At 36.6% G+C, this 144,179-nt stretch overlaps 5 protein-coding genes and 2 non-coding genes across 14 annotated transcripts; 3 read left to right on the top strand and 4 right to left on the bottom strand.

Annotated features, from left to right (window-relative positions):
• Positions 1–30,171: 30,171 nt before the first annotated feature.
• On the top strand, positions 30,172–31,590 carry LOC107813955 (ATP synthase gamma chain, chloroplastic-like). Its single transcript, NM_001325914.1, is given in 1 exon segment — positions 30,172–31,590. A coding segment is annotated over 1 exon segment (1,134 nt). The 5' UTR covers positions 30,172–30,226; the 3' UTR covers positions 31,361–31,590.
• A 23,232-nt stretch (positions 31,591–54,822) lies between these two features.
• TRNAG-UCC (transfer RNA glycine (anticodon UCC)) lies at positions 54,823–54,894 on the bottom strand. Its single transcript has one exon. It is a non-coding gene; the product is annotated as a tRNA-Gly (tRNA).
• A 5,507-nt stretch (positions 54,895–60,401) lies between these two features.
• Positions 60,402–63,349, top strand: LOC107789265 (uncharacterized). Its single transcript, XM_016611042.2, has 2 exons — positions 60,402–62,029; positions 62,893–63,349. The coding sequence occupies exons 1-2, from the start codon at positions 60,632–60,634 to the stop codon at positions 63,253–63,255; spliced, it is 1,761 nt and encodes a 586-aa protein (XP_016466528.2). The 5' UTR covers positions 60,402–60,631; the 3' UTR covers positions 63,256–63,349.
• A 3,126-nt stretch (positions 63,350–66,475) lies between these two features.
• On the bottom strand, positions 66,476–69,946 carry LOC107789277 (autophagy-related protein 8C). Its single transcript, XM_016611052.2, has 6 exons — positions 69,497–69,946; positions 69,277–69,339; positions 67,937–67,992; positions 67,810–67,862; positions 66,852–66,970; positions 66,476–66,776 (listed from the first exon to the last, which is right to left on the bottom strand). Exons 2-6 carry the CDS (start codon positions 69,311–69,313, stop codon positions 66,670–66,672), a joined length of 372 nt encoding a protein of 123 aa, XP_016466538.1. The 5' UTR covers positions 69,314–69,339; positions 69,497–69,946; the 3' UTR covers positions 66,476–66,669.
• Positions 69,947–80,129: 10,183 nt separating this feature from the next.
• On the bottom strand, positions 80,130–81,481 carry LOC107789255 (uncharacterized). Its single transcript, XM_016611031.2, has one exon. The coding sequence runs from the start codon at positions 80,917–80,919 to the stop codon at positions 80,437–80,439; it is 483 nt and encodes a 160-aa protein (XP_016466517.1). The 5' UTR covers positions 80,920–81,481; the 3' UTR covers positions 80,130–80,436.
• A 16,206-nt stretch (positions 81,482–97,687) lies between these two features.
• LOC142172215 (small nucleolar RNA R71) lies at positions 97,688–97,794 on the top strand. The gene has a single exon (XR_012701590.1). It is a non-coding gene; the product is annotated as a small nucleolar RNA R71 (small nucleolar RNA).
• A 13,093-nt stretch (positions 97,795–110,887) lies between these two features.
• LOC107807810 (soluble starch synthase 3, chloroplastic/amyloplastic) lies at positions 110,888–129,148 on the bottom strand. 8 transcript variants are annotated; one of them, XR_012701393.1, is made up of 18 exons: positions 128,701–129,148; positions 128,143–128,200; positions 126,477–128,048; positions 125,057–125,271; positions 124,646–124,916; positions 124,106–124,281; positions 123,303–123,410; positions 122,806–122,915; positions 121,054–121,159; positions 119,907–120,077; positions 119,253–119,381; positions 118,184–118,366; positions 117,732–117,863; positions 117,534–117,645; positions 116,529–116,652; positions 114,270–114,457; positions 111,450–111,485; positions 110,888–111,246 (listed from the first exon to the last, which is right to left on the bottom strand). XR_012701393.1 is itself a non-coding variant. In XM_075234785.1 (16 exons), the coding sequence occupies exons 1-16, from the start codon at positions 128,827–128,829 to the stop codon at positions 114,322–114,324; spliced, it is 3,732 nt and encodes a 1,243-aa protein (XP_075090886.1). In that variant the 5' UTR covers positions 128,830–129,148; the 3' UTR covers positions 114,071–114,321. The 8 variants fall into 8 exon arrangements, 2 of the variants coding, with proteins under 2 accessions (XP_075090886.1, XP_075090887.1); XR_012701392.1 differs by lacking the exons at positions 110,888–111,246; positions 111,450–111,485 and adding an exon at positions 114,071–114,155; XR_012701391.1 differs by lacking the exons at positions 110,888–111,246; positions 111,450–111,485 and adding an exon at positions 114,071–114,104.
• Positions 129,149–144,179: the final 15,031 nt, after the last annotated feature.

The following is a 144,179-nucleotide window of genomic DNA, read 5'->3' as shown; positions in this document are numbered from 1 at the left end:
CAAGTTGCCTGGTGAGTGGTGAAGCACAATCGAAGGAGGTAGGATTACCACCGAGAGATATGAGAGAAATATATTAGAATTTTGGGTTCAAATCCTAAAAATAAAAATATTCCTAATAAAGAGCAATAGAGCATCTTTCATTTAAATAAGTTTAATCAGTTAATTTTGAATAACAAATAGTTTTCTTTAACAAAAGGTTTGATCACATGATGACCTTTGTTTCTTCTTCTTATATGGTTGTTTACCCAATAAATGGATAGAGTTAAATTTATACGCGGTTCCGAAGATATGTGATACAACTTAATACAGAACGCTAAGATAAAATAAAAGGATGAATATAGGTTGGAGAAAACGTAATCCAGGCAAATCAATTATGAACAGTGAATTTAGGATAAAATAGAATCAATGTCCGAGACTAGAAAGATCACTATTTTCTCATAGAGGAAATAATACAATTTGTGACAGTCTAAGTCCCCCAAAAAAGGATCCATATAAGAATGATAAACAAGCCCTTTTATATTGAAGGGGTTTGGCTACAAGTATAATAAAATAAACATTCAGTGGGAGACCCATGATAAATCAGCTTTTCCATAATTTCTGCCAAGATTTTCTCTAGTGGGATTACAATGGCTTTTGTCTGCGAGCTCGATCTTGCTTAGAATCCTCGATCTTGGTCCGAGCTTGATTTCGGCTCGAACTCGTGATCTTGGTTCGAGCTCGATCCCGGTTCGAGCCCTCGGATGGATTCCAGGTCGATGTAGGTGGTTTTTGGATTATCAGCACGATAGATCTACCCGCGCCATGGTTCGATTCTTGTTCGAGTTTGATTATGATATCGATCTCAACACGGGCCGGCCTCCCCGGGCTCTAGGTTAGTTCATGCCCCCCTTCGGGATCTTACTTCGATATACCACCCTTCGAACCGTACCGGACATGCCAAGGCTGAAATCCATTTCGACCGTATACAGATAGTCCCCTCGTTTCTCAGAAAAAAAATATGACGAGAAACGATATGATTTTCAACGGCTCGATCGGATTATATCTTGTTGATTCCATCGAGTTCGACCATGACGCACATGATGGACGTCGTGTCGGTTTAGTCTTTTAAGGAATTTAATGCATTTCAGGCGGTGGTCGGCCACTGCTGATAATGAACCGCCGTCGCTTTGAACCTATAAATAATTCTCACCTTTACCTTTTACCATTTTGCATCTTCTATCTTCTAAAATTTTTCAATTTCTTCTTTATACTCTCCAGCCTACCAAAAAAGCTATGATTTCTTTCCGAAAAGACCCCTCAATTCTACCAAATCTTTATCACTTTCTTCTACTCTTTATTTTTGAATTCAAAAATGGCGAAAATATCGCAAACCGTTCCTCAGAAAGAGAAAGCTTCATCTTCACATTGTGGCGCCGATGAGACACCGACGGAGCCACTGCCAGAGGAGTGTGTCCCCGAGGCGTGCGTCCTTACTTCAGATTTTAATATTGATAAAGGTTCATCGGTCCCTGGCCGGTGTGAGCCGGTATCGAGATACATGTGTTCGATCACTGAGAAGCACCTCGATCTGGTAAAGAAGGACTGTAATTGGGGAAAAAAAGAAGTGATAATACCTACCCCTGACGAAGATATCACTTCTCACGTGAAAGGGTTTTTGAACGTATATACTCATCCTTTCACTTTAGGTCCCCTCGATTCCGTCGTTATCGACTTCTGTCGACAGTATCAGGTAACCTTAGGCCAGGTCCATCCTTCTTTGTGGCAGATCATTATTCTGATCCGATATTTCGTGAGCAAAATTGAGGGGATGTCGTTCACCCTCGATCATCTTATCCGGATGTACCATCCCCGACTTTTTTGGGGAGGGTTAATAAAACTCCAGTGTCGAGCTACCAAGGCTTTGTTCTCGAGTATTAACGAGGACAGAGACCGGGGTTGGATGAGCAGGTTCGTTCGAGTAAGGACTTCGGACCTGATCCCGACTGAAAAGATGCCCTTTCCCGAGGAGTGGAATTTGAAACGTAAGTGTGATTTTGTTGTTGCTTCTATTTTGTTCTTTCATTTGTTCTCTTATCGACACTCCTCTTTTCATGATGTAGCGATTCTCTGGATGCCCGGAGCGGTTCCCGACCTCAAGAATTGGGTACGGGATCTTGTTTTGACTTCCACATACGCAGAACGCTCATGGCGTGATTTGTCTAAAGGTCGGTGGGAGGCCAAAAATCATGGTAAGCTCATTTCTCGGACTCTGACGAGGCATTTCTCGATATTTTTTATAAAGTTTCCCATATGCAGGTTTGGGTAAGGACGCGGTCTTGATACCTCTGTCTAATGAGGAGGATGTCTTGACCTTCGTTCCAAAGCCGGTGAAGGAAAGTAAAAGGAAGAGAGCTTCGTTGCCCGACTATCCAAAACCGAAGAAGAGGACGGCTCATAAGCCGAACAAGAAAGTTATTCCTTTGACCGTAGAATCGGTTTTGCGCCTAAGGGATGAAGAAAAACAAGAGGAAGAGGATAATGAGTCCACGCTAGCGATCCGGACGAAGAGAGTTACCGATGCTTCAACGCCAGCTGGATCGATGATGCCCCATGGGGCTCCGTTTCGAACTGAAAATATACCGGAGAGAGGTTCTGGTAGAGTCCTCGAACTATCGGATGTCGAAGACGCCTCTCATCAGAACCAGCCGGCAGGGGTTACACTCGAAGAGCCCTTCGAACCCCTCCAAGCCGAGGGGAATGCTCCGAGCGAGTCACTCGGGGCAGCAACGATCGAGGACTCGCCTACCTTTCCCGCTTTTTCCGCAGGGGTGATTCGGGAAGCTCAAGCTCTGGGGGCCCTCGATCTAGGTAGGCCTCACGATGAAGAGGATCCGTTTCGTGACCTATTTACTGGTATCGAGGATGTTGCCAGTGCCGGTGATGAATCGGATCTTTTTCACGGTTTGCGGCAGGCTTTGAACCAGGTGAGTCTTTTTTTAAAAAATTTTGTTGGTATTGCCTTTATGTTCATCTTTTATTAACTTCGCTTCTTGTTCCTTCGTAGGTTGCGGCGGTCCATCGAGAACAATTTTCTCGTTCCTAGAATGAGCTACATTGATACACGGCCGACCTGAAACGTGCTACCGATGAGAGGAACTCTCTCAAACTTTCCTTAGGGCAGAGAGAGGAGGAAATAAAATATCTCCGGGCCGAGCTGGCCAAGGCTTATCGAGACCAGGATGATTTGTCTGAGCAGATAATGATGCTTTTGAAAACCTATGGGTTCGATACCAGAACGGTAGCTAACATTTCGGTCTCACAGCTGCAGCAAAAAATCGAGATGATAGGGAAGCTGCGTGAGGAGGTCGATGTGATAAGGATGGAATCCTTGCGGTGGAAAGAAGGTATGGACCACTTTGCTGCAGAAAAAGAGACTGCTCGAGCCCAGTTATCATCGTCTGAAACCAAACTTCAGAAAATGAAGGAAAAAGGCCTGGTTCAAGCAAGAAAAATTGAGGAGCTCGAGGCTCGGTTGGCCTCAGTACTCGCCAAGGCCGAATACGATGCTGAAATGGAAAAGACTTATGCGGATGCGCTCGTGGCCATCTATCGGGATGATGCTAAAGCTGCCCAAGTTCAGGCAAGAGAGGCAGCCGAATCTGCCAATGGTCGGGCGCATTGGGTCGCCGAACTTGCTAAGTACCGATCCAGGGGAGAAACTCTCGAGGAGATTCATGCTCGTGGCATCGATCTCACGGGAGAGATAAAAAGGGCAAAAGAACTCGAAGTTGATGCTGAAGCTCTAGTTTCCGATGATGATGACGACGACGATGGGAGTAAAAGCGAATCCGAGAACGGGGGGAACCTGATAAAGAAGAGACTGTTCCCGTTTAAAAAAAAAAAATTGTCGCCACCTATGTAGGTAAATTTTGTGTATAGGCATATCTCTATGTATTAAACCACCTAATCAAACTTGAAACTCGTGGTCTCTGCAACCGAGCGAGCGTTTATTCAAACTTGGGGCGATGTAGCCCTTTAGACTTATTAATTGTCAACGATTCGATTTTGAAGAGAATATAGCCCGTGAGCGTGATGGTCGAGCGAGTGTTTGCTTGTGCTCGAATTGATGTGGCCCGTAGGCTATTTGGTCGAAATGAGACCGTAGGCTTGATCGAGTGAATGATTCGAACTCGAATTAATGCAGCCCGTAGGCTATTTGGTCGAGTGAGTGTTTACTCGAAATGAAAAAATAGCCCGTAGGTCTGGTCGAGTGAATGATTCAAACTCCAATTGATGCAGCTCGTAGGCTATTTGGTCGAGTGAGTGTTTGCTCGAACTCAAAATGAGAAATAGCCCGTAGGCCTGGTCGAGTGAATGATTCGAACTCGAATTGATGCAGCCTGTAGGCTATTTGGTCGAGTGAGTGTTTGCTCGAACTCGAAATAAAAAATAGCCCGTAGGCCTGGTCGAGTGAATGATTCGAACTCGAATTGATGCAGCCCGTAGGCTATTTGGTCGAGTGAGTGTTTGCTTGAGCTCAAAATGAAAAATATCTCGTAGGCCTGGTCGAGTGAATGATTCGAACTCGAATTAATGCAGCCCGTAGGCTATTTGGTCGAGTGAGTGTTTGCTCGAACTCGAAATGAAAAAATAGCCCGTAGGCTTAATGGTCGCATTATATCTTAATTCTTCGCATGTTATTACATGCCCGGGTTCGGGCCAATTTATACGAGCATGGCTCGCTTCGACCATTTGGCTCTTTACAGTTTTCCTATCGGGACCCTGTTGCTGTGAAGTAACTCTCTTACGGGGCCTCGGATATCATTATAAATGCTGCACGACCAGTGGTTGCCTCATTAAAAACCTTGCCGAAAAACCCATTTGGGATAAAACCGGTACAAGGAAAAAAGAGTGCAACGCGTGCTTTCTGATGAGAGATGTGTCCCTTGTTCGAACTTCTGCGGGGGTCAGTTTTGAGATATAAACGAATATGGAAAGGTTGTACCTTAACAGTAGTACCGTTTTAGATGTGATACATTCCAGTTGCTCGATAACTGTTTGCCGTTTATAACGCCGATCCTGTACGACCCCTTTCCGACGTCCTCGAGTACCTGATATGGTCCTTCCCAATTCGGTCCTAGCTTCCCTTCATTCGGATTCCGGGTATTGATGATAATTTTTCTCAACACTAAGTCCCCAGGCTTGAAATGGCGGAGCTTGGTTCTTCGATTATAATACCTTTCGATTCGCTGCTTTTGGGCGGCCATTCGGACGAGGGAAGTTTATCGCCTTTCGTCCGATAGTTTGAGGCTTGTGTTCATAGCCTCGTTATTTGATTCTTCTGTCGAGAATTAAAATCCGGCACTCGACTGGTATCAATGCTTCGGATCCATATACTAAGGAGAATGGGGTCGCCCCCGTACTGGATTTTGATGTTGTCTGATATGCCCAAAGAACTTCGGGTAGGATTTCTCTCCATCTCCCTTTAGCATCGTTCAATCTCTTCTTTAAGTTTTGAATTACGGTTTTATTCATTGATTCGGCCTGCCCGTTCCCACAGGGGTGGTACGGCGTCGACAGTATTTTTCTTATCTTGTGGTCTTCGAGGAATCTTGTTACTTTGCCGCCGATAAATTGCTTTCCATTGTCACATACTATTTCGGCGGGCATCCCGAACCGGCATATGATATGATCCCAAATAAAGTCTATAACTTCTTTCTCTCTTATTTTCTCGAACGCCTGTGCTTCAACCTATTTAGAAAAATAGTCAGTCATAAACAAAATGAATTTGGCTTTACCTGGGGTCGATGGCAGAGGGACGACGATATCCATTCCCCATTTCATGAAAGGCCACGGGGATAGGACCGAGTGGAGTTTTTCTCCGGGCTGGTGGATCATTGGTGCGAACCTTTGACATTTATCACATTTACAAACGAATTCCTTCGTATCTTTGCCCATATCAATCCAATAATATCCTGCTATGATTATTTTTTGGGCTAATGTGTCGGCTCCAGAGTGATTCCCGCAAGTACCCTCATGCACTTCCCGTAGGACATAATCGACATCCCCTGGACCCAAGCATACCGCCAATGGTCCGTCGAACGTTCTTTGGTACAGTGTTCTATCTAAAGCCAGAGTGAATCGAGCAGCCTTGATCCGCAGGGTTCTGGAGTCTTTAGGGTCCAATGGGAGTTTTCCATTTTTCAAATATTCGATATACTTGTTTCTCCAATCCCTGGTTAAGCTTGTAGAATTTATTTTGGCGTGTCCTTCTTCGATTACCGATCTCGAAAGTTGAACTACATTCCCCGGGCCCGCATTATCCACCTCGACCGATGACCCCAAATTTGCCACTGCGTCGGCCTCATTATTCTGTTCCCTTGGCACATGTCGTAAAGTCCATTGTTTGAAATGGCGCAAAGTGATAAGCAGTTTATCTAAATACCTCTGCATTCTAACTTCTCGAACTTCGAAAATTTTGTTTACTTGACTTACCTCTAGCAAGGAGTCGTAGTTGGCTTCAATGATTTCTGCTCCCAAATTTCTAGCTAGCTCGAGACCTGCAATCATGGCTTCGAAGATATCACCGTAGTAGACAACGTGAAGGCCGTGCAAAGACTAACGGGTCGGATCGCCGCCCTAAGCCAATTCATATCGAGATCGTCCGATCGGAGTCATAATTTATTTTCTCTACTCAGAAAGAAGAACGATTTTTCTTGGACCCCGGAGTGCCAACAAGCATTAGAAGGACTAATACGATATCTATCAAGCGCACCACTGCTTCACACTCCAAAAATCGATGAGAAACTTTGTTTGTACTTGGCAGTATCGGAAGTCGCCGTAAGCAGTGTCCTAGTTCGAGAAGAGCAAGGTACGCAATTCCCAGTTTATTATACAAGTCGAACCTTAGGAGAGGCGGAAACTAGATATCCGCTCCTAGAAAGGTTGGCGCTTGCACTGATAAGCGCCTCAAGGAAGTTAAGGCCATACTTCCAATGTCACCCCATATGTGTATTGTCTACTTACCCGCTTCGTAATATTTTACACAAACCCGAGTTATCAGGCCGACTGGCCAAATGGGTCGTCGAACTCAGTGGGTACGATATAGAATATCGACCCCGCACGGCCATCAAGTCTCAAGTCCTAGCAGACTTCATGGCCGATTTTACACCAGCCCTCGTACCCGAAGCCGAAAAAGAACTGTTGAAATCAGGTACATCATCGGGGGTATGGATCCTTTTTACGGATGGGGCTTCAAACGTAAAGGGGTCCGGACTGGGCATAGTTTTGAAACCACCCATGGGTGGCATTATTAGACATTCTATTAAAACTATCAGGTTGACTAACAACGAGGCCGACAGCCCTGATTTTATCGAGGTTAATCTCTATTCCCCGATGTGATACCATGAAGCCGAGGAACTTGCCCGAACCGACCCCGAAGGCATATTTTTCGGGGTTGAGCTTCATTTTGTATTTCCTCAGAATCTCGAACGTTTCCTGCAAATGAATTAAATGGTCCTCTGTGCGCAGGGATTTGACTAACATGCCATCAATATAAACCTCCATTGATTTTCCTATTTGTTCTTCGAACATTTTATTCACTAGGCGTTGGTAAGTGGCCCCTGCATTTTTTAGCCCGAAGGGCATCACATTATAACAATACGTTCCATATTTGGTGACAAATGAGGTTTTTCCTGGTCCTCCGGGTTCATCTGTATTTGATTATACCAGGAATAGGCATCGAGAAAAGTGAGGATCTTGTGGCCGGCCGTGGCATCGATCATGCGATCGATGTTGGGCAACGAAAAAGAATCTTTGGGGCATGCTTTGTTCAAATCCTTATAGTCCACGCACATTCTAAGTTTGTCCCCTTTTTTAGGGACTACAACTACGTTGGCTAACCATTCGGGATATTTTACCTCCCGAATGGACCCTATTTTGAGAAGTTTGGTTACCTCGTCCTTTATGAAGGCGTTCTTTCTATCGGACTGGGGTCTTCTTTTTTGCTTCACCGGTCTGAACCTATGATCCAAACTTAGCTGATGCGTCGTTATGTCCGGCGGGATCCCTGTTATATCTAAATGGGACCAGGCAAAACAATCGATGTTATTGATAAGAAATTGAAGGAGTTTCTTCCTGAGTTCAAGGCTCAACCCCGTCCCCAAGTATACCTTTTGCTCGGGCCGGCGCTCGATTAATATGACTTGCTCTAGCTCCTCGATCGTCGATTTTGTGGCATCATAGTCATCGGGAATTACGAAAGATCGAGGGACCCTTTGGTCCCCCTCCTCTTCGACTTTCTGATTGTCTGGCTGGGTTGAAGTCGCTGTCTATGATCGTTATTTGGTGTCCTGTTCTTCTTCCGGGCTCGATCCTTTTACCAGTGAAAGTGTGGACATTGGTTTGGCTTCATCGACGGCGAACATTTATTTTGCGGTTGGTTGCTCTCCATATACTGTTTTGACATCTCCCGATGCCGAAAATTTGAGGACCTGGTGTAGGGTCGAAGGCACGGCTCTCATGTTGTGGATCCATGGCCTTCCGAATTATACCTCATATTGCCTTCGATCACGTGAAACTTTGTTTCTTGGACAGTTCCGGCCACGTTTATTGGTAAGGCTATCTCCCCTTTGGTGGTTTCGCATGCCATATTGAACCCGTTCAGGACCAGAGTTGCAGGTACGATCTGAACCTGCAGGCCGAGCTGCTCTACTACCTTCAATCGGATGATATTGGCCGAGCTACCTGGATCGATCAACACACGCTTAATTTTAGTTTTATTTACAAGTACGGATATTACCAGTAATGTCATTGTGAGGTTGGATGACCCCCTCTGCATCTTCATCACCGAAGGACAAAGTCCCCATGGGTGCGTAATCTTGAGTCCGAGATCGCTTTTCCTTCACCATCGATGTTTTTGTGCGCTTAAGCATCGGTCATCGGGGGGTATCAGTGCCGCTGATGATCATGTAGATAACGTGCTGTGGTTCTTCTTTCTCATTCTGCTTGCTGAAATCCCTACTTCTAAAATGGCTCTTTGCCCTATCACTCAGAAACTCCCGAAGATGCCCTTTGTTAAATAGGCAAGTTATTTCCTCTCTTAGTTGCTTGCAATCTTCTGTTCTGTGGCCATGGGTACCATGATATTCGCACGTTTGGTTGGGATTTCTCCGGGCAGGATTGGTTTGCATTGGTTGAGGCCATTTAGTGTCTTCGATGCGTTCGATGGCCGACACAAGAGCGGATGCGCCAACACTGAAGTTATATTCTGATAATCGAGGTGCTTCTATAGGCTCGGCATATTTGTCGAAACCGCTCTTACTCATAAGCCCCAAGAATTTTGTCCCCGATCAAATCTTTGACTGTTCTGAACTGCGTTGCGTGTTGAACCATTGTTTACTCGATCGGTGACGTACGGTCGATATCGGTATCTATTTGACCTTTGCTCTCTGTCGATCTGCTTTTAATTAATAACTGTCTTGTTCTGATGAACAGGTCCGTACGGGGTCCCCAACTGATCATCCTCGACCCTAATTTTTGATTGATATCGGTTGTGCACATCTGCCCAAGTTACCGCCGGATACTCGATCAAATTTTGCTTCAGGGTGAAAGCTTGTACGGCCCAGTCGTCGGTGACCGGGGGTAATTCCATGCGTTCCATTTGAAATCGGGATACGAATTCCCTCAGCATCTCTCCCTGCCTTTGCTTTACTTTGAAGAGGTCTGATTTTCTCGTTGCAACCTTTATGGCTCCAGCATGCGCTTTTACAAACAAATCTGCTAACATGGAAAAAGAATCGATGGAATTTGGTGGTAAATTGTGGTACCAGATCATAGCTCCTTTCGAGAGGGTCTCCCAAACTTTTTCAATAGCACGGATTCGATCTCATCATCTTCCAAATCGTTGCCTTTTATGGCAACGTGTAAGAGGTGACATGTTCGTTATGATCGGTCGTACCGTTATATTTGGGAATTTCGGGCATACGAAACTTTTTGGGGATTGGCTTCGGTGCCGCACTCGATGGAAAAGGCTTTTGTGTGATTTTTTTTTAATCAAGCACTTTTACCATTGGTGGAGCCCCCGGAATTTGATCGACCCTGGCATTATACGTTTCCACCCTCTTGTCGTTGGCTTCGACTCATTTTGTGAGTTCCTCGAGCAATTTAGTAATTTCGGGAGTAATCCCCGATTCCTGCTTGTTAGATTTTACTATAGCAGGCTCTGTTCTGGGGGTGACCTCTCGAAGTAACCCCTGTCGGACCTCTCGAAGTGGATTGGAAATCGGCCTGCTTTGTGCTTGAGTTTGGCTCTGTAGCCGAGCTATCGCTAATTGCTGGGCTTGCAACATCTCGAAGATCATGCGTAAGCTGGCCCCGATCTCCTCTGGGTTTTGGGTGTCTTGGGCTACGGATCGAGCACCGCCCTGAATGCTTCTTTTCGGTTCGGAACGCTGGTTTGCTTCCAAAGCAATTTGTGAATTGACATCTAGTGGTATTTCGGCTCGAATCTCAGGTAGTGCCAAGTTGTTAGTTTCATCTTGAAGGCCAGCTTCGTAATCGGTCGATGAAGCCATTCGGTCGGTGGTTATTCGTAGCCGAACCTGAATTGAAGGTGTTTTCGGAAATAAGTGACCACTGTTATCCACGGCCCCACGGTGGGCGCCAAACTGTTTACCCAATAAATGGATAGAGTTGAATTTATACGCGGTTCCGAAGATATGTGATACGACTTAATACAGAATGCTAAGATAAAATAAAAGGATGAATATAGGTTGGAGAAAACGTAATCCAGGCAAATCAATTATGAATAGTGAATTTAGGATAAAATAGAATCAATGTCCGAGACTAGAAAGATCACTCTTTTCTCATAGAGGAAATAATACAGTTTGTGACAGTTGAAGTCCCCCCAAAAAGGATCCATATAAGAATGATAAACAAGCCCTTTTATAGTGAAGGGGTTTGGCTACAAGTATAATAAAATAAACATTCAGTGGGAGACCCATGATAAATCAGCTTTTTCATAATTTCTGCCAAGATTCCCTCGAGTGGGATTACAACGGCTTTTGTCTGCGAGCTCGATCTTGCTTAGAATCCTCGATCTTGGTCCGAGCTTGATTTCGGCTCGAACTCGTGATCTTGGTTCGAGCCCGATCCCGGTTCGAGCCCTCGGATGGATTCCAGGTCGATGTAGGTTGGTTTTTGGATTATCAGCACGATAGATCTACCCACGCCATGGTTCGATTCTTGTTCGAGTTTGATTATAATATCGATCTCAATACGGGTCGGCCTCCCCGGGATCTAGGTTAGTTCATGCCCCCCTTCAGGATCTTATTTCGATATACCACCCTTCGAACCGTACCGAACATGCCAAGGCTGAAATCCATTTCGACCGTATACAATAGTTAAGGGGGGAAATGGAATCCAATTAAATAAAATTCAAGAAAGCTAATAAAAGTAGAACTCGTGCTACTATATAATTGAAATTATTGAATTATGATCATTTTTAAAAAAATCTCAAATACATTTAATACTTTACTCCAAAGGAGAAAACCAGAGCTTGACGTCTTTGTATGGACACTTGTACGTGAGAAGGGGATCCACATGGCAAGTGGTACTATCTACTCCTATATTGTAAGCATTCTAAGATAGGGAGCCCCCCATTGATGGTGGTTGACAAGCTTTAATCCTTGTGGGGCATTTAAAAAAGAAATAAATGGCACTAATTTAATAAGCACTGCCTCACTCTTGATTTATCCAAAAATGGAGAAATGCATTACGTATTGACTTAAATGATTACAACTATACACTATTATAGAAGCACCGCCTCACTCTTCCTATTTGATCTTCCGGTATTATAGAAGAAAATTAATTTTAAAATGGTTATAAATTATACTCCTTCCGATCCACTTTAATTGATTTTTTGACTTTTTTTGTGATCCATAATATTTGATTTTTTCAAATATCAAAAAAATAATAATTTTTTTTTTTTCAAAGTTCTCCTTTAAATAAAGAGCCTAGGAGTATTTGTTGTATTTTCAATTAACAAATTAAGTTTAATATGGTCAATTTTATTATTTATTAATGCTAAAAAATAAATTCCTTAATATATATAATAATAACCAAAAAATCAATTAAAGTTGACCGAAATAAATAACTAACAGTGAGTGAAAGTTGAATGAAGTACCCAACTTAGTACCCAACTTCATAAACTCAATTTCATACTCCTCCTTTTGAGGTGAATCTATATGAAGTACCAATAACAACAACAACAACATAAACAGTCTTATCCCATACGGTGAGGTTTGGGGAGGGTAGTGTGTACGCAGACCTTATCCCTACCTTGTGAGGATAGAGAGGTTGTTTCCAATAGATCCTCGACTCAGGAAAGCATAAGCACCACATTAATGAAGATATAGACAATGGACAATACCAAAAAGTCATATAAAAGCAGAATAAAAACAACAAGATATTAAGATAATCAACAATGAAAGAAAATAATGGTTAGTCATAAAAACCTACTGCCCACAGAAAGCGAGACTGTGTGTCAATACTACTATTATAAACACTCTACACTACCTACTCTACTACCCTAATCATCGACCTCCATACCTTCCTATCAAGGGTCATGTCCTCGGTCAGCTGAAGTCGCGCCATGTCTTGCCTAATCACCTCTCCCCACCTCTTCTTTGGCCTACCTCTACCTCTCCGTAGGCCCTCCAATGTCAACCTCTCATACCTCCTCACTGGGGCGTCTGTGCTCTTCCTCCTCACATGACCAAACCACCTAAGTCGCGATTCCTGCATCGTCTCCTCAATAGGGGGCACACCCACCTTGTCTCGAATAACCTCATTTCTGATCCTATCTAATCTGGTGTGCCCGCACATCCATTTCAATATACTCATCTCTGCTACCTTCATCTTCTGTATATGAGCGATCTTGACTAGGCAACACTCAGCCCCATACAACATCGTTGGTCTGATCATCATTCTGTATAACTTACCCTTAAGTTTCGGTGGCACCTTCTTATCACATAAAACACAGGAAACGAGTCTCCATTTTATCCATCCCGTCCCAATACGATAAGTGACATTAGTCAATCTCCCCATCCCGTGACTATGAAGTACGAAGATTAATGTAATTAATTTCTTATGAATTGGCATATTAATTTTTTATATATCTAAAAGAGATACAAAAAGAAATTTAAATCAAAATCTTTAAGTATTCTCTATTTTATATATATAACGAAAAGTTCAAATTTTAAAAGTTAATGATCACCGACACTTTGATGATGAGGAAGTGACATGAAAGTGCGTTGCCCCTCATTGCTCGGTGCTCACGCAACGTAGCTGAATGGTTGACCCCACTTATCTCTTCTCAATTCGATATTATAATAAATTTTAAACTTTTAAAATTCTTATTTAGATATTTTTGTTATTCATATTATTTGTCTTTTCAACGTATACGCTCTATCACTAAAAATATTTAATAGTTTTACTCAGAAAAGTTTTTTTTTTTGGCACAATCTTTAATCTCTTAAACATCTAAGTTCACTGATGCTTTATAACTGATAAAGAAAAATTAAATTTACAAAAAAAATAAATTAATGGCTTCTTATTTTTCACAACATTAAGTATATTAAAATTATCATTTTGTCAAAATAACTAGGAGTGATATTTTAAATCAAAGAGAATAATCAATGCGCTCTCTGTCTCTCACACATAAATACAGAGCAATGTCTTAAAATAATATACTTTATCATGGATACCTAATACGTAAAGTTGGTGTTAAACTCCTAACTATCGTTTACTCACTGTGTTTGTTACTTTGGTTTAGCTTCTAATTTACTTTGGTTTAGCTTCTAATACAATGTTAATTCCATATAAAAGTCAGAAGAAGATGCTCATTGCCCACATTTTTTGGCCTAGAGAATCTCACAAGGAATTGATTATCCTTTGAAAAATAAGCCCAATTTTCCTAGAGATTCACAAGATTTCACACTTTTTTCTCTATAAGTCAGAGTAAGCCAATATTTTATTTGGTCAAAAGAAATAAGGAAACCCATTTTTTTTTTTCTTTGAAAGAAAAAAAAAGGGTGAATTGTTATGAAAATAATTATATTATGGATGTCTATTTATTACTCCACTATAGATAATTTTCCTGAAGAGAATTATCAATTTAGTACTCTGTTAAAGTTTATCTACAAGGAGCTGATACAGGCAGGTTGCAAGCAGCTCAATGAAATGATTTATAGCAACTTCTTATTAAACAGACAGGTTGCAAGCAGCTCATGCAGATAGCTTACAAGTAACTAAAGAAAAGCCTCGCAGTTACTTCCTGAAAAGCCTCGCAGCTGCTTCCTTTCTTCTATAAATAAAGAAGTTTTCAGTTCATTATGTACAACAGTTTGAAATTGAATAAAAATATCAATCCCCCTCTATACTTGTCTTCGGTTTTTTTACTTTACAGTCTTTATTTTATAACACGTTATAACACGAGACTTTGTCATCTCGAACAATTACTCCAAGGTACGAAGCAAGAACAAGGCATGAGCAAAAGACCAGCGCCGGACCCGGTGTCAGTGCTACGAGCATCGTACATTTTCATCTGCTTGGGATTTTGGCGGAGGAGGTTTGTCCAGGACACCATTACTTACAATAAAGACAAACTCTTACCACTTCTGCAAACTATCGATTGCAAAGTCACCAAGTGAGGCATTGAAGATTGACAATCTGGAGTGGCCGAATTTGTGTAAATTAATTTGAGCCTTTTACTTATATTTTTATATCTTTATCATCATTTGCTTGGTTATATGTTACGTATACAGTACCTATTTTGGTATTTGTTTTAATCTTTATCATCTTAATAAAGGATTACAAAGTGGATAACATTGTTAGATCCACTTAAACTCTAGCAGAGTTTGCAAGAAATATACAACCACCAGAAGTGATTATGTTTCGTATATCTCATTGTAACTAAATTTTGTTAACCACCAGAAGTGGTATATGCCTATGACCACCAGAATTGATAATTTAGGCTTTCTATGGTTACAATTAAAGATAAGGTAGAGAAATATTCTCTATATTACATGCACGCCTCGATTTGCTCCTGAAGTAGTAAATATTTTAAAAGAGGTTGAAGCATCACAATTTGATGTGATTAATGCGCGTTCAGATAATTATGTTTGATTTCCTGAAGGATGAGAATTTTTGATAAATATTAATCTATTCCCTGAAGTGAATGTGATAATATTAATAAAGTCGTAAATATGAACGCGCTCTTGTTGTAAATATATTACAATTCACCTCCAGAAGAGTTAATATGATTGAGAGAATATAAACTCAATATTTCATATTTTAAATTTGCTCCTGAAGAAGTAACACAATTAAAATTTTCTCCTGAAGTAGAAAAATATTTTGAAGCAATATCTTTATGTGCTTAAACAAAATAATGAGTTATTCAAAGTTATTTTTGAAGCAAATTTCTATTCCCTCGAGTGAATGAAAAAATACCACAACTCACCCCCTTAAGAGGTAGAATAATAGAGGATATAAATATTATTTTTGTAGCATAAAGATCATTGCCACACGTACTTGTTGTACGTAAAACATCTTGGATAATTTTATTAAGTATCATTCTAAGAAAAAAGCGTTCTTGTAGAATACTTTCTACTACAACCACATTAATATATTATAGTTAGTTATTGAGTTCCCCGAAAGAAATAACAACTCGTGTATCTTTCCTTAAAAGATGCAATGACTATGTGGTTACCGTATTGATACAAAATATTCAGATGTTAATGATATTTCTCCTTGAATGAGATATTTGTCACAAAGTTAGTGGTAGAAATATTAAAATTCTTAATTTTCGTTATTTATAAATTTAGAATTAGCTTTATATTGTTCATTGGATTATGATTTTCTCTCATGACACCAGAAGTGTCTCAGCAATATTTGGTAGTACAACAAAAGCTCCTGAAGAACTAACTGTTTGTCTAGAAGACACATGACATAAGTAATGTCTGAATAATATTTGATTGTGGACAATAAATGGAAGGCTCCCGAAGAGCTTATTTGTCATTATTGTAGTCAAAACATATGTTGGGGTAAATATGTATGTGAGAAGATACCTGCATTATACTTCAAATTTGTACTACATCATATATCACAATATACCAGAAGTTTACTAATGCAAAAGCAGCCACAGTAAATCAAAAATTTATTAATGCAAAAGTTTATGCCATAGTAAACCAGAAGTTTACTTAGAGATAGCGCATGCCATGATAAACTTGAAGTTTTTATTTTTTATTTTTAAATGAGCTATTTGAGAATTCAGATAAGCATATACTGAAGAACTAGAAGATTCTTCAAGAATTCTCTTGTGTTGCTTGTTCTCATAATAACTTGATTATACCAGCTAAAGTTGGGACTAAAATCCCCGAATTCTGGAATATATAAAAGGTGAATATGGGCTCATTCACCTATCATGTGAACCACTTATAGATGCATATATAAGATGGCTATATGTATGTTTATTGTCAACCTGCAGTTTGCCATTTGAAATTGTCTTTCTCAATTAAGAGCATAATTTTCAGATTATGAAATCAAGATAGTTCATCTTGATGATCATGGTTTATATCCAGACTAGTTTAGCATTGAATACCTCCTATTAATGGCTAAACTCTTATGAGAACAAAGCCTCATGTGTTGGTCTAAGATTTTCTAAATTACATACAACAGCACTTGTATGCATCAGACCAACAAAATATGATAAGTCCTCCCCTCACAATTGGTTTAGGATAAAAAAACCAAATATTTTTACTATCTAATAACTTTTGATGTGTGGTATATGATTAATTTCTCTACCACAGTGCACAAAGATATGTTTTCCAAAGAAGATTGAGGATATGAGTTAGTTTTTCTAACATTTGGGGGATGGAATAAAATAGCTGAAAAATATGCTATATGAATCGAATTATCATTAATATGATCCTCGCTTAGAAGATAATTCAAGTCAAATGCCAGAAGCATTTGCTGATCCAAAATTAAATATCATATTTCAGCTGCAAATGCTCCTATTAAAATTAAAATCCCTGAAGGATAGAGTTTACTGTACGCGTGAAGCGTGGTAGACCAATCGGTTCCAAAGGTAACAATCCTTGAAAAGAATAGGAGCAAATGATCAAAATGATCATAATAAGGAGGAAATAAGCTCTGGAAGAGCCCATGACATAACATTTCATGAAACTCCAGAAGAAGTTCAGGTACCTGAAAATAAAGAAAGTAATGAGATCTCAACAAGTTATGTCACTTGCGAACTGATACAAAATGATCTTCGACTATATATTTGATGCAATATAGTGCACAATATTGTAAAAGATTGTGAGGATCGGACCTGTAGTCCAGACACCTGAAGATGTCATGCCATTTAAATGTAAGTCATAACCTATATGATTCATTTGATTAATTCTATATGAAGATCCCTGAAGGATTTAAAATGCCTGAAGCAAATTCAAAATTTCGGGAAATGTATTCAATCAGATTACAAAGATTTTTGTACGGTTTAAAGTAATCTGGGCGCATGTGGTATAATCGCCTCATTGAATTGATGAATGAAGGTTATATAAATGATGACATTTGTGCATGCGTTTTTTACAAAGAAAATGGCATCAGAATTTGTTATACTTGTTGTTTATGTTGATGACATAAATCTTGTTGGAACTCCAGAAGAGCTCTAAAAGGCAATTGAATATCTTAAGAAAGAATTTGAGATGAAAGATCTTGGAAAGACAAAACTTTGTCTTGGTCTGCAAATTCAATATTTAGCAGACGAGATCTTTATCCATCAATCTGCCTATACATAAAGGGTCTTAAAACGCTTTTACATGGACAAAGCGCACCTATTGAGTACACCAATGATTGTTCGATCACTTGAAGTGAATAAGGACCCGTTCCGACCTCCAGAAGAGGATGAGGAACTCCTTGGTCCTGAAACACCCTATCTCAGTGCAATTGGTGCACTTATGTATCTTGCTAATGCTACAAGGCCTGACATAGCATTTTCTGTTAATTTACTAGCAAGATATAGCTCTTCTCCTACTCGGAGACATTGGAATGGGATTAAGCATATTTTGCGATATTTAAAGGGAACTCTTGATATGCAGATCTTGTTGGTTATACAAATGCAAGTTATTTATCTGATCCCCATAAAGCTCGATCTCAAACCGGGTACGTATTTACATGTGGAGGTACTATCATATCATGGCTCTCCACAAAGCAATCTATTGTTGCTATTTCTTCAAATCATGTTGAGATAATAGCTATTCATGAAGCAAGTAGAGAATACGTATGGTTGAGATCAATGATTCATTTCATTCGAGAAAAATGTGGTTTGAAATGTGATAAAAGATCCACAATTTTATACGAAGACAATGTTGCATGCATAGCCCAATAAAAAGGAGGATTTATAAAAGGAGATAGAACGAAGCACATTTTACCAAAATTATTCTACACACACGATCTTCAAAAAAATGGTGACATTGATGTGTAACAATTCCGTTCAAGTGACAATCCAGCAGATTTATTCACTAAATCTTTGCCAACTTCAACTTTTGAGAAGATGGTATACAAGATTGGAATGCGGAGACTCAAATATTTGAAACAAGGTTTTCATCAGGGGGAGTAAAATATGCGATGTACTCTTTTTTCCTTACTAATATTTTTTCCCACAGAGTTTTCCTTATAAGGTTTTAAACGAGGCAGCTAGAAATGTGTATTACTAAATATGTGTACTCTTTTTCCTTCACTAGGATTTTTTCCACTAGGTTTTTCCTAGTAAGGTTTTAACGAGGCACAATATCTTTTAATGAACATCCAAGGGGAGTGTTATGAAAATAATTATATTGTGGATGTTAATTTATTACTCCACTATAGATAATCTTCCTGAAGAAGATTATCCATTTAGTACTCTGTTGAAGTTTATCTACAAGCAGCTGATGCAGGCAAGTTGCAAGCAGTTCAATGAAATGATTTGCAGCAGCTTCTTATTAAACAGGCAGGTTGCAAGCAGCTCATGCAGACAGCTTACAAGCAGCTAAAGAAAAGCCTTGCAGCTGCTTCCTGAAAAGCCTCGCAGATATTTCCTTTCTTCTATAAATAGAAAAGTTTTCAGTTCATTATGTACAACAGTTTGAAGTTGAATAAAAATATCAATCTCCCTCTATACTTGTCTTCGATTTCTTTACTTTACAGTCTTTATTTTATAACATGAATGACTGGCTGTGAGGTCTTCTAAAAAAAGATTATTCCCGTTAAACATTAAAAAATAAACTGTAGGAAATACTAATTAGTCCAATACTATAAGAAATTCTTTTTAAATTTTTCAAAATGATCCCTGAGCCCCCTCCCCCCCCCCCCCCCCCAAAAAAGGATTCAATGATAGTATGATACTACACCAAATTAATTAAATGATACATCTGCATTTAGAAAAGAAAGGATAATTTCCTCTCAAAGAATCAACGTTATTTTGATCATTTGATGACTATTTGTACAAAAAAACTATAGAAGAGAGGTTAAAGAGGTTTACACTCAAGCCCTCCTGCTTATTGCAGGGTGAAATGGATCACCAATAATATCTATTAAATGTATTAGGGGACACCTTTTTTTCTCAAATTTGTCGGTCTAAACTCTAAAGAGATAGAGCGTGTTTCGCCAAGATTCTCGAGGTCAAAAGGAATTTTTTTTTGTGTGTGTAAAAAAAAAATACTTTTTGGTAAATTTAAAATGTTTAGCCAAAATAAAAAGTACTTTTGAGCAACAGTAAAAACAGTTTTTCTGCTTTTGGAGAAGCTACAAATTTTAGCTTCTTCATAGAAGTAGAAGCAAAAAATTATTCAAGACAAAAATAACCTTACCATAAATTTATAATTTCAAAGTGTCCCTCATTAAATTAATATTTTTCTTTTTCTTTTTCTTTTTCTTTTTATTATTACTATACATTTCTTCTCTTTTTAATTTTAATCAAATTTTTATCCTCTTTCTCATATCCCTAAGAGTAGATTTTAAATTTATATTGAATGATGTATTTTGACATATTTAAATTCTCATGTAAACAATAAGTAATCCAAACACTCAATGTTATTGTTTTGGAATACCTATATTTTATATTAACTGAATTTTTAATTTATATTTTTACTTTATATTTTATATTTTAATTAAAAAAATTTATAATAAATATTTAAATTATTTTTATTTTTTAAATAATACTAATCACAAATTGAACCTTTACTGTCCTTTTTTGTAATTTGATACTTAAAAATACGTTTTTAAAAGATTGGCCAAACACTATGAACTTCATAAAGCACTACTCAAACGAATGGGCCAAACAGATAAATACTGGTACCGTACTTCTAGTAGGCGACGGCATTGCTCGTATTCACGGTCTTGACGAAGTAATGGCGGGTGGATTAGTCGAATTTGAAGAGGATACAATAGGCATTACTCTGAATTTGGAATCAAATAATGTTGGTGTTGTATTAATAGGCGATGGTTTGTTGATACAAGAAGGAAGTTCAATAAAAGCAACGGGAAAATTGCCCAGATACCCGTGAGTGAGGCTTATTTGGGTCGTGTTATAAATGTCCTGGCTAAACCTATTGATGGTAGAGGTGAAACTTCAGCTTCTGAATTTCGATTAATCGAATCCGCTGCTCCGGATATTATTTTACGTTGTTCCGTATATGAGCAAGTACTTTTTCAAAAAATATTTTTAAATAAAAATATTTTTCAAAATAAATAATTTTTGGCAGTTTTGCCAAACGGGCTCATACTCAAGTAATAAAGTGTCTTCTGTTTGTAGGAGTAAATACACAAACTTTACATAAGACAGGTTAATTTAATTTACTAGCACAAAATTGCACCGCATGTCTAGGATGGCAATGGGACGGGTGCGGGTCGGATCAAAGATTTTAATCTTTTTTCGGTATTCAGGGAGCTCGCTGGTTTTTCGTATCTAATGAAGCCAGCCATATATTATCTCCATTAAACTGATTTTATCTCTAGTTCCTTACACTTTGTATGATATAATATTGTCGCATAATCTCTTGATCATAATCACCCTTAATGAAATCGGTATTCCTAATCTACGCAGCGAATACGAGAGAAAATTGCTTTGGTTTATTAACATTAAAGATGTTATAAGAAATATCAAATTATGGTGGATGTCTATTCTTCCTCTATGATTTTTATCCCAAATGCTTAATGACATATTCAATGACATATTTTCTATGTTTAATGACATATTCAATGACATATTTTCTTCACTTTTCATTCCAATATAAATGCCGTGTAATAGATAGAAAAATACACATAATTGAAAAAGAAATAAGAATCTCTCCTCTCTTTCTCTCTATATCTCTTAGCTTGTTTTTCCTTGTTCCATATTGTTACTTTGAGTTATATTTTATAACACTTTATCAACACGAGACTCTACCGTCTCAAGAAATTCTTTGAGAAGACTAAGGTATAACATTTCTCCTCTTTTAATTATGACTGATATTATGAAAAGAAAGTTCGTTGCCCTTGAAATTTCAGGCAAGAACTATATGACATGGGTGTTGGATGTTGAAATCCATTTAGATACAATGGGTCTTGGAGACGCCATTAAAGATAAAAATAAAGCATCTACTCAAGATTGTGCTAAGGCCTTGATTTTCTTGCGTCATCACCTTGATGAAGGGTTGAAGATAGAATATCTCACACTCAAAGATCCACTTATTTTGTGAAATGGCTTAAAGGAAAGATATGACAACTTAAAGTTGGTCACTCTTCCACAAGCACGATACGATTGGGCTCATCTGAGGCTCCAAGACTTTAAGTCTGTTTCTGAATATAATTCTGCGATGTTCAGAATTATTTCTAAATTGAAACTCTTTGGAGATACTATCATTGATTATGATATGCTTGAAAAAACGTTCACAACGTTTCATGCCGCCAATATGGTCTTGCAACAGCAGTACCAAGAGAAAGGTTTCCAGAAGTATTCTGAGTTGATTTCTCTTCTCCTTGTGGCTAAACGAAACAATGACTTGCTCATGAGAAATCACGAAAATCGACCCACTGGGTCTACACCATTGCCTGAAGTGAATGAAGTGTATTCCCATTATTCTAAGCATGAAAAAGGTCATGGCCCTGTTCGTGGTCGTGGTCGTGGCCGTGGCCTAGGAAGAAATTTTCCTGGTGTTAATCACCCCCCAAAGAAAAATAACCACCAAAAGTGAAAAGGCCAAGGGCAAATGGTTCGAAAACTGAATGTTATCGTTGTGGTGGAAAAGGGCATTGGGCAAATATTTGTCGCATACCAAAATATTTGGTTGAGCTTTATCAAGCATCTCTAAAGGACAAAGCTCCTGAAGCTAATTTTGTTTATGACAATGAATTTGACATCACCCACTTGAATGTGGCAGATTTGTTTGAGTACCCTGATGGAAAAATAAATCACTCGATCGGTGATGGATCTATGGTTAAAGATGATTGAGCATTTTGATTTTTATGTTTTCCTATTCGTAGTATTTAATGAATAAACATCTTGTAATATTTATTGCACTTAATAATACTTCTTATGTAGTTTTTAAAAATATATGTATTTCCTAAATTTCATAAATTTCACAAACAATGAGTAATATCTAAGTAATTAGTGTCCTAGTCTCACTAATCTTTTAATTCCTTTTGATTTTTCTTTACGTTTCTTTAATTCTCTTTAAGAAGTGGTTTACAAGCACCATAGAACAACTTTTGTTTAATTTTTTTTTTCATGTACTTATAATTGTATTATTTTTGCTGCGTAATTATTTGTATAATAATTAGAATTTGCTAGAAAATGCATTAAAAGGTCACTATTGAATTATTGGTTTAACTTTATTTCTTTTTCTTTTTCTTTTTCTTTTTCTTTTTCTTTTTCTCAAAAAATATTAATATGTATTCATATACTTCTTTTGTATGTCAAATCATGGGAAGTAAATATGAATATCTTTCAAAGCAAATTTGAATCAAAGTTCAATTGTAAAAATATTTGCTTAATTGATTCATGTACAATACATACAATATTCAAAGAGAAGAAATATTTCTCTCATTTAAGTATGTATAAGGCAGATGTTACTACAATTTCTGGTAGTAGCAATCTAATTGAAGGCTCTGGAAGAGCTAATATAACTCTCCCTAAGGGAACAATACTTATCATAGAGAACGCAATGTTCTCCTCCAAGTCCAAGAGGAACTTGTTGAGTTTTAAATATATCCGTCGAAATGGATTTATATTGAGACAATAGATGAGAATAATCTTGAATATCTCATCGTTACCAAGAATGTCTCTGGCCAGAAAAGGGTTATTGAGAAGTTCTCATCTTTATCTTGTAGCATGTATTGGACAAGAATTAGTGCAATTGAGGCACATTCTATCGTAAACCAAAAGGTTTCTAGTTTCAATACTTTTGTTCTTTGGCATGATCGATTGGGACATCCTGGATCAATTATCATGAGACGAATTATAGAGAACTCAAATGGGCATCCATTAAAAAATTTAAAGATTCTTTTAAATAATGAGTTTTCTTGCACTTCTTGTTATCAAGGCAAGTTGATTATTAGACCATCACCAACAAAGGTTGGGATTGAGTCCCCTTACGTTTTTGGAACATATACAAGGGGATATTTGTGGACCTATTCACCCACCTAGTGGGTCGTTTAGATATTTTATGGTTTTAATAGATGCATCTTCTAGATGGTCTCATGTGTGCCTATTCTCATCTCGCAATCTGGCGTTTGCAAAATTAATGGCACAAATAATTCGATTACGGGCACAGTCGCCCGATAATTCAATTAAGTCTATTCGACTTGATAATGCTGTTGATTTTTTATCCCAAGCAATGATTATTTCTTATCAATTGGGATAAAAATAGAACATCATGTAGCTCATGTTGACACTCAAAATGGCCTTGCAGAGTCTTTGATTAAACGTCTGCAATTGATAGCAAGACCGTTACTCATGAAAACGAAATTACCCACTTCTGTTTGGGGTCATACCATTTTGTATGTAGCAATGCTAATTCGTCTCAGACCGACAAATTATCATAAATATTCCCCGTTGCAATTAGTTTTGGGTCATGAACCTAATATATCCCATCTAAGAATTTTTGGATGCGTTGTATATGTGCATGTAGCACCGCCATATCGCACCAAGATGGGTCCCCCAAAAAGGTTAGGAATATATGTTGGATCTGAATCGCCCTCCATTATTCTCTACCTCGAAACATTAATGGGAGATTTGTTCACTGCTCGATTTGCAGATTGTCGATTCGATGAGGCATTTTTCCCAAAATTAGGGGGAGAAATTGGTGAAATCAAATGGAAAATTTCGTGGAAAATCTATCATTATCTCATCTTGATCCACGTGCCTCTATTTGTGAAAAAGAGGTGCAAAATATTATCCATTTGCAGAAAATAGAAAATCAAATGTCAGATGCATTTACGGATCTGAAAAGGATAACGAAATCACATATCCGTGCAGAGAATGTTCCAATCCGTATTGATGTCCCTGTTAGAAAATCTTCTAGTGTCATAGCTAATGAGTCAAAAGCACGCCTAAAGCGTGGCAGACCATTGGGTTCTAAGGATCGAAATCCTAAAAAAAGGAAAATAAATGATCAAGATGACACTACGAAAGAGTCTCATAAAGAAACCCATGATTTAATCAATCCTGAAATTCATGAGGATATCGATGAGTCTGAGACTCAAGAAAATAAGGAACTATCAATAAATCCAATAGATATTGAAGCAAATTTGAATCGATTGAATATAGTGGTGGATTATGTCTTTGCATACAATGTTGCATCTAGCATTATGCAAGATGATGAGGATCTTGAACCTCAATCTGTTGGAGAATGTCGACAAAGACGTGATTGGCCAAAATGGAAAGAAGCAATCCAATCTGAGTTGGATTCACTTGCGAAACGTGAAGTTTTTGGGTTTATAGTCCAAACACCTAATGGTGTTAAACATGTTGGCTATAAATGGGTCTTTGTACGTAAAAGAAGTGAGAAAAATGAGGTACAAAGATATAAGGCACGCCTTGTTGTGCAAGGATTTTCACAAAGGCCTGGTGTCAATTATGAAGAGACGTATTCTCCTGTTATGGATGCTATAACGTTCCGTTATCTCATTAGTCTTGTTATCCATGAAAAGCTTGACATGCATTTAATGGATGTGGTTACAGCCTACCTATACGACTCACTTGATAATGAGATATACATGAAAATTCCCGAGGGATTTAAAATGCATGACGTACATAATTCAAAGTCCAGGAAAATATTTTCAATCAAATTGAAAAGATCTTTGTATGGTCTAAAGCAATCAGAAAGAATGTGGTATAATCGCCTTAGTGAATATTTATTAAAGAAAGGTTATATAAATGATTCCATTTGTCCATGTGTTTTTATAAAGAAAACAACATCGGAGTTTATTGTACTTGCCGTATATGTTGATGACATAAACCTTATTGGAACTCCTACATAACTCCAAAAGGCAATTGATTATTTAAAGAAGGAATTCGAGATGAAAGATCTCGGAAAGATAAAATTATGTCTCGGTTTGCAAATTGAACATTTGGCAAACGGAATTTTTGTTCATCAATCTACCTACAAAGAAAAGGTATTGAAACGGTTTTACATGGATGGAGCACATCCATTAAGTACTCTGATGGTTGTTCGATCACTTGATGTGAATAAGGATCCATTCCGACCACAAAAAAAAGAATGAAGAGCTTCTTGGTCCTGAAGTACCATATCTTAGTGCAATTGGTGCACTAATGTATCTTTCTAACACTACAAGGCCTGACATAACTTTTTTAGTTAATGTCTTAGCAAGATATAGCTCTACTCATACAAAGAGACATTGGAATGGAATCAAACACATATTGCGGTATCTAAAAGGGACTACCGATATGGGCTTATTTTGTGGCAATGATTGCAGTCCCGACCTTGTTGGTTATGCTGATACTGAGTATTCTCGATTTCCAACATGCTATGTGTTTACATGTGGAGGCACTGCCATATCTTGGCGATCGACTAAGCAATTAATCGTGGCTACTTCATCTAATCATGCTGAGATAATTGCTATTCATAAAGCAAGTCGAGAATGTGTATGGTTGAGGTCTATAATACACCTAATTCAAGACAAATGTGGTTTGAAGTATGACAAACTACCCACAATTTTGTATGAAGACAATGCAGCATGCATAGCTCAATTGAAGGGAGGATTCATAAAAGAAAATAGAACAAAACACATTTCACCAAAGTTATTTTTCACACATGATCTTCAAAAGAATGGTGATTTCAGTGTGCAACAGATCCGTTCAAGTGATAATATGGATGATTTGTTCAACAAATCTCTACCGACGTCAACCTTCAAGAAACTAGTGTACAAGATTGGGATGCGAAGGCTCAAGGATGTGAATTGATGCTCTCATCATGGGGAGTTAATATGCGGTGTACTCTTTTTCCCTTACAAAGTTTTGTCCCACTGGGTTTTCCTTGCAAGGTTTTTAATGAGGCAACCAAAAAGCGTATTCCTAAACATGTGTACTATTTTTCCTTCACTAGGATTTTTTTTTCTAATAAGATTTTAACGAGACACATTATCTATGGACATCCAAGGGGGAGTGTTATAAGAAATATCAAATTATGGTGGATGTCTACTCTTCCTCCATGATTTTCATCTCAAATGCTTAATGACATATTTTCTATGTTTAATGACATATTCAATGATATATTTTCTTAAAGTGTATAAAATTTGTATAATTTTTTATATAACATACAAAATGAATATATATTTTTCTAATATTATTTTGAGAGCGACTATATAATGTATTTTTGCTAGAAGATTTGAAAAATTTTCAATTGGGCTTTCTTTGTGGGCTTTATAGCGTTTGTATTAGAAGTCCAGACGATCTTTGGACTTTTGAGTACATATGTTATGTAAGATGTTGGAGGACTTGACGTTGGTCGTTCTTTCCACTCCAGCGCTGAAGCAAATATTAACTTCAGACTGTTTTACAAATGTGCCAAAAATGTTTCTTTTTTTCTTAAATTCATGTCCAGTCGACCACCGTTAAAAAAATTGAAACAATGGAAGTGTATTTTCGTATTGCGAAAAGGTCACAATTTCAAAGCGATTGTTGTGAAGCCAAGGGCATCTTGAAGAGAGACAAAAAAAACATGAACAAACAAGGAGACCCTGAGAGAAAAAGATTCCACAAAGGCATCTAATTGATTCTCTTATTAATTGCAAAAAGTGTTAGTAATGAGTTTTATAGGTTATACGAGCTCTTTTTTATTAGGGAAACTATCATGTATGTCCATTTATAAGTAGCTTATTATAAAAATTGGTCAATTCATAAAATATTACTAATATTAGACAAATATTACCAATATTAGACTATTTGTAGCAAAAAAAAAGGTCAAATCTTTACTTTCTTTTGAGCGGTGTTTTTAGAATAGATTATGTACATTTTAAAGAGCTTGAATCTCCATTTTGGATGATTTTGTGGAGTTTTGAGGTGGTTTGAATTGAAAATTCGAAGCAGAAGATGAACATGAAAGAAAATGATATGTGTATCTCACTGGGTATCATTTGTATATCGTATATGTATCATATTGGTATCATATGTGTATCTCACCGGGTATCATTTGTGTATCGCATATGTATCATATTGGTATCATATGTGTATCACATGTATACCTGAGTGTGAGATACATGCGTGATACACGTTTGATACATGTGTCGCATAAGAATATTTTGAACTCGATTTTAACTATGAATTTTGATACCAAATCAGTCCAAATCACCTTTAATCTTCCTCAAATTTTGTATATTGACTCATATATCTATGTTCTCAATGAATTTCAACTGTATTCATTGAAAAAGGTCATTTTTTGCTTAGATTTTTGGAATCTTGTATATATATATATATATATATATATATATCATCACCTTATTTGCTACCTCATCCATGAAATTCCTTTCTGTCTTGCATCTAATGTTGCTGATCACGCTTAAAAATATGGAAGGAGATCTTTGCGTGTGATTCTTGGCCAGAAAGGACCTTATTTTTTGGATTTTCAATTTTTATATGTGATTGACTATTTTTTGTAAGTTTATGATTAAAGGCTAGAGGTTGGTAAGTTGGGACTTATTTGGGACATTTGTGTAAGATTCATTTTTATTATGTTCTCATGCTCAATCTATAAGCTTTAGTAAAGACAAATGCAAGCAATTTATGCAGTTTGATTTCGAATGAGTTTCATATGACTGTTTCAAACTATAACATTTAGTTCAAAGTTCAAACTATAACATTCAGTATAACATTGAACTACTAGCCATTAACGAAAATTTAACTATTAACCCCTTAAATTTTGTTTCAATGGAAAAATAGTGGAATTAACATAACTAAGCAATATTAAAAAATATAATACATCTTGGTAGCAACAAACTTAATATATCAATAATAGCAACAAAAATATTTCTTCTATAGCATATCCTAACCAAAACGGAAACCCCAGCAATATGCATAAGATCTCGCACCTTTTGTAACATAAGGATTTGTCCCTTATTTATCTCCTAAGCTTCCTTAATCCCCAACACCACTTTTATGATAATACATATATTATTTAACATTTATTTGACTAATTTTATATTATTTGATTTTTGATTCTTTCATGTTTACTTCAGAGTAATTAAGTTTTATACTGTAAATATTCTACAAATATACTAGTATATGCATAGGTTTTTTATTAAATATTTTCATATTTATGGTATATTTCTAGTATAAAATATTTTATATCTTAAACATACCAGGAACATCCCATAAAAATATTTCAGCTAATCACATTATTAATATACAAAATGTATGCATATTTTAGTTGAAAAATATAGGTAATATACATTATGAACTATTTAAATTTATATATATAAATAAGTAAAAATATTTAAATTTATAAGTAAAAATATTTAAATTTGATTTTTATATGCAAGAATGGAGATAGAAGGTAGCAACAATAAAGGAAGAGGGGGGAGTGCCGTTACAAAAGAGTGAAAAAAGGAAAATTTTACTATAATGACGAGAGAGAAATGATATAAATATTACTATTAGAATAAACTAACTCCTTAATCTGAGGGTCAGTATATTTTTAAAATATGCTAGAATTGTAAAAACAAATTGCCATTTATGGAATAAATGAAGAATACTATCATTAAAGAAAATAATATTAAATAAAGGATTAGGCATGTAAAAATCTGCAGGGCATGAAATATCTGAGAATCACAAATCCATCGCCGAATATTCTATCAGAGAGGTCATTCAATGTGGTCATCGGGAGCCCTTACACATTGATGACCATAAATATTCTCATCAATCATCACACTACTTTTTTTATAACTATATCATTTTGTTTGCACTTCTACTATTTTTATCATTATAGGATTTTTAAGTAATTTTATCCCCCTAAGTTTAGACAGACGCAAAGAAAACAATTTTGTTTCGATTGAAATTTGAACCATAATCTCACATAATTTTTATTAGGTCACACCTTGAAATGCATTCAACATGATAATAAATATACAACAACAACAACCTAGTGAAATCCTATAAGTAAAGTTTGGGAAGGATAATGAGTACGCAGACTTTACCCCTACCCGAGGGAGTAGGGAAGTTGTTTCCGAAAGACCCTCGGCTCAAAAAGACAAAAAAATATAATATATCAGTATCATCAACAGAAATCATAGATATAATAACAGCAACATAAAATAGATGAAAAACAATAATAAAAACAATGACAATAAGTATGTAAAGAAAATTTGTGAAATTACAAGTAAGAAAATAAAAAATCTTACTTCCCAAAGTAGCAAATCAAAAGGTTTCTTTCTTTCACAACCGCAATTTCCAACGGTCTAAATCCTTATCCTAAAACCTCATCCGAATGCTGCTTCCCTCCACCTCTCATTCCCTCCTTCTCCTTTCACCCCACACCACCAAACATCAAGATTTCCACCATTGTGATAAGAATCTAAAAGACCCTCAAACAAAAGCCAGATTTATTTCCCATACTTCCCTCTTTCCCTTCCTCTTTGGCTGGCTTCTTGCTCCTCCATATCAGCCTCTCTTTTTTTTGCATTGCAGAGCTAAGAAAAAAAGTGCCCCTTAACCATGTCTTGCTCAAATTTGACAATGTTGGTATCCTCAAAACCATCTCTTTCTGACTCCTCTGCACTTTCTTTCCGCTCTTCTGTCAGCCCTTTTCAGCTTCCTAACCACAACACATCAGGCCCTTCAAACCCCTCAAGATCATCATCAGTCACCCCTGTTCACTGTGGTCTTCGTGATCTACGTGATCGGATTGAATCAGTCAAGAACACCCAGAAAATTACTGAGGCTATGAAGCTTGTTGCTGCTGCTAAAGTCAGAAGAGCTCAAGAAGCTGTTGTGGGTGCTAGGCCTTTCTCTGAGACTTTGGTTGAGGTCCTTTACAACATTAATGAGCAGCTTCAAACTGATGACATTGATGTTCCCCTCACCAAAGTAAGACCTGTGAAAAAAGTGGCTTTGGTTGTTGTCACTGGTGACCGTGGTCTTTGTGGTGGTTTTAACAACTACCTCATCAAAAAAGCTGAGGCTAGGATTAGAGATTTGAAAGCTCTTGGCATTGATTACACTATTATCAGTGTTGGCAAAAAGGGTAACTCTTATTTCATCCGCAGGCCTTACATTCCTGTAGATAAGTTCCTTGAAGGAAGCAATTTGCCCACTGCTAAAGATGCTCAGGCCATTGCTGATGATGTTTTCTCGCTTTTCGTGAGTGAAGAGGTTGACAAAGTTGAGCTTTTGTACACAAAGTTTGTGTCTTTAGTGAAATCTGAGCCAGTGATTCACACCCTGCTTCCATTGTCACCAAAGGGAGAGATTTGTGACATCAATGGGAACTGTGTTGATGCAGCAAATGATGAGTTCTTTAGGTTGACAACAAAGGAAGGAAAATTGACAGTGGAAAGAGACATTATAAGGACTAAAACAACTGATTTTTCGCCAATCTTGCAATTTGAGCAGGACCCTGTTCAGATTCTTGATGCCTTGCTTCCACTTTACTTGAACAGTCAAATCTTGAGGGCATTGCAGGAGTCATTAGCCAGTGAGCTTGCTGCTAGGATGAGTGCCATGAGCAGTGCAACAGATAATGCAACTGAATTGAAGAAGAACCTCTCTAGAGTCTACAACAGACAGCGTCAGGCAAAGATTACAGGAGAAATATTGGAGATTGTTGCTGGAGCAGATGCCTTGGTTTAAGCATACTTCTTCTTGTTCCCCTGCAATTGTGCTTCTCTGTAGGTACAATAATGAAGTCTAGACAATTCTTATTTTCTGCTTCTCAGCCTCGTACAGACTTTGTGCACAAGATGAGAACCACATTATATTTTGTACACAAGGCCGGATCAAACGTATATTTGTATTTCAATTTTTCCTGCTATATTTGTAAAACATGAATTATTGAAAGCCCGAAGATTCACTTCCTCGTATAGCTTTTCGTCTTTTCTAGTGTCAAACTGTATAGATCAGTTAAAGCACTCATGTAATTGCATATTGTATCCACTCTTTATAGCTTCACCGAGAAATACATAGGTAGATTAAACATGGAAGCACCACCCATTCTAGAAGAATAGACTAATCTAATCAACCAGTTGTAGTTTTAGAATGTGGCCTGAGTTTTCATGGATTTTCCTCCTCTACGTCTTAACGATAAAACTGTACCATCGTTAGCTGATCTGCTATGAGGTTCAAAAGGACAATGAGGATTGAGGATACATTGTGAACTTCATCTTTGACTATACTCTCTTCCGTTATTGATAGTGAACGTGTAAATTTGACAACTTGCTTTGGAAGCTTGACCATGGAAGTGAAACAAGCCATGTACTGTAGAGTGTAGAATGAACTTTGTAACCAATGCATATTGCTTAATTTGCATATTGGAGGAGCAATAGAATTGTGTAGACATAACAGCTAAATATCGATGATCTAGGAACATTGTTTTGATAGAGTTCCAAAAGATTGAATCATGCCAGAGTGATGTGATTTCTCTCCCATTTCAAATATGTTAGTATATGTTTAAGCATTTAGAACTATTCAGAGGTCAATCAATGTTTTAGGCTCGAGCTTTGATCCTTCTCCCAACCTCAATTGGTAGGCATTTGATTTCTTGTCAGGATATTTGTGTGAGAGTTAATTCTCTGATAACTGGAAGGGTGATTACTAAGGAAATAAAATTTAGGAGAGGAGGTGGCTGAGTCTAATGTATATGCTGATGCTACTACAGCACAGTAATTACAATATGGATCAATAGAATGTTGGAAAAATGCAGGACTGTTGCTCGACATAAAACACCGTGGATAATGGATTCAAAGACTTTCTAATTAGATCTGTATCTATATAGAACAAAAGGAGATGGACTCCAACTTCATTAAACTACCACATCTTAAATTTTGCATAAAAACTTTGTCAGAATACAGAATTACAGAAGCCAAATTTACGAAGTCAGGATATATAAGTTAAATGCGAAGTTATACAAGGTCATTACTCAAGAAAATGCATTTTACGCCAGGATCAGTGAAACCTGTCCTGCCACCCCTATCCCCTCACACAAGGAGGGTATTAAGGAAATCATTTAATGCATTACTTCAGTATTAAAGTTTCTTCTATAGTGAAAAGATGCTTCAAACAACTATCTCCATGAGTAGCTCACATGTTGTTTGAAAACTATCTATTAGATAACTTCTAAAGGGGTTGCCAGCATCATTTCTACAGTACCTTCTTAACTTATTCTAAGGCAGGATTAGTCTTTATCTGTTGTCGACCGAGGAGAGATCCAATGGTATGCCTACCTTCTATTCTCATTTGCTCTTTTCTGCAATATTGGTGTTCCACTTTCATCCTTATGAATAGGCCTGAAAATACAAAGTGCCCGGACTCGCATAATTATGAAATCAAAGAGAAGAATGAAGCAAAGGTAGGAGAAGGCATCCTAAGAAATTAAAGGTCCAATGATTTCCAGAAGCGTCAACCGCCATCTATTTCAACTTCTGGGAAGCATAATAAATCTCCGGAGAGGATTTAACTGAACTGGCATTTTCTATAAAATCTAGTGGAAAGTAAATTGGGGACATACAGTTGAGATTCTCCCAGAACTGGAAAAGAAGGAAAAGCATATAGCTCGTATGAAGTATGTTCAAAGCTATACTTCAAAAAAGTAAGCTAAAGGATAGACATTGCAGCTTTAGATCGGCCAGTTCTTAGGAATAAGGAAATTCCGGCACCAAACTTATCGAATTTCCAGGAAAAGCTTCATGCTTTGACTTACCAAAAGAGGTTATACATGAGTAGCATAGACTTTTAAAAGGAGAAACTGCAGAACTGGTTATTACTAGTACTGGATTAGAATAATGAGGAAACGATTACAAAGACTCTAACCATAACAAGTCTGATCATCCAACAAATGCAAAGAACAGTAAAGATTGGACAGACAATACAGTACAGCATGAATAATAACACAGCATATTTCTGGTTTCAGTTGAATTTTCTTCCATGTCAGATCTGCTCACATTAGCGAATCGAAAGACTTCTATTTCTTCTTGAAGCATGAACGTGGCAATACGTTGTAGAGAAACCATTCAATAAGTGCATCATCATATTAGCACAAATTATATCAAACACCACAATTTCAGTAATCAACATACATGAAACAGTACCATGAATTCAGAGAACTACCTGATTATAATTACATAACCATATTAAGTCATCACAGAATCAACTGCATGTTTGTTTTCACTGCTGTGTATCATCTGAAATCTGAGGCAATAAATTTATCAACTAAACAAAGAGGCATAGTGTCATTAATACACCCTATCACAACATCCATATAGCTCAAACTAGTACTCTCACTTACTATAGCTAGTATTTGGAATAGGAATGTAAGAAAAAAATTAAAAATTATAAAATAATGTTACTTTTAGTACTCCTTTTTAGATGTAGTTTCTAAACGTTAAAAATTTATTTTTGAAAATTAAAGAGAATTGAGACCTAAAGTTAGAAGATCTGATCCTAGTACCCCGAACCCCTTCATTCTTTTCAAAACAGAGAGCATTAAACACAATTAGTAATTGAAATAATCCTCAAAACAACACAGTACCTCATTAAAACTGAAATTAATTCACAGGCAAGACAATTAAGCATAAATAAAGCAAAACAGAACACTTCATTGATGTAAAAACAATCTACTAAACACATTAATTTCTTCGTCGCACCAATTTAAACGTAACCGCACTACTTACATTAATCCTAAAGCCACATAAACTAAAAACCCACCTAAAAAAGTAAAATATAACAGGGAAAAAAGTCAGATCTAATTAGATGGTAACGAGAGATGGATCATAATTATTAGGTTCAGAAAAAATGGGTACAACTGCAATGAGCTTCTTTCTCTGAAGGCAGCAAGGACGGTGGTTCGCAATCTTCAAATTGAAACAAGGAATTAAGCCCTCTGTGGTTGGTGCTAAGAGGTCTGTTTCTGAATTGGGTATTTGCTGGCACATTGCAATTGGAGATTGAGCATTGTTTGGTCTTGATTTAGCAGTGATTTTGGAGTTCCTGAGTTGTGCCAACGCTCCTGGCTTTAGGTATGTATAATACGACGGCATTGAAGATCTCAAATTCCTGCTTCTTATCTTAGATTTTATTTTTCTATTTTGGAACTTGAGTTGGAATTGGAGAAGAGCGGTTTCTGGATGAAGGACGGAAGTGTGTAAAGATGGGGTTTGAAATATAAGGAAGTTGTAAAAGCGGGAAAGTGGTTGGCGGGTCATGAGCTTAATGTTAATAAAACTTACTTTATATAAAAAGACCGATTTATGTGAAATTGTTTTGCCCTTCCCGATTTTCTTGGGAAATTTGAATATTAAGCGGCGTTTATTTTGAGTTTTAAGGAAACATTTGTTCCTAAAAACGAAGTAGAGTTGTAATTTTACCTAATACTTTCTTAATCCAAAAAGGAATAGCATTATTGCTATTTGAAAAGTTATAACAAAAATCTTTGTCTATGATTCTAAATAATTAGAAAAATATAATTTCAAATATATAAATTTTGATTTATAGTAAGTTTCTTTATGTGACTTGTTAACGTGTCTGGTTGAACTTTATACAAGAAGTTGTTATTTGACTTGACCCAAAAATTAAATGTGTTCACTTTCATATTGCCAATGCATTTGAAGAATTGCCTTATATTCATTTCGTTACATGCACCTTTATTTATGGAGCATACGAGATAAAATAATGGAACTGTAACTGGTACTTCAAATAGAAGGTGGTGTTTGTTTTAGAGTTGGCAAAAACTGAGTTTCCTAGAGAAAATTCTCATGCATTGTAGGCCTAAGAGTGGAGCGGAAACAGGGTCCTGTGAATTCCAGTGAGATATTTGGTAGTAAATTCTATTTGTGGCAATGGATGTTAATAGAACCCATACCAAAACGAAAAATAGATGGTTGATAAACAGTGAAGTTGTCAGGTTCAAACTTGATTATAGAATCATAAAGTTACTTCCCTCCAATGGTATGACTAATAAAATACAAGATCCAAACTCCAGGCACAAAATCCCACCAACCATTGCCAGCTTGGGAATGGGGTGCATACAATATGACAAACATGAAATAACTTTCTTAATCTTATTTCTGTAAGACGATCTAGAATCCTATGTCATGGCTACAATAGGTTATCAGTTGACAACCAACCAGCATCTCTTTCACATTATTAGTGTTACTTACAATTACAATGAAATGAAACAAGCAAGATATCAAACTCCAAAAGATTATCAGTTGAAACTTGGTACAAAACCTTTTAGGCAAATCTTTGTCTCTACTAAAATGTTTCATACATGAAAGCAAATATGTCACGTCTGATCTATGCAGACAGGATATGCTCATTATAGTCAAACAGGATGTGCATCAAACTAGAAACAGGGAGACTGGTCGAATACTCAATGAACTTAACAACAGCTATGGAAGTCCAAAAGAAGATAAAATACCATTGTTCATTGTGTAGATTGTGTCCCCTCAAATACCCAATTGGAGCAGGATAAACACAGTAGTCTGTCACATTTTTAAGTCTCATATAAATTCTGGCAAAGTTACTGCTTCATAATATTTTGTCCTTGTGGTCAGGAATACGAAATTTGGAGCAAATTACCTTGATACAGAAATGATCAAAATCTAACTGAAGGATAGAAGAAAAGTAATAAAGTGGCTACAAAGAACAAGTAACAATAATCTCTAGAAATTTTAATCAAATCATGAAAGCTCAAGTCTTTTGCTGCTTGGAATAATAAGGAAACCCATGAAGATACCTTAAGTAAACTGCAGTAAAGAACGATAATTTTTCAATGAAATCCAAGATGGTACATTCTCTTAACCATGTACGGATCACCCAAAAGCAGGAAATACATAATTCATGTAGGCAGTAAATATCAAACTCTGCATATTAATTCGTATAGGCAGTGAATTTTTTTCATCAAACTGACAAATGGAAGAAGCCAACATTCTGAAAGCACAAGCAAGAAAAGCAATTTAGAGGAAAAGCTTACTTCTTTAATGTGTTAAAAGCAGCACATCAGCCTGTAGTGCGTAATAAAAGAACAGAGAAACTAGATCTATGGGGAAAACTGCTTAATATTGAATGTATAGCACAGGGAGGGATTAACTAGAGACTCCCCATTTCCTCGAATGCATCAAGACGAAAATTATGGTAAGAACTCATCATTACTAAGCACAGAGCACACTATAATTGCACAACCATAAAGTGATCTTCTTTACAAAGAAAGATTATTACTTCAATAAATCAAATTTCCATTCATAGCACATAATTTAATACGGAAGTCCAGAAGAACATAAAGTACCATTGTTCATTGTGTAGATTTTGTCCCTCAAATACCTATTTTGAGCCAAGCAGGATAAACATAGATGTCTGTCGCACTTCTCTATGATGTAATTTCTAGCAAAGTCACTGCTTCATAATATTTAGTCTTCATTGTCAGGAATAAGAAATCTAGAGTATATTATCTTGATCTGGAAGAATCAAATCTAACTGAAAGATAGAAGAAAAGCAATGAAGTGGCTACAAAGAACAAGTAGCAATAATCTCCAGAAATTTCAATAGCAGCAAGAATGCTCAAGTCTTTTGGGAATGGGATACCTTAAGTAAACTGTAGTAAAGAACTAAATCCAAAGTCAACAGCCAATATTCCGAGAATATAAGCAAGAGAAGCAATTAAGGTAAAGCTAACTCTTTAATCTGTTGAAAGTAACACATCAGCCTGCAGAGAAAGAATTGAGGAACCAGATTTAAAAGGAAAAATTGCCTACCATTGAATGTAAAGCACGGGGAGGGATTAAATAGAGATTTCCTCAAGACGAATCTGTCCATTTTCATGAATGCATCAAGATCAAAATTATAGTAGTAAGAAATCAGCATTGAATAAGCACAGAACAAACTATAATTGCACAGCCATAAAGTAATCTTCTTTAAACATAAACATCACTTTAATAAATCAAATTTCCTTTCATGACACACATAATTCAATACTTGCAATAAAGTAAGCCTTAAGATTCACATGAAAAATTCATGCAAACACACAAAAGATTAAAACTGTGTAGAATAGATCACTTTATTCATATAAATTTGTGTTTTTTCTACATTTCTCGTTTGCTGCAATTACAAAAGACAAATAACAAAATCAAAAATTCAAAGGGGGAAAATCCCCCCTAAATACACAAAGTTTCAGTTTTTTCTATATGTTTTCACTATAATTATCCAATTCTCGCGAAAGATAACATTTTTACGAATTGGATTCAGTAAAAATGGGTGCAACAGCAGTGAGCTTCTTTCTCTGAATAAACCGAGGCTGGCGAAATCGGATCGATGAATTGAAGCAGGGAATGACATCCATGGTTTGTAAGGGGTCGGATGACGCGGTAATTAAGGGAATTTGTTGACTATAAATAGCAAACAGGGACTGAACAGTTTTCAACCTTGATTTAGCAGAGATTTTGGAGTACCTGATTTGGGCAAGTGCACCTGGTTTCAAGAATGTGTGAAATGATGGTGGTGATGTTGTAGATCTGGAAGTTCTGGTTCTCGTTGAGGGTTTCATTGTCGGGGGTGGAGAAATTAGGATTTTTTTCGGGATTTTGGTGGAAACCCTAGGAGGAGGAGAGTGAGGTTGTTGAGATTGGGATATGAAAGAGGGAGGATATGAGGGTTTAAAATACGGAGATGTGAAGGCGGGAAAAAAAGAATAGTAGGCGGCTATTGTGGTTGGGCTTGGGCTAGAATGGTTTTGTAGAGGGTTTTTGGGCTGATTGGTAATTAGGGCTTGTTGGCATGGCCCCATTGTTTCTTGGCCCAGCATATATATATATACTATATTTTTATGCAAATTTGACGAAAAATAAAGAATAATGGAAGAAAAATACTCATATTAGTAGTGATACTAATTGTTTGAAGCTAAGTCTTAGTCACATACTCACATTGGTATTTATGCTTATTTTTAGGTTCACTGTTGGATAGGAGTCATTAATTTTTGTAAATAAACATGGAACTTGTAGTAATAGAGAACCTAATTTATTGGATATGATATGAGACGAGTCTACATGAAGACTAAGTAGACGTTTAGCCATAGATTCCAAATATTTTTTACTTTATTTGAAACTTATGAAATTGGAGTTGTGTTTGATTATACTTTTTTGCAAAAGAAAAAAGAGAGCATTTTATTTGGAATTTATGAAGATGGATTTGAAAAACAGGTTGAACACTTTCTCAAATTTGGAATCCTTTTAAAAATTTATGACCAAACACTGATTTTAAACAAAGTAAAATTTTATTCCGGATTACTCTAGTATTCATAAGGGAGGCTGGCGATGGAATGGAGAGATGCAAGAAAAAGTGAAAACCAAGAAAGTGGTGTATCTGAATCTAGCGAAAAGTGTAGACGAGGAGGAGAAGAGGGTGAATAGGGAGCAGTATAAATTGGCTAAGAATGAGGCGAAGTTAGCAGTTACAGCGGCCAAGACTACAGCTTTCGGTCGTTTGATCCCTAATGCCTCTTTATTATACATAGGGATGTGGACATTGATGAAGATGCCACACGTCATATTGGGGCGGGGGTGGATGAAATGGAGACTCGCTTCCGGTATTTTGTGTAACAAGAAGGTTCCACCGAAACTTAAAGGTAAGTTCTACAAAGTGGTGGTCAGACCGACTATGTTGTATGGGGCTAAGTGTTGGCGAGTCAAGTTCGCTCATGTCTAAAAGATTAAGGTAGCAGAGATGAGGATGTTGAGATGGATGTGCGATCACACCAGGTAGATAGGATTAGGAATGAGGTTATCCCGCGACAATGTAGGTGTGGCCCCTATTGAAGACAAGATGCGGGAAGCAATGTGTCACGACCCAAAATCCCAATCTGTTGTGATGGCCTATCTCGATACTAGGCAAGCCGATAATCTCGATAAACCATAATTTCTCTTAAGTTTGAAAATACAATACAAAATCTCACAAATACTGACATGAACACTCCTCAAAACCTGATGTCACTGAGTACATAAACATCTAATATGAATACAAGTCTGGAAAATACGGTTTATAACAGTCTGAGACCAAATATAGTAAATAAGAAGATAGAGAATGAGAGACAAGGTCCGCGGAACACGACATCTACCTTAAAATCTCCTGAAAATCAACTGCGAAATGATCAATACCTGCTATGTCCGGAAATACCTGAATCTGCACACAAAGTGCAGGGTGTAGTATGAGTACAACCAACTCAACAAGTAACAATAATAACTAAGGAACTGAAGATAATGACGAGCTACACAGTTATAGTTCACTTTCAGTAATTCCAGCAAAGAACAGACATGCTTTCAAATCCGATAGTTTAAGTTAAATCAGTTTTTATATAGTTCAAGTTCATGTAACCCCAGATATAAAATCTTCCAGAGATTTCACAACAATGACAGATAGCAACCAAGTGCAACAACAAATGCAAAGCAAGTACAACCTCTCAGGCAACAGTCACTCAACTTATCACAACAACTCAGTCACTCGGCTCTCAACCCTCAGCACTCACACTCAATGGGTACCCGCGCTCACTGGGGGTGTACAGAATTCGAAGGAGCTCCTACAGCCCAAGAGCCATAATCTGCACGGACAACTCACGTGCTATAATATTCTGCACGAACAACTCACGTGCCATAATATCCTTACCTCACCGACAGGCCCTCGGCCTTACTCAGTCCTCAACCTCTCTAGTCTCTCTGGCTCTCAGAAATCACAAAGATCAGCCCAAACAAAGATAACATAATGCATCAATAAATATCAAGAAAGACTAAGGTATGATACACAACTAAAATCATGACTGAGCACAAGATAGCAATTAGCAAATAATTCAACAAGTACGTGACCTCTGTGAGTCCCAACAGTACTATCACATAGCCTAAGCATGATTTCTAACATGATTTACAGTCAAATTTCTTCAACACATAGAGAGCATATAGCTAACAACAAGTTATTTAACTTTACAGTTTTATGGGACGGACCAAGTCACAATCCCCTCGGCGCACGCCTACACGCCCGTCACTTAGCATGTGCGTCACCTCCAAAATAATCACATGACACAAAATTTGGGGTTTCATACCCTCATGACCAGATTTATAACTGTTACTTGCATCAGAGCGTGAAATTCTTCACTCTATTATGCCTTTGCCTCGCAAATCGGCCTCCGAATGCCTCGAATCTAGTCACAAATAATTCGTTTCAGTCAACAAAATTTATTGGAATTAATTCCATATGAAAAATACAATTTTCCATAAAAAAATAAATTTTAGCTCAAAAATTGCTCGTGGGGACCACGTACCGGAACCCAACAAAAGTTATAAAATATGAAAGTCTATTCAACCACGAGTCTACCCATACCAATTTTACAAAAATCCAACCTCAACTCGACCCTCAAATCTACAAATCTTATTTCCAAAATTCTAAGTTCCAATCTCCGATTTACACATCAAAATCACGTAATTTAGTCGAATTATTCAATGATAATTAAATATTATGGAGTAGAAATGATCACAAGGGACTTACCTCAAGTTTTTCTTGAAAATATATCAAAAATCGCCTCTCCTCAAGCTCTAATTTGTCAAAAATATCGAATGGGACGAAATCCCTGTTTTTATAAGTCTGCCCAAACATCCTCGGTTTTGCCTCGATCTTGGTCTTCGATCGAGGTCTTCGTCCTTGCCTTCGATCGTGTCCCTCGACCCTGGGCTCGATCGTGGCTTGATTCTGGGCTCGATTATGGCAGAAGAAATTTCCAGCATAAGGAAATTCCAGCAGCTGTTGTAGTTTAATTTTTTATCCGTTAACCATTCGAAACTCACCCGAGGCCCTCGGGACCTCAACCAGATATACCAACAAGTCCTAAAATATCCTACGAACTTAGTCGAATTCTCAAATCACCTCAAACAACGCTAAAACTATGAATTACACCCCAATTCAGGCCTATTGAACTTTGAATTTTCTAATTTATACAAATGACTCTGGAACCTATCAAATCACGCCCGATTTACCTCAAATTTTGCGCACAAGTCATAAATGACATAACGGCGGTATTCCAATTTTCAGAATTAGATTCCGACCCCGATATCAAAAAGTAACCCCTCTCCCCCGGTCAAACTTTCCGAAAATTCAACTTCCGGCATTTCAAGCATAATTCCACTACGGATCTCCAAAAAATTTTCGGGCACGCTCCTAAGTCCAAAATCACCATACGGAGCTATTGAAATTATTAAAATTCAAATCTGAGGTCATTTACACATAGGTCCATATCTAGTCTACTTTTCTAACTTAAATTTTTAATTATGAAACTAAGTGTCTCATTTCACTCAGAATTCCTTCCGGACCCGAACCCACTAACCCGGTAAGTCATAAAATAACTATAAAATATAAATTGAGTAGTAAATGGGGGAATAGGGTTATAATACTCAAAATGACTGGTCGGATCGTTACATTTTCCCCCCTCTTAAACAAAAGTTCATCCTCGAACGGGTTTAGAACAATACTTGGAGTCTCAAATAAGTGTGGATATTTGCTCCGCATCTCCTGCTCAATCTACCAAGTAACTTCTCTGGTTGGCTGGCCTCTCCACTGCACCTTCACTGATGTTATGCTCTTTGACCTCAGCTTTCTAACCTGCCGGTCTAAAATAGCCACTAGCTCCACGTCATAAGTCAAATTACCGTCCAGTTGTAGTGTACTGAAATCCAGAACATAAGACGGATCCCAACATACTTTCGGAGCATGGATACATGGAACACTGGATGAACATCTGATAGACTAGGTGGCAAAGCAAGTTCATAAGCCACCTCTCCAATTTTCTTAAGTATCTTAAAAGGCCCAATATACCGAGGGCTCAACTTGCCCTTCTTCCCGAACCTCAACACACCCTTAATGGGTGAAATATTGAGAAGAACATTCTCCCCAACCATATAAACAACATCACGAACCTTCCTATCAGCATAACTCTCCTGTCTAAACTGTGTCGTGCGAAGCAGTTCCTGAATTACTTTGACTTTCTCTAAAACATCCTGAACCAAGTCAGTACCCAATAGTCTAACCTCACCTGACTCAAACCAACCATCGTAGATTGACACAGTCTCCCATATAAAGCTTTATACGGGGCCATCTGAATGTTTGACTGGTAGCTATTATTGTAAGCAAACTCCGCGCGTGGGAGAAATTGATCCCAAGAACCCCAAAAATCAATGACACAAGCGCGTAGCATATCCTCCAATATCTGAATAGTGCGCTCGGACTGTCCGCCCGTCTGAGGGTGAAATGTTGTACACAACTGAACCTGTGTGCCCAATTCTCGCTGCACTGCCCTCAAAAACTGTGAGGTAAATTGCGTACCCCGATCTGAAATAATGGATACCGGCATATCGTGTAGGCGAACAATCTCGCGAATATAAATCCCGATCAACCGCTCCGAAGAATAATTAGTACCAACTGGAATAAAATGTGCGGACTTAGTTAGCCGATGTACAATCACCCAAACAGCATCAAACTTTCTCAAAGTCCGTGGGAGCCCAACGACGAAGTCTATAGTAATACGCTCTCATTTTCACTCCGGAATTTCAAGTATCTGAAGCAATCCTCCTGGCCTCTGATGTTCATACTTTACATGTTGACAATTTAGACACTGAGATACAAACCCAACTATATCTTTCTTTATTCGCCTCCACCAATAGTGTTGCCTCAAATCTTGATACATCTTCGCGGCGCCTGGATGAATAGAGTATCGCGAACTGTGAGCTTCATGGAGAATTAGCTCACGCAAACCATCTACATTAGGCATACATAGTCTGCCCTATATTCGTAATACACCGTCATCTCCAATAGTGATTTCCTTGGCATCACTGTGCTGAACTGTGTCCTTAAGGACAAGGAGATGTGGATCATTATACTGGCGCTCTCTGATGAGATCATATAAAGCAGACCGAGAAACCACACATGCCAAAACTCGATTTGGCTCGGAAACATCCAATCTAACAGACTGATTAGCCAAGGCCTGAACATCAAAGGCTAAAGGCCTCTCTGCTACCGGTAAGTATGCTAAACTACCCAAACTCTCTGCCTTACGACTCAAGGCACCGGCCACCATATTAGCCTTTCCGGGATGATAGAGAATGGTGATATCATAATCCTTAAGCAACTCCAACCACCTTCGCTACCGCAAGTTAAGATCCTTCTGTTTAAACAAATATTGTAGACTCCGATGATCGGTATATACCTCACACTAGACACCGTACAAGTAGTGCCGCCAAATTTTCAAGGCATGAACAATAGCTGCTAACTCAAGATCGTGGACTGGATAATTCTTCTCATGTACCTTTAATTGTCTGGACGCATAGGCAATCACCCTACTATCTTACATCAGCATTGTGCCGAGACCAATACGCGACGCGTCACAATACATAGTATAAGACTCTGAATCTATAGGTAACACCAATATTAGAGTTGTAGTCAAAGCTGTCCTGAGCTTCTGAAAGCTCTCCTCACATTCATCGGACCACCTAAACGGAGCACCTTTCTGGGTCAATTTAGTCATAAGCGACACAATAGACGAGAAACCCCCCACGAAATGACGATAATAACCGGCTAAGCCTAGAAAACTCTGAATCTCAGTAAATGAGGATGGTCTGGGCCAATTCTAAATTGCCTCTATTTTCTTCGGATCCACCTTAATTCCTTCACTGGACACTATATGTCCCAAGAATGCCACCGAACTAAGCCAGAACTCACACTTAGAGAATTTGGCATAAAGTATCTCCTCTCTCAGCCTCTGTTATACAAAACCCAAGTGTTGTGCATGCTCATCCTGGCTACATGAGTACACCAGAATATCATCAATAAATACCACTACAAATAAATCAAGATATGGCTGAAATACACTATTCATCAAATGCATAAATGTTGTTGGTGAATTTGTTAGCCCAAAAGACATCACAAGAAATTCGTAGTGGCCATAACGAGTTCTGAATACCGTATTCATAATATCCGAATCCCGAATTATCAACTGGTGATACCCAGATCTCAAATCAATCTTGGAGAACATAATGCCATAACATTATTCAAATATTTGACAAAACTAATCTATCAATACTAACTAAAAATTGAATAACATGCAATATTAAATAATAAGCCAATAGTATTAAAACAAGTAAAGTGGAACCATAAATATAACACAATTTTAAAATCCAAAAAAAAGTTTAACATATGTCAAATTCCAACATAATAAAAATAAGTTCCAATACAACTTAATATTATGAAACATAATAAGTTTATAATCTTATTCAACAATCAAATTCTACTTTAATGACATCACTCATTATATGCCAAGTTTATTAATGACTCCTTATTTCTAATACTAGAATAATAACGCAGTTACGCTAAATGAAGAAAGTAAAATAAATAAGAAATAAATTATACAAGCAATTACATGGAATTGTAAGAACTAAAGGTAGGGAAATAAAAGATAAATAACGTACAAAGAAAAATATATTTAAAAATTAAAAATTAAAAATAAATTAAAATAATGGAAATAAAAAGTTATAAAGAAAATAAATTTAAATAAAAACAAAAACGAAAGAAATTAAAAAGTAACCTTGTAATTACACAATGTAATTACCACTAATTCTCACCCCCTTGAGAATTGGAGAGTGTAATTACACCTCGTCAATTACACTCAATTTTATGCTGACCAAATAATTACTTAGCGTGGCATGTATAATTACATCCAATTACACACAAATCCAATTCCTAGGTGGCTTTCCAAACAGGCTCTAAAAGTCTATACTTGTATTGATCCTTCAAATAAACTAGCCCCGACTTGTTATGGAAACCAAAATGCAAACAAAGCCCAAGATAAGGTCATAACCTGTGATCTCCACTCATTTCCCTATCAACTTTTTGAACGTTGCCTAGCTTATCTTGTGAAGGATCCAAACCAGTTCCTTTTTTTTGGTTTGAGAAATTAACTTAAATATCCAAAAAATGGCCGAAAGATTTATAATTTATGTACAATTATTTTATAATATATGTATATTAACTAGCAGCTGTATTTTTTTTGTTGAAGAATTAACCCAAATAGCCGTCACCCAACAACTTAAACTAAAAATTACCGGTAGAGGTATAATATATACATAATTTATGTATTACATGTGTATAAATATGTATCAATGTATAAACTATTTATGTAAAACAAATCCATATTTTTTACTGGGCGACTAAATGTGTAACTTTATAGTTGAACTATTCAAGTCTATAATTTTGTTCAGGAAAATTGTATTGTCTCTTCCCTTTTCGTTTTTCAAAGACGAGCAGTGCTCTCATCTTGTTAGTTTTGAATTTTGCAACTCGTTCTTTCAATTTGAACTTGTAACACAAGTTTTCAGCTCAACTATGTATAGGGAATTGAGGATATGCACTTCCTCACTTAATACTTTGACCTCCTACGACATTTTCTTTGTCAATTATTATTCGTATGCAATTGGAATTTACAAAAATATCAGCTACCTACTAACTAAAGCTATCCAAACACAGTTAAAATCTCGTTCACATAATTAATTGTTCGTATAATATATTTGTAAAGTAATTCTGGAGATGAAAAAATAACGTATAAAAAGAAATGTAAAAGAAATAGAATTTAATCTGAGCCCACTAAATTCACACTGTTTCCTTAAGGAACTTAATCCCCTCTTAGTACTCGAAGTCGTGGATTATTTCCTCCAGGATAGAACAGATTACACATTGGTGTAGCGGTACTTCAAACCCCAGTGTTTCAACGAACACAAATGGCGGTAGCAAATCACACTTACATTGTTTGTTTTGTAAGAAAACAATGCAGAAAGGAAGAGAAAAATTCAGAAATCTCGTAAGAAAAATCTGAGGGAATGGTCTGTTATTTATAGCCAACATGTTGAGGTTAAACGAAGAGGTGCAACTCTTCAGAATGTTTGTTATGACTGTTCACGTAAAATGGCCATTACGTAAATAGCTATTTACGCAAAATAAATCGGGAAATCAAAATGCGGAGGAAAATTAATTTACCATTATAAAAATGGCTAATTTGGATTAAAATAATATTATGTTAATCTTAATATTAACAAATAAATTTGGTCCAAAAAATTAATCAATCAATCATTTAACCAAATCCGAAGCTGAGTCGAGCGAGCGATGAACACGAGGCTTGCCTTCTTCTTAACTCTTTAAGAGCTAGGAAGAAGAGCAATTGTATATATACCCATCAAAAGTCTTTTCCTCCTCCAATAAGGGACAATGTGCCTTTGTCAAAGAGAGAAAATCAAAATTTTATTTTTCCCTCCATTTCTCATTCACCCTATGTTAAGCTAAACTAAGCTTAAAACCCAACAATCCCCCACATGAATGGGGAATGGCTATATCATGAAAATATGCATGAAAAATTGTATGATTCGCAAGCAAGGATTAGTTGCATCTGGATAAGTAGGTTTCCCTTTGAACTTTCCGTAGTGAACTTATGTCGGATATACTCGGTCAATCGGTAGATTTGATATCTTTGAACCGTCGAACTTTGGTGTATACCTAGACAACCATAAATTACATAATTAACCCTTAACCGTCTTTGGTTCTCATTGTTGTGTTCGTTTCAGCCATGAATATCGCCTGGTTTCATAAGTGCGTAGAGAACTGGCCTTACAAAATTCTCCTTGAAGAGGCTAACACTTCACACTTACACAGGTGATTCCTAAAAATTTCATCCCGTAGATACACTATTTGATATACTCTGTATCAAATTTAGAAACCATTAAAAAACCTTAATACTTTATCCTTGGTACTGAACATTGTCTCATCACGAGAATCGGCCAATTTTAGTTGACAATGTTGAACCGTCATTAATGACTTTGTTTGATCTCTTTGAACCTAGATCTTGAGATCTCTAGTCTTCTAGGTAGAGTTACCGCCAAAATTACTTGTTCTCGGCCATAGTCCCATTCTCCTTGATGATTTCTCAACTACCTCTCTAGTTAGACCTTTCGTAAGTGGATCCGACACATTATCACTTGACTTCACATAGTCAATCGTGATAATTTCTCTAGAGAGTAATTGCCTAACGGTTTTATGTTATCGTCGTATATGACGAGATTTACTGTTATACATAATACTCCCAACCCTTCCAATTGCCGTTTGACTATCGCAATATATACATATTTGTGCCAACCGGTTTGGGCCAAAATGAAATATCTTCCAAAATATTTCGGAGTCATTCAACTTCTTTACTGGATTTATCTAAGGCTATGAACTCAGCCTCCATTGTAGAGTGGGCAATACAAATTTATTTGGACTACTTTCAAGATACCGCTCATCACCAATAGTGAATACTTATCGACTTGTGGACTTAGAATCAGTTGAACCGGTGATCCAATTTGTATCACAGTATCCCTCAATTACCGCAAGGTATTTACTGTACTGCAAAGCATAGTCCTGGGTATGTTCTAAATATCCCAATACTCGTTTCATTGCCATCCAATGAGATTGACCGGGATTACTCGTGTATCGACTCAATTTACTTATAGCACAAGCTATATCTGGTCGTGTACAATTCATGATATATATTAAACATCCTAACACATAAGCATAATCTAATTGTGATATGCTTTGGCCTTTGTTCTTTGCTAGTGCAAGATTCACGTCAATTGGAGTCTTTGCAACTTTAAAATCTTAGTGCTTGAATTTTTCAAGTAATGTTTTATTATAATGAGCTTGTGACAATGCCATACCTTGAGGAGTCTTATGGATCTTAATACCCAGAATTAAATATACAACTCCCAAGTCCTTCATATCAAACTTGCTAGTTAGCATACGCTTAGTCGCATTTATGTTGGCAATGTCATTACTCATTATCAGCATATCATCCACATATAAGCAAACAATGACTATGTGATTTGGAACATTTTTAATGTACACACATTTATCACATTCATTTATCTTAAAATCATTTGACAACATTATTTGATCAAATTTCGCATGCCATTATTTGGGTGTTTGTTTTAGTCCATAAAGGGACTTAATAAGTTTACATACCTTCTTTTCTTTACCTGGAACCACAAACCTTCAGGTTGTTCCATGTAGATTTCTTCCTCCAAATCTCCATTTAAGAAGGTCGTCTTAACGTCCATCTGATGAATTTCAGGACTATAAACCGCAGCTAATGCTACTAATGTACGTATGGACGTAATTCTTGTAACTGGAGAGTAAGTATCAAAATAGTCAAGACTTTCTCGTTGTCTATACCCTTTGACCACAAGTCTTGCCTTATATTTATCAATAGTGCCATCATCTTTTATTTTCCTCTTAAAAATCCATTTAGAACCCAAGGGTTTATTTTCAGGAGGAAGATAAACTAATTTCAATGTATGGTTGTTCAATATGGATTCTATTTCACTATTGGCTACCTCTTTCAAAAATAATGATTCCGAAGAATACATAGCTTCTTTAAATATTTGAGGCACATTTTTTAATAAGAAAGTCACAAAATCTGGTCCAAACGAAGTAGACGTTCTTTGACGTTTACTACGTCTTGGATCCTCCTGATTAGACGTACTTTCTTTTGTTTCTTCCCGAGGTCATTTAGATCCTTCACCAATCAACTCACATTTCTTTTTATACGGATATATATTTTTGAAGAACTCAACATTATCTAATTCTATAACCGTATTATTATGAATGCCGGGATTTTTTGATTTATGAACCATAAATCGATATGCTTTACTATTAGTCGCATATCCTATGAAAACATAATCAACGGTTTTCGGTCCTATATTTACCCTTTTGGGTTTAGGAACTTACACTTTTGCCAAACACTCTCACACTTTAAGATAATTCAAGTTGGGCTTCCTTCCTTTTTATTTTTCAAATGGAATGGATTGTGTTTTGTTATGGGGTACTCAATTTAGTATCCGGTTAGCCGTAAGAATGCCCCCCCCTCCCCCCAAGTTCTGTGGCAAACCAGAACTTATCAACAAGGCATTCGTCATCTCCTTTAATGAACGATTCTTTCTTTTCACAATCCCATTAGATTGGGGTGTGTAAGGGGCCGTTGTTTGATGAATAATTCTATTTTTAAATATATTCTTTCAAAAGGAGATTCATATTCACGGCCCCTATTACTTCTTATCATTTTGATTTTCTTGTTAAGTTGCGTTTCAACTTCATTTTTGTATTACTTGAATGCATCTATTGCTTCGTCTTTACTATTAAGTAAGTAAACATAGCAATATCGAGTACTATCGTTAATAAAAGTTGTGAAATACTTCTTTCCACCGTGAGATGGTATTGACTTCATATCGTAAATAATTGTGTGAATTAAGTCTAAAGGATTTAAATTCCTTTCAACTACTTATAAGAATGTTTAACATACTTAGATTCCACACATATTTGACATTTTGATTTGTCGCATTCAACTTAGGCAATACTTCAAATTAATCATTTTTCACAAGATTTTATAATTGACATGTCCCAAACATATATGCCATAAATCATTAGACTCAAGTAAGTAAGAAGAAGCTGAAATTTTATTATTCTCAACGACCATTACATCTAGTTTGAAAAGGCCCTCAGTGAGGTAACCTTTTTCCTACAAATATCTCATTCTTACTTATTACAACCTTATCAGATACAAAAACACACTTAAACCCGTTCTTAACGAGAAGTGCAGTAGAGCTAAGTTCTTTCTAATTTCAGGAACATGAAGGACGTTGTTTAGAATCACCTCCTTGCCAGAAGTCATCTTTAGAAATATCTTGCCACATCCTTCAATCGTGGCCATTGCAGAATTTCCCATAGGAAGCGTCTCTTCGGGTCCAATGGGAGCATATGTGGCAAACGCTTCTCTAATAGCACAAACATGGCGAGTGGCTCCACAATTAATCCACCCTTCCTTAGGATTTCCCACCAGGTTGCATTCAGAAAGCATAGCACACAAGTCATCAATATCCTCGTGCTTTTCAACCATGTTTGCTTGACCCTTCTTCTTGTCTTTCCTTGGAGTACGACAATCTGTAGATTTGTGTCCAGCTTTCCCACAGTTGTAGCAATTTCCTTTGAACCGCTTCTTGCTTGGGTTGCTTTTTGGTCCAGGAGCCTTCTTCCTCTTTTTATTATTTTGTAGAGCATCCTCAACAATGTTTGCTCCCATTATTGTTGAGTTTTATCGACCTTTCTTTTCAGCAGCGTTGTTGTCCTCTTCGATCCTCAATCGAACAATGAGATCTTCGAGCGATATCTCCTTGCGTTTGTGTTTCAAGTAATTTTTGAAGTCCTTCCACAAAGGAGGCAATTTCTCAATTATCACTGCAACTTGGAATGCTTCATTGATGAAAGACCTTCAATGAAAATTCTATTAATAATAATAATATAATTAATACTTTTAACATAAATATTAATTCGACGTATACCTTCAGCAAGGAGATCGTGAATAATCACTTGCAACTCCTGGACTTGGGTAATAACAGACTTGGTATCTACCATTTTGTAGTCCAATATAGACGTTATATAGATCGTCCTCCGGCCCGCTAAAAATGTAATTCTTGCACAAAAAATCAGAATGCTTCCACGTCTCAGTCACGAGAAAGCGTTCATTATCTGGAATTTCGTCAGGCAGTACAGAAACATCTTCCTTATTGACTTCTGTAGACTTAAAGTCGTCAAGTAGAAGAACATCTTCTGCTACGACCGCTTGAAATCAATCTCGGAAAATTTTTCGTGCTTTTCTGCCCGTGCTGGTGCCAATGCCGGTGTTGTTCGGCTTGTCGATGCATTGGCAGTCACCATAGGAACATGCTGATTTCCACTCCCAGTCGTCATTTCTGTAAAAGAATGACACAATCAAATGTTGAATATATAGTGAAGTTTTTATATTTTCAAACCGAATAAAATTGGAGTATAAAATCATTTAGATTTTAATCTCAAATGGAGTAGATAATCGCTAGGATTTTAATCTCCAAATAACAGATAATAAACCAAAACAGATTATACGTTAAAGTAAACAAGTGGAGTAGAAAACCACGAAGGCTTTAATCTCCAAAACGTGAGTAGAAAACTACACAGGTTTTAATCTCCAGAACAATATATATAATACAAATACAGAATATAAAATTAAGTTCCTTAAGCTTGTTAGTATAATGTATTTGTAAAATAATTATGGAGAAGGAAAAATAACGTATAAAGAAATGTAAAAAAAAACAGAATTTAATTTGAGCCCACTAAATAAACAGTGTTTCCTTAAGGAACTTAATCCCCTCCTAGTACCTGAGGTTGTGAATTATTTCCTTCCAGGATAGAACGGATTACACACTGGTGTAGCGGTACTTCAAACCCCAGTGTTTCAACGAATACAAATGGTGGTAGCAAATCACACTTACGTTGTTAGTTTTGTAAGAAAACAATGCAGAAAGGAAGAGGAGAATTCAGAAATAACGTAAGAAAAATCTGAGGGAATAATCTGCTATTTATAACCAATATGTTGAGTTTAAACGAAGAGGTGCAACTCTTCAAAATGTCTGTTATGACTATTCACATAAAATGGCCATTACGTAAATGGTTATTTACGCAAAATAAAACGGGAAATCAAAACGCGGAGGAAAATTAATTTACTGTTATAAAAATGACTAATTTGGATTAATCTTAATATTAACAAATAAATTTAGTCCAAAAGATTAATCAATCATTTGATCAATGCCGAGGCCGAGCCGAACGAGTGACAAGCGCAAGGCTTGCCTTCTTCTTAACTCTTCAAGAGCTAGAAGAAGAGCAATTGTATATATACCCATCAAAAGTCTTTTCCTCCTCCAATATGGGACAATGTCCCTTTGTCAATGAGGAAAAATCTAAATTTCATTTTTTCCTTCTATTTCCCATTCACCCTCTTTTAAACTAAACTAAGCTTAAAACCCAACATTAATTGCCTGCTACGAAAAGAAGAAAATTCATTTTCCGCAAGTCGAATCCTAGTGTATTGATTAAATTGCAATTATACTAACCGTTGGATTACGAAGTAATACAATATAATTTTACCAACACTAAGATATGACTACTACTTTTAGTTTAGACTAATTACCTAGTGCCTAGTGATTGGAAGCAAAAGGTGACAACAACTTTTGCTATATTATCAGCTCTTGATAAATATTTGGTTGTAAAACTAATGCAAAGTTTTAAATGTTTTGATATTTGTTAGTTTATTTAATTTTTGTCGAGTTAGGACTTGTAGAAAAAATTATATAGGAATAGATTTTTTAGTTTCTAGTTAAAGTTTGTGGAAATTTATAAAGATTATTAAGAGATTTTAAATAAATTATTTTTCCTTGATATCCTAATCACTTAGGGTTGTTTGGTATGATGTATTAGACAAAGTAATCACTGTTATTTATCCCATAAACCCTTTTCATTTCTTATATAGCTAATAGTAAAGTTAATACAACAACTACTCTATGATTTTATACCAAGTTCACCTTAGAATAACAATTAATACATGGATTAGCTATACTTGGGATTAAACTATGAAAAGGTCACATATCCTTGATGTTCTATCACTCTCCTCCTTTAATCCTTCTCAAGATTCCAGATCAAGAACGAGAAGATAAGCTCAACGAGCCCTTGCTTAAGCCTTAAATCAACCAGAGGAGCCCAAAAAAAATAATAATAGAAATTGAGTCTTTCACAGAGAGGCTGTACAAAATGATATAAGAAGGCCAAGGGTATGGTTGTAAAAGAACTTAATTTAATTTAATATGAAGCACATATTTTAGAATATACCTTGTATATCTAATTTTTAACACAACTAACCAAACATGCAGCAAAATATGCACAAAAATAATCTTTGCATTATAATTCTTGTATTTTTAATTCTTATTTTAGTAATTACCGTATTACAATCATTGCCTAATTTGTTTCTAAACCAAACTACCCTTAGTAGTACGTGATACGACAAGGAACGTACCCAAATAGTTTATGTAAATGAAACTGCCACACTACGAGTTAAATACTCCCTCCGGTCCACATGATCAATTTGCTTTTTTATTTTGGTTCAAAATAAGTGTCCATTTATATAATCAAGAAAAAATTCAATGTGTTTTTTCAGAATTACCCTTATGTACGTATCTCTAAAAAGTTTTTTACTCCTCACATTAACTATGCTGGAACATTTAATTAAGGGTAGTTTAGTCACACTAACTATTTTTGTCTAGAATATTATATTTTCTTAATGGGTGTGCCCGAAACAAATTGGTCACTTATTATGGACCGGAGAGAGTATGAATAAAGACAGAACTGATATTTAAAATTTTATGGGTTGAATCGAATCCCTCCGCCTCTTCCTCGATCTCCGTGACCACATGCATTTATCTTGAAAAACTATTATTCCCTTTATGTGACGTATTGGAAGAATAGTGGGTGATTATTTGTCTCTTCTTGTAATTTCAAAGACGGCTTTAAGTCACTTCTAACTCTCAACCATTTTATTTTTTAATTTCAAAGAGTTAATAGAGCATATGGGTCAAGAATTAGCCCCTAATATCGACCCATTTTAGGACGAGCAAAAAGGAAACGTCTATAGTTGTCAAGTCTTCACAATTGACGATTTATCCAATCTAAAAGAGGTGTCCGAAACCACATGCAGTTAAGTTAATATAGGTGATATTTGATATGAAAATAAGTATATAACATATTGTAAAAACTACTGTTTTATCCATCTTTTTTTTTTTTTTTAGCTTTTGTTACTTTGCACACCGCAGTAATAATATGCCAATTATTGTACCATCTCCTATATATGTATAATTCCATGTCTTGTGACATAAGTCATGATTATAAGAACTGCCAATAAAGATGTTGTAACCTGTCCTTTTCTTAATTTGCAAGAAAAAGCTTATCAAACACAAATGACATCCAAACACCTTCAATTCAGCAAGGTAATGAAAATGTTGTTGGAAAACGATTTTTTTTTAATCCTTTATAGAGTGGAAAACAACAATTTTTTTTTTGTGGTAAAGCACAATTTTTGGAAAGTTAGCTGCTGCTAATTGCAGCATCAAAAAGTAAAACCGATTTATAGAAAAAAATAAAAGAAATGCGTCTGCCGGGAGTCGAACCCGGGTCTATTGCTTGGAAGGCAATTATCCTAACCGTTGGACTACAAACGCTAATATATTGAAAGAAGACAAAGGTCTCTTTATAACCTAAGTATGATTCACTAAGAATAACAACAACCTGGTAAAATCCCACTAATGGGGTCTGGGGAGGGTAGTGTGTATGCATATCTTACCCCTATCCCGAAGGATAGAGAGGCTGTTTCCGAAAGACCCTCGGCTCAAGAAAACAAAAAACAAATTATAGTAATTCCAATTGCAGAACTAAAAATTAAACATTAGAAAGAACTTTTAGAATGGTAAAAAGAACTTTTAGAATGGTAAACAATACACATTATAAGAATCAGACTACTGAAATATAAACTAATCGCCTAGTAAATTTTGTTCGGCGTTTCAAAATTGATTACACACTTTTTTGTAGATTTGCATGACAAACTCGATATCTATTATAAAGCTGTTATTTTAAGATTTGTTTACCCGTCTCAACAATCCCACCAGTAATTTAAAATTTCAGAATTTCTATATTAGTTGCAAATTACGTGAACTTATATATGTATTTATTTAGTACTTTTTATGATTTTTGGAAAATGCTAGGAAAATGGGATGCTTAAGTGAAAAAAATGTGTAGGGGGAGCTTACGCATTACTCCCTCCGTTCATAAGACTACTTTTGATAAGAGTCAAAAAGTGATGGATCAAAGCTATATCCATAAAAGAGCATAGATATACCAATTACTCATACTCCACAAAGAAAATTTCAATTTTTGAAAAGTGGAAAGGAATGGACAAAATCAGATTTTTAGCTTTTGTTTCACCTTTGCCAAACAACTTAAAGAGAAAGATTAATGATGCTTTCCTTAAACGCCACCATTTAGGTGTAAGAAATGTGAAGCTATTAGGTTGGCAGAGTTCATTACTTGTTTGTTAAATTAAAATGCATTCGAAATGAGGGCTCCAATTTTGTGGCCCAACACTTACAAACATTATATTCTTTCTTCACATCTTTCTCAATGAATACAACCTCCTTGCTCCCATCTAAGTAGATGTGCATCAATATTTTAAGATATCATGGATCGAGCCTAATTCATCCATTTTGTTGTGATAATCAGAGTAGTTATTTATAACGAATTATATAATCTGATAACTAGAAAATTAGAGTAAATATAACATGTTGCTAAATTATCCTGATAGTAGTTGTAGCGACTATATTTCTTGCATCGAAGTAGCAAAATTTTAAACTGATTTAGGTTTATGCGTGTTTCTTTTCTGAATTCGCTTTTGTGATTCCATTTTAACGGTAAAACTAATTAAAGTAACAAGGACACTATGGTCGAATTCTTTTAAAAAGGAAGAGAATGAATTGTAGTCAAAAAAGAAATCTTAGTTGTAAAAATGGAAACGCACACAAACCCATGGATTTGCACAGAAACCAAAGTTAATTGCTTTAGGCGTTCATCCATAGGAAACGAAAGTTGGTGGTATAATTGTCTTGTGATTTGGAAATCCAGTTTAGATTTTGGTCTTGGCTGACCCAGACACGTCCCTTTGTCTTTGCTTCCCCTTTTGGCAATTGCCATATTTTCCCCCTCGACTAGCCTGCTTCTCTCTTTTTATACACACACTGTTATATAGACACAACAAACCCCATTTGCCCTACCGACCATTCCTCAATCATGTCCCTTTCCTTCGCTTTTTCAATATTCTTTGTTGAGTTCGACTATGCACCATCCATTTTTATTTATTTGCTTGTTACTACCTCATATAGACTTGAAGATATTTGGTGAATACCAAGAAAACAAATGTAATCTGATCCATTTATGCAAATCTCGATGTTTACTAAATAATTAGTGTAGTGGTTGATTTAGAATTTAAACGTAGTGAGATAAAAGAGTGTGTATATATATATATATATATATATATTAGTGGAGCCAAGATGGATAACAAATAGTTATCAATTCATATTATTTACTAAAAAATGTGTAAGAACTTTTTAAAAACAGGTCAAATATGGATAAGACCATATTATCCACTTAGAAAATGGATTATCAATGGATAACTAATGAATTTAACTTTTATATTTTAAGAAGGTTGCTCAAGTTTAGAAAACTGAGAATTTCCAAAAGCGATCTGTCGGTTAACTCATTTTCTATCTATATTATATATAGGTCGAGTCAGTATTTCATTACCCATTTTCGACCTGCCCATATCCGCCCGACCCACTCATTAAACACCTTTAATATATATATATATATATATATATATATATATATATATATATATATAGATGGAATTGTCATGTAAGAGCAATATTTTTTCGCGAATAATACTGGAATTGTCATGTAGTGCACTTTGCCCATATTTCATGTTGGATGAGGAATCGTGAGAATCGTAAAACAAGAAAGAGTTCTATGAATTCATTTTAGCTATAGCTCAGAAGCAAACTAAACCACATCTTTCTTTCCTAAGTTTTGCACATTTAAAATCTTTAAGTGAAAGATATTGGTGAATTAGGATCTGTCTGAATCTAGCTTAGAGGAAGTGTAGATTTACTTTGGTCTAATTCGTATTTTTAGATTCAAACATCTTAAAGCAACCGGACCTTAAACTCTTATCTTAAGTACAAACATCAAACTCTGAATTACAGAAGATCAATTCCGGTCAAAAATTGAAGATTATTTTAGAATTATAACAAACACCAAAACAAAAACATTACCAAAATAAGGGGAATTCAAAAAAGGGAAAGTCAAGTAAAGGACAAAACAGAACCCGCAGAGAAACTGAAAAAGCTTCACAAAACCAGAATAAAATATTCACATCCTATCGCCGCAGATAAAGCATCCACGAAAGTCGCGCCCAGTGGCCAAACAGAACTAGACGTACTCCATTTTCCAAAAGACGAAATTACCCTACCCTGCAAAAGAACAAACTTTACCATAAATAAATACACTTTAAAATAATTATAATACATAACTACACTAAGGTATCGTTTGGTAGGATGCATTGGTAAAATAATGCATGCATTAACTTTTGGTATTAGTAATCTCTTATTTGGTATACTTTTTCAATATATATATTACTAATGCAAGTATTAGTTATACAATCTACTTGGTATTATCCTATGTATAATTAATACATAGCAAATCATGATATTAGCAATATCAAGCCTATTAATGCATGCATTAACATGGTTAAAGATAAAATTATCCTTAAAGTCCCTTAAAGCAAAAGAATATTGAGGACATATTTGTAAATAACTAATTTTCTTACAAATTCTGCAATGCATGTTAATTTTTAATACACCACAACAAACAATGGATAAGAAATAATCTTTGCATAACTAATGCTTCAGTTACCAATACATGCATTACTAATCCCTGCATTCAGTGGCGGGGGCAGGATCTCCGCGAAGGAGGTTCAAAAAGAAAAAAGTTAAAATAGATTATAGCTAGTGGAAATTGAACCTATGAGACCTTACAAAGGTTTTGAACCCACTTGTTCAAAAAATATTTCTATTTTGAAATTTCAATTTCTAAAACTTTATATATATATATATATATATATATATATATATATATATATATATATATATATAAAAGTAAAAATCAGATTTTGCCATATATATATAGTGTAATTTTTCGACGAATGGGATTCGGGTGAACCCCTTCCGCCCCCTAAATCTGCCCCTGTCTGCATTACTAGTACATCTTATTCAGCACTATACTTATACGCCTTATCAAACGACCCCTTAGGGTTTTATAATAAATAGCCATTTCTCCCCTTCCTCACCTCTGTCCAGCCGTGTTGGCCCACATGATAATGGGAAAAAGAAATACAGAAAATATTTAGCAAACAAGTAATTTTCTTCGATTCTACTACAGTCTTGCCTTTAATCTTGTGTCACCATCTAATAACACTTGCTCAAGTTCAGCAGAGGCTCAGTACCTAACATCTGTGATGTAATAATTGCCTAACTTTCTTCTAATAAATCCTATAAGATAGTCGAACACTTAATTATTTTCTCGAATGTTCTGAAACTTCATTCCTGCTCCAAAGTTGTATCCATCTTTTAGTGGATTAACTACAAGAACTAGTCCTGGATGTCAGATGATATGAAAAAGGTGAAAGGAAATAGACGGAATTAACATTCATCACTTCCTTTTGTTGGTTGAAAGTTTTGGGCAGAAATGCAGAATATTCCATATAGTTGTTGAGACACTGAATAGATCGTAGTTTGCTTCTCCGCAAAAAATGGTTACATGTTTTGGACACCCTTCCCTTGTGTTGAAGACCTGAATGCCGTCTTAATTGATACAACCATGCATTAAGCACGATTGTATTCATTGATACAACTATTATACACAAACAAATGCAGTTGATATAATTTTTTCATAAAAATCGTATTCATTGATACAACTATTATGTACAAACGAATACAATTGATACAGCTTTTCCATCAAAATTGTAATTGGTGGTACATCCATTATGCGCAAACGAATACAGTTGATACAACTTTTCCATCAAACTGTAACCATTGATACAACCATTATGCGTGAACAAATACAATTGATACAACTTTTCCATAAATATAATGATATGCGCGAATGGATATAGTTAATACAAGTTGCGCTGCTGCATGTACTGATAAAGCAAAATTGATACATTAGCTACTAATGATAATTAGGCAAGATATAGTTACGTATGGTAATTAAATTTTAAACTATGGTGTTTTATGAAAATTACTCTATAGGTTTCATATTATGTCTAATTTAGTTGATCACAAAGGTTAAGAATTTAAATTCTTTTGTATATTGTGATTCTAAACTAAAGGTATATATTACATACTAAAAAATATCGGTTTCAAATATGCATGTTATTCCTATAAGAAAGTGTTACTAAGGATAAAAGAAAAATGTAAAAGTTAAAACTAACTAAATATAAAAAATATTTTTTTTAAAGAACTAAAATAAAAGTAAGACACATAAGTTGAAACAAAATGCATAGTTATTAACAATAAGATATTATAACCTTAATGTTGCACTATCTAGATGCATATATTTTTTCTCTTAAGTTTTTCCATTACATTGAGATACCAAGGAAGGGAATTTTACATTGAATATCGTATTGCACTAACAAGGCAATTTCTTTCTTGGGTATATGTTAGTTTTGAATCTTCTTGACATAAAGTTTTTATTGTGGTAGAAAAATAAAGTCCAAAAATTACTGTAAGTCACAAGTTTAAATATTTTTAATCTCTTACAATATTAAAATTTCTGGCTTCTCCCTTTGAGGAAGGGGCAAGGGGAAGGAGGAAGTGAGAGTCCACCAATACTTAAAAGTTTAAATTTCACTAAATACATTTTTCTTTAGTTTCCTTCTTTTTCATCAATTTGGAAACCCACCACCTCTTTCTAAAAATAGAAAACAAGGAGGAAAACTTGGATAATTCAGCTCAAACATAAAGCACTACAATTCCAGTTTGCCTAGAAAATCCAGACAGATTTAATAAATGAAAAACATCCATATTTTTATTTAAATACATGGTTTCTTTTCGAATTTTAAAAAATTTATAGATCACACTATCAGAGTTCTCTTTACTCTCCCTTTCTCTGTAGAAACTAAAAATGTAATGGAGCAAACAACTGAAAAGACCTATTTGCCCTTGTCTTTCACATTCTTCAATAACATTCCATTCCAGAATCACACTCCATTCTTTGCTATACTTACCCAGTTACCCATAGGCCTACACCCAGCCCCATAGAGAATCTACTTTCCAATTCTCAATTTCACGTCAAATGTCGAAACCGGCGACAACGCCGGCGCCGGCATCTTCAACGACGATAAAGCCGGAAGATTACTCTCATAGCCCTGTACATTACGCCGTCGTTTTAGGCGATCACTCTACTCTAAGCAGACTCGTCGCTTCTGTTCCTCGACTCGTCGATCCAACTCAGATAAACACTGAGTCCCACTCGCTTTCCCAGGAACGAATTGCAGATCAAATCTCCGCCGTCCTTGACCGCCGTGACAACCCTAACCGTGAAACTCCATTACACCTCGCCGTCCGTTTGAATGACGTGTACGCTGCTCGGACTCTTGCCGTTGCCGGCGCCGACATTTCGCTTCAGAATGCTGCTGGTTGGAATGCTCTACAGGAAGCCATTATGCGGAGATGCTCCGACGTTGTTTCGGTTCTCGTCCAGCATCATCATTTAGGTGCTTGGTCCAAGTGGCGCCGCCGTCTTCCTCGCCTTGTTGCTGTTCTCCGCAGAATGCGTGATTTTTACATGGAGATTTCGTTCCATTTCGAGAGTTCTATTGTTCCGTTTGTCGGAAAAATTGCGCCTTCTGATACGTATAAGATCTGGAAACGCGACGGCAATCTCCGAGCAGATACTTCCTTAGCAGGTTACGACGGCTTGAAAATTCAGCGAGCTAATCAGAGTTTTCTCTTTCTCGGTGACAGTGATCGGAATTTCGATATTCCGGCCGGTGCTTTGCTAGTTTTGAATCATGACGAGCGTAAAATTTATGATGCTTTTGAAAATGCCGGTGCTCCGTTGAGCGATTCCGACGTCGCGAGTTTCTGTAATCAAACAAGTGTGTATCGTCCTGGAATGGACGTGACAAAATCGGCACTAGTCGGTCGTACGAATTGGAGAGGGCAAGACAAAACGGAGAACGTCGGTGAATGGAAAGGTAGGGTTTACGATGTGCACAATGTTGTTTTCAGCTTCCGATCACGGAAAATCACCGGAGCTGAAAGCGAACAAATTTTGCCATTAGACTTGGAACTCGAAGAGGATTCTGAAGAAGGTTTCCTCGTAGCAGAAAATCCACGGTTTAGCGTCTCTACTCGCCCATCCGCTACCGGGGAAGGTAACAGACAAAGACGCCACAGCAGTTTCATTCGAGAGGAGAGAGAGTTCGTTACCGTATCCAGAAAGAGTGTCGACATTATTCCTGAACCACGGCGGAGAACGGCGGCGATACCGGTTGCACCACCACCGAATACGAAGGAGAAAGAGTATGTGAAGAGTCTGAAACCGTCGGTTTGGTTAACGGAGCAGTTCCCCTTGAAGACGGAGGAGTTGCTGCCGTTACTTGACATATTAGCGAACAAGGTCAAAGCCGTTAGACGAATGAGAGAGCTGTTAACGACCAAGTTCCCTCCGGGGACATTTCCAGTAAAGGTAAGGGGTATACTTGGTATTTCGTCCTAAATTCTCAGGTCCCACGAGATTCTCATTTCTTCTGATGAAGCTTTGATTATGTGCATCAGTTTTTGCTCTTTAATTCTTCTTTTCATGCACACAAGCTAAAGACCTTAGCTGGTCTGTTTTAGCTTCAGCTCCTGTCACACTTTTCCTAGTGTTTAACGCAAAGAATCTTCCTGGGACCCATTTTATTGACAAAGGAGTATTTTAATGGGTTATTGTGGGTCCAGATTTAATCCTAGGATTTGGTTTGTTTTTGGACCTACTTTAATTTGTAGTAACTTTTTGAATTAAGTTATTTGGTTTGATATAAACATTCTAACTATATTCTTATTTCTTCGACTTGATTTGTTTTAAAAATTTAACTTATCACCTGTTTACAATATACTATTAATAACTTATATTACTTAACTATGACAAATTAATAAGTTTAGTCCATGCATCGGATATTTTCTTTTTAATATTTCACATTAGTGTTGTACTAACTGCGAGTGCTCTTCGATCTCACCTATACTTTCATCAGCCATCAATGGTCGAGCCGTTACACATGGATAAAGTATGATCTAAGACAGGGTATTTTTTTTATACTATAAATGCAAATTTAATACACCTATACTTTTTTTTTATATCTTTCTTAATTATACATACAGAGTGTGTGAGTGTATCCACCATTCTACACTTGCGTCTGCCACCAGTTGTTGGGGAAAGCAGTTTCATAAGGGACCCGGCTTAATTCTGTGTGGACCAACCTGTTCCTTACGCTTTGATTTGAATGTGTATCTGCCTTAGTTTTAACTTTTTTGATTTTTCTAACGGCAATTATTTTGTTGTGGCTACAGTTGGCTATACCGGTGGTCCCTACAGTGAGGGTGGTAATAACATTCACGAAATTTGTCGAGCTACAACCAATTGAACAGTTCTACACTCCATTTTCAAGTCCGAGCCACCTTCTTAATGGTGCTGAGGATGAAAGTTCAGGCAGTAATTACCGTTCATTTCCATCATCGTCGTCTTCATCATCGTCGTCGTGGCTGTCGAGGAGCAATAGCCGGTCGCGCTCTTCGAGCAAGCAGCCACAACAGAGCAGTAATGGAGGACAACAAGCAGATCCATTTGCAATACCTGGTGGATATAGTTGGAGTAGTTTTGATGAGAAGAATAGGAAAATGAAGAAATCTAAGTCTACTAGGAGAACCAAGTGAATGTCTTTACTAATTCTTTTACCATATGAATATGACCAACTGTTCTGTTTCTATTACTTCTGGTCTCTAATATAGTTTGTGGATACGAGGGAGGCTCTAATCTTGAATCTCCTTAACACGTAATCTTTAGTCTCTCAATTCTCATTCTTTTTCCTCGGATCGTCTAGTTGCTATTCAGTTGATGAGTTTCTAAATCCAAGCTAACTAATAGTAGAAGAATAAAAAGGATCTTATGTAGGTTAATCTCATCTTTATATAGTACTTAGTAACTATTTATTGAATGGAAATATGTGAAAACACTACTAGTTTGACCTTTTATAAAAGGAAGATATTTTGAAGGAAAAAGCTGAAAAGGAAGATCAATCAAAAAGCTGTATTTCTGATCAAATAAGAGTGGTGTGGGAGTAGAAGGCGTGCAATATTGTGGGGTTTGGAGTTTTGCAATGTGACACAAGGCCATGTTAGAAGGGGTATTGTGGGGTTGTAGATATTATAGTTGTTGCTCAAAGCAAAGACATTATTTGTTTTTCCGACAAAGCAACGATATTTTGACTTGTGTATAATTTTCAATAATTAGCAACTACCACATGAAGGGGGAAAATTATACTAACTAAGAGGTCAAAATTAGGTGAAAACTGGATATACTAGAGCCTAGAGGTTAAATTTACACTTTGTGCATTTAATCATTTTGACATCATTGTCAGGCCCCTTTTTCCTCTGCCTCTTAAACCAAGAGGGTTATCTCTTAGTTTTTTCTTGCTGTCGTTCTAAATTTATATCATGTTTTTATCTTTTTTCGTTTTTACTTGGAAAAGTTTCACAAAGAGTTCGTTCGAATAACTACTCATGCTTGTAAAATTTTGTCTAGAACAACATAAGTCGACTAAACATGGGGTGGTTATCTGGAAGAGAGAATTAGTTCCCTATTAGAGTTGATCATATTACACTAAATGTGTGAAAATTGTTTACACTATCAGCGAATGAAATAAGTACTTCTCTAGATGTGTGCGACTTCTTGCGTATGATATACCGGATAACACCAACAACAAACAACAAATTCAATGTAATCCCACAAGTATGATCCGCCGGACAAATTTTGACTTTGGACACATAAGCTAAACATATGTAAAGATAGTGGATGCTAATTTTAAATTATTCTCAATTAGAGAAATATGTCATTCTTTTTTTAGAAGAACAAAAAAGAATATATGTCTAATAAAGTAGGACAAAGAGAGTACATAATAATTCGGATCCTAAGCAATAAGTTCAGTTGAACTCACATAACTCGCTATGATCCGCATCTAAGGATATACCCGGTAACAAATGTAGATCTTGATGTAGGATTAGATTTAAATTAGTTGAGGCAGAGTAGTACTGCCACTTCCATATATACAAGTATATGATTTAAGCTAAAGGTGGTTGATATGACCAAACTAGTAGCCCAAATACTACAACCACTCCAGCTTTGAATGAATTTGATTTGCAATGACTGCCAATAGGGCAGACTGGCAGTTGAACTACATTGAAGAATAGAAAGGGCTTCATTTATTTCATCCAGAATTATCGCAAAAGGCAAAGCAAAGTCAAGACATTTTAGCCCCTCGTATGACGAAAACATAACACACGTAGGGGACCCTTCTATATAGTATAGGCTGGCCATGGCTAAAACTTAGGTAGGACCAAAATGAGCTGTCACAAAATTATTTTCCAGATTTTCTGAATTCAAAGATGTTGAGGAAATGGAAAAAGAGGGGAGCTCATATGAGGTCTTCTTTTTAGTAGAAAACAGAGGAGGAGAAATAACAACTTATGACTTGTGTTTCAACAGAATCACCTAAATCCTAAACTTTGTTATCGTAGATGTGGAAGAGCAAGCATGAGTGGCAGTGGGGTTGTTAAGAGGACTACAATTTTGTAGATACTAGATAGTGCTTTGTCATATGTGGAAAAGCCAAAGCATCAGTCTTACTTTTGGTTAACTAAATCCTTCCACTTCAACCACTAATTTCTACTTTTATACACAACCACTAACAAGGTAGGTAAATGATAATTGGGAAACTTTAACCTTTTTGTAGAAGAAGAATAAACTAATGAAAGCCCAATCAATGTTTGCTTCAAGAGTAAGGTAACCTTATGAGTTAGACAAGTCTTCTATAAAAGGAAAACACAAGTTTAAGAAACAGTCCTTAAAATACCCTCACTAATTAAGAAAGTCTACCAGTTCCAAGCTCTGATAAGGTAAAATGCTCAACCCCTCTTATTATTTTCCTTTATTCTTGACTAAATCATTTTATCTTGTTCACAATTTAATTTGGTTAAGAGTTTCTTGACAAAACTTTTGTTGATTGTTGAAAGGATTTAATTATGGCTACTAATGGACCAAGTTGGGCAGATCAATGGGGTGCAGGAGGAATAGGTGCCATAGATGAAGATGAGAGCTATTATAAGAGCAACAAAGAAAATGGAAATAACAAAAAAGCCAGTGCAGGAATTGGCAAAGTCAAAGCAGTAGCAATTGCAGGTGCACAGAAAGTGAAAAATGGCCCTTCTATGGTCATCAAATGGGTTAGGAGCAGATCACAAAAGAAGAACTCTTCCATTTCATGAATAGAGATAGAGATTATCTCATCTTTATCTGGCCTTCTGTAAGAACATTCAAGATTTCAGATCAAACATGTCAAATTAGAGGCCTCAAATAAAATTATGGATTGTTATACTTCAGTTATATTAGGACTTGCTTAGGTTTATCCAATTCTTGTCTCATTCCTAAAGACGACATAGTTTATATTGCTTCCTTGCAAACTTCTTTAAGTCAAGAAAGAAATTGCGGCAATCGAAAAGCTATAACTCAGCTACTTCTATATGAACAAGGACAAATATGTTAATCATAATCAAGTCTAATTTATTAAACATTTAGAGTACCTTACATGATTGAACAGAAACTGATGAACTGTATATCAGCTCACGAAGTTCAATTGCTAGCAATAATTGATATTTAACCAAAAGGTCGAGGAGAGGTATTACCAGTCTTTAAACTAGTACTAGTATAGATTTTTCTTTCAAATCAATAGCATGTACTATGAATTACTGAAGATTTAAACCCTACCCACAACATTCACAACCTTTGCTACAAGACGACAGATCACACACTCTCCCAAACAAATTTATTGTATTCTTTTTTTTTTTCTTCTTCATCTAACACGTTTTGAACCAAAAGAAATTTATAAGAAAAAAGGGGCTATTGGATAAGAGAGCAAGAGTCATCTGTACATGGTAAGGTTAACCAGAAGAGGACCATAAGCTCTTCAGTCAAATTGGATGTATAGATTAATGAAAATGAACGACAACAGTCAGCAACCCAAGATGAGATCAAAGAAATAGCAGATTTACAATGGAGATAGTAACTTTGCGATATTAATTTCCAAGCTCAAGGAACCCAAATGTATTTTCTCCGCTGTATGTCATGTAGAGAAATCCATCTTCATCCTTATTTTCCTCATATATTGCAGACAACAGAGCAGCTGCAATTAAAAAAAAAAGGTGCAATTATACAACTATCAGAATAAGTAAAAGACCTACAAAATCTCTCTTCTTACCCGTGGGAGGCAAAGTGTTGTTGACAAACACAAATATGGCCTTCTCAGCACTGAGCTTGATCCTCTTCCGAACCACATAAACAAACTGGCCGACAGTCAAATCAGCTGGGACGAGGTATCTGCATCACAAGGTAAGACAAATGAGCATTAACAGAGCGGTCAACCCAGTCCAACTATGGACAATCAGACATAGGAACCATAAGTGACAATAACATTCGATACAAATGCTGCAAACATTTCACGGCTAATGAACACTTAGCATGTTTAGTTGCAGAGAAGAAACATCCAAGCGATCATAGGTCCATTCCTGCCAATTCACTAAATTAAACTGAGCTTATTAGCTATTTCCACACGCAATCCCATTCTCCATAGAAATATCATGGACTCAAGTATTTGATCATTTACGTTATGAGAACCTCAGGGAAGACAACAGCTTTTTTGAAATTCGAATTTAACAGAAAAAGCATACGTATTCCATCAACCTTCCTGCCAGATTCTCCTAACAGAAAAAGCATACGAATTTAACAGAAAAAGCATACGTATTCCAGCTTTTTTGGTATGAATTTGTTTTTCTAAAAAATGATACAAAAAATGAAAATTAACACCCTTAAAGCTTTCACATAAAATATAACCACCCCCAACATCCCATGACAATATCCTTATCTCAAACTAATAGGAACAAACACCTCATATTACTAGCTATGCTAAAACCAAACATTTGATCTATAAAACAGGGTAAGATGCACAAAGCCATTCTTGTAACCATAAGTCAACAATAACCACCAAAGAGAACAAGAATGCAATTTACCAGATGACCAGTAGGGCATGCCAAAACACAATCCATGTAACTGGATTGGTAGATTTAATCACCTTAAGGTAGAAGCTCATAAATTAAGCACTTGATTTTGAAAATTTAACGTCCAAAACATCTAGGAAAAGAAGGAAAGTAGCAACTTACTTCTTCTTATCAATGTCAGGGACATCACTCCTCTCTGCCTTCTCAACAATCACCTGAATTAGGAAACTTGAATGTCAGAGAGAAGCAGACAAGAGTACTAAGTATTGAATTAAATCCATGATCATACCGGAATTCGATCAGGATACTTCTCTCGGATGCGAGAAGACTCTGCCTGCCTCCTCTCTGTAAACAAAACCACATTGTGCACTCATCAGAATTTACACCTGAAAGTACTAGCTTTATTGTCTGATGTTTTCAAGCAAAAAATAGGATATGCTCAGGAGAATCGAGAAAAGTTATACAGTCTCTTCTCCATGAGCTAACCTCCAGTTCATAAACTTGTTTAGCAATTCCAAGCAGTACATAAATTTTAAGACCAAAAAGTCAAAATAACCACCATATTCCCCTATGTTCTTTTTTTCTATAAACATATGCACACCCACACATGCAGAAGAGAAAAAAGAAGAAGCTTAAAGCCAATCATGCAAACTCTGACATGATTCGTGAGTATTACATGCTTTACAAGTAGGTTTGTTAATTCTCAACATAAAATTTGGAAGCATCTTGATTACTATTACACGTGTAAAACACTCAGAATGCAATTTTTCAGCTCAAAATAGTCAAAACAGATATCCAGCTAAACATAGGAAGGAAAAAAAAACAAACAGAACATAGACAAGCAGAAATGCAACAGTGCCTCAATTGTTCGTCTTATTGAGCCGAGAGTCTATCGTAAACCGCCTCTCTACCCCCTCGGGGTAGGGGTAAGGTCTGCGTAACACTCGTGAGATTTCACTGGGTCGTCGTTGTATAGACAAGCAGAAATGCAACAGTGCCTCAATTATGAGAATTTTTTTTGATAAGGTAATAATTTTACTAAACTGCAAATATATACAGCTCCAAACACTAGACAGTATAAAATGTCAACAAAGGGAGATAAAACTTTCATCACGGGTGAAGCTAGGTCAATTGAATCCCCTACATTGAAAAATTATACTGTTTAAATAGGGAAAAAGCTAATTTCTTTTCGTTATATATAAGTTGTTGAATCCCTTACAATACGGAAAAGTTCTAGTAAAGTGGCAAAAAGGTTCAAATATTGCTTTAGGTCATAGGTCCAAATCCCAGGTGTGACATTTTTTAATCACCTTGTAAAATTCCTGGCTCACTCTCATATGGATGAAAACATTCAGGTCTCATTGTTGTTTCACCAGATATTGAATCTTATTCAGTAGACAAACCTCAAACTGGAAAACCAAATGAACATAATAGCATCAAACACCAAGGACACAAAAGGGAAAAGGCACTGATCAATATTAAGTTTTTCAGCATGATTGAAACAACAAATACATGAACTATGATCACCTATGAAAGTTCAAGAAAGACATAAAAAAGTCAAAGATACATACACACAATCAAACAATTTGTAGTATAACAACAAAAAGCTGAATTAGAAAACAAAATTACCCATGGGGTGTTCAAGCTTGAAAGAACTCTTGGCCATGACAAGACTCGAACTTTGATCTTTACCTGCAAATTTCAGACAGCCAAACACATCAGAATCACACCCAAAAAAAAAAAAAAAAAAACCACGAAAATACACAAACAATTACATTGTAATGGACTAAGGGCATGTAGAAATCACTAAGAACGGAAATTCACGCAAGAGGGTATCTTTAAAACTTACCAAAACAGAAGAAAATCGAAGAATTGAAGAGGAGTTGTGATCAATTTGGCTGTTCCTATTTAGGGAGTTGAGGCGAAAAATGGCTTGATGAACCGTTCGCCACGCACCGGCCACATTCACTTGCTTATCGTAGAGGCTGTAAGTACACAGTGCCCCACAAGTAGGCTGCAAGCTCTTTCCTCCCTTTACTAAAAATTCTTCTATTAGTATTAGTGAAAGCTCAATCCCAACTCTCTCACTAAGACCGGATCTTGCAAACAGTGTTTTTACAAAAGAAAAAGGGTGCGCCTTTGAGAAAACAAGAAATAATGACTTTGAACAAGTTCTCACTATTTAAATGGAAAAATAAAAAGGGTTTTTTCTGCTACACGGAATCAATTGGAGAAAGTTTGGATTCACAAGGAAACTACAAGTATCTGTTTAGTTTCGTACTCTGTTCGGTGAGAATTTGTCGGAGGCAATAATGTTTTAATACGACATCGTAAAAAAGTGTTTAAAGATTAAACGGCTCCGTTTGGGATTCACTGGCTATTGGGTGAGGATTTGGTTTGCTTATCTAAGGAGGGGTACCTAACTTATTTGATTTAGAATTCCCTCGTACAAACTCCAAGTAAAGAATATTTAAACTATATAATTAAATAAGTTCCTTAATAAATTAGAAAAGATTAATTTTAATTTTGAAAAAGCAAACTATTGAAGGGACAACGGGATAATCTTTTTAATTGATTATTCCTATATCATTGATTTAATTTGGATATTAAGAGTCAACTTTATAACCTATTAATGTGTGTACCTAGTCCAAAGTGTGCATTGGACAGATTGGTAGGTCGGATATTCATTTAAGGCTTAAAATTGATATTCGAACCAATCAATTATACAATTGAGTCAACTAAAAAAATTGAGTCAATTTGGTCTATATTAAAATTCCAAATCAACACTTAAATAGTTGTTGCCCATAACTAGAGGGTAAAAAGGAGAAATAAATGATTTTAGATGTATTGGTATATAATTTATTTGTAAATAGCGTATTTTAACACTCAACCATATAGTTAAAGATTTAAAAACAAATAAAATGAGTTATAATTCGCTAATAGTCATACCCTAATATAAAATGGAGAGTCCACTAATGCTTGTACTCCAAGTACAAGAATTCTGAGTTGTATTTAAGAAAAGAACTACTTTCTCCCCCCAAAAATGAAGCAATTATTAGTAATGTTCTATGTAGTAGGATGGAGCTAAGACTTGGGTTAGGATAGTAGGAGGCGTACTCAGAGCATTTTTCAGTTGTTATATATGGGGTTACACCAAGGATCTGCGCTCAGCCCATTCTTATTTGCCTTGGTGATGGACGCACTAACACACCATATTCAAGGGGATGTGCCATGGTGTATGTTATTCGCTGACGACATAGTTCTGATTGATGAGACGCGATGCGGTATTAACGAGAGGCTAGAGGTTTGGAGATAGGTCTTTGAGTCTAAGGGTTTTAAGCTGAGCAGGACCAAGACGGAATACCTCGAATGCAAGTTTAGTGCCGAGCCGAGGGAAGCGGACATGTACGTGAGGCTTGAATCACAGGTCATCCCCAGTAGAGGCAGTTTCAAGTACCTTGGGTCGGTTATCCAGGGGGATATGGGAGATCGACACTACTCTTTCGTTTTATAGTGCCGAGTCTATTTATTGGTTATTGCTATTGTTTTCATCTATTTTCTGGCTTTTATGATGCTGTTATTATTCCTTTGGTTTCTGTTGATGGTACTGACATATTATCTCTTTTCGTCTTCTTGAGCCGAAGGTCTTTCGGAAACAACATCTCTAATTCCCTCGGGGTAGGGGTAAGGTCTGCGTATATACTACCCTTCCCATACCCCAAGTGAAGTTTTACTGGATCGTTGTTGTTATTGTATTAGTAATGTTCAAAGGACAACGGTAATAAAAAGCATTGAAGATCAAGTTCCGGGATTTAGTATTTAAAAAGTTTAACGTTTATATTTTGATGGTATAAAGAATATTTACATATCAAAACACTTAAAAGCCAATGACAAATAATATACGAATCAAACATGGCTCGGTATCAAATAAATTATGCTAAATAACTTGTTAAGTAGGTAAAACTATACTGATAATTATATAACAATCGGCTATGCTGTTAGTATATACCAATTTACATCCATTCAATAACACGTAGACGAAGTCATTGGAAAAATAACTCAAGTATTTAGCGAAACGACCAATGAAAGCTTCCCTAAAAATGTCCGTTTCCATTCTCCAGCTCTTGGGTACTAGGTAAGGTTCAACCACACAAAAAAAAAAAAAAGGAAAAGGAAAAAGAAAAATAAGTAAACAAGAAAAAAGGACAAACATTAATTCTTTGGCTATTACTAAGCTATTTAAATAATATGTGGATGAATTCTAATAACTTATTAAATATTTAGTTGAAGTTTAGCCTCTAGCTATTTCTCATGTAGTGATGTATAGGTAGTTTTGACTACTCATGTAGCTGCCTAGTTATCCGCCTCTTTTTCAAAAGAAAAAGAGAGAAAAAATTAAAGGCGACGGATATTTGTTAGATCGTTCACGAGATTGTCTCCTTTTTATGCAGTTTGATGATATTTATCCCAATAAAATGGAAACATTTTTTTCAAATAAGATCGCTTGTTTTACAGTCAAAGAATCGATATAGAGAAAAAAAAAATATGATCTTCTTCTCATTAAATTAGTAACAGTGTCTAGGTATTAGGTTTATGTTTTTGTTTCTTCTAAGTTTCTGTTAGTTTACTCGTTCGATTTGGGGTACATTACGTTTTAATTATAATAATTAGAAGAATTAACCTAAACAGCAGCCATTCAACTAACTTAACTAAAAATAGCCAACCAATGTATAATATATGTATAACTATGTATAATCGATATATAATTTATGTATACCGGCTAGATAAACTGTATAGAAAGTCAAGGTGAATGTTTCGGAAACCAAATATATAAAATATATGAAGGATACAAAATGGCAATCTTCCCCACAAACTAAAACAAATGCAACCTAGCTTTGCATTATAATGACAAGCTCACCTGCCTCCACAAGTTCCTACATGTAAGTAGTTTCGAACTCCATGTATAAAGTTAAATAAAAATAATACATACATGAAGTTCCTAGTTATTGACATGAAGAGAAAGTGAATGCAGTGATATTCTACGTCCACTCGTTTAAGATTTTGAATCCATTTCTCTCTCCACCTACAAATGAGATATTTGGGTTCTCAGTGACATGCATAAACGTACCAAAATTGAGCTTCATATGAAATAATTTAATTATATCAATAAACATTACATTGAGCAGAATCACCCCATCGAGGGATGTGATTAGATGGATGGAATTCTTTCACTTTTAATCAAAATTCTTGATTTAGAATAAGCTGTTTAGTAGATTTACTCGACACGAATATGAATTAATTGTAGGCCGGTGGACATTGAAATATAATAGAAGGTTGATTAAACCGCCAAAATGGAAAGGCAGCATCAACTTGCATCTCACTGTGCATATGCAGATTGCAGAGCAAGGGACGTACAAATGGTCATGGATTTGTCATTTGAGCAATCAATGCTCTCTTCTCTGAAAGGAGAGGCAAAATGCTGTTCAGGGTTTTCACGTGAAAACCCTCATTCAAATTTCTTTCTAAGGTAAAAGCTATTTAATTTTTCATTTATGGACACTACTAGTACTAGAAAAATTGACCTCTCTATGCGCAAATATGCCATACTAAAATAACAGATTTTTTTTCTTTTAAAACAAAGGTTCAATAAAAGCTACAAAGGACAAAAACTTTATGCAATATCTCTCCTCAAAAATAAACTTAGGGTTGTTCATGTATCGGTTTGGATCGGGGTTTCCTTAAAAGAAAACCAAACCAAGTAAGTCGGTTCTTAAAATATTGGAACCAAACCAAACCAATTAATTAAGTCGATTTTTTAACAATTCGATTTTTGCCGGTTATTCGGTTATTTACCGTTTTTTTTCTTATATTATGAGACATACACTACCAAACACATATTTCGGCGACTATATTTTCATCGTAACACTATCAAATCAATTACTCTTTGAGAAATCTATCATTTACCATGGTATATTGATGATAGTTGAATCAAATAGTGATGAATAATTTAAGTACTCAATTAAAAATCGATTATTTTTAACATGAAATAATTTTTGTACTTAGCAAAAGCAAACTACCAATCAAACTAGAATGTAAAGGCAAAGAATTAGATTATTGTAATAGCAAAGAACTAGACTTAAAATACAAACGACTAATATGTACCATAACATTTTAGAAACTTTATATATATATATATATATATATATATATATATATATATATATATATATATATATATGTGTGTGTGTGTGTGTGTGTGTGTGTGTGTGTGTGTGTGTGTGTGTGTAATAATAAATTTAAATAGCTACTTCTATAGTCGATTTGGTTCGGGTTTTTCTGTTATTGTTTGATTAAAACCAAAACAAACCAAATTTGATCGATTTTTAAAATTCAAAATCAAAATCAAATCAAACCTAAAAAGTATCGGTTTTTTTGGTCGGTTTGGTTCGATTTTTCGGGTTTTCATGAACACCCCTAAATAAACTAAACTAGAAAAGGAAAAAAAAAAATACCACTTATGAATTTTAAGTTGAAAGGGATTATCCTCATCCTCTGCTGGTTTTACATGGTGGTGGCAAAATGGTTTAAAAAAATAATTATCCACCCATATTATCTATCAAATACGGATAAAAATTATATTATTTACTTAGAAAATGAATAACCATTAAGTTTAACTTTTACATTTGTAAAGCCTCAAATTAGGGGTTCCTCAAGTTTAGAAGATTGGGAATTCTTCCAAAAGTGATCATATTCAAGAAGGCATGCATAATATGGATATCCATATTATCCGTTGGTTAAACCATTTTTTATTTGTATTAAATATAGGTCGGGTCGGATAATTTATTCATTTTTGCATTACCCATTTTTGACCCTTCCGTTTGCCACCCCTAGTTTTACATGATAATCTGTCTATTATTTCTGCCCATCTAGCTTTATATAGTCGATTTTTGCTCTCATACCTGTCACAATATTTGTAGAAAACAAGAAATGCAAGAACGATTCAAATACTAAAGTAAACAACCACCCCCAAAGTGGGCTAGCAAGATATATTTGAAATTCAAAAAAATTAGGTGTCATGGTATTGATTCGTGATATGCCATTTTTCTAATCCAATAAGTATAATAATAAATGCATATGGAAAAGCTCCAGATTTGCTTCAGTGAGCTTTTTCATCGTTTCCTAGCTTTTGAGTAAATATACCAACCTCCTTTTTCTTGTTGGGTTGTTGGCAATATTCAATGCCTGTTCCTCGCAACTTCTTATTTTCCTTTACTCATATCCCTTATTTTCCTCCTCACCAACACCTAGGGATGGAGCTATACGTTTGAAGGGGGGAGAATATCCCATATTCAACTAGAAAATTGATTTTCCGGTTCTTTACAAATTTATTTTTAGTTTTATATCTTTTTTCAAGAATTCATAAAAAATTTAGAAAAAAACATACAAGATATCTGAAAATAGTGGCCATTTCTCTTGAATATTAAATCTCCTATGTCAGTGCAAATTATAACTTATAAATACTATTTGTATTGCAACAAGGATGACACAATAATTATTTTTAGGGTGTCATAATTTTATATTTCAGGTGCGATAATCTTGCATCTTGAATAAATTCTTGTTAGAGTTTCTCGCTTCGTCACTTCCAACCCCCCTCCCCTACTACCTAGCTCCCACCCCCATTATATGTAGAAGGACCATCACAGGCATAATATTCTTCATTACAAATTTACAACTAAGATATGCCAACTACTTCCCTACCACTATATTTATTCTGTATCCTGAAGATTCCTCTTTGTCTATCTATAAATCCATCCTTTAATTTTCAGTTTCCTTCTTCCCTCCGGCTTATTATATATCTCTTAGATTATCAATATCTGCAGCCGGCCTCTCGTGCGTGTGTGTAAGTTTTCTTTGCTTGGATATATATATATATCATGGTAAGATTTTAATTGTTATATGGAAATGCATACGAGATATTGGTGCGGTTCAATTAGAAAGCTGAGTTCTTTTTTGTTTTGAACTCTGTTATTTGATTGAGCCGTGCCAATATCTCGTATATTCGTATTATACCGATCACTCAACATCCATGTTGAATCTCAGTTGCTTTATTTTTTTCTTCTTGATTTTGTCTACTTGTTTTCCGTCCTCTCTTTAGTTTCTAAGTATTTTGAAGCTTTTTTTCCAGGCCACACTCTCCTAACCCCAGAACTCTCTCTCTCTCTACATATATATTTTTTTTGTATATTTTGAATATTCCAATAATTAAATGGAAATGAATGCTGTGTGACGAAGTAACAAGCATTTCTTTTCTCTACATCCCCAGAAAATAAAAGAAAATCGTCTGTTGAATGTCCTAGAGAAAGAAATGTTTTCATTAGGTGCAGTAATAGACGCTTTGGTGCATTAGCTGGAGATTTATATCTATCTACATACTGAGCAGCCACAGGGCGACGGCCATATCTACAAAGGTGTTCCAATTCCATTATATATTCTCTCAAAACTTCACATTTTTTTCTTTTCTATTCGTATATAACATATCCATGCATTCATATATATTCTTCGTGACGAGCTACTATGATTATTATAAACATTATCATTATATTCAGTTGACAATTATTGTTTGTTTCTTCATCATAATCAATGTTGGGATTTAAACAAATTAAGATGCGGTTATATGTAGTAGGTATAAATGCAAGTAGGGCAAGAAGATCGCTGTTGTTGGAAGTAAATGGTTTGGAGCTAAAAAGATTGTCTGCTTTTGACAAAAATAGTGTTGAGTAGGTGAAAGATTTATGATTATATGCTTTATTGACCTCATTATTAAAGTCATTGTCAAAGCTCCAATATCGTACATTATCAGTTTTCTTCCTAAGTGGGTAATAAATAATTGACCAACTTGACGAACCACAATGAAAATTGCTTCTAAGAAGCACTTTAGAATATCATGAGTTATGTTGTCTAACGATCGTTAATCAAGAATTACTGCCATTGATTGGTTTTGGCTTATGTCTCCTTTTGACCGTGTGGTTTTGCATTTCAAATGAATTTATCTTCTATATACTGAATTGTTAGGTTATTTTAAAAATAAAAACGAATAATTGTCCAATAAAAATGAGACACCAGAGATATAACGCTTGAATGAAACAAAAGAAAATTAATTGGATGAACATTATCATTGTTGTGTTGTCCTAGCTTTTTCAATTGTTATTATGTAAATTAGCTTACCAATCACCAATATCTGGACGTAGTACTTTTATGTTGAGTCAAATATGTAGTACCGTAAGTTTTCATTTGGGATTTTCGTTGATTTGATGTTACTATAGGCCACCCAAAAAAAGCTAAGGTTGACATATATCTTATAGTTTTAGCCTTACATGAAGATTTCCAGCTCCCCTTCAAGAGGATTTTCCAGCTGTAGAAACTCAGAACCTCGGTTGTTCTATGTTGAAAACTTGAGATAATGGAAGATTATAGTTATATTGGAAAAAATGTCTATGCAGTAGTTAACTTGATATACAGATCTCCGCAAAGTCGTACAATGGAGCTGATGACCTAGCATCAAGGAAGTTGGTGATCTAGTGACAGGGAACCCGGCAACCTATGGTAAACTGCGGCTGTAACTATAATGGTATTAAGGTAGCGAAATTATTTATCGGGTAAGTTCCGACTTAGCACGAACTGCGTAACGATTAAGTAATGTCTCGGAGAACTTGGTGAAATAGATATGTCTGTGAAGATGCGAACTACATGCACCTGAATAAAAAGACTATATATATGAAGTAAATTCACATGGAAGCTGGAATTGGCTAAGCTCACCCAAGTCCTTATCATCACAGTTTAGAGGATCCAAGAGATGAGCTCTGGCAGGGAAGGAGATGAGTTTGACTGTGAAACCCAATTGTTATTGTATATATTACTCGAGGTCACTATAGAACTCATAAGCTTCAAATTTTGGATCCGCCTCTTTAGAGTGTGACTGCTTTTGATCTCCAACATAATTAACCTCTCAATGAGATGATTTTCTCTTACCTCATTTCCAAAATAACCTACAAATTGACTCACTCTAACGGCCTGCAAGTAATAAAGATACTTGTTCAAGATGTTTTCACCTCTGACGAGGAGCAAGTCTCCAGATCCTCAGACTATATATATATATATATATATATATATATATATATATATAGTTCCCAGACCAGAAACAAGTCTCCAGACCAGTTGTATTGTCCTTTTTTGATGTGAAGTGTTAATAGCAGTAGTATGTAATAGGTATAAAAGAGTTTATTTTTTGGATAGCTAGTACTGGATGACTGTGCTTGCTTTGTAATTCTTCGTTGGTGACTAATGAAACATGCTTAATTACCAAAAAAAAAAAAAAAAAAAACTAATTCCCAATATTATTGCTATATACAATGTAGTCGTGAAATTTATCAAATATAACAAAATGCATTTTTTCACAAACTTTTCATGCCTAATATAGTTTACATTTTACAAAATGTTTCTAGTTTTACTTACTCCGAATCTGATCATTGAACCACAATTATGTGCCAGCTCTAGTAGTTCATCAATGATCAAATCACAAGTTAAAAATCATGTGAAAGCTCAGTAATTAAACCGATTTAATGATATACTGAAAATTGCATGACTAGTCTGTATAGAATATACATAATGTTTAAGGACTATATAAAAGGAGTATATTATAAGGTTTAGGGAATCCAAGAGTTCTTAATTTGAGGTACTAATTTCGGGGAAGTACACAGTTAGCCACTAATTAGAAATATCTTTACTCTTTAGCCACGGTTTAAAATGTATTTACTCTTTAGTCAGTGCTTAATAAATTTTTATCCGCCCGGACGAAAATACCCCTGTGCTAGACATGGGTGTTGTGTAAATATAAGGACATAGTGCCCTTAACTTCATGAATACTGTATAAATATTAAGGACAAAATGTCCTGTATTTGCACCTTCCCTTGTTAAACTTTAGGACATCATGTCCTTAACTTCATATGTGTAGTGTAAATGTTAAGGACATGGCGTCCTTAACTTGTATTTGCATCTTCTGTTGTTAAACTTTAGGACCTCATGTCCTTAACTTCATATGTGCTATGTAAATGTTAAGGACATTGTGTCCTTAACTTCATGTGTGCAGTGTAAATGTTAATGACATAGTGTCCTTAACTTTACGAGTGTTGTGTGAATATTAAGGACATGGTGTCCTTAACTTCATGAATGTTGTGTAAATATTAAAGACAAAGTGTCTTGTATTTACACCTTCCGTTGTTAAACTTTAGGACATCATGTCCTTAACTTCATATGTGCAGTGTAAATGTTAAGGACATGACGTCCTTAGCTTCATGTGTGTGGTGTAAATATTAAGGACACCATGTCCTTAATATTTACACAGTACTCATTAAGAAAGGGTAAAAATATCTTTTCGTATTAATTTTAATATAGTAATGGCTATTTTTGCTCAGCATTAAAAATATTAGATAAAAACTAAATACCATGTTAAAAAGTGGCTATCACGAGCCATTTCTACACTAATTTCATGAAGAGCAAAACTACTTTAAAACCCTGCTTCTTGAGTAATTCATATAAAAAGTTGCACTACAAGGATGAGCCAAGAATTGTGGGTCGTCTGTTTGGGCTCAATTAAAGCTCAGAAAACTCGGCTTTAGTTGAGCCCAGTTAATCAAACTTTTTTTTGTCTTCCTATCTTTTGAGAAATAATTATGGTATAGTATGACCAGAAAAAAGAGAAGCATCAATTGAATGGATCCGCAATAGAAATGAAACATCTACATGAAAAGTAAAGAAAGGCGATTATATCACATGCATTTTTGGATTCGGCCCTCCGTGACCCCGCGTATAGTTGGAGCTTAGTGCACCGGACTGCCTTTTTTTTTCTTTTATTCTTGAATCTATGATTTCAGGATTGCCCCTTAATTCCTATTTTTAACTCATCGTATGGGGCCAAATGATCTTTTTGCCAAACTCCACTCTTTAATTTTGATGATTCCAGCCTTCTGTTTCTTTCAATTTGCTTTTAAAATAAAATATTAACAACATTACCTCATCTTTAATTTGAACTTTATGTCAATATTAAAAAATACAATAAAGATCTTTTTAAAAGTACGGGACATAAGTCCAGTGTTCTAAGAAGCCGAAGAAATTTATGCTCTGTCAAAAAAATGAATAGAAAAGAATAATCTTTGTAAGAGTGACTAAAATTGTACTAGAAGTTAAGCACGTATAACCATTATTTAAGAGAAACAGCTTGTGTCAACTAATGCAAAGAGCTACTCTTTCTAATGAACTCTACCATTACTTGTTGTACGATACTTCTATAAATTCTTTATACCATCTACATATATGTAAGTTATCAGTATTAATTTAAGTTAAGCAGACAATAGACATAATAAAGCAGCAAATTAGCTATTGACAACATGACTAATAAATTACTAAATACAAAAACCACTCTTTCATATATGATATACCGGATACAAAAACATATAAACCTTCCTAACAAAATTCCAGAGCCTGCCATTCTTTTCCCCCAAAAATTGCAACTCCGAGCTCAAAATTGGAAGGCCATACTTAGACATGATGAGGAAGAAAAGAAAAAGAAAAAAAATAGTAATGACACATGAGAAAAATGGATGGTCTAATATCTATTGTTCAGACTCTCCAAAAATATTTGGAGACACGACAACATTTTGGAGTACCTGTCGCAACATAGCCTAATATTGTTAGTTAGGTACTAAAACTTATGATATCAATGATGATGAGTAACTATTCCAAGAAACCAGTTTTTGTTAAAATGGCATTCCTCATTTTGCTAAGGTCCCTTCCCTTAAGAGTCCTTCCAACTCCTTCCATCATAGAAAATGAAGCAACCTGATTTCTTGCTAACCTTCTTGCTATATATTCATGTGGTGGAACCATTCCATCTCCATAATCATCTTCTTCATCTACTTCATTAATATCAACATTTCCATAATAAACTGCACCATCAGAAGAAACCAATGAACCATCTTTTGACACTCTTTTTGATTTCTTGTCATTGATCTTAACAGGAGTAGATGATTTCTGTAGTGGCACAGCAATGGACTCAATAGTACTATTACTACTTTTTTTAACTCTTCTTGAGGATGATGAACATGAAAAATCTGTTTCCTTCATATAAGCCCATACATCTTCTTCTTGAAAGTCACCATCTTTCTGTGTTTTTCCTCTGTTTCTGTTGTTGTTATAGCCACCATACAATTCTTCCATGTGTTTGGTTTTAATTAGATCAATCAAAATTTCAAGAATGTAGAGATAAAAAGTTTGAGGCTTTTTTATTTGAAGTACCAAAAGAGCTTGCCAGCGCCTTACAACTATTTATATAGCTAAGAGAAAGGGTTGTTTGGCTTCTTTTTTTATGAATTATTTTTGGTTATTCAGGGGAATCATTGATTAAGAAAAAGAAGAGGATATAAGAGAATGGTATCAGGAATCTTCTTTACCTTAGGTGTAAATAGCTCCAAAAAAAGGGCAGAAGCTTTTTTTCTGAGTTTTCTCTTAATGGCAACCTCCACAAAGAAGATCACAGATTTCAAGGGGCTAAAGTGTTCTGCAGTATCAGAATGGAAAAGACAAGCAACACAGAGATTTATAGATAAATATTACATGAGCTTTGAAACTTTCATCACCCTCAATACTGGAAACTGAAGGCAAAAAAGCTAAAAAGAAAATGATGATTTTCATGAGAGCAGCTCCCAACTCTCAGCCAAAAATGGTTTGAAACTGAAAGCTAATGAGAGGAATATTTTTGGTCACATGAAAGTCCAAAGAAACCTACAGAAAGTTGTTTAGAAAACAAATGAACTTTTGAATGTAGAAGAGGCATTTGGAAATCTCACAAGCCAAGTGTAAAAAAAAAAATACTCTCTCACTGAATTTAAGAATGAAGAAAAAAACTTTAAACTTATCGTCTAAAACTATATAGTTATAAATATCTTATTAAAGGTAAAATGAAAAGTTTAAAATTATATTATTTCTAAATATAGAATGAAATTATTCTTTTTGCGACAAACTAAAAAAAAATAAAAATTATTTTTTCAGACTAAGAGAGTATGTTAGGAGCCTCGTTTATTACTCTGTTTATGATACTATTTTCTTATTAATTCATTCAAAAATAAACACTTCTATATTCAAAAATAATTTAATTTTAAGAATCATTTCATTCGTCGTAAGAAATTTTATGATCACTTAAATATACAAACGTATCTAATAAAACAAGTTCTATAGGTCTTTCTTTCTTTCCTAAGTCAAATTACTTCACATGATTAGAGTGAATAGAGTAATCAAAACATAATACACTCCATTTTATCCTTCATAGGGTTAGACTTAGATATTAGCTGTATGTGGTGGATAAAGGGATACAGATGCATCAATCAATTCTCCTGAATTCTTGAAACTGGTATTTTTGGATTGGGAAAAGTGGAGGGTAACGATTGGTCGAACCAACTTTTCACTGATTTCTGTAGTCTTATCCAATTCAGGAGCCAACTAAGCTTCGCATTACACCAGAGCGAAAGACCAGTAAGCGAGAGAAATGAACTACATTAGGGGCCTAGGAGAGGTGCTAATGGAGTAAAAGCATTTAATTGGCTCATGCACATTGATATTTGTGGTGGGGTTTTCTTTTATGGTATTTTAATTTAACTTGAGTTTAGCGGGGTAACTTTTTATAATGTCAAGACAACTACTCCCTAAAAGATAATTGTTCATAATAATTGTAATTAATCACCTAAAAATAAAGTATGTAATTTGCTACATAATACAATACTCCCTCTATCTCAATTTATATAATAGTGTTCGGATTTCGAATACAAATGAGTTGTTTTTTGGCTGTAACTTTTTCATATAACTTTTAAATATTTTAAATTATTAATTATTGTGACGTATAATATTTTTTATGTAGTTTTCGAAAATATAAATTTTATTAAAAAACTTAAAGATTTGATCTTTAAATATATAATCAAAATTAAGAAGTTTAAATATCAAAAAACGAATAATATCACATAAATTGGAACTGAGAAAGTATAACATAATGATAATATTAAAAATTTATATTGTCCATTGTTTAGCATAAGATAAATCTTGAATCCCTTGAACGGGGACATTGAAATTTCTAACATCATCCCATTAGTGATTACCAAATTCCAACTATTCCCATCCCTATCCTGTCTCAAACTTCAAGACTTCTGTTTTTTTGGGATTATTTCTAAGTTGGTTGTTCTAATGGTAAGCACCCTCCATTTCCAACCAAGAGGTTGTGCGTTCGAGTCACCCCAAGAGCAATGTAGAGAGTTCTTGGAGGGAAGGATGCCGAGGGTCATTTGGAAATAGCCTCTTTACCCCAGGATAGGGGTAAGGTATGCATACACATTATCCTCCTCAGACCCCACTAGTGGGATTATACTGAGTTGTTGTTGTGTTGCTGAATTGACTGTGCAAACGTAAAAAAAGCGAAGTGCATGTCCTGAGATCTGGGATTATTACTGACTCTTTAGAGTGTCAGATGACAGTGTAACCCCTACCAACTAAGGCCAATTGAAGTTATAGGGTGGGCCTTCCCTTTGATAGAAGCCAACAATTCCTTCTGATTATATAGTGTACTTGGGATTCAAACATATGATCTCAAATAAATTAAATTTCAAGTTACCTTTTATATATATATATATATATATATATATATATATATATATATATATATATATATATATATATAGTTTTTTAGTCATACTTACTAAGAATAATTTTTCGATAAAAAGAAATTCTTAGAACTTCTGTAGCTGAAATGGTAGAAAAATATGTTGTCATTATACGTCAAATTGGTTGGACATAAACGGGTTAAATGGGAGCTCATTCTAAATGTCAGGGGGGCTAAGGGATTGAGGCCGGGGCGGATCTAGAGCATTGACTGCGGGTTTTTAGGAAACCAATAACTTTTGCGTAGACTCTGTATTTATATTAAGAAATTCACTAAATATTTATAAATATCTTACTGTGAACCCAGATATTATTGTATATTAATTTAAAATTACGGTAAGAACTCATAAGCCTCAAATCCTGAATCCGCCTATGGATTTAGGGGGTCTCTTCTCAGTTCTCAGCCATATTATCAAGTAGGGATGGCTTTTTATGGATGGAGACATCACAGTGACTTTGTGGGTCAACGTATAAATATTTTTTTCTTTTTAGAGTTTTAAGTCCTCAGGTGTACATGTTTTTTTTTCAAAATAAACCTCTCCAATTTTAGCAAAGTTTTAGTTGAGAAACTTAGGGAAACTATAGTTTGAAACTTGAAAGTTATATTAACGGTCATGTAACATGTTTAAAGTGTCAAAATTGGAGTTACTATGGTAATTGCAATTCCATTTTAGATGTTACTCTTCTCACTGCTCATGCATCAACCTCATTCCATATATATATATATATATATATATATATATATATATACTCTTTTCGAAAAATAATCTCTAACCTAAAGGTTGCATTTACTCAAATAACAGTGTTAGTATTTTTTGGTCACACATATTAGACTCGCCAATTACTTTACCGATATTATATCTTTCAGGATTAAGTATTTTGATTTCCAATGAAAAAATGAACCGTGGATCAGAATACTTTTTACCACCTTGAGGAGAGATTCACATCTCTAAATAACATAAATGAATATGTATTAGATGTCTTTCTAATTCTGGGGATTGTCAAAGGAAACAAAAGAAAGTGGCATTATAGAGCATGAACTGCGATCATATTTAACAAATTTGCAAAAGTAAAATCACAGTAAAAGGCAGTACATTTTAATCCCAAATATTACGAAGTTATTTTGGCAAATTAAATTTGTTTCAAAATTTTTGCCATTTCAAAAAATAAAAAGTCACTAAAAAGTTCTTTCCCAACTCCACCTTACTTTTTTAGTTAACAGAGTCTTAATTAAATGAGTTATTTAAACAAATATACAGGTTAATATTGACTGATAACATAATCAAAGTTATTAAATATCTTTAAGATCGTTTGTAAAGACATATCTTAGAAGATAGGAGTAGTAGATATTATGGACTGCGTGTAGTACAGTAACAATTTTTTTTATTTTTTTTTGCGTAAGTTCATCCACTTGTCCGAAAATTTGACTGACTTAATCATGTAAGTGAAAGAAGAGCTTCTTGTTGGAATGTCAATACTATGATAAGATATAAAATTAAGGAAAGGGTATAAAATAAATTATCTTGATCAGCAGATATCGAAATTAAATGATTTTAAATTTACCAACCACTAAGAGCAAAGCAAATATATAATCTTGCAATTTTTTGCTACCCCGGTGGCCCACGTGAAGTTACTTAAAAAAAGAACCATATTTTAGTTTTTCCACTCTCTTTTTCATTAGTCATAGTGATTCTAGGATCATTTTCCCCTCTCTTTTTCATTAGTCATAGTGATTCTAGGATCATGATATCATGTAAGAGGGTTTTTATATTTTAAAATTTTAAAAGCTTGAATAATTAAGAAATTTAGACAATTAAGGGCATATGCAGACATATTAGTTATGAGGGATTATAATGCAAAAAAATATTTATACGATGAATAATGAAAAAATTATATCCAGCGAAAAACAATGTGAGGATTGTTATGTATGGTCAATAATAATATAGCGAATGTCAGGAATTTTCATATTTAAATATTTTCATCCTAGTATTACTTATAAGCTGACTTTGATGTCGGGAATTTTAAGGAAATTAGAGATAGAAAAAAGTTTAGTAAAAAAAAAATACTTATAAGTTGATTTTGATGTATAAACACTTGTCTTATAATTAGCTTAAAAGATTACCCCCCTCACCCTTATATCAACTATACCTCAATCCAAAACTAGCTTAAATCAACTTTATAAATAATCTATGTCCATTATGCTTTATTTGAATCCATTTCATACCAATATCATAAACGTATCTTTTCATATATGAGCAAAAAAATCCTCATTGGACCTTTTGATGTAGGCAAAAAGTCTGGCGGAATCCTAGTAAGGAGCTAGACTAGAATGGGCAAAATCAAAACAACTTTACTTTCACGTATGTACTCGAGTTAGATTCATTGAGTGAACAAAAAATGCACACAATTATATATTTTTTGTTATAAGAAAAATCAAATTATGGTGAATGTCTACTCTTCATCTATGATTTTCTCAAATGCTTAATGACATATTCAATGACATATTTCTATGTTTAATGACATATTCATTGATATATTTTTATTCACTTTTCATGCATATATAAAGGCCTTGTAATAGATAGGAAGAAACACACAATTGAAGAAGATATAAGAATTTCTCTTCTCTTTCTCTCTATATCTCTTAGCTTATTTTTCCTTGTTCTATATTGTTACTTATTGGTTTTGTTTCATAACACGTTATCAGCACGAAGTCTCTAACCTCAAGGTTAAATTCCACTTCTGGTAAGGTATATCTCGATGATCTATTTGTCAAAACTATCAAGCCTAACAATTCTTTTAGAATTTGATATCAGATATACATATGAGTATATTCCGCCAAATGAATGTTGGTTCCTTCATTTTTGTTTTGTTGTGATATTTCATCATAATATAAACTTGAGTACCTTGTTCATGAATATAGTATTGTTAAATTTTCATGAACTAAATAATAGGTGGCATGCGTTAGACTAAATAATCTACCAAATTAAAATTATACTTTATTATGTATGCTTATGTTTTTACCTTATAATACGGTTTTAGTATACCTAGTATAGTGATTATATATTAGTTTACTGTCAAATATAATATAATATAATAATAATAATAATAATAATAATAATAATAATAATAATAATAATAATAATAATAATAATAATAATAATAATACTCGTAACTATTTTATTTTAATAAGATAAAATATTAGTACAAGAAGTATGTACTACACCAAATTTTTCGTTGATGATAGTTGTTATCAAATTAACATGTTGAATCATTTCTATATAGAAAGTATATAGTAGTAGATAGAGATTTATCCACTATTTTTTTTGATTCCCTGATTAACCTAAAGGTTCTGTTATATCTCTTTATTTTTCTAGAGAGCATAATACTTAGTTTTCATAAAATTACATGGTAACTAGTAGTACTATATTATTCTATTTGATACATCATTTTTCTTTAATGTTCTGGTCATATCATTTTCATCTTGAAGTAAGCTTATTGCAACAAAGACCACATGTGAATTTTTAATATTATTTTATATTTTCATATATCTGTTTGACACTAATTACTTAGCTGATTTGAGTAAATAAAAGTCTATTGTTGAGAATTATATCCAAATGACATTATGAAGAGTTTAACTCAAGAGGTAAGCATTTCCTTCGTATTTGAAATTATTTTTGTCCTTTGTTATTAATGATATCAACTTCAATGAGTTCAAGTCGCAATGCACCATGAGGGTAAGACATCAGGATCAAGTCCTGATGTTCCATGATGATAAGAGTTGGGTTTGAGTCCCAATTCATTATGGCCTAACATGCCTTTATATTGATAAGACATTGGATTTGAGTCTCACTATACCATATTGATGATATAATGATGACTAAAGAAAAATAATATATTTTTCATGAAAAGGCATGAATATTGTCCCACTTGATTTGCTCCATTCTTGAAGTGAATGTGGTAGTGGTGCATAATAAGTCTAAATGAAGACAAGTGGTTGAACAATGAACGTGGGCGTTCCAAAAATCAAAATTATGATTATAAAAGGAGAACAATAAGGATTCTCAAAATAGTCCTTCAAAATATGAAGGCAATGTTTACCATCAAATTGGTATGAAAAATAATAAAGCACGCTTCTGATTATGATATATTCCTTGAAAAGAATGTGACTTGTGATAAGCATTGAGAATGCAGACTTATTCCTAAAGGTGAATGTGGCAATATGTGATAAAAGTAATGAATAAAGACATGCAATGCATGATTAGATGAATATCACACAACTCACTGATCACGCCCAACTATGTCTTGTACACAGGACTAAGCGGTCGCTGCAAATATAACCCGATTCAAGTCCGGAGTCGAATCCCACAGGGAACTAACCTATTTACTACAACTTTAAATAATGCTAATGATAAGCTCAGACAACTTCCGGATGCAAGAGTTTTATGAATAATCAGTGAAATTTATTTAGCTAAGGAAAATGACAATAAAATTAGCAATAATCAACATTAAAATTGAATTCAAGAGTAAAAGGATCTAGGGCTATTGATTTTCCCAATTGCCGGATTAATTCTTAACTCTTTAGCTATAATCTCTCCGTAATACTCTATGAGGATTATGAGTTTCGGGCTACCGTAATTATCTCAATAATTTAATAGAAGCATTCTCTCGAACTACTCTAGTTAACAATTTATGCAACTCAGAATTATCCCACCAAAGATTCATTATTTCTAACCCTACTTTTAAATTCAAGTAATTAATCTCTTAACTTACCCAAAAGTGGTGTTGTTCAACAACAATCTAACCAAGTGTTATTTCTCAAGCAACATAAGGTAACTAGACACGATTAATCAAAGGCCCTTTCAATTAACCACAATACAATATGTAGTTGAACAATCGTAGAACAAACACGGCTCAATTATAACAAAATAGAGTCAAGACTTCATCCAACAATTGGTTATATCAACCCTAGATAATAGATTTAGCTACTTATACTAATGGAAAATAAATCACTAAAATAATTCATAATCAACAAATAGAAGTATGAAGAAGAAGATGAAAACTCTTAGGAAATTATCCGTCTTCTGTCCCTTGTTCTTGCCTCTAAAATCTTCTAAAAACAGCTATCCCTGACTTCTGGGCGAGTTTAGGCTTTATATAGGTTTAGGTTAGTCACCTAGGAAAGTACATAATTAACCCTGCGTGTTTGGCTTTCGTCCGCCCGTCCGCGGCCGCGAATTCGACTGCGGATCCGGCCGTGGATTTCTACTGCCTCACTGCCTTTAGTTCGCGGGCCAATTCGCGGCCCACTTCGCGGCCGCGCATCTGGAGTGGTCATCTCGCTTGCTTTTCTCGCTCCTTTTCGACCGGACTAACCTTCAATTGGCCTTTCACACTCAATGTTGACTCCAAAATACTCGTTAGCTCCCTCCTAGCTCAGAGTAGCTCCTGCAAAGTATCAAATTCTTAATTAGAGCATTTTGTTATCATTTAGCATTCAAATATCAATAAAGTGAGGCTAAATTAATGTGCAAATAGTGTCTAAATTGCATAAATATAGCCTACTATCAACACCCCACACTTAAACCATTGCTCGTCCCCGAGCAATCAAACCATACTCTAAGAGGCCTAACTTCACTGAGCGACCTCCCTACTCGTCAAACCAAGAATATTTCACATAAATTGAGGACATTAGTGCAACATCTACACCTCAAGAGTTGACTCCCTCTAGCCATGCAATGTTCCTAACCGGCTTACTTACTCTAATTCATAGGTTGAGACTTACCTCTCCTTCATGAATCAAGTGCCTGCTCACAACAAAAGAGACTCATTTCACAATCAGTAAAATTCACACACACTGAGGAACTTTAAAAGGAACAGAATTCACTTACCCTCAGAAATGATATTCTTGTGCCACAGAAAACACACCATAGGCTTGCCCGTAGTGTACGACTCTACTAATTGAGCTCACTCAGTCTAGGATCAAGTAGGACTTTATTTGGATGTAATGTAGGCTGGAGGTTGGGTATGATATATTTGGATATAATAGTGACTACATCTCCCTAAGCACTTTAATACATTTATTTTACAATCAAGTCCACACCTAAGTTAAACCAATATTTTCATCTTTAACACCATATATACCACCCCACACTTCTTCTTTGAGCACAATCACCTTAAAAGCCACCAAAGAATTATTACCAATCAACATGATACACTATTAACAATGTTCTTCTTTTTTTTTATTCTTTTTTTTTTCACAAGTGGCTTTTACAACAAGATATACCTTTCTCCTTATTTCCCTAGTTCCACTCAAAAGCTCCACCAACTACTCCACACTTTATCCTTTTTAAATTCATAGTATTTCAAGTGCTTACGAGAGGTAAAGGGTTCAAAAAGATGGTCAATTCAAATAAGGGATAGGGCTTGTAATGTGGTTGCCAAGGAAACAGGATTATAGGCTCAACGGGGTTAACTATGGTACATAGCAAATAGGTGGGTAGAGTATGTATATATATGGTTCAACGAAGAAATGCCTATATCACTTCCCAGACTAAACAAGACTACCATTTCGCTTTACAGACACACGGGGCAAGTTCTAGGCGTTACATGTCGTGCATAGAATATAACAAGCCTCACACACACATGGCACATGACCCATTCCAGATTAGATCATCAAACACTCGGATCAGGGTACTTAAGCCAAATTAAGAACATACATTTTAAGGCCTTCTTACAAGAGTCAACTAATAAGCGTCACACTAAAGTTCTGCCCATAGCCCATAAGTTCCTAACTAAAAATAAAAAGCTAACTATACCCGATTCAAACAAAACCCTTGGAAAAGAACCGTGGTTTAAAGAAAAACCAAGGGGGAATTGATACACTACTACAAATGAAAATCTTTTTGGGTTTTTTTTTCCTTTCGACTTTAGTCCCTCAAGAAACCCGTCGAATGATGTCCATTGTCGGGCCAAGTCGAAGTTGATTTATAAAAATAAACTACGAAACTATCTACATACAACATACAACAAAGTATCCCCCACCCCACACTGAAAAAGATGGCATGTCCCAATGTCATACAAAGTAAAGTAATGCAAGGTAAAGGAACTTCCCTGGTAGATCAGTCTTGATTGGAGACAGTGCCAGGGTCGAGATGACATGCTCTCCCCAGCGCACGCAGCCAGCCCATGATTTTCTTTTCTGACTTCGCATTTTGGGTGGCCAAAGCATCAACTCTAGTCCCCAATGCTGTGACGGAAGTGCGCAGTCCTGCCATGTCTTGTTCTAGGGCTGTCATTCGCGTGCTCCGTCTGCCCTGGGATGGTCCTTCAACCGTTGTAGCTTGTTCTTGTGGGGGTGAGGCAGGTTTAACCTCCTCCTGCCCTTTATCGCCCTCTTCCGACGCATTAGAATCGTCACTATGAGTTGCCCCTGGTGCCACCGGGTCTTTCCCGATGGTCACTTTGTTTGCCCGAAACTTTGCTTCTTTCTTTACCATGCTATCCGCATTTGGTGGCTCAGGCACCCTTGCTGCCCGGCACAATCTAGTGATCAGAGAGGGGAAAAAGAACCCATACCTCTTCTGTGGTGAACGGACGAACATCTCAGACTGAATAACCTTGGCCACATCAAAGTCGTGTCCATTCACGAAGCACCAGATCAAGGCATCTCTCGGACCATTTACCTCCGTGGTGTTGTGGGACGGCAACAAGCGACTGTTGATGATGTACAACCAACACTTTCCTTCAAAAATGAGTGAGGCAGAGTGTAGCTTCGATCCCAGCACAACCCACACTACCTCTTTGTCTGGTGCGCAGATAGTTCTGAAAAACTTGTTCCATGTGATGGGTTCTCTCCTGTAAGTATCATAGAAATCCTCATCCCCATTGAATTCAGACAATTGATACACTCTCCTGATGGCTTCTATCGAGGCATCCACCCCCGTGTGTCGCACAGTACACATTCTATCCTCATGTTCGGGGAAGTTGGCATAGAACTCCCGGACAAGCATCAAGTTACCCTCCTCCGGCTCTTCGAAAAAGCTATCCAACCTGTGCCTGATCAACTCCCGATACATATTAAGGCACTCATCCTGGAGGGACGCCCTGTCAATACCCCTTTCCAGTACAGGTTTTTTAGTGGCCTTCAAACTGAAAGGGTCTTGGGCAGCTCTAGAGACAAACCTGGTACGATCAAACTGAGTTGCACTGGCCGGTGCCCGTCCCCGAGATGAGCCTCCATGACCACTTGATGAGGCCCTGGTAGCGCGTCTCTTCCTTGAAGGTTGCATGTTACCTACACAATAAATACTATTATTAATGGAGAGCGGAATATGTGACCCAATGGCGGTTACTCAGACTTCACTCGCACAATTGGTCACAATTTATATTAAACACTCATTAAGGCAAATCAACAAACAGGTAGTGTGCATATGTCCTCCCAAATCACCCAAAGACCCAATTAGACTACCATTCCTCACAAACCCAACAATGGCTTCCCCCAAATCAACCAATTTAAATAGCCTCCATATACCACATATAAACCACCATCCAAATCCCCGACAAAAGCACCTATGATTTTACTATCCTATACATACAATAGCAAGGGAAAAGATTGACACAAAATCACAAAAAAGAAAAAAAAATGAAAAGAAAAAAAGAAAAATACTAAGAAAGAGGAATAAAATCATGTATTTACTTGGAGATCTTGAGAAGAATGGAGGTTGGAGATTGGTTGAGTGGAGAAGAGAAGGAATGAGAAGAGTCTTGTGTTGAAAGGAAAATATGGGGGAAGGGAGGGGTGTTTTATTTGTTGGGGGAAGGAGAAGGGTTTGGGGACTTGAAGTTAGGAAGGAAAGAAGAGAAGTGAGGGAAGTGGGGGTGGTGGGAGTTTAAGTTAGGAAAAATAAAAAAAAATAAAAAAAAAATTTGACTAAAAATTAAAAAAAACCTTACCTGGACATGCCCCATATCCGCGACCAGATCCGCGGTCGCGGATTCTGGGCAGAGGGGGACCAAATATCCGCTCCCCAATTCGAGGTCTAATTCGCGGCCGCGGACGGGGGACAGAACACAGGCCAAAATCCGCGGCCATATCCATGGTCCAATTCGCGGCCGCGGATCTCGTCTCCAGCCAATTTTTGTCTTTGCCGCATTTTTACCTATTCTCGATTAATTTCAACCCCAGAATCCTTCTGATGCGCATAATTTTTGCCCTGCACACTAGTAGATCGGTCAAAGTTGTTCAAAATCAATTACAAAAACCAAAGTAAGAAAAATAATGGGTTGCCTCTCAAAAAGCACCTAAGTTAACGTCGCGGCACGACGATTTACAACAAACCATGGGTTGCCTCCCAGGAAGCGCCTGATTTAACATCGCGGTATGACGCAGGCTTTCATTATCACTCCTCGTTCGCATACTGGGGCTCTTCCAAAGTTATCACTATTCTATCCCCTTTCTCTTCGACCATTCCAAAGTAATGTTTCAACCTTTGCCCATTTACCGTGAACTTGTTTGTCCCATCTACGGATTCAATCTCTACAGCTCCGCTTGAGAACCCTTGCACCACTCTGAAGGGTCCTGACCATCGGGACTTCAACTTACCCGAAAACAATCACAATCTCGAGTTGTATAACAACACTAGATCTTTGGGCGTGAAGTTCCGATCTAAGATGTTCTTATCATGGATCATTTTCATCTTTTCTTTGTATAATCTAGCATTCTCAAATGCATGGAACTTGAATTCCTTGAGCTCATGTAACTCAGTGACTCTACTGGTGCATGCGGTCTCTATATCCAGATTTAACTGTCGCAGTGCCCAAAGTGCTTTATGTTCGAGCTCTACCGGAAGGTGGCATGCCTTTCCAAACACCAACTTGTACGGTGACATACCAATTGGAGTTTTGAATGTTGTGCGGCACGCCCATAATGCATCATCCAGCTTCTTCGCTCAATCAGTCCTTGTTGCATTCACTATATTTGTCAGGACACTTTTAATATCTCTATTGGACACTTCAACTTGCCCGCTCGTCTGTGGGTGGTACGGTGTGGCTACTTTGTGGCGAACTCCATACTTTTCCAATAGACGTGCGAACGCTCTATTGCAAAAATGGGTTCCACCATCACTGATTATAGCTCTCGGGGTGCCAAAACGTGTGAAGATGTTTTTCTTTAGGAAACTTGTTACCCCTTTTGCATCATTGGTTGGGAGAGCCACCGCTTCGACCCACTTGGAGACATAGTCAACCGCTACCAATATATATTTGTTACCATACGAGCTGACGAACGACCCCATAAAATCGATCCCCCACATGTCAAAAACCTCCACCTCTTGAATTGTGGCCATCGGCATCTCGTGACGGCGAGATATATTGCCTGTCCTTTGGCATTCATCGCAACCTTTGACCCAAGCATGGGCTTCCTTGAACAGGGTAGGCCAATACAATCCCGATTCCAACACTTTTGTTGTTGTCCGGATTCCTCCAAAGTGTCCACCATATGGTGAAGCATGGCAAGCCTGCAAAACAGAAGGTTGATCTTTCTCGGGGATACACCTCCGGATCATGTTATCTACATATATTTTAAACAATAGAGGTTCGTACCAATAATAGGCTCGACAATCGCGGAAGAACTTTTTCTTTTGAATTGAGGAGAGTTCATAAGGTACAATACCGCTTGCTAAATAGTTAGCAATATCAGCATACCATGGCGTCTCCTCCATTGTCACAGCAAGTAACTGTTCATCCGGGAAAGTCTCTGTTATGTCTTCAACCTCCATTCTCTTTTCAGCTCCTTCCAATCTTGAGAGGTGGTCTGCCACTTGATTGTCCGTCCCCTTTCTGTCACGGATTTCCAGATCGAATTCTTGTAGAAAAAGAACCCAGTGAATCAAGCGTGGCTTTGACTCCTTCTTTGCTATCAAGTACCTAATTGCTGCATGGTCAGTATAAATAATAATTTTTGAACCAATTAAGTACGACCTGAATTTGTCGAAGGCAAACACTACAACCAGCATTTCCTTTTCCATTACAGTGTAATTGAGTTGTGCACCGCTGAGCATCCTACTTGCATAGTAAATCGGGTGCATCATCTTGTCTTTGTGTTGCCCCAAGACTGCTCCTATAGCATAATCACTGGCGTCGCACATGAGCTCGAACGGTTTTTCCTAGTTGGGTGCAACTATGATGGGTGCAGTCACCAATCTCTTCTTCAGCTCCTCAAAAACCAACCTGCAATTATTAGAAAACACAAAGAGTTGATCCTTTTCAAGCAGCTTACATAAGGGGTTAGCAATTTTGAAAAAATCTTTAATGAATCGCCTATAGAACCCAGGCGTGCCCAGGGAAACTTCTCACTGCCTTTACCGAAGTGGGCGGTGGCAGCTTCTTAATCACAGCAACCTTGGCATGGTCGACTTCAATGCCCTTGCTGGACACTCGATGCCACATTAAAATGGCACTTTTCCCAATTCAGCACCAGATTTGTCTCCACGCATCTTTTGAGAACTCTTCTTAAGTTGTGAAGACAATCTTCGAATGAATCCCCCACCACAGAGAAATCATCCATAAACACCTCCATAATATCCTCCACCATGTTAGTGAAAATAGCTAACATGCACCGCTGGAATGTAACCGGTGCATTGCAAAGTCCAAAGGGCATTCTCCGAAAGGCAAAGATGCCATATGGACAAGTGAAGGATGTTTTCTCTCTGTCTTCCGGGGCTATTGAGATCTGGTTATACCCCGAGTATCCATCCAAGAAATAGAAGTGGGACCGCCCAGCTAACCTGTCTAACATTTGGTCAATGAAAGGCAATGGGAAATGGTCCTTTCGAGTGGCTGTGTTCAGTTTCCGATAGTCCATGCAAATTCGCCATCCCGTGACTGTACGAGTCGAGATCAACTCGCTATTCTCATTTTGTACGACCGTCATTCCTCCCTTTTTCGGCACACATTGGACAGGACTGACCCAGTTACTGTCAGAGATGGGGAAGATGATACCCGCATCCAGCCATTTAATCACTTCCTTCTTTACTACTTCCTTCATATTCGGGTTCAGCCGTCATTGATGTTCCCTGGAAGGTTTGTGCCCCTCTTCCAGAAGAATCTTGTGCATGCAAAAGGCTGGGTTGATACCCTTTATGTCTGCCATGGTCCAACCAATGGCAGACTTACATTCTTGCAATACCTGCAATAGTTGCTCTACCTTCACAACTAGCAAACCAGATGATATAATAACAGGCAAAGTAGAATTAGGCCCCAAGAAAGCGTACCTGAGGTGGGCTGGAAACGGTTTCAAGTCCAGCTGTGGTGGCTTATCTATTGATGGTTTTGCAGGTGGTGTTGCTCCCTCTTCTAAGCGTAGGGGCTCGAACTGAGGTTCCCTTTTCCAGAATCCATGACCTTCGAGAGCCATGAACCACTCTGCCAACCCTTCATCGTCCATCTCTTCCAAATTCATCAAGCAGGCTTCTAATGGATCCTTGACATTAAGGGTCTCATCCTCTTCTGGCAGTATTACATCCACGACCTCCACTAGTGAGCAGTTTGCAAATTCACTGGGTATCCTCATGGATCGTTGAACGTTGAATATTATTTCTTCATTGTTCAACCTCATTTTCAATTCTCCAGTCTTAAAATCAATTAATGTTCTCCCAGTGGCTAAGAATGGCCTTCCCAGAATGATGGGTATCTCTTCATCCACTTGACAGTCAAGAATAACAAAGTCTGCAGGAAATATAAATTTCCCTACTTGCACAAGCACATCATCAAGAATTCATGTCGGTTTTTTGACTGTGCGATCAGCCAGTTACAGCAACATTGAGGTCGGTCTAGCTCTGCCAATGCCCAGTTTTGTATAGATTTCCAAGGGCATCAAGTTTATGATGGATCCCAAGTCACACAATGCTTTAGCAAAAGCATAACTCCCAATAGTGCATGGGATAGTGAAGCTACCTGGATCAGACACCTTTTGGGCCATATGTCTTGTCACTACCGCGCTGCAGGTCTGTGTCAGAGTTACAGTGGACAGGTCCTGAAAGTCAAATTTTCGCGATATCAGGTCCTTCATCATTTTTGCATACCCTGGCATTTCCCTAAAAGCATCCATCAATGGAATATTCAATTGAATATGTCGAAGCATTTCCATGAATTTCATGTATTGATCATCTTTCTTTTGTTTAGCCAATCTCTTAGGGAATGGTGCAGGAGTCAACCTCTGTCCACTACTTGATGTCTTTTCTTTGTTGGAAGCTTCTGGCACAAGAGGTGCCACCTATTCTGAGACTTGTTCACCTTCCTTCGCCTTACCCTTGTCAACCTGTGCCTGTTCAACTACCACCTCGGTGAGCTCTGCTGACCCATCTGCCTCTAATATAACTGGAGTAGTTGGCGTAGTCTCTCTCCTAGATTGAACAATTGCTTGCTCTCTGTCTAAATCTCTTCCATTCCTGAGATTCACTGCCATTAGCTGATTTGGGTTTTGCTCCTTTGGGTTAATATTTGTATCTGCGGGCAATGTTCCTTGGGGGCGATTGTTCAAGGCCATAGATAGTTGTCCCAGTTGAGTTTCAATGCCTTTGATTGCTGAATCATGTGCTGCTGACTTTTCTTGCATCTTACCATTTGTTCCAATGAGTTGTTGCAGCATACCCCTGATTTCTACCATGTTGTTGTCCAGTTGTTGATGAGGTGGTTGGTAGGCCAACTGTTGCTGGTGCTACTGATTATAGCCCTGCTGCCTTTGATAAGGCATAACTTGACCTTTTGGTCGTGCGCCTCCAGAATTGGAGTTGTGTTGTGGCAGGTTGGGTCTGTACTACTGGTTTGGTGCTGGTCCCCATTATTGCCCACCTTTCCTCTGACCTCCAAAATTATTGACATAATTCATGTCTTCTCTGAATCCCTGGTTGTCATTCTCTCCATTCCACGAGCACACATATGATTGGTTTATGCAAGGAGTGCACAATCCTCCATTTGTTGTATCAACAATGTGCACTTGCTTTGTACCCATCTCATTAATTTTCTTTGTCAGTGTGCTCATCTGAGTCATGAGAGTGGCTATGTTCTCTGCATGGGAATTGTTTGGGTCAAGAGCAACAGAATGCACTATTGGTGTAAGTGTCGTACCTCTAGCCATCCAACCTGAATTTTGAGCCATCTTGTCGAGAAGAATCTTGCACTCTTGAATGTCTTGCTCAAAAATGCACCCCCAGCTGAAGCATCTACATTGGCCTTCAAACTGTCTGCTAAACCCATGTAGAATCTCTGTCCCAGCGTCTGATCTGAAATGCCATGGTGCGGACACTTCACTAGCATACCCTTGAACCTCTCCCAGGTTTCTTGCAAGGTTTCAGTTGGTTTCTGCCTGAACTGCAATATCTCATCAATCTGCCTTGCAGCCTTGTTGGGAGGATAAAACTTGTTTAAGAACTATTTGACTAATTCTTTTCAAGTGGCAATGGAGTTTATTGGGAGCGAATTCAGCCAAGTTTGAGCCTCTCCAGTCACAGAGAATGGAAACAGTAATAGCTTGATGGCTTCAGGAGTCACATTCGGCTGTCTTTGGGTCACACATATTGATAGAAAATTCTTCAGATGTTATTGTGGGTCTTCAATGTATGACCCGGAGAATAGTCCCTTATTTTGCAACAGATGTAGCATGTTGTTGGTGATCTGGAATGTCTCTGCTTGTATCTGAGGTACAGCAATGGCGGTGGCCAGGTTATCAGCAGTTGGTTATGCCTAATCATAAAGAGCAGCTTCTGGCATAGGTGCCACCACTCCATTGTTTGGGTCAACCCGATTATTCCGATTGTTTCTGTTGACATCGTTCACGTTGTCCATTTCAATTTTGAGTGTGTGTTTTTGTTGTAACTGTTTGTTCTTCTTGTTGGCTCGATTTAATGCCCTGAATGCTTTCTCTGGGTCTGAGAGTCCTTCAAAACGTTCACCAGTCCTCAAAGAGCTTCTAGGCATACACCTGAGTCACAGGAGAATTCAAACGTGAGAATTTCAATGGAAAAATTTAAACACCGTAAGAAATTGATCTAAACTAAGAATCCTAGCAATTCTTCTAAGTTATAATAAATAACACCGTTAGTTCTCCGGCAACTGCGCCAAAATTTGATCACGCCCAACTATGCCTTATAAAAAGTACTAAGCGGTCGATGCAAATATAACCCGATTCAAGTCCAGAGTCGAATCCCACAGGGAACTAACCTATTTACTACAACTTTAAATAATGCTAATGATAAGCTCAGACAACTTCCGGATGCAAGAGTTTTATGAATAATCAGTGGAATTTATTTAGCTAAGGAAAAATGACAATAAAATTAGCAATAATCAAGACTAAAATTGAATTCAAAAGTAAAAGGATCTAGGGCTATTGATTTCTCCAATTGCCGGATTAATTCTTAACTCTTTAGCTATAATCTCGCCGTAATACTCTATAAGGATTATGAGTTCCGGGCTACCGTAATTATCTGTTACGCCCCGCAATATTACGTCGATATTACGTCCTGCAGTATTATATTAAGATGATGTTACGCCTTGCAGTACTACATTACGATGATGTTACGCTTCGCAATATTAAATTATGATGATGTTGTACTCTGTAGTATTGTACGTTGAATTTGTCGTAAGGTAATTGACATCAGTCTAAGGAAAAGATTATTTGGAGATTATAAGGATTATGCTATTTCAAACAAGTGATGAGTAAATTCGTGAAGGTGAAAGGGTAAGTGAATCAAAGAAAATAAATTTTCATCCAAGTTTGACATATTGGGATAAAATACGGGCCAAGCGATAATACTCGATATTAATGGACTAGTACCATGTAAGGTACCATATGACCATGACAGTAGGATGTATAAAGTGTATTAAAAATAAGTAGAATTTTAAGTAATTTGAGATAATTCTTAATTATGTGGGTAATTGGCTAATTATCGGGTAACGGGACATTATCTAATTAATTAATGAATTATAAGATAAGAATAACCCCCACGTAGCAGCAGCCACTACTAAGACATATGACTCTTAGTCATATTGTCTTAGGTGGCCATCTAAAATAAAACTCATTACAATCTACTTACGTGTAATAGGCCTTAGTCATAAGTCTACTTACAAGACATTCAAGTTTGGTTTTCACTTGGACATTAAACAATTAAGAATCGTATGCCTTCTTCCTAAATCAAGTTCAAAACATTCTCTAAACCAGACGTTAAAACTCAATCCGAAAAGCTTCCAACAAAATTTCTTACGACCAAATCAGTTCCAGCGAGAATTATTAGCACCTTAGCAACGTAAAATTTTGCGGTTCTAAAAGAGTACGGTGCAACCTTTTCCAAGGATATCATACGGATTTTTGCCTACTCCAGGTATGTTAAGGCTATCCCTTCTTTCTTTTTGGGATGATCTATACGACACAAGCGAAACGAGCAAATACACAACTTTCATAAATAACTCTATTTATAGAAATACTAGGGGTGTCTATATTCTTAATTCCCCATGTGAATTAGTAATTAGTCATAGCACAAGGAGCAAAGAGAGATAAAATATAAATATAAGCCATAATTGAGCAATCTATCACTGAAATGGAAAGAGTCTAGTAAGCTAGACTGTATGCAAGTGTACATGATTGTAAAAACCTTTAAAGCTGTAGAGAAAAGGTTGAATGTACCATCATGTATCGTCTTGCTTCGATTATATTCTGTTATTGATTCTCTTATCATTGAAATATTTGAGCAGCAAGGCTTAACAGCACTAACATAATGGTTTTCCCATATGAAAAAAATATAGTTATCTCTTAATTATTATTATATCTTCGGTTCATGGGTCTGAGAAAAATATGTATTTGATAAAGTTTATCCGACATGCATATTATTTTTATGACATTCCGAGAAATTTTATTAGCGTATTTCTTATGCATTTCATGCATTTATACATATACATTGACCCATGACCAGATGGCGTTATATATGCGTATATTACAGTATATATGTATATATATGTATATGGGATATGGGAAAAGGTTACGGCGTTATATACGCACCACCACCTGATCAGCTGGTATACATTGATGATTTTGCCCACAGTGGCCGAGATGATATGATGAGATGCCCTCAGAGGCCTGATGATGTTATGAAACATGTACCTATGCACGACATGACATTCATACGCATATGCATGATACTATAATTATTTCATGATTTACAGAGTTATCCAGACTTACAGGTTGAGTCATTTACTCTATAATTCTTCCATGTCTGTTATGTACTTATTTATGTGCCTTACATACTCGGTACATTATTCGTACTGACGTCCCTTTTGCCTGGGGACGCTGTGTTTCATGCCCGCAGGTCCTGATAGACAGGTCGAGAGTCCTCCAAGTAGGCTATCAGCTCAGCGGAAGGTGTTGGTGCGCTCTATTTGCTCCGGAGTTATTTATGTGGTCAGTATGATTAGGACATGTACTGATTAGTATGGCGGGGCCATGTCCTGACCTTTATGACATTTATGTACTCTTAGAGGCTTGTAGATATATGTCGTGTACGTGAAAGATAGTACGGCCTTGTCGGCCTACGTTTTGAGTTTATAAATGATCATGTTGGCCTATTAGGCCCGTATGTCACTTGTATATGATTATATAATAAGAAAGATACGTTACATTGGTACTCGGTTGAGTAAGGTACCGGGTGCCGGTCTCGCCCCCAGGTTCGGGGCATGACAAAAGTGGTATCAAAGCAGTTCTGTCCTAGGGAGTTTACAAGCCGTGTCTAGTAGAGTCTTGTTTATGGGTGTGTTGTGCACCACACTTATAAGTAGGAGGCTACAGGGCATTTAGGACTGTCACTCTTTCTTCTTACTCTAGATCGTGTGGTAGAGCTCACTTATAAGAATTCAAATCCTGAACTTTTATTCGTAATAAGACGATGCCTACATTCAGAAAGATGATCGATAAGAAATATAGTTATGTAAGTGTTGAGTTAGAGGAAACTCGATTTTGCATCTTGCTTATGATGAGTAAATGAGAGGTCTTCAGCAGATCATGCGTGTACTAAAAAGTGTGCGGTTCTTGATAAGGAGCTTTTAGGAAAGAATACTTATCCACTCTTACGCTAAAAAGGAATAACGGAATCGAAAGTTAGACACGAGTTACAGCAAGTAAAACAAGCAAGGTAAAGAAGGGTACGAGATACCCAGTTAATAAAGATTATCCTTATTTACCATTCAGGAAGAGAGATATAAACATTTTGCGTTACCTTCAACAGTAACAGAGGTATGTATAATTGGCCACACCGATTTGAGTTATGCCCTATGGGAGCTAACAAATATGGTTTAAGAGAAGGACATAATATCACGATCCGGCTGGGGTTAGAGTGAGCCAAAATGGTGGATGAATTGTTTGCGTTAGTTGACATTTCCGAAGGATATTGCAAATGTGTTAATAGATCTCCTTGTGAGACACCCAGATGGTGCACACTAAAATAGTACAGCTAGATATAAGTACTACAAAGATAGGAACTGAAAACCTTGAATGGATAAATATTACCTTAGTATGGCTCCCGTCCTTAGTAGAAGGAGAATGTTAGGCAGCCCGAAGAGCCAGTAGATGGAGCAAGGGAAGGTAAAGAGCGAAAGAATGTCTTGTTAAAGTTTTCAGGATAAAGTGATAAATAGAAATATTAGCAGGGAAGTACGAAGTGGGACAATGAAGCATTATGAGTGAGATGTGATGCATGTATGGCAACAGTAGAGTGTTACAGAATCTATAGTCAAATGAAAAAAAGAGACGGGAGGTGATGGGCCTTAAGACAACAAGAGAGTATAGGCCATACAGTCACATCCTCATTTTGAGAAATAAGTTCGCGATTCTAACGTGATTAACAGAAAGAAAAGTTAGACCCCAGAGTAATAGAAACCAGTATGGATTGGTGAACAAGATAAACTAAACATGAATTAGGGACTGAGTGATTTGATAATAATCGACATCATGAGAATTTTAGATTTCGTTCCGGCCATAAAAGAATGGACAACAGAAGAATATTCATGAGGAATTCAGAGAAAGGTCATTCAGGAAGACGCTTTCCTAAAAGGAAGCAATGTGAGCAAAGTTAAGCTTAAAGGACTAAGTGTGCCAGTTAAGTGTCACCCTCGTGGGTAAGGAATTTTGTTATCCTTAGTGCAAAAGGATTTCCGCGAGGCGGGTAAGAGTCGTCGATAATGTGAAAAGATGCCAATGAGGTAAAACATCTATATGTAGATCATCGTAGCGCTAAATCTTAGTACTTCCCTGGGGGGGGGATTTAGCCTCGCAGATATGACATTATAATACTTTGAGATATATTCTATTCATATGGGGGGGGGAGTTGAAAAGGTACCGTATGAGTATCACAGAAATAAAAGAGAATGTCGCTGGAAAGACAGTAAAAATATCAAGTTTAGAAGAAAACCTACAAGCACAGGGCATGGAGGTAAGTAACTACGGATAATTATAGGCGAGGAAGGACATCAAAAAATTCCGTTAGGTAAACAAGGTAATAAGCTCTCAGCCTTGCAAGAATCGGGTGCCCCCCCTAAGTACTACAATGGAAGACCAGTTGAGGAAATATGGCAGAAGATTCCAACCTAAGCATAGTAACTTGAAGAAGAAATGGTCATGTAAAAACAATCTCACAACAACATTGTATGCACTCCATAAGAAAATGGCACCTATCGTGGCTAATGAACAAAAAGTAAAATCAGCAGTGATATTCAAGGTCATATGAGTTGTATGGAATTCCAATATGCATGGGCACTAAGATAAGTTAAGTATGCATGCAAAAAGGGGGCAGAAGGACCAGGAAAAGTAATTGCTTACGTTTGAAGAAAGCTGAGATGGAACAAAAAGAATTATTCGATTAATGATCCAGGGTTAGTTACGTTATGAACGCACTTAAGAGTTTGGAGTTTTATACATACAAGATATACAGCCGTAGAAGATTCTGGTATACGTTAAAAGAAATAATTAAGCCCAGGTCATAGACGAAGGATTGAATTGTTAAAGGATTATATCATGAATATTCTTCAGCGCCCATGAAAGGCTAAACAGAATAACTAATACCATGAACCGCAGATCGGGATACAACTTAAGCATACATAAAGGCCGATCAGAAGGAGGAGGAAACTAAAGAGTTACATCGACGAAGTAAATCAGGAATCCAATTATTAGACCCAGAAGTTATAGGAATCATGATTGAGAACATAGAAGAATCACTCTTAATATCAGAGGTGCAAAAGAGATAGTACAACAACCATATTCTATAACGGCTCTACGATAAAGCCAGTTAGAAAAATACCAGCCTTATAAGAATTCAGTATGGAACTCCCACCGGATTGTATAGGCACCAGAGGTGCAAGTATTATAATAGAGCTTCAAATGGTGAATGTGATTTATACATATGTGGGAGAGAGGTTATGAAAGAGATAGAAGAATGTGAGGTGATATTTTAAAATAAGTAAGATAAAGGTGAACAGCGTACGAAATACTCAAATGTAGAAGGATGTGAGTGGTCCATACTTTAGGTAAAATACTAGAAGCGATGGGATTCAGTCCATACTTTAGGTAAAATACTAGAAGCGATGGGATTCAGTATCCAGGAATGATAGCAGCGTTGTCAGTGGCATATCTTCCAACCTATGGTTTCTAGGTACTGAGAGGTCTATTTAAGAGAATAAAGAAGAGTTAGAGACGAGGTGATGTCTCGCTTGATATTTCAGAATAAAACAAGGAAGTCTACGGTGCAAAGAAGTTGAAGGAACGTTGCGAGTAGTATAAATGGATATGTATGGGTCGCAAGCTAAAAGTATGGTAGAGCGACAAGATTGTAGGAAGACAGGAGTAAGGATAAGAAAGGGCGAGTGAGAAGGTGACGAGAATAGATAAGTCCTCGGGATTAAACCCATGAAAACATGAAGAGCTGATGGTTTCTCTAAGTTATAGAAAGCTCAGTATAGCCTGAATGAACTCAAAGGAGTCTAAGACCAGTAGCATTTAGAAGAGATAGAATGTTGCCCTGATAGTACAATGAGGGTGTAATTGTGATGGATAAGGGATGACGTTTAGGCCTTCGATTGAGTAATGATTTGAAGAGGATTCCATGGAGTGTACGAGATTAAAATACCCACATAAATGAATCATATTGGGATGCTATAAAATACGATCATTGAAGTACAGTATCACCACTAAGTGGATCAAGAAAATCACTTCAAATATTCCTCGATGCAACGTAAGCTCTAGTGGCAAGGTATGACGTAAGAAGTTTTAAGTTATCAGTGGTATATTGTATATTAATATTGAGGCGAATTAACAATGGATGGATAAAAGTTCAACAGTATGAGATGAGATTAGACCATCCGTCTTAAGGATAAGCAACGAGAGTAACCTGGAGTTGGTTGCAAACCTCAGTAACGATAAATCGAAGTAAGAATTATGGTATAGCATGACCTACGTAGATGCAGTAAAGTCATACGAATGGATAACCAGGTCTATGAAATAAGATATAGCCATATTCGCAAGTTCTACAAAGTACCGAGCGAAGAACTTTAATATACCTATAGATGCCCAGAGAGGCATCCTATTAAGCCTTGTATATGTTTACAAAGTAAGGCCTAAAGATTGGCTAAAAGATGGAGGAAAAAGGAGAGGAGAGTCGCATAGGCACACTTACAAGGTTAGTATCGTAGAGGCTGCATGATAGAAGGTAGCAACAGTTACGAGATTGGAAAGAATTCGATCACAAGTCATGGCGTGGGAAAGAGGCCTAAAGGGGGGAATGCCCTGGCCTTTGGATTTATTCACAGAACAACTGCCTAAATGGCAAGGAGAGTATTAAGGTATTCACAAGAGCTATAAGTTATGAAAATGATAAGAGCATCAGTCAACATTCGAGGACGAATGTTCCAAAGGGGTTAATGATGTTACGCCCCACAATATTACATCGACATTACGTCCCGCAGTATTTTATTACGATGATGTTACGCCTTGCAGTACTACATTACGATGATATTACGCTTCGCAAAATTAAATTACGACGATGTTACACCCTATAGTATTGTACGTTGAATTTGTCGTAAGGTAATTGACATCAGTCCAAGGAAAATATTATTTGGAGATTATAAGGATTATGCTATTTCAAACAAGTGATGAGTAAATTTGTGAAGGTGAAAGGGTAAGCGAATCAAAGAAAATAAATTTTCGTCCAAGTTTGACATATTGGGATAAAATACGGGTCGAGCGATAATACCTGATATTGAAAGACTAGTACCATGCAAGGTACCATATGACCATGATAGTAGGATGTATAAAGTGTATTAAAAATAAGTAGAATTTTAAGTAATTTGAGATAATTTTTAATTATATGATTAATTGGTTAAATATCGGGTAACGGGACATTACCTAATTAATTAATGAATTATAAGATAAAAATAACCCCCCACGTGGCAGCAGCCACTTCTAAGACATATGACTCTTAGTCATATTGTCTTAGGTGGCCGTCTAAAATAAAACTCATTACAATCTACTTACGTGTAATAGGCCTTAGTCATAAGTCTACTTACAAGACATTCAGGTTTGGTTTTCACTTGGACATTAAACAATTAAGTAAGAATCGTATACCTTCTTCCTAAATCAAGTTCAAAACATTCTCTAAACCAGACGCTAAAACTCAATCCGAAAAGCTTCCAACAAAATTTCTTGCGACCAAATCAATTCCAGCGAGAATTATTAGCACCTTAGCGACGTAAACTTTTGCGGTTCTAAAAGAGTACGGTGCAACCTTTTCCAAGGATATCATACGGATTTTTGCCTACTCCAGATATGTTAAGGCTATCCCTTCTTTCTTTTTGGCGTGATCTATACGACACAAGCAAAACGAGCAAATACACAACTTCCATAAATAATTCTATTTATAGAAATAATAGAGGTCTCTATATTCTTGATTCCCCATGTGAATTAGTAATTAGTCACAGCACAAGGAGCAAAGAGAGATAAAATATAAATATAAGCCATAATTGAGCAATCTATCACTGAAATGGAAAGAGTCCAGTAAGCTAGATTGTATGCAAGTGTACATGATTGTAAAAGCCTTTAAAGCTGTAGAGAAAAGGTTGAGTGTACCATCATATATCATCTTGCTTCGCTTATATTCTGTTATTGATTCTCTTATCATTGAAATATTTGAGCAGCAAGGCTTAAAAGCACTAACACAATGGTTTTCCCATATGAAAAAAAAAATAGTTATCTCTTAATTATTATTATATCTTCCGTTCATGGGTCTCAGAAAAATACGTATTTGATAAAGTTTTTCCGACAGGCATATTATTTTTATGACATTCCGAGAAATTTTATTAACGTATTTTTTATGCATTTTTTGTATTTATACATGTACATTGACTCATGACCAGATGGCGTTATATACGCGTATATATATGTATATGGGATATGGGAAAAGGTTACGGCGTTATATACGCACCACCACCTGATCAACTGGTATACGTTGATGATTTTGCCCACAGTGGCCGAGATGATATGATGGGATGCCCTCAGAGGCCTGATGATGTTATGAAACATGTACCTATGCACGACATGACATTCATACGCATATGCATGACACTATAATTATTTCATGATTTACAGAGTTATCCAGACTTACAGGTTGAGTCATTTACTCCATAATTCTTCCATATCTGTTATGTACTTATTTATGTGCCTTACATACTCGGTACATTATTCGTACTGACGTCCCTTTTGCCTGAGGACGCTGCATTTTATGCCCGTAGGTCGTGATAGACAGGTCGAGAGTCCTCCAAGTAGGCTATCAGTTCAGCGGAAGGTGTTGGTGCACTCCATTTGCTCCGGAGTTACTTATGTGGTCAGTATAATTAGGAAATATACTGATTAGTATGGCGGGGTCTTGTCCCGACCTTTATAACATTTTTTTACTCTTAGAGGCTTGTAGACATATGTCGTGTAAGTGAAAGATAGTACGGCCTTGTCGGCCTATATTTTGAGTTTATAAATAATCATGTTGGCCTGTTAGGCCCGTATGTCGCGTGTATATGATGATATAATAAGAAAGATACGTTACGTTGGTACTCGGTTGAGTAAGGTACCGGGCGCCGGTCTCGCCCCCAGGTTCGGGGCGTGACATTTTCTCTCGATCAATTACGATAATTTACTGGAAGCATTCTCTCGAACTACTCTAGTTAACAATTTATGCAACTCAGAATTATCCCACCAAAGCTTCGTTATTTCTAGCCCCACTTTTAAATTCAAGTAATTAATCTCTTAACTTACCCAAAAGTGGTGTTGTTCAATAACAATCTAACCAAGTGTTCTTTCTCAAGCAACACAAGGTAACTAGACACGATTAATCAAGGTCCCTTTCAATTAATCACAATACAATACGTAGTTGAACAATCATAGAACAAACACGGCTCAATTATAACAAAATAGAGTCAAGACTTCATCCAACAATTGGTTATATCAACCCTAGATAATAGATTTAGCTACTCATACTAATGGAAAATAAATCACTAAAATAATTCATAATCAACAAATAGAAGTATGAAGAAGAAGATGAAAACTCTTAAAAAATTACCCGTCTTCTCTCCCTTGTTCTTGCCTCTAAAATCTTCTAAAAACAGTTATCCCTGACTTTTGGGCGAGTTTAGGCTTCATATAGGTTTAGGTTAGTCGCCTAAGAAATTACATAATTAACCTTGCGTGATTGGCTTTCGTCCGCCCGTCCGCGGTCGCGAATTCGATCGCGGATCCGGCCGCGGATTTCCACTGCCTCACTGCCTTGAGTTCGCGGGCCAATTCGCGGCCGCGCACCTAGAGGGGTCGTTTCGCTTGCTTTTCTCGCTCCTTTTTGACCAGGCTAACCTTCGATTGGCCTTTCACACTCCATGTCCAAAATTTGATCACGCCCAACTATGCCTTGTAAAAAGGACTAAGCGGTCACTGCAAATATAATCCGGTTCAAGTCCGGAGTCGAATCCCACAGGAAACTAACCTATTTGCTACAACTTTAAATAATGCTAATGATAAGCTCAGACAACTTTCAGATGCAAGAGTTTTATGAATAATCAGTGGAATTTATTTAGATAAGGAAAAATGACAATAAAATTAGCAATAATCAAGACTAAAATTGAATTCATGGGTAAAAGGATCTAGGGCTATTGATTTTTCCAATTGCCGGATTAATTCTTAACTCTTTGGCTATAATCTCCCCGTAATACTCTATGAGGATTATGAGTTTCGGGGTACCGTAATTATCTCTCAATCAATTACAATAATTTACTAGAAACATTCTCTCAAACTACTCTAGTTAACAATTTATGCAACTCAGAATTATCCCACCAAAGCTTTGCTATTTCTAACCCCACTTTTAAATTCAAGTAATTAATCTCTTAACTTACCCAAAAGTGGTGTTGTTCAATAACAATCTAACCAAGTGTTCTTTCTCAAGCAACATAAGGTAACTAGACACGATTAATCAAGGGCCCTTTCAATTAACCACAATACAATACGTAGTTGAACAATCATAGAACAAACACGGCTCAATTATAACAAAATAGAGTCAAGACTTCATCCAACAATTGGTTCTATCAACCCTAGATAATAGATTTAGCTACTCATACTAATGGAAAATAAATCACTAAAATAATTCATAATCAACAAATAGAAGTATGAAGAAGAAGATGAAAACTCTTAGGAAATTATCCGTCTTCTCTCCTTTGTTCTTGCCTCTAAAATCTTCTAAAAATAATTATCCCTGACTTCTGGGCGAGTTTAGGCTTCATATAGGTTTAGGTTAGTCACCTAAGAAATTACATAATTAACCCTGCATGTTTGGCTTTCGTCCGTCCGTCCGCGGCCGCGGATTCGACCGCGGATCCGGCCGTGGATTTTCATTGCCTCACTGCCTTGAGTTCGCGGGCCAATTCGCGGCCGCGTACCTGGAGGGGTCGACTCGCTTGCTTTTCGCTCTCCTTTTCGACCGGGCTAACCTTCGATTGGCCTTTCACACTCCATGTTGACTCCAAAACACTCGTTAGCTCCCTGCTAGCTCGGAGTAGCTCCTGCAAAGCATCAAATTCTTAATTAGAGCATTTTGTTATCTTTTAGCATTCAAATATCAATAAAGTGAGGCTAAATTAGAGTGTAAATAGTGTCTAAGTTGCATAAATATAGCCTACTATCACTCACCTCTAAGGGAGGTTTGAGTGAAACAAAGAGAATAAATATTATTATGTGATTACATGAATATGTCATTGGTCGCGTACATGTGATACACCAAAAAATATTTTGTTGTGCCTTATAAAAGGTTATTAAAGGCAAAATTAAAGCAAGAAATGATTTGCTTATGATGATTTTGACCATGACAATTTATTATGATATAATTTTCTCCATGAAGGAGACATTTATCATATGAATGGTGTGACAAAAGATTTTGTAGTACAAACGTCGTTAAGAGTTCCGAAAAAATTAATTTGTTACTACCCAGATGAATAAAAAATTTCACGACATTGATATTGTAAAGTCTCAAAAGAAACTTTTTGAGTTTCAAATGTATAAGTCAAAGTGGTTGGCATATTAAGACTTTAAATGAAAGGAATATTGAATATTTTTATACTTTTATAATCATAACGGGTAAATATGAAAGATTACCCAATTTTCTTTCTATTTTTACTACATAAATATAAGCATGATGATGGAATCATATGTCAAAATTAAATTAGAGATTTACTAAAATAAATATTAGTTGGCATGACCGGTTGACCATCTCGATTCAATTATGATGCGAAAAATTAATTGAAAATTATATTGGCATATATTGAAAAAATATAAGATTCTTCAAGAATTCTCTTGTGATGCTTATTCTCATGATATACCAGTTAAAGTTGAGATTGAATCCCTTGATTTTTGGAACTAATAAAAGGTGATAAAATATATGGGCCCATGACAGGTGACCATTTACTATTATATGATTTTAATAGATGTATATATTCTATGATCACATGTGCATTTATTATCAACTTGCAGCTTGGCTTTTGTAAGATTGATTGCTCAAATTATTAGAGCACGGTTCCAAAATATAAATTATGATTATTTATCTTGATAATACTGGTTTAAATCCAAGTTGGTTTAGCAGAAATTGTATGCCTCCAATTATAGCTAAATCATTAGTTATGAGAACAAAACTGCCAAAATAAAATTTGGTACGTGATGTATTATTTAATATACAACAGTACTTGTATGCATCTAGCCAAGTTATGATAAATTCTCCCTATCACAATTGGTTCAGGGTCAAGAACCAAATAATTTCTATCTAGAAATATGAATGTGCTATATGATTTAATTGTTCCACCACAATGCACAAAGATGGATCTCCAAATAAGGCTAGGGATATGTGTTGGTGATCCCAACAATAGGGGAAGAAAATGGGCAGCTGAAAAAGTAATGCATATAATGAATTATTATGAGTACATCTAGATCCTCGTACGAGAAAATATGAACTTGAAGTTCAAGTGATAATTCATTTGAAAAATATTGCCAGGCGTATTTGCTGACCTAAAACTAAATGTCATATTCGGCTGCTAATGCTCCAAATAAAATAAAGTTCATAATGAATAGAGTCTATGACATGTATGGAGCATAATAGACTAATCGGTTCCAAAGATAAAATTCCTTGAAGAAGGAGAGGAGCAAATGTTCAAAATGGTCATAATAAGGAGGCAAATGCTCTAGAAGAGCATCACGACATAACACTTCATAAGACCTCATGGGAGAGGCTCAGATACCTGAAAATAAGAGATCTCAATAAGTTATGTCTTTATTGGGTAATAATATAACCGATATAAAATGATCGTCGGCGATATTGTTAATATAATGTAGCGCTCAATATTATTAATATTGACGAGGATCTTGAGCTCAAATCTGTCATGAAATTTGGACAGATAAATAATTGGCCAAATGAAAAATATGCAATGAAAATTGATTTCACCTGAAAAATGTGAAGTTGGACGGAGAGTCCCAATACCTGAAAGTATAAAGCCAATGGAGGTATAAATGTGTTCTTATGCGAAAAGTTCAAGTAGATAGACATAAAGACGACTTGTGGCACAAGAAAATTAGTAAATATCCTCACATTGATTATATGGAGACATGTTCTCTTATGGTAGATGTAGTCATTTCAAGTTTTAATCTGGCAATACATAAAAAACTTGATATGCGTATAATGAAAATCATTGAAGGATTTAAATTGTTCTGAAGATTATTAATGTTTCCAAGAAATTTATTAAATAAAGCTTCAAAATCCTTATACGGATTGAAACAATCAGGGCGCATGTGGTATAATCGCTTATGTGAGTACCTGTTGAAAGAAGGGTACAAGAATGATTCAATTTGTCTTTACGTCTTTATAAAAAAATCTGGATCTAATTTTGTTATAATCGCCGTGTATGTTGATGATTTAAATATCATTGAAACTCCTGGGAGCTTCCTAAAGCAGTAGATTGTTTAAAGAAAGAATTTGAAATGAAAGGATCTTGGAAAGACAAAATTTTATCTTGGTCTACAAATTGAGTATATGAAAGATGGAATTTTTGTCCATCAATCAGCATACACTAAAAAGATTTTAAAGCGATTCTATATGGATAAAGTACATCCATTGAGTACCCCGATGGTTATGAGATCACTCGACATAAATAAAGATCCATTCTGACCTTATAAAAATAATGAAGAGTTTCTTGGTCCTGAAGTACCATATCTTAGTGCAATTGGTGCACTAATGTATCTTGCTAAGACTACAAGACCTGACATAACTTTTTCAGTTAATGTCTTAGCAAGATATAGCTCTGCTCCTACAATGAGATATTGGAATGGAAATATTGCGGTATCTAAAAGGGACAACCGATATAGGCTTATTTCATGGCAATGATTGCAATCCCGATCTTGTTGGTTATGCCGATACTGGGTATTCTCGATTTCCAACATGCTATGTGTTTACATGTGGAGGCATTGCCATATCTTGGCGATCGACTAAGCAATTAATCGTGGCTACTTCATCTAATCATGATGAGATAATTGTTATTCATGAAGGAAGTCGAGAATGGGTATGGTTGAGGTCTATAATACATCTTATTAGAGACAAATGTGGTTTGAAGTGTGACAAACTACCCACAATTTTGTATGAAGACAATGTAACATGCATAGCCCAATTGAAGGGAGGATTCAAAAAAGGAGATAGGACAAAACACATTTCACCAAAGTTATTTTTCACACGTGATCTTCAAAAGAATGATGATATCAATGTGCAACAGATTCGTTCAAGTGATAATATGGCTGATTTGTTCACCAAATCTCTACTGACGTCAACCTTCAAAAAATTAGTGTACAAGATTGGGATGTGAAGGCTCAAAGGATGTGAATTGATGCTCTCATCAGGGGGGATTAATACGCGTTGTACTCTTTTTTCCCTTACAAGATTTTGTCCTATTGGGTTTTCCTTGAAGGTTTTTAACGAGGCAACTAAAAGGTGTATTTCTAAACATGTGTACTCTTTTTGCTTCACTGGGATTTTTTTCCAATAGGTTTTAATGAGGCACATTATCTATGGACATCCAAGGGGGAGTGTTATAAGAAAATCAAATTATGGTGGATGTCTACTCTTCCTCTATGATCTTCTCAAATGCTTAATGACATATTCAATGACATATTTCTATGCTCAATGACATATTCGATGAAATATTTTTCTTCACTTTTCATGCCTATATAAAGGCCTTGTAATAGATAGGAAGAAACACACAATTGAAGAAGAAATAAGAATCTCTCATCTCTTTCTCTCTATATCTCTTAGCTTGTTTTTTCTTCTTATTGCTTTTATTTCAGAACACTTTACACCTTTATTTACCTATTTTTTTAATTTTACCTTACGAAGATAAGTGGGGACTGAAGCTAATGCTAATTGTCTCTATCAAATATGCTACCCAATTCCAATCCTGTCACACTGATCCACCACTTTGCACAAAATCTTTCTTTATAATGGAAGGGAACCAGAAATAGCTTCAGTGACAGCAAAGAAAATTAAGCAAGTTTAGTGGTTATTAGAGCAAGCTTGACTTACGCTAATGAAAAATCTTTCAACTTGTTATAATTTGTAAAGAGAGCCAATTAGCTCCCTGGTTTTCAATACTTTTTTGACATTTGACTCCAGGTGCAGTAATTAGTAATTACTATGATCATAAATTCATTTCTAGGAGTAAATACTTTTGTTGTACTATCATCATCAATTCAACGATTACATGAAAATGGGGCAAATAAAAATCAAGGTGTCATCAAATGATGATTATCTCTTTGATCTAAGGCTTCGAAAAATACAAGGTGTAATTCTTTTCAAACTCTCATAAGTTAGTAATAAGAAAATCAGGATATAGATATGGTGGATATTTTAAAGCAAGAAAATTGCAAAAGACATTGTAGAGCCCCTTTTTTCCTCCAATGACCGCATAATACCAGAACAAAAAACAGCAAGGAGGAAAAAAGCTGACCCTCCGAAAACCCGAGCATGAAAATTTAACTACCTGCTTGAGTAATGTAGTATGGATTTAGGATCCAATGAGAGTATTTTGCATCCTTTGATTTCTCATTTCTTCTAAAACTGAATAAGCATCAATAGACTACATTATTTGAGGCAAAACTATTTCATATGCTGCACAAAAAATTTACTAAACTGAGTACTGTCTGCTATTGATCTCAGGGTAGATTTGCATTATACTTTGCTATAGGAAAAGAAATGTAGTCCAAACACTAACACCGAACGAACCTGTACATATTGCAGATCTCGTGAATCTTTCTGCTAGTATCTCACAAACTAACTATTCTAACTTTCTAGCAGCATGGTAAAGTTCCAAATAATCAAGAGCAGGTCGGTTCCAAGACCAATCTTGTTCCATGACCTGCTTGCATAAAGAGTTGAACCAATCCCGACCATCATACCAAGCAGACAGCGCTCTGAAACAGAGAACCGTAAATGAGTCCTTACATATTAGCAAAGCAAGGAGAAGGGGGACGAAGCATGCGTCTTTGCATGTGCATGGGATAGAAGAAAAAAAAAAGGCACGGTGTGAAGAGAAAAATAATATCTCCACCTTTCCCAACATTCAAGCAGTTACTAAGTGGCAATTCGCTCCAAGTTCGCTATTTATTGTCATTTCCAATAACATGCTCATCAAAGTTTGTTTCTCCAATTTCTACATTTGAGCAGTTTTATTTTCACAACCAGCAACTAATTCACAGCAAATTTACTTCCCCCATCCCTCCCCGTAAAAAGGATTATAATAACAAATGATCTCAAGGATGAAACGACAAAAGAAAATGAGAAGTAAACCGCCAAACTAATGTATTCCCATAAAAGAAATCTAGCACCACAACCACCAAGGCTAGTGTAGGATGGTTCCACCATGCATGTCAAGGAGCTTTCCTAGGTCAGTTCTTTTGATGGAAGTTCAGCTCTGGGACGCTTATGATCTAAATAGTCCGCAGTGGAAGATCCACCATTGCAACGATGACTGGGCTTCAAATATTTTCTTTAAATATGCCATAGGGATGCAAAGATAGCATAAATTGGGTGGAAGATCCTTTCATAACTAGCTGGATATCGCTTAGGTTTAAGATGGTTTGTGCTGCTCTTCTTTCTCCATCCAGGAACATTGAGAAGGGGCACTAGGATGGTGGCTTTGGTGGAGTGTCTTCAGTTGGGAGGAGGAAGAGAGTAAAAGCTGAAGGCCACAGGGCATTTACAAGAGAAAACTGAGAAGCCTAAATACATTTAGTAGAACAAATGAAATGCAGTAGAAGGGATCCAGAGAGGCCCTTGATGCACCCTAGAATGTATCTAACCATAGCATCTAAGTGTAAAAGACTCTAAGCATCCGACCCAAAACATTAAGGCAATGGGTGGAGTAGCCCAGGACATTATAAACGCTCTTTGAAAACCCTTCACAACTGATGAGGGACAAGTGTATTCTCTAATAGTCCCCCACATGTGTAACCTGGTTCTTGGGTTTATGTGTGCACTGAAGATTTCTTTTTCTTTTTTTTTTTTAGGGTTGGGGGGGGGCTGAAGAGGTGGCTCAACAGAAGTGGGCCTAAAGTACTGGTCAGGCCCAACAGACTAATTAGTGAGCCAGAAGAACTATTAGTGGCTCGATGGAGTTTTCAGAGCAATAGAACAGGAGGAGAAAATTAAGCGGTTGTACAACATGTTTACCAAAATTTGGCACTGATAGCATGTCTTCGGCCTACTCAACCGCAAAAGATAGTTCATGAGGTGAGGATTGCTCAAGATCGTAAGAAGACAACAGCTCATTTCCTCTACCAAATGGACACTTTACCCAATATTAGGTAAATCAAAAATAGGAACGTGTGCGGCTCGGAAATCTGAGCATCCAACACAAAAGCTTAAGGCAAAGGATGGAGCGGTCCAGGACATTATAAACCCTTCTGGAAAACCTTACACAATATATGAAGGACAAAGTGTATTCTCTAACACTAAGATAGGGGAGAATTACTAATAGCATATTCCTCTTGGGACTTCAACAGGAAACAATTGGTTATTTTCAGGACAAAACAAAATCAGAATAATTTTTTTGGTCCTTTCTCTGGTTAAAAAGCTGCTTCCTCGTTCTCTTATAAGCAAGCATAAGAAAATGGAAATTCTCAAACTGTAAACAGATTACCCAGATTGCTATCCCTTTCCCTGTTTCAGTAGCCCCTGTATTCCCTTTCCTCAAATTAGAATTTAAATAAAACTGAATTGATAAAAAATGCCAAGATCTCAGCAAGTTCCTGGAATTCTGTTAAGGCTGTCCTCACTCCTCACCTCTTAACGAAAAAATGTTAAGTTAGGAGGAAAAAGATCCTTAACAGTTGCACGTCTGTGTAGCTGAAAAAGAAATAGGGGCAAATAGTGCGGGACTTCAAAGAGTTCAGTTATTACTGTGTATGCCATCACATTTACCTCCCTTTCCTCTAAAACTGCAAAGACTTAAACGACATTAATTGAAAAGGCCAATATACTTGCCTATTCAGAGCATAATCAACTCCGGCAGCATCAGCTCCATCAAAGCTGAATCCATTTGGTTCAAGACCACACTGTTGTGCTCTCTCTTTGTCATGGTCAACATCAAATACAGTATCATAAAGTCCTAATATACAGAATGAAGAGGTTAAAACACTCATTCAGAAGCAAATGAATTGGGATCTGCTAAAATAATAATTAAGTCAATGGCATCAAAAGAAAATTCTAGCATGCGCAGACAAATATTTATCCTCGCACTTAATTCAAGAGAAAGTAATATGCTCCTGTGAATCCAATATACATCAAGTGAATTCACTACTAAAAGAGAAAAACTACAATTGAAAATTCTGATCCGTAGCATTACACAGATACAGTAGTAGTTGGTTTATTGGTGGCTTGCATACCATATATGAATATCTGCAGTTGCAATGCTACAAAGATTGGAACCTGTTCCGGTGTGTGACTGTGACCACCACATCAAAAAGCTTAAAGTGTTAGGGAGAACTGTTTTTTATTTATCGTCTTTTTTTTTTATAAGGAATTATTTTCTTTTTTTATTAAGTAATATATAATGAATTGTATTAAAATGTTTTCTCACGTGAGAGCCAGATTCTTTTTCTTTGGCCAAGCATGCAGAGATACCTTTTTATAATGGGTGGTAGTGAAACTTGAAACCCAAAACCTCTTTCTACTTTGCTAGTTGCTACCATGTTGAATTGTTAACTACCTCATCTTTAAAGCTTAAGTAGCCAAAAAAGGGACACTTTATTTATTTAATATGGCTTAACCGAATAAAAAATGGTCATTCATATATATGCCTCCAAAAATATGGTCGCATCATGAAAAAGTGAATGCTAAGGTCAAGAGAGAGAGAACCTTTGCTAGAAAAATTGAGTTGCTAAACCTTCATATCTAAATATACAGTGCAGGTGGCAGAGCGGTACTAAACAAGCTGCACATGGTAAGATATTCGAATTTCTAAAACTACAGTTCATAAGAAAAAGGTACCTCCAGTTTTACGCACAACTGGAATTGAACCATATCTCATCGCCGTAAGTTGTGTTAGTCCACATGGCTCAAATATTGAAGGGACTAGAATGAAATCAGCACCAGCATATATCTGCAATTGTATCAAATGTAATTATATAATAAGGGTAAGGTGTGAAGATAAAAAATATGCAACAAGCAAGGGAAGGAAAACAATACCAGGTGAGAAAGTGGCTCATCGTATGTTAGACAGAGCCGTGCACGGTCATTATATGTGGAGTGCAATTGATTTGCCAAATTAACAAAATCGTTTTGTATCCTAGGATCAGGAGCAGAACCAAGCAAGACCACCTGTCACAACTCTTTGTCAATGAAAGATCATAGCATCCTACTATAACAGACTTTCAAAAACAAGACTCCATTCAGAATAAAACTAGAGAGAACAAGCATGCGAGAAGAGGTATTCTCTGGCATCTTAGATCAGTTTCAATCTACAAATTGGATATGCCATCCAAAACCAAAAAGATTTAGAACAAAATATTATACTAGTTATTATCAGAACATATAACAACATTTTGACAAGCCACAAGCTTAAGATGAGTACATTCCCCCCTTCCCCAAGCAAAAGAAGGGGGAGCATCTGAAGAACTTAGGTATTTTAAGAAAAATACCTGTCCATTCCGTTCCAGGGTGCGCCAAATAGCATGTTTGATGAGGTGGATTCCTTTCTGGTGAGTTAAGCGGGTGATTATTCCTACCAAAGGAAGGTCGGCCTGTTTCAGTCCAAGTCTTTGCTGCAAAGCTTCCTTGGCTGCTGTTTTGCCTTCAACAACGTTTTCTGAGGTGTATGAAATCTGTAATTGCATGCATTCCAACAGTGCCACAACCATCAGACAAATAAAGATGACAAATGATTTAATTCCAAGAACTTAAAGCTACAAAGAATAAGCAAATATAATACTCCCTCTGTGCCAATCTAGAGCACAAGATTCTTGTCAAACAGGCCACGCTTAAAATTCTACAAATCACCTCTATATGGCCTTACACACAACAATAGGACAATATCTGGGTATCAAGGGGAGCAGCCTCCTTGTTCAGGCATCAGCTACTTAAAAATGAGGTAAAGATCCATAAAAGCTGAAATGTCTCTGCACTGGCAACCCAAACTTCCACTTCTCCTTTAAGAAAGCGAAGAAAGATCCACAGCTTATGACCCACCACAAGTACATACGGCGGATTCAATTATAGTTATTGCTCATGATAAAATATTTCCTGCATTTCCAACAGTTGTTTGTAGAGTATTGGGAGATACACAATCTTTCTTGCAAGCAAAAAAGTTAAGAAAGCTGTACCACTAAGCTTCTTCTTTTTTGTGACTAGATATCCTTTCATTCCTCAATTGACCAATAATCAGTTAAGGTGACATCTTCAGGGTGGAGGCCATTTTCAAGAACTGCAGTTGACAGTTTATATGCAGAGAAAGAAAGGGGGAAGAAGAGAATTTGGAGACTTAAATCCAACTAAATTGCACTCCTGAGATAGTTTTATCGATATAGAGCAATTAAAGGGCAAAAACCTTTTTTCCCACCAAACTAAAGCAGACAATCTAGCAAGTTGTTCGAATAAATTTATCACAAAATCTAGGAGTTCAGCACGTGAAATTCACAAAATAGCATGAACTTTTTCAAATGTGGGCACTTGTAGGTAATATAATAATTGAGAAAAGCAGAGACAACTTACCGGAATGAACTTATCGTTCAACGGGTCCCAAATATCTGGGTCAATCCCGTTCACTATACCATGGAACTTGTAAAGGTGAGGTGCAATTACAGGGTTTCCAGACACCTCCTTTGAGTAAGTTGGTGAAACCTGCATGTAAATCCTGTTAGGATAGAGTTTTACCTTCCATTGAAAACCTTTTCAGTTTTGCTACAACCAAAGAAGAATGTTAATTTTTATTTTTTTTTAAATCAAGCCAAAAGGGAAGTATACTTGAAGCCCTTAACACTTTTTCTGTCTATGCTTCAAGAACATGTACTTGTGTAGCTTCCTTAGAATTTGTCTGTTCTTACTTTACCTCCAACAGCATCCATAGCTTTAGGCCATTAGGCAATCTTTGCCTGTTATACTAGTGTCTGAAAGCAGCAAATAATGCCTTTTTTCCTAGAGGGTATTTTACAATCTTCTTCCGAAAAATGAGAAGGCAAAACAAACATAAAACAAATATGAAGCCTGATAAAATGATGACCATTGTCGTCGGGAACTCAAATCCAAAACTTTTGCCTAGCAAGTATCGAAAGAGGCCGTCGGTTAATGCATAGCACCATTTTTCAAGAGTCGACAGCATAAAGCACAAACAGCTATCTATAAGGTATAGGAAATAGAGGCACTTACTGTTGTAGCTTTGTCTGCATAAGTCATTGCTTTCCCAATGAGATCTGCACCAAATTCAAGATTGTGTATTGTGAAGACAATACGAGACTTGCTTAGACCATAGTGTGTATATTGTTCCTTAAAGAGCCACGCAACAGGAGCACTAGACCAATCATGGCAATGGATGATATCCTGCCGGACAAGTGAACAGTAAGAACACGAGCAAATAAAATCTAATTAACAAAAGAATATATCATTTCGGCATGAAAATTGAAATTCTTATTTTTGGTGCTCAAAAGCTCTTGTTTATTGTAGCAAACAGTAAGACATAGGGAGAAAATTACAGAAAGAGAAAAGTAGTACACACTCCATCCCACTTTAGATGTCCAAAGTTGAATTCGAGTTCAAAATGTCCAATTCTGCATCTTGAGACTGATTCACCTTAAAGCTTAAATTTTGGAAAGTAATAGTTGATATTATTAAACTATGATAGAAATGGTATCAAATAATCAGGCTTTTCGGTTATAAAAGACCAAGGACATTATGAATAATTTCTTTGTCAAATTTCAAAATTCTGATCCTCAAAAGTCAACTTAAGAAGTTAATTTGGGACCAAGGAAACATGTTGCAGACCCAATTAATCCAACAACTTCAGTGGTGATACGTATTGGCAATTTGCAGCTTTCACTACCATAAAAGCTCTAACCTGAGGCGGTTCCAATAGATATCTGCAATCAACTTGCCTCTTTCAGATATTATTTATAGCTTTACTATCTAAAGAATTTTACAAGGTGTTTTGAACAATGAAGAAGATTTGGAGAGATAATCCTCTTAGCATACCTTGGACGATATGGAAAGAAAGAAATAATAGGTGTTTTGAAGGCAAGGAGGAGCAGCTGCAATATATGAAATATAGTTGTTTGCATTATTTGTACTATTGGAAAGATGGAAATGTTGTTATGAATTTTCATAATATGCTGGATATGCTAGACCGCTTAGGATTTTAATGTTTTTAAGCCAGCACTATCTCTGTATTTTCACAGTATCAACTTGATACTGTTTTCAATAAAATCTTCACCTTATTAAAAAAACAATAACATGGGTACAGAAACAAGAATCAAGAAAATGAGTTCTCTGAATTAGCATATTGATAAATTCTGGAACATACCGGATGAAATCCACCTTGCAGAAGAAACTCCAAAGCCGCGTGACAAAAGAAACCAAATCTTTCACCATCATTATTACAACCATATACACACCCCTTCCAAAATAACCTAAAACAGTAATGATGAAGCATTAAACTTATGAAGCCAGCGAAAGTGCCTAATTTACTTATGCTCAATCAATAAAATAAACAGGCGCACTGATCCTTTAAGGAATTAACTTGATGGAATCAAGGACTATATTCTAGTAGTAGGTGCAAAAGGTAGAATTGCACATACCATTAGAATTGCATGACATAATTTTAATAGGGTTCTAGGTCTAGCATATACATGTTTTTACCCTAATTATATCTAGCATATACAAGACTATAAGGAATCTTCTGTAAAGGGAGAAAATCGGTGCAAGTCACAAAGTTTTTCTCTTTTGCATCAATTTTTAAGAAGAGAAAGAAAGGAAGAAGGAAGTGATAAAGTCGTAGACAAAAGCTTAAGTTTGATTCCATTCCGAAGTGAGTAGAAACAGAGGGAAAGAAGACATCTTTCAATGGAATTTTTTGTAAAACAACAAGACCTCCGACTTGTGGATGAACTTCTTAAAATAAGTGAATAGGAAGATTTTAACCAGGCCACCCAACAAAAATACCCACATAGTGAAAGAAGACAGATTTTTTAATAAAGTAATAAGATTTTATTGAAATGTTAACGCAAAACGACACCCGTATACAAGAAGAATACCAAAAAATGGCCTTTTTCTTTTCTTGGGGGGTGGGTGGTGTGTATAACTATAAATTCTACAAATAAGTCAGCACAACAAGTAAAACAGTTGGGATCCTACAATTTTTTACTGCCTTTCAATCATTTGGATCTTTCTTCAGATCCTTTTCTTTTAAATGGTGCATGCCTGTATCTGGTTTTTTATTTTTGTACCATTGGGCCATTCTCCGTTTTCCTTTTTAGAGGGTTACCTGTCTATGTGTTGCATACTTTTAAGTGCAATTTCTAATATAATTCTACATCACTGATCCATAAAGAATAAAACGATGTCATGTAATAAACAATTTATCTAGCACATACAACTTCAGTTAGTTCATGATCACACAAAAAATGTCAGTTAGTTTCCTTAGCTGTAATTGAACTCCTTCCTTTGTATGTGGAAACTGGAAAGACAGAGAGAAAAAGTAGCAACGAAAGCTCATAAACCATGACTCAAGAAGGAAATTGTTTGCTCTCTCTCTCTTTTTTTTTTTTTGATAAAGGACTTCAAGAAGTAAATAAAACTTTTGGGGGAGGGAAGAAGGAATGAAATAGGAGACAAACACTGCATGTTGATAAGTTCTCACAGTCGTAAAACACTTAGTTAAATATTTGAAGTTTATGTGTTCCCTAAATGAAATCTCTTTTTTCCTGAAGCAGTTTTCTAATATTATTTGCTGTTGAATTGCAGCCGCCATCTCCGCAGTTGTTGGTCTTTCTGGAAATGAGAACAAGGGTTCATTTGAAAAGAAAGCTTTAGGGGGACACGAGTGTAACTTTTCTATTTTTTTTTTGCGAGATAACAAAAGAGAGTAGATAAAGGAGTTTGATTTGCAGTTCATCTTGGGAGTGCCTTTAGAGTGCATTGTACTTCCCTCTTTACTTCACAATTAGTAACCGCCTTACAAAAGTTGACTATAAATTTCGTCCATTTTTTTCTGATTAAACAAAAACATCACATAAGTAGCCCTTGTGCATATAAGTTAAGAGCATAATCAGCATACCCGTTTTGAGGCTCCAAAAAGTAGACGGAGACACCTTCCACCTTCCCAAACCATACTTTTATTTCAGTCCCACCCCAAAAGTAGCTTTTGTGAAACTGAAAGTCCTTCACCTAATAAGAATTCGTAGCAACATGGCATTATATTACTGAAAGTATGTTGATACATTTAAAACTCAAATGGTTTATAGCTTTTTTTTTTATAAGGTAAAGTGAATTGTTTATTGCAATCATGTTTGAACATTCTCGTGAATCATGAAGCATCTAGACTTGTACTTTTACCAGATCTGCAAGAATGGGAGATAATAGCTGCCACACATTTACAAGTAGTTGACAGGAGGACCGAGGCTTCTATATTTCATTTTTAGTAACAAAATATTGAAGCAAAAAGGTAGCTATTGTAAGTGCCAATGAGAAGCCTTCTTGGGTTGCAGACATAGTGTGTGGAAGTGGAATGAAGAATAAATAGCAGACTTGGTAATGAAGAATATTCAAGCTTACCTGATTCATCTTCAAACAGTCATACTTAGGTAAGATGATATCCACATTATGGTTTAAATCTTGAACTGCACGGGAAAGACTAGTAACAACATCACCAAGGCCTCCCACCTGCAAAAACAACGTATGACAACTTAACAGCTGTTACCACATACCAAATCAGGGAATAGAATCACTCCTTTTAATAGGTAAATGAACAGGTATGTGTTGAATATATTCAAAGTACCTCAATGATATCTCAGTTTTCTTCTTTTTATTCCTAATCCGACGTATACAACATTACTTAAACCACTGTCTCTACTAAACTAGGTGATGCTTTTTTCTGATTGTGATCATCCGAGAATGATATCCACTTCCCTAATAGGAAAACTTTGTTCATTTTCTTTCAAATTTAAAGTCAAAAAGTAATACTACAAGGCCAGTTTATCCTTTCAAATTCACTTTACAATTCTCAATAGACTCACTTTTCTCTCCTTCAAATACTAAACAATAAACATTGGCTCTAAGCTAAACAACCATAAAAGTCACAACTCACAAGAGGATCATTTCTTTTAAAATGGAACGTATTTATTTGACTAACTGTTTGCTGTGTAACTGCCCAAACATCTAGTGTAGCTGGTTATCATCAAAGCAAAAGCTTCTTTTGCAACAAGAGATGTATCAAAGCCCATATCCCCCTTTTGTTATCATCAGCACTTTATCTCTCTTCAGATCTTGAATTGCAGTGAAGAAGGATCAATTAAAGCACAAAGGTCTAATATTTTAGCGTAAACGGTAAACCAAAAGTTGGAATCACCCAAGTGTACCTTTGCAATAGGTGCCATTTCGACAGAAATATGAACGATATGCATCGGAGGTTCTTTTGCGACTCCTCCAAACACAGGTATGTGATAGTCCATTCCACTTTTATTGTCAAAAATTCCACCATCTTCTCTCTCAGAGAATACAAAATCCATCATATGTGCATCCAATGGAACCTTCACTGCAACACCAGTAGCCAGATGAAAAGAGAAGAGAGAACATGTTTTTCGGATAAAACTAGTATTTATTCAGCAAAACAGTGATATTTATATATTTATATGTATAATCATATCTTAACATTCATCAGTTGTTCAAACTATATATATTCAGCATCAATGCATCAGACTTAAATTACTTTCTCTACTTCTTAGAATACTAAGGTCTTGGATCCCATGTTTGCATTCTAGCTAACAGGTACAGAGAGAACTTTATTTGTTTAGTAAAATAGAGAAATATACGCAAGAAAGTGCAACTCAAATTCTATTTTTTTTAACATTAAAGATACTAGTGATTCTAAACTGACATCAGATTACGTGAAAACTAACCAGTTGCTTTGACATGGGTGCCATTTTCAGCAGGCAACATTTTTTGAGGCGGCAATGGACCCAGGCGGTGAGTCCAACGATTGAATGAACATCTGAACCAAATTTCAGGTTTACCATTAAGTACTGTATTGGCGGGATTATAGTAAACTGTGACGCTGCTTCCAGCTTGGACATCAAGAGGCTCAGTGTACACTATGTGCTTCTGAGACAATAAAAATGATTTCATAGTCCTTTCCTTTGTTTCAGCTTTCATACGTGCTGCTTTTTCAGCCTGGAAGTGAGAGATCATAAAACAATAGATGGAAACATACATGAGAGGTAAGCAATGGAATTCAGTAATGAGGATTTCCAAATTTGACCCATCAAATCCACTTCACTAGCTTTAACCTTGAGTGGGATATTACAACCAACCTTAGCACGCATAGCCTCTTCTCTAAGCCTTCTCTCCTCCTGAAGTGCCTTGAAGATCTGAAGTTCTTCCTCAACCCAATATAATTCCTCCGGAATGTGCTTGGGGACAATGGCATGGAAGTCTTGGCGATGATTGTTATCATATGCAATGGCATGCTTGGGTGGACCATCAGCAAAAACCCAATCCAAGACAAGTGCCCGATCAGGGATGACAACTACAGAAAAATACATTCCTCAGATGAGTGTAGCCTAATACTTGAAAGGAAGAAAGAAAGAAAGAAAGAAAGAAAGAGAACAACAAAAGTGCAATTGTGTAAACTCATGTTAGGTCAATACATTGAAAAGCTTGTATAGAGTCTTACTTTTCAGACGAAACCTGTTACAGATCACAATCAAAATGCTCCGTGGACATGGTAACCCAGTTTTCTTGTTACAAATCACAATGCGCTTACAACTGCATAAGATGCTAATTCCATTTCAAGCTTATATCACAGATATCCAGAATTTATTCTAACCCATATGTTGGGTCTTATATCATCTTTACCTTCACTTTACCATGAGGGAAAAACTGAGAAGAACTATTACATTGTAAAGATAACAAGTATCAACTTCTGATGTGAAAGATTAACTATTGGCTGTCAGTTGTCAGTCTAGTGGCCAACCTAGGGTTGCATGGTAACTACATCATATTTTAGATGGATTAAAAAGTAATGTAGTGTTAAAACAATAAACATAGCAAATGGTCACATTGGCAAGGTACAAAAATACAAGTTCATTCCCGATAGTCGAAAACATACTCTGAAAACACAGGAAAATTCATCAGGTTTCGCTCATGGATTAGATCTATGTGCATTATGTGAAGCAATAATGTTGAACTAATCCACTAAATGCAGGAAAACTGGCACAGAACTGAGGACTCACATATTAAAGAGAAATAATCTATTACAGAAGCGATCAACCCTTGCCTCCGCCAAGGAAAGAAAGAATAGAAGAAAGCTAAACAAAAGAGTGGGCATCACAATCATGTGCAGGGAAATTAGTAAATTCCAACAAATACGTGTTTAAACCAAATCACAAAATTTATCTAGAGGAGTTAAATGCTAACTATGCATTTTCCTAAAAGAAATTGAAACGAAAATACTGGGTATGTTGTTGTTGTTGTAAATTGAAACAAAAAGGCGTTCCCACCACAAATGGCCTCCAATTGTAGGTTTGACTACGGAATTGCATGCATGTGAAGAAATTAAATTATCTTTCTATAATTCATAATGAATACAAGTTACTTCACCATTCATGTGATAAGTTCATACTATCCAGATTTTGAACAAGCACATTCATATGAAACTCAGCACTGACTAAAAGAAGTGCAAGTAAGAGCATAAATATTTATATGTATCTATGTATGTATACACCCACTTACCCTCTGTATACCACCAATCACCATCTATTCTCTCAGATTTAACAAGCTTTTCAACGACAGACAAACCATCCTTCCAGTTGTTATATCCTCCATGGATCCACAAGTCCTTAGCATGGGAGAGAGGACCTGAACTTTTGTCATAGTATAACTTGACCTTCTCCTCACATTTAAATACACTTGGTTCTATATACCAGGTGATATCACGAGTCTTCGAGGCTTTTGCCATCAGTGCTTGCAATACTTCCCTTTTCTTTGCAACCTCTTCCTTTGCCTGTGATCTATCAACTTCAAGTGCAGCTTTCTCTGCTTCTATTCGCCTTTGTTCTTCTGCTAGTCTTTCTCTTTCAGCTTGTTCTTTAGCAAGTTTCTCCTGTTCTCTCCGTTTCTCCTCGAGCAAGAAATTTTCAAAATCAAGAATTTGCATACCACCTTCCACAGTTATACTGAAATCATTATTATCATTGTTGTCGTAGACATCTTTTCCATTAAAAAACACAAAATCAATCTTGTATGCTTCCTTGGGGACGTGGATCTTGCAAGACCACCAATCTCCATTGAGACGAGTCTCAGTTAGTGTTGTAGTAAAAGATCTCCAGCGCCAGTCATTAAAAGCTCCCATAATCAAGAGATCATGCTCATTATTCAAAGTGGAAAGACTCCGGTTAAGGAATATCTCGACATCTTCATCGGGTTTTACAACCTCTGGGAAACAAAATAATCTGATTCCTTGCAACAAATTTTCCTCGGCAAGCCTTTCTATAGCCTGCCTACGTAGATTTGCTTCCATCTCCAATCTTAATTTAAGAGAAATATCTTCAGTCTCTAATGTTCCTACTGCTGATGGCTCATCCTCTTCAACTGAATCTGCTTTTAAGAAACTACTACTGTCTACGTCAGCGATCTCATTGCTTTCAGTAAATTCCACATCACTAGGCTTAGTCATTTCCAACAGCTCTCTTGCTAAGGGTCTCTCGTCTTCAACATCCCCAGCATCATTTTCTTTCAGTTTTTGTGGCTCATCCAACTCATCAACTTTATAACCTCCATAAGTATCCAGCTGCAATATCTCAGAAAGTGGTGTACCCAAAGCGTGGCTGCCCTTGCTACTGGCATTAGTATTTTCGGAGTAATCACCTTCACTTTGTTCTCTTCTTACAGAACCAATTTGAAAATCACTCTCTTCCGTTCTATTTGATTTATTTAAATCTACAGCACCCTCGTCATCATCGCCAGTTTCTCCACTTTCGACGAATTGAGTTGATCCACGAACAGGTGACAGACTTACTGATTTAGTGGCACCATTGAATTCATCTTCCTCCTCCTGAAACTTGCGGTCCTTTCCCACTTGTTTAGTGCCATCATCACTAGTTTCAACTTTTGCTTCCATCGTTTTGGGGTTGGAAATTTCAGATTCTTTGGATGATGAAGTACTTTGACTTTCTTTATCACCATTGCTCTTCTGATCCCTTCTTTGTGTGCTTGTCCCTGAAGGCGTCCTTGGCACAAACCCCTTTGGTGAAGAGCCTTGACTCCTAGGAGTTGAAATTTTTCTCTGTCTTCTTCTGGAGAAATCTACAGCATACAATCTTTACAATTAGTTTGAGCAATAGGTAGCATCAAAGAATAACTAATATTTACAACTAAATAACCATAGCAACTAACGCACTTGCACAAAATGGATATGAAACTCCAGCAACCATTCCATCGTTCCTCCATGAAGAAGACTGCATGAATTGTAACAGATATAAGAGAATTAACAACAAAAATTCTCCCATTGAAATTGTTTTATGAGTGGAAACCATAAATTAGAGCATACCACCATCACATCTAACTCTCAAGAACAATAACTATCAATCAACTGGAACCAGCAACACTAACATACACCAAGAACCAACAATTATGCAAATACTGATCATGATAAGTAACCACAAAGTGCCCAACTCCAAGACCCAAGAAAAATCCCAATCAAGATTCAATTTTGAGCTCAAATAACTCCATATATGAAAGTATTGATATTGAAATAGGAACGTATGAATACATGGGTGTACTCAAATTCTAAGAAACAGCAAAAGTAACAACTATATATGTATCCCCAAGTTAGTGCAAATGGACACACACACACACACACAAAATATATTCAGTGAGGAGAAATTGTACTGAACACACACACAAACAGACACACACACACACACACATGATATACAAAGTGAGAAGAGAAAGTTACTTGTACGGATAGACATGTGGTTCCATGAGGGACAAAACCAAGAAAAGGTTTGATGTTGAGGTGGGTTCTTTCAGTGGAGACACTATTGCTGTAACTCAATGGTCTTTGCAGTGGCAATGGAACATCCATGGCTGACCCCAAAAACAAAAGAATGTTCTTTGTACAATTACTCTTCACCACATGTGATGTGATCTCTCTTCTCCTTCGTCTACACACTATCTATTTCTCTTTTTCTCTCTAAATCTGTGCTGCAATTATAATATATGTGTTTGATTTGATGGGGTCTTTTAACACTTATTAAAATATCGAAAAAATCGAGTGACCAGTGTACTATAATGCTCTTTGAGATTCTGGACCTGTGATATAACCACTTGGAAGAGTCCTGCAAATTTCAGCCAGACGAGAGTTCTTTTGGTGTAGTACGGTATATTTTACTTAGGTTGTACCTGAATATCTAACGGTGGAAATTGTTTGGTTAGCTGTGAGAATGGTTGGCCACTTAGATATTGACACGTGGACTCGGAACCACAAGTATATTCTTTGATTTTTTTTCTTCATTTAAATATAAACTTTGTTTCTTGGAAACGAGCAAATAAGATGTGACAAAATGGGGACTATATGTCGTTATTAGATTACTATTATTTAATTCCTTTTACACTGCTATATCCGTTTTAATTTTTGTAATATATTTTATTTATCAGTTTGATCTAAAGCGATTGGCGTTTTTTTATATTTGAAAATAAATTTAGCTTTAAACTTTATATTTTACTCATTTACCCTTAGTAAGAAATTTTTATAGTCTCATGTACAGAGACGGAGGCAGAATTTAAAACTTAAGGGTTCAATATTTAAATTATTTTAATTTACTGGGTTCTAAATTGACAATTTGACATAATTCAATGACTTTTTACGATAAATACAGAGTTTTGACAAAAGTTACTGGGTTCAGCCGAACCCGGATTTGAAGGGCTAGCTCTGCCCCTGCTCGTATACGTTATTGATCCCACAAATATTTTACCCTTTAAGTTTTAAAGATCACATATTTAAAAATAAATAAAAATTTAACTCGGTGACGAATCAAACAATGTTACATAAATTAAAATGAGAGAAATAGTTATTTATTGTCTTAAATTATTTTACTGTAGTACCACTTCTAGAACATTGACAAGAAAATTACTGTAGAATATGCCCTATGGCTAATTTTAATCACATTATTGATTGAGTCTTTGAAGTTGTTCAAAATCAAAGCCTTCAAACTAGGGACGTGAGTAGGAAAAATGCATATAATATGAATAGGAGGAAGAGATAAATAACAAAATTAGTGGACCAGAAGAACCACATTACAACCATTTTATTATCTTTTCTCTTTTCTTCTTGGAATTTAACCAAATAAGTGAGGAACATGCTCATTCCAGACAAAGCAGAATAAGCACGTGAATTCTTTTCCATTTTTTCTTTTTTTGGGAAACAGGAAAGCGAGAGTACTATTTGCCTCACTTTATAGTTCTACAAGAAACCCACACACACACACACGTTTAAATGGCAAATGTTGTGAACCATTACCCATTCTTCATTTTACTTGCATTTCTTATTTATTTTCTCTTCCTTACCCAGCGCATAGGTTTGAAGTGATATTCATTGAAAAAAATTAATATCGAGTTCTGGCCCTAAAAATGTGACTGACTTAAATAAAAATAAAAATAAAAAGTCACTGACTTCATTCTATATTTACTGGATTCTGTAAATTGAGTTGTCAATTACTCCATATCTCTCGGGAAATAGTTCTATTTTCTTGCTATATCAATATCATCATGAATTTGTTTATACTTTCCTAAAGAATCCTAGCAGCCGTCTGGCCATGAATTTTATTCTTTTTTTTCCGGAATAAATTTTCAACAACAACAACATACTCAGTATTATCCCATACCGTGTAGTTTTGGGAGGGTAGTGTGTACGCAGACCTTACCTCTACCTTGTGAGGATAGAGAGTTTGTTTCCAATAGACTCTCGACTCAGGAAAGCATAAGCACCACATTAATGAAAATATAGATAAGAAGGGACAGCACCAAAAAGTCATATAAAAGCAAGATGAGAACAACAAAATCGTAAGATGACCAACAATGAAAGAAAACAACGGTTAGTCATAAAAATCTACTACAAACAGAATGTGGGAAGGCATGCCAATACTACCCGTATGAACAATCTAGACCACCTACCCTACTATCCTAATCATCAACCTCCACATCTCCTATCAAGGATCATGTCCTCGGTCAGCTGAAGTTGCGTCATGCCTTGCCTAATCACCTCTCCCCACTTCTTCTCCGGCCTACCTCTACCTCTCAGTAGGCCTTCCAATTCCAACCTCTCACACCTACTCACCGGGGCATCTGTGCTCCTCCTCATCACATGTCCAAACCACCCGAGCCTCGTGTAACGACCCGGCCGATCATTTTGAGTATTATAACTTTGTTCCTCCATTTACTGCTCAATTTATATTTTATAATTATTTTATGACTTATCGGGTTAGTAGGTTCGGGTCCGGAAGAAATTCAGAGTGAAATGAGACACTTAGTCTCATAATTGAAAATTTAAGTTAGAAAAATGGACCGGATATGGACCTATATATAAACGACCTCGGATTTGAATTTTGATGATTCCAATAGCTCCGTATGGTGATTTTGGATTTAGGAGCGTGTCCGAAAAATTTTTGGAGGTTCGTAGTGAAATTATGCTTGAAATGCCGGAAGTTGAATCTTCGGAAAGTTTGACCGGGGGGTAACTTTTTGATATCAGAGTCGGAATCTAATTCTGAAAATTAGAATACCTCCGTTATGTCATTTATGACGTGTGCGCAAAATTTGAGGTAAATCGGACGTGATTTGATAGGTTCCGGAGTCGTTTGTAGAAATTAGAAATTTCAAAGTTCAATAGACTTAAATTGGGGTGTAATTCATGGTTTTAGCATTGTTTGAGGTGATTTGAGGATTCGACTAAGTTCGTATGATATTTTAGGACTTGTTGGTATATTTGGTTGAGGTCCCAAGGGCCTCGGGTGAGTTTCGGATGGTTAACGGATCAAAAATTGAACTACAACAACTGCTACAATTTCCTTATGCTGGAAATTTCTTCTGCCATGAGCCCAGAAATCGAGCCCGGAATCAAGCCACGATCGAGCCCAGGGTCGAGGGACACGATCGAAGGCAAGGACGAGGACCTCAATCGAAGGCCAAGATTGAGGCAGAACCGAGGATGTCTGGGCAGAATTATAAAAACAGAGATTTTGTGCCATTCAACATTTTTGACAAATTGGAGCTTGATGAGAGGCGATTTTTGATATATTTTCAAGAAAAACTTGAGGTAAGTGACTTATGATCATTTCTACTCCATAATATTAAATTATCATCGAATAATCCGACTAGATTACGTGATTTTGATGTGTAAATCGGAGATTGGAACTTAGCAATTTGAAAATAAGATTTGTAGATTTGAGGGTCGAGTTGAGGTTGGATTTTGGTAAAATTAGTATGGATAGACTCGTGATTGAATGGGCTTTCGGATTTTATAACTTTTGTCGGGTTTCGGGACATGGGCTCCACGGGCGATTTTTGAGCTAAAATTCAAATTTTTATGAAAAATTATATTTTTCATATGGAATTAATTCCAATAAACTTTGTTGACTGAAACGAATTATTTGTGATTAGATTCGAGGCATTCGGAGGCCGATTTGCGAGGCAAAGGCATAGCAGAGTGAAGAATTTCACGCTCTGATATAAGTAACAGTTATAAATCTGGTCCTGAGGGTATAAACCCTCGAATTTTGTGTCATGTGATTATTTTGGAGGTGACGCACATGCTAGGTGACGGACGTGTGGGCGTGCACCGAGGGGATTGTGACTTGGTCCGTCCCATTAATCTGTAAAGTTGAATAATTTATTTTTAGCTATATGCTCTCTATGTGGTGAAGAAATTTGACTGTAAATCATGTTAGAAACCATGCTTAGGCTATGTGATAGTACTGTTGGGACCCACAGAGGTCACGTACTTGTTGAATTATTTTCTAATTGCTATTTTGTGCTCAGTCATGATTTTACTTGCGTATCATACCTCAGTCTTTCTTGATATTTGTTGATGCATTATGTTATCTTTGTTTGGGCTGATCTTTATGATTTTTGAGAGCTCGAGAGACTAAAGGTTGAGGACTGAGTAAGGCCGAGGGCCTGTCGGTGAGGTAAGGATATTATGGCACGTGAGTTATCTGTGCAATATATTATAGCACGTAAGTTGTCTGTGCAGATTATGGCGCTTGACTTGTAGGAGCCCCTCCGGAGTCTGTACACCCCTAGTGAGTGCGGGTACCCATTGAGTGTGAGTGCTGAGGGCTGAGAGCTGAGTGGTTGAGTTGTTGTGATTAGTTGAGTGATTGTTGCCTGAGAGGCTGTACTTGCTTTGCATTTGTTGTCGCACTTGGTTTCTATTTGTCATTGTTGTAAAATCTCTGAAAGATTTTATATCCGTATTACATGAACTTGAACTGTATAAAAACTGATTTGACTTAAACTATCGGATTTGAAAGCATGTCTATTCTTTGCTGGAACTACTGAAAGTGAACTATAACTGTGTAGCTCGTCATTATCTTCACTTTCTTAGTTATTATTGTTACTTGTTGAGTTGGTTGTACTCACACTACACCTTGCACTTCGTATGCAGATCCAGGTATTTCCGGATATGGCGGGTATTGATCATTTTGCGCAGTTGATTTTCATGAGATTTTGAGGTAGCTGTCGTGTTCCGCATACCTTGTCTCTCCTTCTCTATCTCCTTATTTACTATATTTGGTCTAAGACTATTATAGACCGCATTTTTCAGACTTGTATTCATATTAGATGCCCATGTACTCAGTGACACCAGGTTTTGGGGAGTGTTCATGTCAGTATTTGTGAGATTTTATATTGTATTAAATTATTATATTTTCAAACTTAAGAGAAATTATGGTTTGTCGAGATTATCGGCTTGCCTAGTATTGAGATAGGCGCCATCACAATAAGTTGGGATTTTGGGTTGTGACAATTTGGTATCAGAGCCCTAGGTTACACAGGTCTCACAAGTCATGAGCAGGTTTAGTAGAGTCTTGTGGATCGGTACGAAGATGTCTCTACTTATCTCCGAGAGGCTGTAGAACCCTTAGGAAAAAATCACTTTCTTGTATTCTGTCGTGCGAATTTGTTGATTCTGAAAACTAAATTTTTGCTATTCTATTCTCTCACAGATGGTGAGGACACGTACTACTCGATCGAATGGTCATGCACCAGTGCCACCAGTTAGGGCCGCGAGAGGCCGGGGTTATGGTAGAGACCGGGGTCGAGGTAGAGGTCGAGGTGTAGCTCGTACCACAGTTGGACTAGCATCTGTAGTACCACCAGTTGCTCCAGATCAGGAGCAGATTCCAGATATAGTTGAGCCGACAGGATCATCTCAGGCACCAGCTGTGCCCATTGAGATTCCAGACCTTCAGGAGACTTTGGCCCAGATATTGGCAGCTTGCACTGATCTTGCTCAGGTGGTTTCGACTCAGGCCGCACCTGCCACTTCTCAGGCCAGGGGAGGTACTCATACCCCTGTAGCCCATACTCTAGACCAGGTAGTACATGGACTTCAGATACCGGGGGCACTACCAGCCCAGCCGGTTGCAGCCGCTCAGGCCTCGGTAGTTCCTGCTATGGCAGATGATGAGCAGAGGAGACTTGAGAGATTTGAGAGGCTTCGACCTCCACCATTTAGAGGTGCTGAGTCAGAGGATGCCCAGGGTTTTCTGGATAAGTGTCAGCGGATGCTTCGGACATCGGGTATTCTAGAGACCAGTGGGGTCTCATTCACTACTTTTCAATTTTCTGGGGCTGCCTTCAAATGGTGGGAGTCTTACGAGAGGTGTAGGCCGGTCGGTGCAGCACCCCTTACCTAGCAGCAATTCTCCGGTCTATTCTTGGAGAAGTTCGTGCCTCAGTCCCACAGAGAGGAGCTGCGTAGGTAGTTCGAGCAGCTTCGTCAGGGCGATATGTCTGTGACACAGTATGAGATAAGGTTTTCAGAATTGGCTCGTCATGCTATCTAGTTGATTCCCACATACAGGGAAAGGATCAGGAGATTCATAGATGGCCTCACTTTTCAGATGTGATTACTCATGACTAGAGAGTATCTGGTGCTACTTTCGACGAGGTTGTCGACATTGCTCGTCAGATTGAGATGGTTCATATCCAGAAACGGGTTGAGAGGGAGGCTAAGAGGCCTTGTGGTTCCGGTGATTTTAACGGTGTTCTTTCAGGGGGTCAATTTTACCGTGGTAGGGGCCGTTCTTACAGACACGCTCAGGCGGGTCGTCCAGCTCATCGTGGTGCATCAGCTAGCCACAGTTCTTACAATGCTCACTCAGTACAGTCTTTATTTAGTGCACTACCAGTACAGAGTTCTCATCATGCCTCGTCTGTTCAGGCTTCTACGAGTAATTCTTCTGGTTATCAGGAGCAACAATTCCGTCAGATAAGGGGTTGTTTCGAATACGGAGAATTGGGTCATTTCAAGAGAGATTATCCTAGGTTGTTGAGTGGGGCTCCACAGTAGAGTTCTCGACCAACGACACCAGCACCAGCAGTTACACCACCCGCCTAGCCAGCTCGGGGTAGGGGTCAGGCAACTAGGGTTCGCCCAAGAGGGGGAGGCCGATCAGGTGGCGGGCAGGCTCGATTCTATGCTTTTCCTGCCAGGCCAGATGATGTTGCCTCAAACGCAGTGATCACATGTATTGTTTCAGTGTACCACATGGAGGTTTCTATATTATTTGACCCTCGTTCCACTTATTCATATGTATCATCATATTTTGCTCATTATCTGGATATGCCCTGTGAGTCCTTAGTTTCACCTGTTTGTGTATCTACACCGGTGGACGATATTATTACTGTGGATCGTGTGTATAGGTTGTGTGTGGTAACTATTAGGGAACTGGAGACTAGAGTTGATCTCTTATTACTCGGTATGGTTGATTTCGATGTAATCCTGGGTATGGATTAGTTTTCTCCATGTCATGTTATTCTGGACCGTCACGCAAAAATCGTGATGTTGACGATGCTGGGGTTGCCAAAGGTTGAATGGAGAGGTTCTCTAGATTTTGTTCCTAGCATGGTAATTTCTTATTTGAAGGCCCAACGTATGGTTGAAAAGGGATGTCTGTCATATTTGGTCTTTGTGAGAGATGTTGATGCAGATACTCCTATTATTGATTCAGTACTGGTCGTGCGAGACTTTTCGGATGTATTTCCTATAGACCTGCCGCGTATGCCACCTAACAGGGATATTGATTTCGGTATTGACTTGGTGCAGGGCACTCAGCCTATTTATATTCTCCCGTGTCGTATGGCACAGACTGAGTTAAAAGAATTGAAAGAGCAACTTCAGGAACTCCTTGAAAAGGGGTTTATTAGGCCTAGTGTGTCACCTTGGGGTGCACCGATCTGTTTGTGAAAAAAAAGATGGTACTATGCGGATGTACATTGATTATAGGCAGTTGAACAAAGTTATAATCAAGAATAAATATCTACTGTCGCGTATTGATGATTTATTTGACCAGCTTCAGGGAGCGATATAAATATTAAGGAGTAATTTATTTATCAAACATGCATTCCATAATGTTCTTACAAGACGTATATTTTTAGTTGTTATAATTAATTAAACTAAATATTAGTATTAATTTAGTTGTTAATAATTACAAAACGTATGTTTTTAGTTATTATAATTAATTAAATGTAACGACCCGACCAGTCATTTTAATAATTAGCATTTTATTTGGCGGCTTAAGGTCTCGAACAGTTTCGTATTATGTATTATGACTAGCTTGTGTGGTCGAGTTCGAATTTCGGATGATATAGGATCAATCTGGAAGAAGGATTCTTGTTTTAGAAGTTTAAATTATAAGAGTTGACCGGAGTTTGACTTTTGTGTGGACGAATCCGAAATGGCATTTTGATGATTCCAATAGTTTCGTATGGTTATTTTGGACTTAGGCGTGTATCCGAATTTGGATTTAGAGGGCCGTAGGATAATTTAAAGTATTTTGGCAAAAATTGGAAAGTTGAAGTATTGGAAGGTTAAGAGGTTTGACCGGGAGTTGACTTTGTTGATATAGGGCTCAGATTGTGATTCCGAAAGTTGGATTAGCTCCGTTATGTCATTTGATACTTGCACGCAAAATTTGACGTCATTATGGGTTGATTTGATATGTTTCGGCGCGAGTTGTAGAAGTTGAAAGTTCATAAGTTCATTAAGTTCGATTTGAGGTGCAATTCGTAGTTTTGATGTTGTTTGAGATTTGAGGCCTCGAGCAGGTCCGCGTTATGTTTTGGGACTTATTGGTATTTTTGGATGTGGTCCCGAGAGGCTCGAGTGAGTTTCGAATAGGTTTGGGTTGTGTTGCGCTTGTTTTTGATGTTTCGACTTCGTTTCTTCAAGCATAAATGGTACCACATTAAGCAAATGAGCTCCAATTTTATTTTGATTGAAGCATTAGATCCGTATCATAATTACAGAGTCATAACAAAAAGAATCGTCGAATTTGGACATCGTATGAGGAAGTTATGCTTATTTTAGTGTCGGAGAAGAGAGTTGGTGTTGGTGCTTCGCATATGCGAAGTTGGGTCCGCATCTGCGACCACACAGGTGCAAAAAATGGTTCGTAAAAGCAAAAATTACTGCTGGAAATGCGCAGGTGAGGATCTTTTGTCGCAAAAAGCGAAATTCCCTGAGTATAAAAAAAATCAAATCGCGTTATTTTGGTATTTTGAGCATATCTTGAGTTCTAGAGCTCCGATTGAGGTGATTTTCGCTACGTTCTTCTCATATTTCATGGGGGTCAATATCTAACTATAATTTTTGTATTTTAATATGATTACAGAAGTTTATTTTTGAATTAATCCATGTTTTGATTGGAGAATTGGAGTTTTTTATCAAAAACTTTTTTAAAGAGAATAATTGGGCTTTGAACATCGATTCGGAGTCGGAATTGGATGAAATTAGTATGGTTGGACTCGTAATTAAATGAGTATTCGGATTTTGTAAATTTTGTCAGGTTTCGAAGTGCGGGCCTGGGGGTCGACTTTTGGGTTGATTTTTAGTTTTTGATAAAGATTGAAGCTTTATTATTCGGAATAGTTTCTTATGAGTTTTATTTATGATTTGAAGTTATTTTGGCTAGATTTGAGCCGTCCGGAGGTTATTTCACTCGAGAAGTTCATTTTAGAGTAGCGGTCTAGCTTCTTTGAGGTAAGTATCTTGCCTAACTTTGTGTGGGGGAACTACCCCTTAAGATTTGAGTCTTTGGTGCTAATTGTGTCATGTGAAGCCGTGTACGCGAGGTGACGAGTACGTGCTCAGGCTTATTTATAAAAATTTGACTGTTTAGAGCTCTTAGGTTCTTATGTTCATTAGATATGAAGTTGTTTTGTTATGTTAAATTCCCCATTCACTAAATTCACCTTACATGTCTTAATTGGAATTAATTGTTCCATGTTTTGCTCTTATTACCAATTAAACTCTTATGTGCCTTAACTGAAATTGTTACTTCTTTTATTGTTATGCTATCCTTTCCGTAATTGCTTATCCTTAATTGAGTTTGTTAATTCTCTTCCGTAATTGCTCAACCCTAATTGAAGATTTGCGATCCCTTATCATTGTTGACTTACCCTTAATTGGAGTCGTTGATTCACGTTATCCCTCCTATCGTTGAATTTGTACTTATGTGGTATTTTTGCTACACGGTATCTCTTCCTTGTTCAGTTATTGCTATGTTGTACCATTATTTCTTGTTGTACCTTTCCTTGTGAGTTCTTTCTTCCGTCTCTCTGTGTTCTGGAGTTCCCGAGTTGATTTACTTGCCGTATTCTTGTATTTTTGTCATTGTTGCATATCTACTTTTGGGACTACGAGGCGGTACCTCGGGAGCACCCCTATTGCATATTTACTTTTGGGACTACGAGGCGATACCTCGGGAGCGCCCATGTTGCATATTTACTTTTGGGACTACGAGGCAGTACCTCGGGAGCGCCTCTATTGCATATTTACTTTTAGAACTACGAGGCGGTACCTTGGGAGCGCCCTTGTTGTTTACCTCTTTCTGCCATGTGATTGTTATTGTGTTCACGAGGTTTCTGCCATGCTATTGTTACTATTGATATATGCACATGCAGCGTGATAAGGTAGGCTATATATGTGGGTTTGCGCATGTGGCGAGACAAGGTGGGAATGTTATTATGCACGTGCGGCGAGACAATGCGGGCATTTACTTTATTATAGCGCACGTGGCGAAACAAGGTGGGCTATGTTGGAAAATGATTTGTGGTGACTTGTGATGGCCTGGGGGCATTGTTATTGTTGTTATTTGTGTAGTGGTGTGCCTACCCTGTGTGAGTTATATCGTGTACATTTCGTGGTGATCGTTTCTTATGTGCTATTCATTGTCTCTACTCTTACTTGTTGACTTGAATTGTGGTAGAACACTTGCACAAGCATACACGTAAATAAATCACCCATAATGGTTAAGAAGATAAATCCTGATGTTATTGACCATTTATATGTACTCCTGTATACTTGTCTTCTATGTGAGAGTTATCCTGTTGGCACATGAGTAATCCGTGCAGTCATGAGTCATTATTATTGTTGGCACGTAAGTGGTTCGTGCAGATATTAGATATTGTTGGCACGTAAGTGGGCACAAGAGGCCAAATGATTAGGGTTCAAGAATTGGGACCCATGATTTGTGATTATGAGGTTTGGTACCTCGTGAAAATTCCTGAATAGATTTGGTGTAAAAGCAGTTGTTCTTGTTGAGTTGTTACTTGTTTTCCTTTATTTGGTCTCATCGGAATTAGACTGTGTCCAACTTACTCTACAATATTTCTATCTGTTTGCTTCTTGTTGCTAACCGTTGTATCTAGTGTTTCATTGCGAGTATTGTTTTGTATTCTTTAACATACTTAGCTTTATATTAACATTGTTTCCCCGTTTGTTCACCTTCATACTTGTTCAGGTTGTTTAGTCCAGTAGGTGTCCTGACTGTCCCTCGTCACTACTCCACCGAGGTTAGTCTTGATACTTACTGGGTACCGCTATGGTGTACTCATGCTATACTTTCTGCACATTTTTGTGCAGATCCATGTATTTCGGAGTTGGTTGATGTCACAACCCAATTTTTCCTCCGTTGGGTATTGTGATGGCACCTAATCTTAGGGATTAGGTAAGCCTAACATTTACTGAATAATAACAATAATAAATAACATCTAACTTTTGAAATGAATTTCTTTATAAAATTTACAATTTTCAAAACCCGGTAGTACAAGTCATAAGCTCTATAGAGTTTGCTATAATTTTTCTAAATACAACTGTTTGAAATAAAGTAACTGTCACGACCCAATTTCACCTATAGGCCGTGATGACGCCCAACACTACAGTTAGGCAAGCCAACTTAATAAATTAAACATACTTGAACAAAATTTAAAACCAAGAAAATAATAAAACACCAAATTCTACCAATGTGTGTGTCAAGACCTGGTGTCACAAGTGTATGAGCATCAAGTAGATTATACAAAGCCTCAAATACTGTCTGAAATAAAAATAGACAGAATTGAAAATACAAGGAGAGACACTAGTAGCTGCAGAACGACTCAGAAAGGCAGACCACTATGCCCCTGGATAACATGGGTATAAGACGATAGGTTCCCCACTAGTACTTGCCTCAGGTCCTGCACAAAAAAATGCAGCAAGTATAGTATGAGTACGTAAACAATGTATACCCAGTAAGTATCAAGCCTAATCTCGAAGTGGTAGAGACGAGATGACCGACTTTGACACTCTCTACGGGTCAATAATAATAACTGAAATATAACTAGAATATCTAAATCAGAATGATTCACAGAATTTATAATAATTTATTTAACTAGCGGAAATAATCATATTCCTTCAAATGCAACAATTCTCCATATATTAATTAAATTCTTTAAATTTAAATAATTTCCAATTTCTCAATTAATCTCATTTACAGGAATAACAATTAAATCCTTAACAAGCAGGAATAATAATTCATTAAATTTCAATGATTCTCCAATTTATCAATTAGCTTCGCAAGCTTGAAATAACTATTAAAGTATCGTGTAATTATTATTATTAAGCACGATTTCTGCCGAGGACGTACGGCCCGATCCAGAGTGTCATGTACACTGCCGAGGGACGTGCGACGCGATCCATAAATGCATCTATCATGCTGAGGCGTTCAGCCCGCTCCACAAGAAAGGAGGACATTTTCTTATATACCTCCGGAAGCAGAGTATATTTATTATAAGATAAATTCGGGAGTAAGAACAATTTTGTTTAACAATTAATTGATTTAAACAGAAAATCAAGCATATGAGATTTTCATCCTTTAATATCTTTATCTGACAATTCACAATATATTCATATATATCAATTAATATTAATTAAACAAAGAATACAATGTACATATGTAATTCATGCTTTGAGTCCTAAACTACCCGGACTTTAGCATTAATAGTAGCTACGCACGGACTCTCGTCACCTCGTGCGTACGTAGCCCCCGCAATTAGTAACAATTATTCAATTTAATCCCTATGAGGTAATTTCCCCCTCACAAGATTAGACAAGAGACTTACCTCGTCTCAAAGTCCACTTTCCGATTACCACGTCGCGTTGAATTCTTGATTCGACGCCGAAAGATCCGAAACTATCCAAATATTATACACAATAATTAATATATGCTAAATGATTCAAAATTTATCTATTAAATAAATTACCTTATCCAAAATAGTAAAATTCCTAAAATTTACCCCGGGCCCACATGCTCGGATTCTTGAAATTTTCGGATGAAAACTTACCCATAATCTCAAGAACTTAAATATATAATTTTTACCCAATTCCATAACTATTTTCGTGGTTAAAATCTCACGTTTATAAAAAGCTAGGTTTTTCATCTAAATCTTTGATTTCTAAGATTTACTAGTTATAATCTATTTATAATCTATGTATTTCACTAAAGGGGTATGAAATTAACTTACCTTCTGATTGCTAGTTGAAACCCCCCTCTCAAAAGCTCTGAAATCGCCCAACAATGGATGAAAAATAGAAAGAAATGGACTGAGATTTCGTCTGTTTTAAGGTTCTGCCCAGACAGGTTTTTCGCACCCGCGGAAGGAGTACCGCACATGCAGCTTCCGCACTTGCAGAAATTCCTCGTAGGTGCGCATTTTCCCTCTTTTCTTGATTCTGCACCTGCGGAATATTGCTCGCTTATGCACAAGCGCATGTGCGCCCATTCCTTCGCACCTGCGCATCAGGCCTCCGCACCTGTGCGTTCGCAGGTGCGCCAAAATATCTCGCACCTGCGATGGCTGGGCAGGCTCCTCTCCTTCGCACCTGTGATTGGTGGCTCGCACTGCGGCTGTCCAAGCACAGGTGCGATTATGACAGTAGCTGGGAGCTTTAGTCCTTGCTCAATTTCCCAAAATTGGTCCGAGCCTCGTCCGGTTAACACTCGGGACCCCCGGGCCCCGCCCGAACATACCAACAGGTTTGAAATCATAAAATGGACTCGCTCGAACTCTCGGAACGCGTAAAACAACATCAAATCTAAGAATCATACCCTAAACCAAATTGATTCAAACTTAAGAATTTCAAGTTCTTCAATTTACTTCCAATGCGCCGAAATATACTTAAACTACTCGGAATGACACGAAAATTTGCGTGCAAGTCTTAAATCACTATATGAAACTATTCCCAAACTCAGAATTCCAAACGGACTTCAATTACTCAGAATCCTACTCCAAACCAAATTTAAAGAATTTTAAACCTTTAAATAGTTGATTATTTTTTTTTACTATTAAGCGTCAAAACGCTCCCGGGTTATCCAAAACCCGTTTCGGACATACGCCCAAGTCCAAAATCATCATACAAACCTATTGGAACCGTCAAGTCCCGATTCCGGGGTCGTTTTCTCAAAATGTTAACCGAAGTCAAACTTGTCCATTTAAAACTAACTTAAGGAACCAAGTGTTCTGATTTCAACCCACACACTTTCAAATCTCGAACCAACCATCCCCGTGAGTCATAAATTAATAAAAGCATGTTTGGGGAGTTTTATTTTAGGGAATAGGTTTCTAAAAGTTAAAATGACCGGTTAGGTCATTACAGTAACAATAGGAATACAAATCAGAAAGTGACTCCGAAGCCTACGAACGCAACAACAGGTTTACCTTGAGTCTCTACAACAACAGTCCACACAGCTAGCTAATAATCAACTGACTTCGAAATACCTGGATCGGCACAAAAATATGCAGAAGTATAGTATGAGTACACCACGGCGATACCCAACAAGTATCAAGACTAACCTCAGTGGAGTAGTGACGAAGAACAGTCAAGACACCTACTGGACTAAATAACCTGCACAAGTATAAGTATAGAAACAACAAAGTATGATATCTACATAAAGACTACGCGAAGTAGCAATTAATACGGTAAATTTCAGTAAGAAAGAGATTCAACAACTATCAGCGGAACACCATAATAATGACATAGAAGAACGAACGAAAATACAGCCTAAATCCGATGAACACAATTAAACGAAGGACAGGTAGCAATTAGATGAAAACAACCACTTTCACACCAGGTTTTAGTTAATAAACTCCACGATGTACCGAACCTCATACTATTCACAACTCACAGGTCGCAATACCTGAACCCTAACACTGGGCATCCTGTGCCTCATTGCACTTAATAACCGCACTGATGACTCACGTGCCAAATAGAGCCATTCTCATATAGAGGGCAAGTAAACAAGGGTGTGCATCTATACTCAACAATATCAAGAAAACCTCTTATCCGATAAGAGTGCTTAACTACATGTATACTTGTGCAGGTGTCTTAACATAGTTCATACCAGCTAGTGAGCATAAGGAAAAGAACGGACAACACGTAGAATGTTTTCTCACAACTTTCACAAGATAAAGCTCACACAGGTAAGTGTACCACTACATAAATATCAACAACAAGAATGCCCCCAGGCCATCACAAATCATCACAAATTAATCCCTGACATAGCCCACATTGTCTCGCCACGTGTGCAATAGTAAAGTAAATGCCTGCCTTGTCATGCCACACGTGCATAATAATATTCCCACCTTCACACACACACACACACACACACACACACACACACACACACATATATATATATATATATATATATATATATATATATATATATATATATATATATATATATATATATATATATGTCACACCGCATGTGCAAATATCAATAGTAACAATAGCATGGCAGAATCCTCGTGCAACTCCATAACAAAGAGATGTCAATAAAGGGCACTCCCGGGATACCGTCTCGTAGTCCCAAAAGTAAATGCTCAACAAGGGAC

The sequence above is a fragment of the Nicotiana tabacum genome, chromosome 17 (assembly GCF_000715075.1).
Source record: "Nicotiana tabacum cultivar K326 chromosome 17, ASM71507v2, whole genome shotgun sequence".
NCBI lineage: Eukaryota > Viridiplantae > Streptophyta > Magnoliopsida > Solanales > Solanaceae > Nicotiana > Nicotiana tabacum.
The sequence above is the reverse complement of the archived record's forward strand: the minus strand, read 5'-3'. Positions and strand labels throughout refer to the sequence as shown.

Coding starts and splice junctions, on each gene's coding strand:
- LOC107789265 (XM_016611042.2), top strand. CDS start 60,632: ATGTCGAAACCGGCGACAACGCCGGCGCCGGCATCTTCAACGACGATA. Junction 62,030..62,892: donor CGGGGACATTTCCAGTAAAG/GTAAGGGGTATA, acceptor TTGTGGCTACAG/TTGGCTATACCGGTGGTCCC.
- LOC107789277 (XM_016611052.2), bottom strand. CDS start 69,313: ATGGCCAAGAGTTCTTTCAAGCTTGAACACCCCATGG. Junction 67,863..67,936: donor AGTATCCTGATCGAATTCCG/GTATGATCATGG, acceptor TTCCTAATTCAG/GTGATTGTTGAGAAGGCAGA. Junction 66,971..67,809: donor CCTGACATTGATAAGAAGAA/GTAAGTTGCTAC, acceptor CTTGTGATGCAG/ATACCTCGTCCCAGCTGATT.
- LOC107789255 (XM_016611031.2), bottom strand. CDS start 80,919: ATGGAAGAATTGTATGGTGGCTATAACAACAACAGAAACAGAGGAAAA.
- LOC107807810 (XM_075234785.1), bottom strand. CDS start 128,829: ATGGATGTTCCATTGCCACTGCAAAGACCATTGAGTTACAGCAATAGT. Junction 122,916..123,302: donor ACTGTTTGAAGATGAATCAG/GTAAGCTTGAAT, acceptor AATTCTTATTAG/GTGAAGGACTTTCAGTTTCA. Junction 118,367..119,252: donor TGAACGATAAGTTCATTCCG/GTAAGTTGTCTC, acceptor ATGCAATTACAG/ATTTCATACACCTCAGAAAA.